The sequence below is a fragment of the Meriones unguiculatus genome, chromosome 19, assembly GCF_030254825.1.
Source record: "Meriones unguiculatus strain TT.TT164.6M chromosome 19, Bangor_MerUng_6.1, whole genome shotgun sequence".
In the NCBI taxonomy this organism is placed as follows: domain Eukaryota; kingdom Metazoa; phylum Chordata; class Mammalia; order Rodentia; family Muridae; genus Meriones; species Meriones unguiculatus.
In genome coordinates this window covers 66,616,023-66,739,324 of record NC_083366.1, presented here as the reverse complement: position 1 = coordinate 66,739,324, position 123,302 = coordinate 66,616,023, and the positions used below count along the sequence as shown (strand labels likewise).

The 123,302-nt window shown below is 47.1% G+C and overlaps 1 protein-coding gene across 4 annotated transcripts; it reads left to right on the top strand.

Annotated features, from left to right (window-relative positions):
* The first annotated feature begins 26,867 nt into the window (after nucleotides 1-26,867).
* Auh (AU RNA binding methylglutaconyl-CoA hydratase) lies at nucleotides 26,868-112,719 on the top strand. 4 transcript variants are annotated; one of them, XR_002476641.2, is made up of 11 exons: nucleotides 26,868-27,101; nucleotides 37,865-37,932; nucleotides 38,037-38,124; nucleotides 56,343-56,429; nucleotides 65,818-65,910; nucleotides 67,699-67,755; nucleotides 108,669-108,905; nucleotides 109,694-109,759; nucleotides 110,104-110,154; nucleotides 111,430-111,477; nucleotides 112,281-112,719. XR_002476641.2 is itself a non-coding variant. In XM_021643585.2 (11 exons), exons 1-11 carry the CDS (start codon nucleotides 26,912-26,914, stop codon nucleotides 112,356-112,358), a joined length of 1,014 nt encoding a protein of 337 aa, XP_021499260.1. In that variant the 5' UTR covers nucleotides 26,871-26,911; the 3' UTR covers nucleotides 112,359-112,719. The 4 variants fall into 4 exon arrangements, 2 of the variants coding, with proteins under 2 accessions (XP_021499260.1, XP_021499261.1); XM_021643585.2 differs by having other exon boundaries at nucleotides 26,871-27,101; nucleotides 108,718-108,905; XR_002476642.2 differs by lacking the exon at nucleotides 109,694-109,759 and having other exon boundaries at nucleotides 26,870-27,101.
* Nucleotides 112,720-123,302: the final 10,583 nt, after the last annotated feature.

The following is a 123,302-nucleotide window of genomic DNA, read 5'->3' as shown; positions in this document are numbered from 1 at the left end:
ATGCCTCAAGATCCAGGGCTTTGTCTCGGCTCCGGGGACAGGAAACTCTGAGATGAGAGCAGCAATGCTGGTGATAGAAATCTGGTAAGCTGCCCTGGAGAGCAGAGAGGGAGGGCAGGAGGAGGACAAAGCTGGAGGACAGATGGACCAAAGAGACAGTTGAGCCTCTGTCGACCTGCTGTGGGCGGAGAGCTTAGGGACCCTGAGAGCCAACTGTGTGACTTGAAACTGTTTCCACTACTTAAAAACAGGCAAAAACACTCGGTCACTTCCTCCTCAGTTTTTTCAGTAAATTCCTCATCAGACACCTCCTGGGTGCATTGTTTGCACCTTTGCTGAGCTAAATATCTGGGTCAACATCCTGCAGGGTGAAGTGGCTCCCAAGGCCATGGCCATGAGGGCTCAGCAAGTACAGCGGACCTGGACTTTGATAAGCCACGTGTCGTAGTTAACATTAACTTGTCAGCACAGCCTAGAAAAAGAGGCTCAGTGCAATAACTGTTTTTACTAGGTTGGTCTGCGGGCATGTCTGTGAGGGATTGTCTTAAGGAAGGGCCCAACCCCCTGTGGGTTGAACCATTCCATAGGCAAATGGTCCTAAGCTGTGTAAGGAAGCTAGCTACCAGAGAGGGAGCCAGCAAGCAGTGTTCCTGCCGTTAGTTCCTATTTGAGTTCTTGTCTTGATTTCCCTCAGTGATAGATTATGTATAAGCCAAATAAACCCTTTTCCCCTCTACGCTGCTTTTGGTCAGAGAGTTATCCCAGTAACAACAGCCAGGAGAGGATGTTAGCAAGAAGAAGGGTGTGTGTAAAGAGCATGCCTGCTGCTGAAGCCATGAGGGTCAAAGGCCAGGCCCTCGAAGCCGTAGCAAAACAGGGCAAGCCTGTTTCTCAATGCAACAATTAAAGAGACAAATGTCAATGAAAGGCAGAGAATGAAGATGCATTCTATGTCGCCACATTGAAAAGAGGATCAAATAAAGGGGTCCAGTGGAAACCTCCACTTCCGTCTGTCCAGTCTCCAGGATCCTGACATGAGGTCTAGGCTGAAATGGAGGTTGAGAGGTGTGCATAGCTGAGCAGCCCTGGTCAAGGTGTGGACCCACCTGTCATAACTGTCTCTTCTGCAAGGTGGCCTGACAAGTTGTCAAAATTGTGTAAAATCTCCTCTTGGGAAGCAAATTCCTCCTCTGGACAACAGTGGCCTCAGCCTTTGCCTTCCCCAAGGATGAGACTCCTGCAAAAATGCTAACGAGTTGAGGCCCATTGCTCTAATAGTTTAGCTAGCAAAGGAGGGACACAGTGTGTCTACAATAACCTCTCCTCCAGGGTGGTTGCGAGCCTACCTTGCTGACTCAGTGCTGCCCTCGTGAACAGGGGATTAAAGGCGTGTGATAAGAGCCGTGACTGGAGATTAGACAGTCAGACTGGAAGGAAAAAAAGCAGAGGAGAGAGCACGGGCAAGCCACAGAGTGATGTTTCAGTCAACAATGGGTCTCATCTTCAATGATGACCTCCTAAGGTTATTGCCTTGGGTCACCACAATCACCATAGTTGGTGTAGATTTGCACATCCCCTGAGATCCTCACAATAACCTAATTTCCTAGCAACACATTTCTCAGTATTTACATCAATAAGTGACTCGTTGCTTCCTACCTTTCTGGAGAGAAGCAATTGAGGCATTGTATATCACTGACGTGAACTTGGGCTCAGTAAGTTCAAGCCTGGATTGAGGCTCAGTTGGGTAGTGTTTGCTGTACAAGCAGGAAGACCTAAACCCTGGCCCTCAGCACCCACATACAGATGGGGGCATGGCTGCATGTGTCTGTAAGTCACATTGCAAAAGCAGAGTCAGGTGGATCATCGGAGCATCTTGGCCAGCCAGGCTGTCCAATAGGTGAAACCCTGTCCTGAAAGGTGACTAAGGAAATCCCAGACATCAACCTTTGCTCTCCACTGGAGAACCAAATTAAACCAGGACAACTCTATGAGAATAACTATTATAAGGAATCTATAGCCAGCTGGTAGTTCACACCTTTAATCCCAGCATTTCTATAAGTTGAGGCTAGACTGATCTACAGGGAATTCCAGGACAGCCAAGGCTACACAAAGAAACTCTGTCTCAAAAAAAAAAGAAAGTTACAGTGATTTCAGCTTAAAAGCCACTTGTGAAAGGCAGGTTGAAATTCAGAATGAATGTCCTTTATGATCTAAAATTAAATGCACTTAAACCTTGAATTATATATAAAGAAAGAGGGAAACATAAGTATATTTATTCAGACATACTGAGGTATATTTAGTTTCAAAATTTAAAAGAATTCTTAAATATCAATTGAAAGATAATTCTTTTTCTGTTGAAAAGAAAAAGCCCTAGGAAAAACATAACCTTCCAAAAAGAGAATTGCCCAGAGTTAGGGTTGAGGCAGGCCTTTGCTTTCATCTTTCCAAGAGAATAAAAGCATCCAATTAAGGAATCCGGAGACCACTGGACAAAGTGAGACATCTGAAGAAAAAGGATGGATCAAGTATTACAGAATATTTGATCACACTGTGAACCCCAAAATTGTGTACTGGAAAAACCTGCTTCTTGTTGTGGGGTGGCTTTAGCCCTAGCACACACCTTTAACCCAAGAGCTTTCTGTTTATTGTAAACAGGTGGTTGTGGTGTGGCTCAGCCCTAGCACACACCTTTTATCTAAGAGCTTTCTGTAAATATGATTAATTAAAGTTAACCTTAGGTCAAGTAGTGGGACAAGAAACTTATTCGCAGGAAATGTATGTAGGAAAAAGCCATAGAGAGTGAGAGGAAGTCCAGAGAATGGAGAGAAAGACACATGGGAAGTAGAAAGCAGGGACATTCAGTTTGAAGGGTTTTTAGACAGCATTGAAGAAGCTTTTATTTTTTTTCCTTCTGGAATGTCAGTTGAGTAGGAAGGTCAGCTAGGTGCTTTCTCTGCCTCTCAGAGCTAGTAGGCTTTCACCCCACCATCTGGCTCCTGAGTCTTCATTGGTAAAATGTTTGGGATTTTCTTCTTTATAACATCAAGACAAAATGTCCCAATAAAAAGAGTAAATTGGCCAAATGATACTCATGCCCTCTACAGACATAAGTGGCAAATGGTCTTTTTATGGTCCCAATTCAATTAAAAATTAAAGCTTTGGGGTTAGAGTGTGGATCTCTCCTACTCTAAACCCATGCATGCTTGTTAAAGGAAAATCCAAAATCTCCATCTCTTATCAGAAGAGCCACCTGGTATGGGACAGAGAAAAACAAAAAATAAGGGACTCTTCTATTGCCACTAATCTCATAAACACTATTTTAATGTCATCCTTAAGACCCAAAGACAATGCAAAGTTCACCCTGGAACTGAGGTGAGTTTATTGGGCTCACTTACATGCATGGGTGAGAGGAGCTCACTGAAAGGGGCATGAGTAACCCCAATGCAACCACAGTGAAAAACCTTCATCCAGCATGGATAATGGCCTCCTCATAGCACACAGGCGGTGCTGTATCTCAACTTCCTCAAGCCTATATTACATACTTTAGCACTATCTGAGACCAGTGGGTCTGGACAACTAGGGAAGAAGTACATACAGATGGCTGGAGGGAGTGGCTAGAATCTCAGGTGAAGGATCCAATGACCTTCCCTACCCTCTCTATGATGGCATGCCAACAGTCAACACACTAGATTGTGATGGACCCTTGCCAGTGGGCACAGCTGATGTGAGAGAGATGATAGCTATTTTGATGGAAGAACCATGTGCTTGTGGTCCCCACCATGATGGACTGTGTACCCTCAAAACTGTGAGCCAAAGCCAACCTTTCCCTAAGTTGCTCTGGTCACATATTTCGTCTTACAATGAAAAAATAATAATACTGCTGCATTCCTTAAATAATACAGCATTCAATTTCTACAGCATCTTCATTGTGATAAGTATAGAAAGTCTAGAAATGATTGATGACATATAAAAGCAATATGCAGATCCTGTGCTGTTTATATGAAGATGTGAACATCTATGGATTTTAATTTCCTCATGGGTCTTGGAACGGTTTCCATGGATACCAAGGAACAACTGTAATGCTCTTTAAAATGTATCTACCCGTGAAAGAACGTCAGCATTCTCTAAGGGCCTCGGCATTAATGTACAGGGCATGCCTGGTTTATGAAGGATGGGGGTGGTGGTGATTAAGATACTCCTAGTCATCTGCACAGAGGAATAAATATCACAGATTCTATTTGGCTTCTTTGATTTGTAGCTGCTTTTGTGTTATATGCCTCCTGTGGTATCTAAGATCACCTCCCTTCACTCCAGAACAAAACTGAGACCATTGTTTGTATAATTCAGGTGAAATCAGTGAGTCTTTTGAGATTCTAAATGAGAATGTTTTTAGAGAAACCATGATAACTATCTGTGTTCTCCACTTCACGTGCAATGAACACATAGAGTGGGACTAAACCTTTTGAAATACACATAAAACTTGTTCTCTCCAGGAGGATGAAGCCTCTTAACTCTTGGAAGCATGCAAGAGCTGAGAAAAGTGCCATTCTTCCTGTTCAGTGAGTCTGAAAGCAAATTAACCTCAGGACAGACTGTTCCACAAGGAAGCAAAGTGGGATATAATCGCTGGTAAAAGCAGCAATCCAGCTCGGGGAGTATTTAGGTGAGAGAGTGCTTGCTTAGCCAGACAGTAAGCCCTGAGCGTCCTTGCAGTACAAAAGAAAAAGAAAAAGAGCAAAAGAAAAGCATGAAGCAACAGCCAAGCAGAAGAAAATGCCGGAATGGCCAGAGTCACTGGTTTATCAGTTTTGTCAAGTTCATACCAGGGTGTCCCGTGATTTTTCTTCAAGGTCACCCACCAGGTGTTTTCCTTTTTTTTAAAAGATTTATTTTTGTTAATGTGTGTTTGTGTGTGTGTGTGTGTGTGTGTGTGTGTGTGTGCATGCTCACTGTGGTCTTCCATCCTCTTATAAAGCCACTTGTATTCAATCACAGGGCATCACCTGATGCCTTTACCTGACCCAGACCCCATCCTGTCAACAGGGCAGAGGGATTGTTTCCACCCTTTCAGCATCTCACGTTGGGGAATACATCTCAACACCTGAAGCTTTCGAGGACTTTTTTTTAACCGATATGCAATTCCTTCCCACCAAACAGAACTCCACCCTAAACAGGCAGCAATGCCGTTATAACGAAGCATGACAAAGAGCAACAGCAGATCGTGTTGTTTTGCTTTCGTGGGAACTTGAGGTGTATACGAATGCAGTTCTCTGCCCGGTTGTTCTGCCCACGGAGCAAGTGCTCACTCTTGGCGGAGCACTGCGGTGCCCCTCTCCCTCAAAGCTAGGATAGGACAACACCTGAGAGTTCTGTAGTATTTGTGTTTGAGATACAATAAAATTAACACCGATTTTTGTTTTCTTTCTCACGGTTTTACAGATGGATGAGTTGTTCCTGCCATAGGTTCAATTTTTCCCCTTTATTAAAAACAATTATTTCCCTTGAAGTTAAAAGAAACGTACAGCTGGGCATGGTGGGATACACCTTTCATCCCAGCACCTGGGAGGCAGAGGCAGGCAGATCTCTGACTTTGAGGACTACACAGAGAAACCCTATCTTGAGAAAACAAAAGAAGAGGAGGGGGCGGTGGCGGCATAGAATTGGAGGCATCACACTTAGGCGTTGCAGCAGGAAAACAAGGGCTTCTCCAATAGAAGCGCTCTGCATAGTGACTTCCAGTCTGACAGTGGAAACAGCTCTGAAGTAACTGGCAGGCAGGGAACGCATATGGGGTGGACACTCGGGACAAAAGGTCATTCTCTGCCAGGCACAGATGGAGTGAGATGGCCTGCAATTTGAATTGCTTTTATTATTTATCTAAGTAGGGCATAAAAAAAAATAAATGTAACATTTATTTAGGTTTTTTTTTTTTTCAGGATAGTATTGAGACCTCAGAAAGAGAATCTTCAGTAAAAAAGCTAAAGTAGAGCTGGTGAGATGAAATTGTGGGTGGCAGTGTTTGGTGCCAAGCCTGACTACCTGAGTTCAAAGCCCAGACCTATGTGGTGAAATGAGAAAAACCAACCTGCAAAAGTTGTCCCCTGTCTTCTACACATGAGCTGTGCCACACATACAAATGCATGCACCCACCCATACCCACCACACACAGACACACACACACTGTAAAAAAACAAACAATCAACTACTGTATAATCCCCTGTCCTCCTGTGTTATCTTCTCTGTTATCTGTGGGCCAGGGCATGAAGCCAATAGCTGAGAACCAGCAGTGGCCCCATTGGCTCCAATTTTCTGCTGATTGAGATATGGTGACAAAGGTAGGCTGCTGATCCTGGATACGAGGAGCAGGGTAGGAGGCTGTCCTCCCCTACCACCCCTCCAACTGTGAGGTGGAGCCCTTCCCCAGGAAGAATTAACAGGGTCAGGAATGGCTAAACCCCAGGGTGGTGGCTCATTCCTGTGGTGTGCGTACTGGGGAGGAGGAGGCTCCTCTTCCTGACCAGAAGTTCAAGGTCATCTTTGGCTCCATAGCAGCTTTGAGTCCAGAGTGGACCACATGAGACCTCATCAAAAAGTAAGGCGAGACTAGCAAGATGTCTCTGCAATAAAGCTTCTCGCCCGAGCTGGTCCTCTGAATGGACCCTAAAGTGCAAGGAGGTAAGCAACTTGGCATACTTACCCTCCGACCAGCACACGTCTGATCAGGTCTACGCACATGTCATACACACATGCAACAATAATAATGATTTAAAAATCAAATACAGATGAAAAGTTACTGGCACACTCTCTTATCTACCAGAACAATGGGCAGCCTGTTGTGGGGGAGCCAGAGAGTTTATTGGGCTTACTCAAAGAGTGTGAGTGAGGGGCACTGACATGGGCATGGGCAAATGTACAGTCTTCACCCAGCACAGATTGTGATTTTCTAATGAAGATGGCGACAGTTTGGCTCAGAGAAACAGTTCATGGCAACAGCTACCCTGTGTGAAATTTACAGCTTGGGGCTCCTCTCCTACCCATCCATCCGAGCATGCCTTGCATCCATCCTAGACAGTGCCAGTGATTTGATGGAAACCAGCCACCTTTCTGAGTATGAGTAGAGGGCATAAGTAATGCTTCTTACATGATAAGTAATACTTCTTACATAATAAGAATGCCTGTAGTCCTGTGAGATCTGCATTTGGCACAGCTCTGTTCCCAATGTCCAATCTGTCTCTTATGGGTGTCAGGCATATTGAACTTCCACCTCATGTCAACAGTGCTCCTAGGAGTCCTGGGAGCTGGAAGGTACCTGGCTTTTGGGAGGCAGAGGAAGGAAGGTAGAGGCAGGCCTTGGCACTCATCCTGAGATCATTATGCCACCATCTTCCTGCTATGCTGAGGGTGAACTGTCTCTCCTCTGGCCCGCATGTCCCAGACACTGAGATTACATGCATGTTCTTCCATGCCTGGTTTACAGGAAGCTGGAGATTGACCTCAGGACAAACCTGCATGCTAGGCCAGCACTCTGATGCTTGTATAAAGTAGACTCCTACTTTATACTTTTTAAGGCCCTCTTAGTGTCTCAGTTTTAAGTGCTCAGATGTTTCGGAAATTCAAAGATGAGTGTGCCTCTCTGGTCCTCCTACCTCCTGCCTCCCAGCAGAGTCTTACTGGAGTGTTCAAGCTTTGATTTCTTTGACTCATGTACTAACTATAGTTTGTCAGTAAGGTACTTTGGAGTTCAGAAGGTACCTGAGTCTTGTCTGTTGTCTATAGGTACGCAGGGTTGCCTGGGTTTTCTTCCATCAATGCTGAAGTCAGCTGACTTATACTGTTCTATTGCTGCAAAGAGACCAAAGCAACTTATAAAAGAAGACATTTAATTGAGGGCTTGTTTACAGTTTCAGAGGGTTAGTCTATGATCACCATGGTAGGAAGCAGGCAAATATGGTACTGAAGCACTAGCTGAGACATTAGGCCTGATTTGGGGTTTTGAAACCTCAGAGCCCATCCCCAGTGACACACCTCTTCCAACAAGACCACACCTCCTAATCCTTCCCAAACAGTTCCACTAATGGGGGGGGGGGGCGGGGGACTGAGCATTCAAACATATGAGCCCATGGGGGCCATTCTCACTCAAACCACCACACCATCTCCACACTGGAAAACTATGTCAGACTGAGGTGTGGCATCAGGGATTGCCATAGAATAGAAGGCCAAAAGAGAGAAGCTCCCTTAAGGGGTTGAAAATCCTCTCCAGGTTATTCAATCACCTTGGAGAAAGCAACCACCTACTACATGGGAGCAGAGCTGAAGTAAACACAAAATTCAAGCTGACCGCCAAACGTAGAACTTGTTTGCAGGATGGCTGGCCCAGCACCATTCCAACTTTGCAGGTCTTCCCCTGGGTGACTGGCAGCCTTCACCATATTTGCAGGAGTCTACATCCCCCATCTGCCTTTGCTCTTTCCATCTACCTTCTGGTGTAATAATAGTTTTTAGTTAAAGCAGTGTAGTTTTATTTGTTTGCTTGCTTGCTTTGCTGACACAAGGTCTCTTACAGCCCTGGCGGGCCTCCAATTCACCAGGTAACCAAGGATGGCCTTGGATTTTTTTTTTCTCTCAAGTCTTACTTTTTAAATTTCTTGTTTTAATTGAGTATGTGCACCCATGTATGGGCATGTTCACACAGGTGCCCTCCTAGGCAAGAAGAGGTCGTTGGGTCCCACAGAGCTGCAGTTACAGGGAGTTCTCAGCCACCGTTCTGGGAGCCCACCTTGGGTGTTCAGCAAGAAGTCAACTGCTGAGCCAGCAGTCTGACCCCTGACCTTAAACTTCTGATCCTCCCATCTATCTTTCCTGAACGCTGGGGTTACAGGCAGGTGCCATTACATCTGCCTTTATGGAGGGGTGGAACCCAGGGCTTTGTGCATACCAGGGAAGCCCTCTCCTAACTGAACTGCATCCCAGTCCTAGGGTCATTTTCTTGCAACCTTCCTAATGCCTTGTGTGGCTCCCTACAAACTGATCCTTATTACAGTGCGAAGGAAGCTGTGCTACTTTGTTGTCACACTGTCCTAGGATGAGAGCAGGGCCTGCATGTTGGGTCTTCAATGGTAATAGAATCATCAGGAGCATCTGTCTGGATGTTAATTTCTAATAGACTTCATGGGCAGCAATCTGTGCTCCACACACAGGCCTCAGCCACTCTCCATGCCCCCCAGAAGAGAGAGCACCAAGCCAACCACTGCTGAGTTGCTTACATTATTTTAAACTCACTTTATTTATTTGCTGTAAATAGTCTGTCATTGAAGCATGTGACTTACTTAAACAAACCTCACTGAAATTCCATTTCTTCTAAACTAAGGCTAAGGTCTGAGTCAGGAAGAGACATACACAGTAAAATTCAGAGCATGTCTATTTTGTGACGTTTTGTGGTGTTCTTTCCACTTGAGAAATTCCTGAGATAGTCAATCAGGAGGCCTCATTGAAATCATCTTCTCCCCTCCACCTCATAGACTTAAACTTCTTGGACACTGAAGCAAGCAAGTAGAGTATGCAGGCCTGGGTAGGGAAGGGAGTGGTCCTCACTGTCACCACTCTTGGGATAAGGTTTCTGGGGTTGGACACCATTGGACCCCACTCCTGCTCGGGAGCAGCTACTCCTGGTTCCATGGGATCTAGGCCCCACAACCAACACACTCCACTGGCTTCTAAGTCCTCTGCACACACCGTAGACATAAAGACACACAGGCAAATACTCATACACATAAGAGTTTTTAAAAAGTTGACATGCTAAACAAATGGCTAAAGACACATGCAGCAGTAATCTTTGCTTTTAAACATGCTATTATAGTCGAGAAAGGCTAGAGCTGAGAAGTGTCTCAGTGGGTCAAGTGGGCAAATGTGAGAGTCTGAGTTTGAATGCACAGAACGCAACAAAATCCATACTTGTAGCATGAGTGTCTATAATCCCAGCATTCATATAAAGAGATGGGAGATCTCTTTCTATGGAGAATCCCTAGGTGTAAGCCTATTTTGGGGGACTTTTTTATTGGGTTCTTATATCTACCACCCCTCTCCACCCCAACCCCTTCTAAGCTCCCACACTAGGTAGGCAAGAAAAGTGTTAGAGGGGAAAGGAGACATATAGCTCTTCTAACTACTTACTGCTGATCAGGACAAGTCCAGCCTCTGTTGTCAGACTATCCAGAAAACCAGCGAACAGTAAACTAGCAAACTGGAAAACCAGCACACCAGCAAGCCAGCAATAACAAGTGCAGCAGCAGGAACCAGCGGCAGGAACCAGCAGCAGCAGGAACCAGCAGCAGCAGGAACCAGCAGCAGGAACCAGCAGCAGCAAGAGGACAGACCCTCTTAGGGCTCTCCCATTTACACCTTCTCCAGAGTCCCCAGAAACAAACTGTCTGCAGCTGGCAAAAATGTAGTCTCTCCTAGAGCACAAGACACATTATAATTAATGCTGTGGTCAATCTGAAGCAGACCCATATCCCACACCTGAGATTAAAACAAGAACATCTATATTACATAACTAGGTTTTTGAATAAACCAAAATTCTCACTACACTCAGGAGCTCTTTGGCCAACTAGCCAGGTAAACACAGCGGCTAACAACAAGAGATCCTGCCGAAAACAAAAATGGACGGTGAGGACTGGTATAGGAGGCTGTCCTGTGACCTTCACACACTCACTGTGACACATTCACACACACACACACACACACACACACACACGACTGCTCATGGTTTAAAAAGAATGGAAACATGCCAGAGACAAGCAGGATGCGGCTGTCTGGCTTTGCTTTTTGCTTAAGAAAAACCACAGCCTGAACAGCTTAAACAACAACTTTTATTTCTTACATTTGGAGGCAGGGATTTCAAGTTCAAGTTGAACTGTGAACAGGGCACCTTGTCCTTGTGTCTTCACATAACCTCTTTTCTCTCTCTCTCTCTCTCCTATTCTTGTAATGATACCAGTTATGTTGGAGTAGAGCCCACCTTGTGACCTCATTTTAGCTGAATCACTTCTTTAAAGACTGCCTCCAAATATAGTCACATTCTGAAGTGCTAGGAAAGAGAGTTCCAGTTAGGAATTGGCAGCAAACAACTTATCCCTCTCAGTGCTTCATCTGACCCTTCAGAGTGCCTATTTGGCAGATTTTGTACAAACCTCTCATACCCCCTACACACTTCATTCAGGTGCTAGTGTTCTCTATTTTTCCAAGAGTAGGTTATTTCAGATGGTTGATATTGGCTCAAATATACAAAGAGGTTTTCACAATATTTTTGTTTTTGTTTGTTTGAGACAGGGTTTCTCTGTGTGTCTTGAAATTCACTCTGTAGACCAGGCTGGCCTCAAACTCACAGAGATTGGCCTGCCTCTGCCTCATGAGTGTCTGTGGCGTGTGCCACCACTGCCCTGGTTTCAAAATATTTTTAAGGTAGTGGAATGTGGAAGAAATATGATATAGAAGTATGGAGAAAAACTAGCCTTCCACTTTCCACCTGAAATTCCTACAATGGCCAATGGCTGACAGTTTTTAGTTTTCCGTACTAAAGCTTATGTATGTAGACCTTTTCTGAATCACATGTACACATTTTCCATGTTAAGCCTTCCCACACCTGCCTAATATCTCACTTTCATCACCCATTTCAGTTAAAGATATACATAATCAACATGTTTCATGAGCCAGTGTGTAACAGAGAGCATGCCTCCCATTTACTGGTAATAGCAGGAAGCCCCAGTGCATTCTGTCTGTCTGTCTGTCTTTCTGTGTGTCTTCTTCCTTTTTAGATTTTATCATTTGGTCAGTGTCTTGTCTAATTTTCTGTGTCAGCTTGACTGGGCTAAGGGTTGACCAGATAGCCTCTAAAATGCTGTGTATGAGTATGACCCAAGCTCTGAATTGCAGATTCAGCCAACCCTTGAGGGTTAATTACCTTCACTGAGGTGGGAAGACCTGCCTACTCTGGGTGGGACCCTCTGTCTGCCAAATGCTGGCTTTGTCTTAGTTGCCTCTCCCGTTGCTGTGATGTCATCATCTGATAAAAGCAACTTCAGGGAAAAAGAGTTTATTCTGGCAGCAAATCACGTGGGCAGGAGCTTGACATATTTGGTCATGTTGCACCCATAAGAAGCAGAGAGTGATGAATGCATGCTGCTGCTGAGGTTCCTGACCTCCACCTGCAGAGTCCAGCATGCCAGCCAAGGAAGGACAGCACAGCAGTGGGCAGCTCTTTCTATCGTAATGGAGCCCATCATAACATACTCCAGACAGCTGCCCACAGGGCTGCCCAGAGGCCGTTTCCTTAACCACCACAGGCTTTGCACATGTGCTAATCTCTGTTCCTTCTCTCCCTGCTCTTCACTACCACAGAAGCCTGCATCAGAACCAGCTATATCCTAAAGACAGTGGAATACTGAAAAGAGATTAATGGCCTGCTAAAGAGACATGGAGTACTGCAAAGGGATGAGCACAGAACTGTGTTTTCTTTTTTTTAAACTTATTTATTTATATATATGAGAGCTTTATCTGCATGTACACGTGCATGACAGAACAGAGCATCAGATCCCACTATAGATGGTTGTGAGCCACCATGTGGTTGCTGGGAATTGAACTCAGGACCTCTGGAAGAGCAGCCGGTGCTCTTAATCTGCTAAGCCATCTCTCCAGCCCCAGAACTGTGTTTTCTTTTTGGTTTCCACATATAGGAGAGAATTGTGATATTTGTCTTTCTGAGTCTGACTTGTTTCATTTTGCATGACCATGTCCAGTTGTAGACATTTTCCTGCAAATGACATAATTTCTTCTCTACAGCTAAATAAAACTCCATTGTGTATATACCCACAAGTTCTTTCTCCATTCATATGCTGCTGCACCCGAGGCTGGTCCTGCTTCCTGGCTATTGTGAACAATGCAGCTATAATCAGGAATGTACAAGTATCTTAGTCAATGTTCTATTTCTGTGAAAAAAAACACCATGACCATGGCAACTCTTAAAGGAAAGCATTTATCTGGGGCTTGCTTACAGTTACAGAGATTTAGTCTATGATCAGTATGGTGGTGTACATGCAGACATGGTGCTGGAAAATGAGCCTAGAGTTCTACATTTGGATCTGCAGGCAGCAGAAAGAGAGAGAGAACACTAGGATTGGCTTGTGCTTTTGAAATCCCCCCCCCAGTGACACATTTCCTCCAACAAGGCCACACCCACCCAACAAGGCCACACCCACCCCCCCAAAAGGCCACACCCACCCCAACAAGGTCAAATCTATCCCAACAAGGCCACATCTACCCCAACAGGGCCACACCTACACCAACAAGGCCACACCTCTCCAACAAGGCTACATCCCCTACTGCCACTCCCTAAACATTCAAATATATGAATCTATGGGGGCTATTTTTATTCAAACCACCACAAGTTTCTATGGTTTGTTGACTCTGAGTTCTGCAAGTGTATACATTAGATGGTGTCATGATCCTATTTTTAATTTTGAATTTTCTGAGGAGCCTATACTTTGATTTCTATAGGGGTTGTACCACTTTACATTCCCACCAGCAGTGCATACTGGCTCCTTCTTCCTCTCATCCTCACTTGTCACTTGTTTTTGTTGTTTTGAGGCAGGATTTCATTATGTAGCTCTGGTTGTCCTGGAACTCACTTATGTAGACTAGGGTGGCCTCAAACTCACAAAGATCCATTAAAGATATGTGCCACTATTGCCCAGCCTTCTATTTTGTTTTCGTTTTTTAGCGACATTTTTTAAAATTATGTGCATAAGTGTATGTCTATGTGTAGGTATGTGCAAGTGAATGCTGTGACTTCAGAGGCCAGAAGAGGGGTTGGACCCACTGGACCGGAGTCAGGAACAGCTGTGAGTGCTCCTGGAGGCAACTTGGGTCCTCTGGAAGATCAACATGATCTCTTAACCTGTGAGCCATCTCTCAAGACCCATCTCTCCTTCTCCACTCCAGTGAGGTCTCTTGTAGCCCAGGCCTCAACTTGCTATGTTGCTGAGAACACCTTTGAACTCTTGATCATTCTACCTCCACTTCTCAAGTTCAGGGATTTCGTGTGTGCCTTGATACCCATTTTACAAAGTGCTGGAAAGCAAACCCAACAATTAGTAGAATGCTAGGGAATCATCCCCAGACCCTGTTTCTTTGAAAAAAACAAAACAAAACAAAACAAAACTCAGGTATTGCCACAAAAGTCACACTCAGATTGTCTTGCTGTGACCTGTCCCCTCAGTGGCAGAACTGGTTTATCAGATGACCATAACAAAACACAAATAACGAATGCAGCACAGTGTCCTCTCGGCCGGTGCTTCTTTGAGAGAATGTACCATGACACAGGCTGACCTGGTATGTCTCTGTAAGAGAGAGGCAGCCTAACTGATTCTGGTGTTTGCAATTTCAGCTTTGACAGTCAGTCGTTAGTCATCATTCTCATCGGTGACCTGCTGCAGAGTTTGGCAATGGAGAAGAGGTGCATGTGTAGCCAAAGTACTGAGCTTGCTTAGCACATCTTCATCCTCATGACTTTCTGGTTCCTGTGACTCTGACCCAAACTGGGTACCAATAAGGACAGCTCCTCTATATCAAGTTTATGAATGTCTCTGCATTCCCCATTGTTTCACTTCTTGAGTCCCACCCCATAGGTTGTCTGTGTACACAGATTTGGTACGCTCTCCAGCGGCCACATGACTTTGGCAGAGCTGCTTGCTGCTTTGCACAGCCTTTCTGTGTGGGAGCCACTCTGCTCAGCCTCTCCAAAGAGCAAGAGCAGAGGTCTGTGTCCTCTGTGATCTAGAAGCAGCAACTGCTCCCTGTTACTAAAGGCACATCAATCAAGACAAAGAAAATGCTACTGTTGTGATGTGGTTTGTGTTTTTATTATTCTGCCTACTGATGATAAATGTGGTTTTGCACTGCTGCTTTTGCTCAATAATTCAGAGATTAATCCAGAACAGCACATTTATGCCTTCCTTAGCCCAAAGAGCTCCGTTATTTGAAAGAGCTCCTCAGCCAGCATTACTCACTGTTTGCCCAAACTTTTGATTTCTGGGGCCCAGAAAGGGTTAGGCCAGTCATTTCTGTTCACCAAACAATCTCAAGCATTCAGCCCAAGTATTCTCAATGTCTGTCCATGCTGGGACATGCAAAGGACCAGAAGTGCTGCTTGGTCAAATGGAGGTGACTTGTATGTGAGCAGCCAAGGTTCGAAACAGAACTTCGACTGATCCTGTAAGTTACTGTAGAAATACTTGGTGGGGGCATCTGCAGTGTTTTTAAAATAACTCATTAGATGTATGAATTCTGTGTTTGGAGGTGGGTTTGCATGTCCCAGGGCTTCCTGTGTTAAAATCTATTTTCCTTTATGAGAAGTTTGGGAATGGAAACAATCCCAACACGTGTGTACAGGAGGAAGCTTGTATAGGGATAAATAAAGTCATCAGGTGGAGACTTTTGCCTGAATACAAATGGCCTTATAAGAAGGAGAAAGACCAGAGCCAGGGTACATGTGGACAAACACACATGTACACACACACACACACACACACACACACACACACACAGTGTGTAGCTACCCCCCAACTTTACTCATTTGACAAAATGAACTACTTTGGGTCTCAGCTAACAAGAAGCTCACATTGAGCAAATTTTGATGCTGTGTGTCTCTTTCTATTTTAATTTATTCAACTTAATTTGAATTAATTTATTTATTTGTAAGACAGGACTCAGGTAGGCTAAGTGCTCAGAATGTAACCTTGGATACCTGTTCCTTCTGAATCTGCCTCCTGAGAGCTGGGATGACAGGCAAGTGCTCCACCATGCCTGGTTTGTACAGTACAGGAAGTCAAAAGCAGGAAGGGCTGTGTTTGTGCTAGGCAAACACTCAGCCAGCTGAGCCTCATCGTCACTGTCTCTTTGTTTCTGAATGTCAACTGTGCACTACTTATTCTTAAGAATACCCAAAAGTCAACTGTCCAAAGGGACAGGCACCCTGCATCAGCTTCCAAGTAGCAGCCACTCAAACATGGAACATGGGCCAAATGCACAGGAAAGACAGAGGTTCCTAATGTTCACTGCTGCAGCTGCATGGGAGATAAAGGCTGGATGTTCCCCTCATATCGCCAGGCTTCAGCCTAATTTAATCAGCTTTCTAATTTATAGACAGATCATCAAGTGACTTCAGGGGGTGGCATATGCAGAATGCTTCTACAAGCCAAATGGAAGTAATGTTGCTGATTGAAAGAAGGTCTGACTTGTTTCCTGAATTATTGATAAATTTTGTTGCTTCAAATAAACCATGAGCTACAGGCAAAACTCTGTGCAGAATCTAGTGATTCCCACTCCGGGATTTGCAGTCATTGCTCAGGCAGAGAGTAAACATGTCTTATTGGCCTTAGTTTGAGACAGGAAGGTTTGTACGCTACAGGGTAGGCTGCTAAACATTAAATCATTAATTAATGAGCTGAAGGTATCTTGGTTTACATGACAGAGACTTTATTTTAATTGGAAACTTCATCCTTGCCAGAAGCCAAAGACCAAAAGTGTTTAGAGGCTATGATTCCTGACTTATTTCCTAAATGATTTTAGGGCAATCTTTCCAAAGGGGGCTATGTGTTAGAGTAGCAGGAAAGATCCATTAAGGAAAAACTCAGGGTCAAGACAATAGAATCTCTGGCCTGGGTAGTGATCTAACGTCCCACTTGGGTGTGGTCAACCAGACTGTAAATGGACCACCCTTAGGAAAGTGGGCTCACCTTAGGCTATATTAAAGAGATAGGTGGAATAATTTGCCCTTTAATGTCGGGAGCCATTTTGTTAAAGGAGCTCTCTTTAGGCAGGTGGGTCTTCTGGAAGGGGATTTGGTATTTTGAATGGTCTGTACCATGATACCCCAGAATTGCTTCCAGTCTCGGACACTCATTCTTTGTTCAGTGCTGCATCTCTCTATACTCTGGCATGGTGTGAATCATCACTTTCTGAGTATTTACACACTATGATTGAACAAACTTCTTGTGGGATCTTAATGAAGAAGTACTGCTGTTCAAATGAATTAATTCCTGATTATGGAAATTCTGATTTGATTCAAACAATTTTAAAAGATAAATTGTTGTAGAACTTCTAAAACAACTCTAAAACATTTATGGCTACAGTAAATACCTTTGTGGAGCTCTAGATGCCTCACTAGGAGACAGGCTTAAGGCAGATTTGTAGCCTCAGATAGCCTTCACTCATGAATCCTGGTATATGCCATAAATATAGGCAAGTTGGTTTAAACTTTCCATGAATCCAAATTATAATGGCCTACCAAGCAATGTACAAACCTTGATGTCATTGTATACAAACCTTTCTGTTGTAATTTCTTATACCTTGTTGACTGAACCATCATCTTGGCGACCCAAGAGATAAAGAGAACAAGGGAAACTCCTCATCCTGTCCCAGATCCTACCCTGGACCCTGAAACCTTGGCAAAGCAGAGAGAGACTTTGGCAATAAGACCCAGAAGACCATTAACACTTTAATGTGATACTGAGCTTTTTCTTCTCAGAATCTCTGCCTTTGGCACAGTCACTCCTGAGCTAAAGCATACACTTTGTCAGTTTGCCTGCTTTTCTAAACTAGTCAGAAGAGCACAAATGTTCTTTTCTGTTTGTTTCTAAGCATGCCTTTTTTTAACACCTTGGGCCTTCTTGTCACCTTGGGCTCAGTTTTTCTCTAAAGCTCCCTTCCCTACCATGTGGCTGCTGTGTGTCTCTGTGTGTGATAGCCATGCCCTTTTAAGTGGTATGGCTTTCTTTTCTTATCTCTTGAACCCAGCAGCTGCTGAGATTTGAAGATTGTTTGTCCTTGGGGCTTTTCTTTTTAAACTCCAATAAAATTATTCTCTATCTCTAAAAACAAACAAAACAAAAAAATCTTCTTTGTGGTGAAGAAAGGCTATAAAATGTAGTCGGTTTTCAAATTAAATCTCTGAGTTGATACTTTGCAGTTCCCTAAAATCACAAATGCCAGGTGTGGTGGTACCCAACTCTACTCTCAATACCTAGGATGCTGAGGAAGAAGGCTCTTTCTTGAGTTCAAGGTTAGCCTGGGCCACATAGGAAGACCTGGTCTCTCTAAACAACAACTAAACAAAACAAAAACAAGTGAAGAAAACACACATCCCACCAGTGGAAAAACACTGTAAACAGGTAGTTTCAAGAGCACTATACACTCATTGCTGTAGTTAGCTTTAGTTGTCAGGATGGCATTGTTTGCAGTCATCTGCCAGGAGAACTTCAAATGACAAAGTGTTCAGATTGGCCCTTGGGCATTTACATGGAAGACTATTGTGATTGTTCATTGGTGTAGGAGAGCCCAGCCCATTGTGAGCAATGTTTGCTGGGCTATGTAAAGAAGCAGGTGAGCACGAAGCAGAGCAATCCAGAAAGACAGCCAGCAAACAGTGTTCCGCCTTGGTTGCTGCTTCTGCTTCCTGCTCTGGTTTCCTTGACATCCTTCAAGGACTGACTGTCACCTGGGAGTATTAGATGAAATAATAATTGTTCCTCCCCCTAAATTGTCTTTAGTTAGATAGAGTGTTTTATCATAAAAACAGAATGGAAACCAGAACACATAGGTTTGTGAATGTGCGTGTGTACACACACAAGTAATATCTATAGGCAGAGGAAAAAAAAAAGAAGTCTTATTCCAATGTATATTGCATTGGAAGTTATTTCTTCGTGCCAAAGTTATTAGATCCTTAAAATAAAAAAGCAGCTACCCTTAGCACATGCCTTTGATCCCTCAGCACTTAGGAGGTAGAGACAGAATGATCAAAAGTTCAAGGTCATTCACAGCTACTTGGAGTCTATTTTTAATACTGACTCTGAGACAATGACCTTAGTTTTTGCAATGTATTTTTAATTTTGTTTTCTTCACTTGAAAAAAAATTACAAAACAGCAAATATAGTTTTAAAAATCCATAGGGTTCTGATTAGTTGAGGTTTCTATTGCTGTGATAAAACAACATGACCAAAAGTAAGTTGGTTAAAAGGAAAGGTTCATTCAGCTTATACTTCCACAGCACTGTTCATCATCTAAGGAAGTGAGGAGAGGAACTCAAGCAGGGCAGGAACGGGGAGGCAGGAGCTGATGCAGAGGACATGGAGGAGTGCTGCTTACTGGCTTGCTCTTCATGGCTTGCTCAGCCTGCTTTCTCATAGAACTCAGAACCACCAGCTTTGGAGTGGCCCCACCCACAGTGGGCCCCCTCAATCACTAATGCTCTACAGACTTGCTGATGGAGACGTTTCTCAGCTGAGGCTCCCTCTTCTCTGATGACCCTTGTGTGTATCAAGTTGACATAAAACCAGCCAGGACAGGATGTAAAACACAGGAAGGGTACGGGAAGACTCATCTACACTCCTGACTTAACCTTCTAGGTGGCTTGCGGAAAAATCTTGCAGCCCCTGGTATTCAGTGCAGGAAGCATTTTTTTTTTCCTCAGCAGTGCCAGCTGTGTTTGCTTCTTGCTTTGAAGCTTGAGCAGGGAAGTTCTTATCAAATCAAACCTATAGCCCTTGGACAAGACAGAAAAACCAACTACCCACAGACACTGTGGGGAAATCAGAGCAGGGAGAGGTGGAGAAGACCCCATACTTGGACAAAGTCCCTGTCATGAGGTGAGTTCCCAGCTTTTTCTCTTTTCTGACTTAAGCGAGCGGCAGTTTGCACCTTACATAGTGATCAGAACTCAAAAAGTCACAGCCATGCGATTCCGGGGATTAGAGGATAAGGTTGGTTGACTATTGTATCTGGAAAGTAGAGGAGTTGGGTGGAATCTCAGAAAAAAGACATATAGACTAGGCACCATGGGTATACACTAGGGTGTATGGGGGACTGCCCACATCCCTGGTGGCCTCTGGGTTCTGTTCCTGTGTGGAAGACTTAACTCAGGTACACAATTAAGGTGAGAACAAGGGGTTTCAGAACTGCCCCCTGTGTACACAAAGAAGACAACACCACCCAGGGGAAACGTGATTTGTCTACACCACCCCGCTGGAATGTGTAACAGTAGCTGAAGTTATTCACTAGGCATGGTGTTGAACACCTTTAATGGGTGCACTTGGGAGGCAGAGGCAGGTGGATGTCCGTGAGTTTCAGGCCAGCCCATGAGCTTCCAGACGGTTCTCTCCTCTCTAACTCCTACCACAGGGCAGACATGCTGGGGATTGCAGAGTGTGTGGCAATGAATGTCACTTTTTGTTTTCACAAGGGTCCTGGAAATACAAATGGGGGTCGGCAGACTGGAAAGACAAGTGCTTTTACCTGCTGAGCCATCGCCCTGGTCCTGACTCATTAAAGGTTGGTTACACTGCGGGATCTGGAATTAGATAATAGTCTCCTATAATTGATATTCAAGTCTATTGAGACCTATCGTTCTATATTGCATTTGGAGTGCATGTTTGTGTATGTTATTGTCAGGTCCAAAGAAATTTTAACTTCCCCAAATTCTAAAGGCAAAAGGTGCAAAAGGCTGCCTATTAGCATGGAGAAATGCATGCTAGGTATCACCAGTACCTGTTACACATTTCAAAGTCCATGCTGGCCAGCACAGTCCCTCCTCTCACCTCCTCCCATACCCTAAACTCCCTGTAGTTCATGGGCTTCCCTCTCCCAGCTACTCATTCTTCCTGAGATTTCAGCCATGCCCTTTCTTTATTTCCTCTCAGTCTCGTATCTCCTTCCTCCCTGTCGCTCTGCTCCTTAGCTTGCTCCCTCTCTCCATTGCCCCCACCCCATCTGCTCCAACTTCTCTCATGGCCAGGTCCAGTCTCCTGGTCATATTCAGTCTACTACTTTCCCTCTCTGCCCTGGACTCTCCAGATGCCTCTGGCTGGTTTTCCCTCTCCTCTCTCGTCTACAGTAGAAGCCCTCCTCTTCACCATACCATGGAACGGCCATGTTATCAGGTCAGACAATTACCTCATGTGCTTCTTTCTCTCTTTCTTTCTTTCTTTCTTTCTTTCTTTCTTTCTTTCTTTCTTTCTTTCTTTCTTTTCTCCTTTCTTCCTTCCTTTCTCTTTTCTTTCTTCCTTTCTTGATTTTTTTCTTTTCTTTCTTTTTTTTTTGACACAGGGTCTCAAGTAGCACTAAACTCACCATGTAGCTGAGGATGACTTTGAACTCCTGATCTTTCTGCCTCTACCTCCTGAGTACTGGGAAGCCAGGTGTGCAAACCACAAGCACAGTGCTTGCTTCTCCAGTGCCCTCTGAACACCTTACTAACTGTGCTAAGACATCCTCAACTGTTGTGCACATTTATAACCTTGAGAGGTTATAAATTTATCTCTATACCATGGAGTAATATTTTAAGAGTATGCAGTAAGCCACACCAAACTTTTTTTTTTCTAAAAAAGAAAAGAAAAAAAAAACCAACATGATTTCAGGACAGCAGATGTGAAAAACAAAATTTATGTATCGGGGTGCTCATATCTCTAGAAAACTTTATTCAACTTTAGTATTTTTTTTAATGATGTAGGGTCTCACTGAGTAGCTCTGGCTGGCCTGTAACTCCCTAAGCATGCCAGTCTGGACACAGACTCACAGAAATCTGCCTACCTCTGCTTCCAGAGTACAGAGATTGAAGGCATGGGCTAACACTCCTGGCAGCAAGGGTGCTTTTAGCAACAGGCTTGCATTTGGGTACATGAGCAATAAAAATGATAAGAATGGTTGAGAACATTTTCAGATAGTAGAGAAAATCAGATTGTAACAGAATGGAGACCTGACTTCAGGGAGCTGACCCCTCCCCTGCGGGAGGACTAAGGAATCGCCTGATCTGCTGCAGCTCCGCCACGCTCAGCAGTCATGCACTATGATTTTTCTCGCTGTGATATTCATGGACAAATGCTTTATTCAGAGAGACAATTATGGACCTGACACACCAGTACTAAAAGAGCAGCACTTCAAAACCTTGAAGAGGATTCTACCTGCTGCTGTGGGGGACTGATTTCTGGATAGTTACAAGCCAAGAGAGACTGACTGTTGCTCTCTCACAGAACTTCTGAAAGCACGGGCTTAGCTCTTTGAGATGGGGTCTCATGTAGCCCAGGCTGGCCGGAACTCCTGGGCCTCCTGCTGAGTTCTCTGAATGCTGGGATCACAGGTGTGCCATGCCTGTAATGGGCGTCCACTCTGAGCGAAAGGAAGCAAGGCAGCACCAGCACCACCACTATGAGGACACCGTGCCTAGCGTGATGAAGCCGTGAGCAAGCATGAGAAGATGCCCCAGGAAAAAGAGAGGCCAGCAGCAGGGAGGTGGGATCAGGAAGGAACTCTGCCTCGGTCAGCCCTGGGCTCTGCAGCTTATCAACGTGACAGCGGACAAAATGTTTCTTATGGTTACTGTTGAGACAGGGCATGTGCAAGCCCCACGTTTCAGGCTGTTGCACTGTCATTACCTGAGGCTTAGCTGCAGATCAGGGGCTAGTCAGGCAACAGGGATAGGTCAACTGAGCCGGCTGCATGGAACTGCATGAGTCCTCTGCTATGTGGTCTGTGCTTGCCTCCAGCTTGGTAGGCTGAGGCAAATGGAGCCCGAGTTAGAGTCCAGTCTGGGCTATGTCATAAGACTTTATGCAAACAAACAAAATATTTGCTCATACGACCTGAGCTTCGACTCTCCCAAATGTATGGAGTGAAGTTCTCCGCCCTACCGTGTGAATATGAAGTAATTAAGGCTGGGAGGCTCCTCTGGATGGAGTCTGATTGTGACAGTGTTTGCAATTAAATTTGGGGTCACCACCAGTGCCCCAAGTCAGGTCTAGCCACCAGTCCTCCACAAGCCGATTAAGAGTGGAAGACAGGAAAAAGAGGTCCATTCAATGTGGCCACACTGGGAAAAGGAACAAAGAGATGAATTCTGGGAAGACGTAGAGGGCCAAAGGTGTGCAGCCCTAAGCGGTGTTGGTGAAGGCCTGCTCCTGCCCACATTGTCTGGGCTTCAGTCTCACCATGTAAAGCGGTCTGACAAGTTGTAGGGACTGTGTGAAATCTCTTTCCAGGAGTCAAGGTTTGTCTGGCTGGCACCTTTTCCTTCTCCCAACATGAGATTCCTGGGGAGGAATTTCCATTTCTTCTAGGTCCCTTGTTTCAATAGTCTCATGTCAGTTTCAGAGCCGCAAATGTCTCTTTAGGACGTCCTCATTTCAGCCAGGCCAGCTACAACAGAGCTGTGGCCTTCTGAGCTGAGGCCTTCTAAGCGGGACAGGCTCGTGGGATGGAGAAGTCATGTGGGGACAAAATGAGAAGGTGACCAGCTGCCTGCCTCAGAGGAAACGGACCCTCCCGGCGCTTTGACCTTGGATTACAACCTCCACATCCACAGGGAAATAACATCTGTTATTTAAGCCACCTGGTTTGTGCCTGACTGGCACCCTCTCCTGCCCCCTTACACCAGAAGAAGACAGGTGAGTTAGCAGACATTATACAATTCCACCCCCTAGACAAGTGCTTAAGGAACATGTCACAGTGATTTCTAGGGCTATAGTGGGACAGGGATCAAATCAGAGATTTCTAGCAACAGAGGCCAGACTCCATCTATATCTTCTAGGAGAAGCAGGAGGGTGTGCTCTCAGGCTTATGACGTAAGAGAAGTAAAGAGCAACAGAGTTGATGTCTAGACAGAGCTTTACGGCCGATTCCCATCCTTCATCATCTGCTCAGGTAAGTGGGAGAGATGACCATGTTGTTATCAAAGCGTCCAGGTACTCCTTGCCTTTCAGTGAACTCCATCTTCACAGACACATCAGAAGCTGAAAATGCCCTCCTTCAAAACTTGCTTAATACTTCAAGGTGCTAAATATGCCACCTTTGCAATGTGGCACCCTGTCCAGTCTTGCTTGGCTCGTCATGACCCTGGACTGAGTGGGAGATGCTGTTGCCAGGCTTTGAAAAGATCCAAACTGGCTGGGCAGTGGTGGTGCACGCCTTTAATCCCAGCATGCAGGAGGCAGAGGCAGGAGGAGCTCTGTAAATTCTAGGCCAGCCTGGTCTACAGAGTGAGTCCCAGGACAGCCGGAGCTACATTAAGAAACTGTGTCTCGGGGAAAAGAGAGAGAGAGAGAATCTGAATTGCTTTTTCATTTATGTGTGTGTGAATATCAGTGCTCACACATGCGTGGGGAAGCCAGAGGACCTCAGGGGTTCACTGTATTGCACGGGGGCTGAGCCTTACCCGGCATGCCGCTTATCTGCCCTTTCACTTGTGCCCTTCCAAACGTTCTTTGTGATAAGCCTGGGATGGAAGTAACCTGCTGTCCTCAGTTCTGTGAGCTACTCTGATAGAAGACTGCCCCTCAAGAAAGGGTAACGGGAGTTGGTGCAGAGCTGCTTGGTCAGGAATGCAGGGGGCCTGGGAGTTGGAGTCCAACCTGGACAGAGACTTCATGTAAAAGGCCAACTGACCAAATAAACAAACTGGTGGGAAATAACAAAACTCTCTCACTAAGATGAAGTCTTTTAATTTCACATTGTCTCTGCGTCCATTTTGAAGACGGATTTCACTGTTTTTTGCCTGAGGCAGGGCCCAGTTACCCTTGATGTAGCTGGTTTCCAGTTCTATGACTCCCCGACCCCATTCAGATGTCTGTCTTGCCTCTATGTGGGAAAGCGCATGGTACTGTCCCCTCTGACTCTCGCACCCCATGTGGCTTGCTAGGTAGGTAAGGATGACCCCTCTGACCACAGCAGGACTCAACCAGGGGCTTGCTCTAAACCCACCAATTAGAACTCACTATGTCCGCTGGCTCACCTTTAATTCTCTCTCTCTCCCTCCTTCCCTTCCACTGCTTGGCCTCCCTTTCACCCCTGCACCTCCTATCTTCCTCGAGACTTCAAAACCAACTTGGAGAAAGTGTAACAACAACAATCTCAACACTTAGCAAGAGAAACATTGTTATAAGAATATAGACACAATGTAACTTTCAGGAGCAACTTTTCAAGTGGCCATTGATAAACTCACAGCAGAGAGTGTCCCAAGGTCTTCCTTGCAGCAGAGGCAGCTGGCTCAGTTCCTTTTGGATAAAAGCCAGCAGGTGAGACATTGAAAGGACTTGTGCTTCGGATGACAAATGTATTATACCAGAATTTCTTTTTTGTTTTTTAAAATATTTATTTATTTTTATGTGCATTGGTACTCTGCCTGCATGTTTGGGCAAGGGTGTCAGATGCCTCTGGAACTGGACTTACAGAGAGTGGTGAACTGCTGAGTGGATGCTGGGAATTGAATTTGGGTTCTCTGGAAGAGCAGCCAGTGATCTTAGCAGCTGAGCCATCTCTCAAGCCCCTAATACCAGACTGGAGGTACTCTAAAGAGACATTCTCTTTCTCCCTTTAGCTTCAGATTCTAAAATAAGGTTCCTGGTAAGGAAACAGGAATTTCCCTCTAGGAATCTCACCTTGGGAGACAGAAAAGGCTGAATTTCTTACAGACATTTCTGGGTCAGTGATGGGAGGGGCCAGACATTAATCTGGACTTCCTGGCTATGTATGATTTTGGCTTTCTACTTAAACTTTAACTGAAGAGGGACTTGAAGTATCCTGGAATCTTTGTCTCTATTCCATCGAGGACACATAGAACCAATCTCCCCTTTCTGCTTTTCATTCTTAACCCGGTGATTTTAATTGGCTTACTGAAGACACGTGGTGGAGCTTGGTTTGTTAGGACCCTGAGGGGCACAAGCGCCAACCCTTAAACTCCAGTAACAGCAGCGTGTTTTAAAGACAGTATTCCTAAAAAGGCTTTCTCTGGGTAGAAAGCCGATAAAAGCCAAGTACCAGAAAATTCTCAAACAAGGCATTCTAACAAACTCCATCACAGAGCTGACCTGAGGTTTCTGGAGAAGCCCCAGGCTCTGGGCTGCAAGGGGGCCTGTGCTTTGGCTAAACTTTCCTCGGGTTGGGCTCTTGTTGGGACTCTGGGCGCTAGAGAGTCCCCACATGTGGGCAGGAGGGTCCATTTTATTTCCCTGTTTGCTGCTCTCTCCTTCACTTACTATGTTTATCAGGCACATCTAACGACAAGCAGAGGTCCTATGCTGAGCTGCCTCCCTGTTCAGCCAAAACTAAGGGAATGGAACAATTTTGCTCGCTTAGCACAATGACCTTGCCATTAATTAGTATCAGAGCCTGCGGTGCTGGCTGCCCTGATAAGCTAGGCTTATCTTCAACAGACTAATTAGAGATTTGTTCACTGTATCCACATTGGGAAGAAAAACAAAGGGACCCTATGCTGTCCTTGTCCCCAGATCCATCTTCAAGGGTGTTACACAAGGTTTAGGTTTAAATAGAGGGCAAGGGGTATGTCTAGCTAGGTAGCCCAGGTCAAGGCAAGGTCCCATGCATCACTGACCCATCATTATCTCCAGTCTCTCCCGCAAGGTGGTGTGACAAGTTGTCCCAACAACTGTGTGAGACTTCTCTCTAGGGCTAAGTTCCTCCTCTGACTGCCGGGCCCCGACGTGGGATTCCGATGTAGGGGGAGGGGATTCCATTTCCTTTCGTGCTTTAACAATTTGATATCCAAGGGAGAGGTACAGCTGTTTATCCTCCTTCCTGCCGGATGGTCAGGCCCAAGGAGTGCAAGGAGGCAATCCCTTTGTACTTCAGAATGCGTCCCACCCCTCCCCACCCCCACCCCTAAGCGTTTCCATAGGCTTAGAGGTGCCTGGACACTGGCAAAAGATTAATGCTGTAGTAGCCGGGCAGGGAAGGAGGGCCTGGGGCACAGCCAGACGCCGAGGGGCGTGGCCAGAGCGCCAGACGTCCGCCGTGCGCGTGCGCGTCCCACGCGGGGGCGGAGCCTGGCCGCGGGCGCCCGCTGTAAACAGACAACATGGCGGTGGCGGCGGCTCCCGGCGCTCTGGGCGCCCTGGGAGCGGGTCGCGTCCGCCTGGTGGCTGCGTGCTGCGCGCGCCTCGGCCCCGCGGCCTGGGCTGGCGGTCCCGCTCCGAGGAGGGGCTACAGCTCCGAGGTGAAGACGGAGGATGAGCTGCGCGTGCGGCACCTGGAGGAGGAGAACCGAGGTGAGCTGCAGGCAGCGCGGCGAGGCCGCGGAGGTCGGCCTGGCTGTCACTGCGGCCAGAGGGTACGGTGGCCCTCCGGGTTCAGCGCTTGTGGTGATGCTGCTCGCGCAGGGGGTCTTTCCAGCCAAGGTCAACCCCGGGTTTTAGTACCGGGCCAGGGTTGCTTCTTGCTGTGTAATAGCTTTCTGCCATCTCAGGCGTCAGTATGAGAGTTGGAAGAGCTGCAGCAGGCATGCCTTTTCTCAGCTGATAGAATCTTAAATTAGAAGCATCTTTTTTCTTTTGCACATTTTATCCCGGAGAGATAGTTTTGGGGGGACTGTTGCACGTCACTTCAATGATTTTGAACACTTTATTATTTTATTTTTGGCTTTACTGAGCTGGGGTGGGGGTGAATAATGAGGATAGTGTTCTTGTCCTTGGGCTCCTTGCTCTGGGAGGCGACAGATTAGTGCACTGCAGAGTGTGGGAGGCTATGAAAAGGTAAGATACTGAAGAAGTTCCTTTTAGTTGCAGTGTTGGCTTAACTATGGTGGAGAAGATGGATTAAGGTGTTGTCCCGGAAGGAGCTCATTGCATTTTGACACACGTTTATAAAGCGCGGTAGTCTGTTAAGTAGATGGGAAATAAGTCGGGATGGCTGTCTTTTTAGAAGCTGTCCTTGGTTTTTGGAGGTCGGATGGTGCTCGCTTCAAGACTTGTTGAGAACTCTGCAATGTCTGCAGGGTTTCTCTCTCACTGTATAACCCAGGCTTCCCTGGGACCGAGATCCCCAGCCTCAAGAGTGCGGAGAGCACAGGGTCGAGCCACCTTGCCACTGCAAGGCTGTTTGCAGGCAATGGAGACCGACTGTTCTGGAGCTTAGTTTCCTTTGCTCCGACCATCCAATGTTTCAAGCAGGATAATAGGTATTCCACGAGGTTGTGAGGTTGAGATGAGAAGGTTACTGTGTCTTGCCCTGTGTAGGATGCTCAGGAATATGGGAAGTCATTTTTGTTTCTTGCTCATTCGAGCTGTCTGAGACAGTGGGATGGGCAGAAAGATGGAGATAATGTATTTGGGAAACCGCAGAAGACAAGTCTGGAAGCCCAGATGGGAGTTTAGACAGGCCCGAGATTATTGAAGCCTTGACTGCCAGTCTCTTGGGTAAGCTTAGTGGTGTTGGTGTTTCCGTTGTTATATGCTCCAGTGGTTTGTTATTTATAAAGGGTTAGCTGTATGCTCCGGGATTCTGTGTTCTTCTGTGAGTGCAGGTCCAGTGCAAATCCACACAGAACCTCCTGGAGGCCTTTAAGCTAGGAGGCAATTGGACCGCAGGGGAAGACATGGAAGATGATTTGATAAGCTGAAGTGTAAATATCAGTAACTAGGACATTGTGGCCTTAAGAGTAACCCAGCATTCTTTGAGAACTGGCAGAAAAGACAGTGTGGGCTTTGCTTTGTTTTTATCAGTGAGCAACTGTAAGCAGTGCAAAGGAAGACGCCAGGGCCAGGATACTGCAGGATGGAGTCTCTGAAAGGTTGGTGATGTAGGGACACCGAGACAGACTTTTGGTGTTTTAGTTACTAGCGTTTTGCCATGGACAGACTGTAGACAACAAACACCACGGCAGGGATTCAGGAGCGTTCAGGCCCTAGTACCAGAGACACAGCATTGAGGGGGTTCTGAAGAGTGGAATCAGGCCTTTTGACTCAGGAGTGGTGGTCTCTTACAGATCTTTGTGGATGGGTGTGTTTTCTCAGCAGGATCTTTGTGTATATGTGATCAGACTGTGTGGCCACCAGCATCCCCTCAGATGCAAGCTCACTTCTCCAGGTGAGAAGTCACAGCATTTTCAGGGCGGTGCGCAGTGTTCTCCGTGAGAGGGGAAGGGCTGCTACAGAGACTGTGGCCTGAGTGGATTCTGACATCACATTTTAAAGAGTCTCCTGGTGCTTTTGTCAGAGTGATGAGTCTAAAATTTGATGCTCTGAGCTTTTCACAGATATGAGAGTGCTCTGGGGGCAGAGAAGCACCTGGCCTCATTTGTAAGGTGTAGGCTGGCGGCTGGGGTAGTTATACGAACTTCAGGCTCACAGCTGCTGAAAGGACTCTATAATCTGCAGTGGGGGTTCCCTCAGAGAGCCACGTTTCTCTACGTTATTTCTTCTTACATTTTTGTTCATTGTACTCAGTTTTAGAGTAGCCTAGCGGTCCTCAGCCCCTCTTAGTCTTTCCCCCAGGTTTGCTGTGTTCAGGCATCCCCTTCCCAGTTTGCTCTTCACATTGTTGAGCTGGGGAATCCTTTGTCGGTCTTCTCCACCCTTGGGTCTCCTCAGCTCCCACACTTGCAGCTGCACCTGAGCTTGCTCTTCTGCAGCCCTTTCTGCTCAGCTTCTGTGCAGGCTTCCCGGAATGGCTTCTCCCTGCTCCAGAGCAGTCATTCTTGATCCACCCTCTCCATCCTTCACAGCCAGATGCAAAGATCTGCTGAGAGATTTCTCTGAAACATTTACATATGCCAGCTTCATTTAAGCTAGGCTGGTAGAAATGGCAGAAGTCTGCTAGCACATCTTTCTTCATGTTCTAAAAGATATATTCCCATGTATTTTATGAACATGTGAGCTATCTCAGCATAAAGTTACAGAGTGTTTCCAATTGCTGTGATGTGATTGATGGGCCATAAAATGTTCAACATGCACAGTGCATCTTCAGAATTGTACTCTGTCAACACAACCCCAATTTAGAACATTCTCACTTTTATTTTTTTAGAACGATTTATTTGCTTAAGTATGTGTGTGTGAGTGCATCTGTGCACGCAAGTATGGCTGTGTGTTCATATGAGCACAGTGCTCACAGAAGGCAAAAGAAGGGCGTTGGATCCCCTGGAGCTGGAGTTACAGTGGTTTTGAGCCACTTGATGTGGGTTCAAGATCCCAACTCCGGTTCTCTATATGAGCAACCATTTCTCCAGCTTCAACTTTGGAACAGTTTTGAAAAATGAGACTCAAACTCTCTAGTCTTCAATAGCACACTCCATTTTTCCACTCCCCCCCCACAAAAAAAATTACCTATTTTTGTTTATTTACTTTTTTGTCTCTATAAGTTTGTCCACACTGACTAGCTCCATTTCTGTTGTTTCTCTTGTCATGAAGGGAATTGTTCTGTTAATTTCATTTTCCAACTACTCATTGCTAATGTGTAGGTAACCACTGGAGTTTTGTCCATAGGCATTGTATTATATGCTTTGATAACCTCTTATTTGTTCTAATACTTTCCCGTGTGTGGCATGCTTATTGTGTTATATGCGTTGATAACCTCTTTTATTTGTTCTAATACTTTATATATTTCCTAGGTATGGCATGAAATTTGCAAATAGTGGTGTTGGTTCTTTCTGAGCATCTTCATTTCCTTTCCTTGCTAATTTACCCAGTAGGAGCCTCATCCGGCTGCTCTTGATCTGTGGAGGAAGCGATCAGACTTTTCTGGCTCAGTCTGATGTTAGTGGTGCACAGCTGTGTTTTGCCCTTTATCAGCTGAAGAGTTTTTAGAGTCAATTTTTATCTCATTGAATTTTGCCAAGTACTTTTTCTGGGATAATCTTGGCTTTTCTTGTTTAGAGTGTTAGTGTGATGAATCACTCTAAATGCTTTTCAGTAATGACCCACACCTCTATCCCTAGTGTAAATCCTAAGTGGTAGGTAATTCTTTATATGTATTGTTGGATTTGATGGGCTTGTATTTTATTTGTACCTATATTTATGAGAAATACTGGTCTTTAGTTTTCCGTTTCTGTAATCTTTGTCTAGTTTAATGCTAACCTTGTAGGACATGGTCTTTCTGTTTCTATTTTTATACAGGCTATTAAAATTGCTTAAGTTTCTTTAATAATAGAGGCTTTCAAATTACTCATCTTTACAAAACACCCTTTGGGGGACTGCAGAGATGGCTCAGGGGATCAGATGAGAGACTCTCAATATAGAGGACACCTGATGTCAGCCTTGGGCTAACACACGCGCACACACAGAGGCAGACCAAACCGTCTTTCTCTCTCTCTCTCCCCACCTCTTCCTCTCTTCCTCCCTCTTTTTGTTTCATTGACCTTTCTGTGTTGATCTTCTGTTCCCAGAGTCTCGGATTCTGCTGGTTTTCGTCTCTCCCTTCCTTTGCATTTAATTTGCTATCCTTGCTCCACTTTCTTTGCTTTTAACACAACTTGGCTGAAGAGTCCACATTGGCCTAGAGCTGTGGTCTCGCCTCAGCCTCCTGAGTGCTGGGGTTACATAAGTGCACCGCTGTATGGGCGACGGTGGCTTTGCCCCAGTGTGGTCTGCATCACTGATGCTTCTTTGAGCTTGAGAAGAGTGATGGAGCTTCTGCATTCAGTGAGCTCAGCTGCTGCCGGGCCTATCTGCGAAGTGAGTTACGACTGCAGTTGCATGGGGGTGTGGGTTTGTCTCCTCCCCTCAGCTCTGCTGGTTCTTCTGCAGGTGAACACATTAAAGATCATGATGTCTTGGAGGAGCAGGACCCCAGCATGATGGGATGTCCCTTTCTTTTGGGAAGCCATGCCTTGCTCTGAAATTACTATATCTGCTCCAGCTTTCTTTGATTAGTGCCAGCATGATTCATCTAAACAAACAACAGCATGTATCTACTTAGAGCTAGGCACCAAGTCTTGCCTGTTATCCACTCTGATCATCTTATCATCTACCTACCTACCATCCATTGTCTATCTATCTATCTATATGTCTGTCTGTCTATCTATCTATCTATCTATCTATCTATCTATCTATCATCTTTCTATTATAAATCGTCTATTTACCAATCATATATCTAGCATCTATTTGTCTTCCATCTATTCATCAATCATCTATCTATATGATATTTAAGACTGTCTATTTATCGGTCTCTCTCTCTATATATATACATATAATATGTGTATATATGTGTGTATATATCTGTGTATATATATATATATATATTTTTTTTTTTTTTTGGAGGGGAGTGCTGGGCCAAAGGCAGGGCTGAATCCATGCAAGGCAAGCACTCTATCAGCTGAGCCATTTCCCCAAGCCTTGTTGGTCTCTTTAGGTCTTTGAAGCCTGCAGTTGCAACTGAAGTACCTGGATTGTCAGGTTCCATGTGTGTGCTGTGCTTTCTTGTTCACCAACTTCTTCCTCGACCACTTGGTCTTCCATATTTAGATGCAAGTGTGTGTCAGCTTTGGCCTTAAAACACAAATCGAATAATTCATAAGAGAACTACTTACAGCAGCCATGTGGGAGTTGGTCTGGGGACACAGGTGTGAGCCATTATTGAAAAGCATTCAAAGCGACTCATCACACCTGCAAGCTAAGCAAGAAAAAACACAATTATCCCAACACAGGAAGAAGCGGCATTTGATAGAATTCACCGTAATAAAAACTCGCTCTAGAAGCTGAGGGAAGCTTCCACCACCATTGAGGGGCTGACCCTGGCCACCAGCAGCATCAGACTGCATGGATGTAGGTGCAGAAAGCCACACTTAGGAGCCACCAGCATGGCTGAGAGGTTGTTGTGTGTCATGTCTCTGCATCCTGTTGCCTGTTCACAGTCCTTCAGCCCCACCTGCTCGGTCTTCTGTGGTGCGTGTACACGTGTGTGCTTTGTTTTTCCTGTGAGCACCCAGTTACCCTAGCACCGTGTTCACCTCTGCTGTAGTATTCTAGAGGAAACCCCCAGGAATTGTGTTCTGCTGGCCCTTTGTAAGTTGCACTTCGACACTACTGTGAAGATCAAAGTGTTTGCCTGTGCAGTGGCATCCAACCCAGTGCTTCACACACAGCCGGCAAGCACTCTGCCCAGCCCTGACTACTGCATGAGGTCTTGGCGTGTTTCTCCTCAGCCTTTGTCTGCTTTTGAGTATTACCTTGGTTCTTGCTGCATTGCTACTTCTCAGGTGGATTTAGCGCCATTGTGTTCAGAATCTGGGCTGGTCGTGCAGATGTGAGGGAACGGCTTTGAACCTTGGCCTCTTGTAGAAGGACATGCTTCACTTGTTTTTTAGCCGCTTTCCTGGTTTTCAGATTTGTAACAAGTAGCTGCCAGTAGGATTTGTCCACATCTTGCTGAGAGTGTTGCTTGGTCATTCTTCCAGCCTCTCTTTTCTAGCTGTTACTAAAATGTGATGTCCCCTAAGGCAGCTTTCAGGAGTGTCTGAGCTAAGCTATTTCTCATGGTGTGTTGATTCTGTTTTTTTTTTTGTTTTTTTTGCCAGACAGGGTTTCTCTGTGCAGCCTTGGCTATCCTGGACTCAATTTGTAAACCAGGCTGGCCTCAAACCCACAGAGCTCCGCCTGCCTCTGCCTCCAAAGTGCTGGGATTACGGGTGTGCTACCACTTCTGGTTCCCGATTCTGTTTTATTAAAGAATGCTATTTATAGTAGTGTGTGTGTGTTTTGATTTTAATTGTTTTTCTCTTAATGGATTGTTAAGTGCCCTCTACATTGCCTGTTAAAAAAGTTGATACAGGGCTGGAGAGATGGCTCAGGGGTTAAAAAGAGCCTTTGTTGCTCTTGTGAGGGTCTAAATTCTATTCCCAGCACCCACACGGCAGCTCACGGCCTCCTGTGCCTCCAGTTCTGGGGACCTGACACCCTGTCTCTAACATCTGTGACAACAGGCGTCCATGTGCAAAACAAAACACCCACACACCTAAAGTAAATCTGAGCACATCTCTGTTGCCTTTCACAGGCTCATCTTGCTGTGCTGTTCAGGATCATGGGAGTCTGTGTGTTGTACATGGATTTTGACTCCCCTTGGACCATTTTCCAGGCTGTAGATTTTCTTGTTGTCAAATAGACTCTGTCAGCAGTTTTCAGTGGCTGATTTTTTAATATATACATTTTTAGTAATAAAGATTAAGTTATTGAAGTTGGAAAATTTTTAAGTAAAAATATACATTGTTATGGTGAAAATTTAAAAAAAGCATTATAGAAGGATACCACATTTTCAGGCACTTTCATGAAAATTAAGACTTTAAACCCATCTTGAGTTCATGCTGTGATTCAGTCTTTCTGGTATGTTTCTTGCATTATTACTGTTCTTATTTTCAGGCACAATGGAACATCAAGCCCCTTTTGTTTCACATTAAAAGAAGTGCAACACTGTCTGTAAAAATATTAGTATAGGGAGCTGGGGTATAGCTCAGCTGGTAGGGTGCTTGCCTGGCATGCAGGAAACCTGGGTTCAGTCTGCGTTGATGCCTAAGCAGGGAGAGTGATGTGTGTGCCTGTAGCTCCAGTTTATCCTCCACTATGTAGTAAGTTCAGGACCAGTCTGGACCACATGAGATCCAGTTAGTCCAGTGATGGAGAGCTGTATGTTGGCTAGTTCTGCCAGCATGAGCTGTGGGGGGTATAATAAACCTGGATGCCCTTACTGCTGGTGTAGCTTACTAAGGGCATTGCTTAAGGATGGTGTAGCTGACTGACAGTGTAGCTTCCTGCTGGCTTCTCCCATCAGTTACTTCCTTCTAGAGTCTCTCCCACAGGCAGACTTTGTGATTTCTTAGGGTCTGTCAGTCCAGCTGACAGTCAAGATCAACGATCACACGTGGCCGACACTGAGAAGTACAGTGAGTGTATGGTGAGCTCTGTGGTGAGCTCCACAGTGAGCTCTGGAGTGAGCTCAGCTCCACCGTGAGCTCCACAGTGAGCTCTGGAGTGAGCTCAGCTCCACCGTGAGCTCCACCGTGAGCGAGCTCTACACTGAGCTCTACCCAGAGCTCCTGGGCTGCTGCGTCTCATAGTGTCCAAATGGAAGCCCTCAGCCAGGCAGTTGTAGTCACGTGTTCTTGTCTCAGCACTGGTTCCTCTGGAGGGATGTGCTGTAGGTTTCTGCTGTGATGTGCTACAGTTCTCTGTGCTCTCTTGTCAGCTCTTAGTCCTCCTACAGATTTAAAGATCATTTACTTCCCGGTTTCTTTCGTTTTATACCTTAGGCCTAAGTGGCCAGTCTCAGTGCCGGACTGCAGAGTGGAATTCCTGTGTTGTTTCCAGTGAAGTTAATTTCTAAGATTTTAACATTTCTATTTTTTTAAAAAACATTTTTATGTATATGAGTGTGCTCTCTGCATGTACACCTGCAGGCCAGAAAGAGGGCATCAGATTCCATTATTGATGGTAGTGAGCCACCATGTGGGTGCTGGGAATTGAGCCTAGGAGCTCTGGAAGAGCAGCCAGTGCTCTTAACCACTGAGCTATCTCTCCAGCCCACATTTTAAAATATATTTTTAGATTATTCACTGTTAATGTATAAAATGTAGATGTTGCTAAATTCATTAATTAGCTCTGTAGGATTTTTGTGGGTTTTGTAGAGTTTCCTTTGTAGACATGCCCCTGTGAGGGGCATAGTTTTACTTTTCTCTTTTGCATCTTGATACCCCTTTGCTTTCTCCCTGGCCGAGTTGCCTTGTTGCCTTGGCTAAGGCTCTCAGCCCTGCGATGAATGGCCGTGTTGCCAGGAGCCTGGTTTTGCTGTTGTCTTTGCTTAAAGACTCATTCCATCTTTTATGGTTGAGTATGATGTCAGCTTTGGTTCACCCAGTTGCCTTTGTCACATTGAGTTAAACTGTTTCTGGTTGTGCGTGTTGCTTTTCAATCAGAGGGTCCCCAGTTTGTCAGGTTCTTCTCTTCTATTGAGGAGATGGTCATAGATTCAAAAACTTTACAGTGTTCTGTCAGTGCTGTTCATTGCCTTGATTTCTGTGTGTTGCCTTTGGGCTGTATGAAACCTAATTGTTCTTTGTGCTTTTAGACCTTGACCTTCTTTAAATGTGCTGTTTGTCAGAGTATTTGGAAAGCAGTGTGAAGGTGCATTTTAAGGCTATGTCCCACTGGGCGCCTCGTTTCATCGCTTGCTGCTAAGACCTTGTAGATGTCGCTGGCGCCGCCGTCCTGTGTGACCAGGCCCTCGGTCCCGTCATCATGCGCCTTCTTACCTCTTAAGTCCTGAATCCTTTCACTTGTTTTCCCTTGGTTTCCAGCAGCGCCAGCCTCAGCCAAACAAACCCTCCTTCTGTCATCTGACTGCAGGGCACCGTTAGCTGCTACCCTGTCCCTCCTCCCAGTCCAGAGGCAGCAGCCCCGCCCGGGATTGTCTGAGCATGCGCATTGTTAATAACCGGTTTCTACCTACTCCTGGCCCTCCAGCTGAACACCCGACTTTCCATGCTGTACTGTAAGCGGCCTCTGACCTGTGCTGGCGTCTTTACTTTGGTTGACTGCTTTCAACCCCTGACCACGCTTTCTCTCTGTGGCTGCTCTGTGCTCTCTCCCGTGCGTCCTCTGTCCTGAATTCAGTCCCAGTGTTAGTTACTTTTCCTGTATGACAAAATACCTGAGAGAAATGCTGTAAACCAGGAAGGAGTTGTTTGGGGCTGTTGGTTTTGGAAGGTTCACCCTTCAGTGGTTTGGGCCCACCGTTCGTTTGGGCAGGACATGCTGGCAGGAATATATGGTGGAGGACGGCGAGCAGAGAGAGGGAAGATAGGAAGGGGCAGGGAAGACACAGCCCCCACACTCCGTGCTCACGCCTTCTGCTGCTTTCCTGTAATTCTATGACACCGTCGCTCCGTCAAGGGATTAATTCATTCCCTAGGTTAGAGCCCAGAGCCCTGCTCTGGAGATCTGGTCAAGCCTCCTTCCCAATGAGGTTCACCTTCCTACCTGCTCACCCAGCTTCTGGCTCAGCTCAGCAGAGCCTTTCCTCCACCATTTTCCTTTGCGGCAGCCATGCCAACCTGGCCAGAGTCACCATGTTGTTTGATGGCTGAGTACTGAAAAGTTCACTCAGTACACGCTTTCGCCACTTGAACGTAGTGCAGTCATCCAGGAGTGGACTTAGATAGTCACCTCCTCACTAATGACACACACCTAAGCAGGCCAGGATAACTGGACCAGTGTGGAGGCAGATTCCCAGGGAAAGTCCTCAAATCTGCAGTCAAGGCCATTGAATTCGGATATTTTGTAAACAAAGGATATTACACAACTGGAGAATTCTGTGCATTGACCTGCTTTAGAAAGTTAGTGTGGCTGCTGCACCTGGGCTGGGGAGTCTGGGTTTAGATGAGAAAGCAGGGAGAGCTTGGGCTCTAGGGGAAGGATAATGAACTTTTAAAAAAATTTTGGGTAGAGTCTGAATTGCTTGTAGATCTGAATGGAAGTGTTGTTGGGTTAAGTGTGCAGGGCAGAGGTCAGGAGGAAGCCTGGCATAGAAGTGCTAAGACGGTTACATCAGCAAGGAAGAGTGAGCTGCCTGCAGCTGGAACAGCAGCAGAAAGCGGGTCAGAGGCCTGCGTGCAACAAAACTGAGATGAGCCAGAAGCTGGGCCAGCAGGTAGGGAAGTGGGAATCGTGGGAAGGACAATGATGAAGCATGTTGTAACTACCACTGTCTACTGTGTACCCTCCCTACTCTAACTATTAAAACCTGTAAACACGGCAGATCCCTTTGGAAAAGTTGAGGGGCCCAGGATGCAGAAATTCTCCCCGTAGAGTGAAGTGAGAATATTAAACACCAATTTGATTTGATAAGGTTTTAGCTGCCATACTAATAAAAAAAGTTCTTGTTTTGACAAGTAATCTTAACTGTAGAGAGGGCCAGCTTTGCGGGAAGCCTTGGTTAAGAGGCAGGTTAGCCACCTGCCAGGTTAGTTATATATAAATATATATTTGCTGTAGTCTGCTCTCTGAGTGCCTTACTAACCCGAATGTATGTGCTTCTTCCCCTTCTTAATTAGGAATTGTGGTGCTTGGAATTAACAGAGCTTACGGAAAAAATTCACTCAGCAAAAACCTTCTCAAAATGGTGAGTGTAAGATTAAGCTGTTTCTAATATTAAAACATATTGTTGATATGATTTTGAAAATGAATTTTTCCTTTTCCTTTTTTGCTCTCCCTACTTTGGTTTAGTTATCAAAAGCTGTGGATGCATTGAAATCGGATAAGAAAGTTCGGACCATTATCATCAGAAGTGAGGTCCCTGGGATATTCTGTGCTGGTAGGTAAAATAATCTCTTGTTTTGAAAATTGTTTTCTTTATGTGTATGTATGGATCTGAATGCCACGTGTGGGTTTTTGGGGAGGCTAGGAAAGGAGGCTATGCCTCTTGGGGCTGGTGCTACAGGTATTTGATGGAAACTGAGCTCAGGTCCTTTGGAAGAGCAGCAGGAGAGCTTTCTTTCCAGCCCCGTGTAAAGGAATTTTACCGTCACAGTGTGGGCTGGTCACATACTTCCTCTGCAGTGGTCCATTCTCCGGTAAGATGCTCTGTGGTCTGAACTATTACCAACAATTCCTCTTTGTCTCCTTTTCAGTTTCATAAGAAAAGACTATTCTTAGTCTGTGAACATTGGAAAGACACTTGCAACATGTGGATTGTTTTAGCCATTGAAAAAAATGCTTGGGGCCATTAAGATAATTGTTTGTGGGAAATGAATCCTGTGGACCATTAGTGGGGAGAAACCAGGTCTCAGGCCACGGTGCTCTGCTCTGAGCAGTCGATTGTCTCTTTTTTTTTTTTTTTCTCAAGATGGGCTTTTTCTTATGTAGCCCTTGCTGTCCTGGACTTACTTTATAGACCAGGCTGTCCTTGAACTCACAGAGATCCCCCTGCCTGTGCCTCCTGGGTGCTGGGATTAAAGATGCGCACTACCATGGCAGCTTGCTCAGAAACTCCTGAGCGGCAGCATATGCGTCATGGTGGACTCTTAGGCGCAGGCCGGAGCTCGGAAGGGCACTGTGTACAGTGTCTCCCACCCCGTGACTGTGTCCGTGAGGAGCGGTGTTTTCACACTGGGGGCACGTTTGTGCTTTCACTTAGTGCCCAGCATTAAAGACTGTTATCTCATGGTTTACCTGTTAGTACTTCTGAGCATGGTGGGAAGGAATCTGCTTTCCTCAACAGCCTAGGCGACCACTACCAATAGCAGGTGAGAAAACGGATATTTTCAGCAAAATATAAATGGGGTAGTTCCCCTAATTGTTCCAGGGAAATATAAATGGGGTAGCTCCCCTGATGGTTCCAGGGAAGCACCTGGGGTGTTTCACTCACTGCACAAGTGTTTACTTACTGAGAACTAGCCGCTATGCCTGGGCTGGTACTGAGAATGCTGGGTACTTACAGTTCTCAGGAGGCATGGTGACTGTCTTTACAAGCTTGGCCTCCCCCAAATCCCTGGAGAGTTTTATGGGATTTAGGCACATTTGGTGCAGATGAGTTATATGCTGGCTTTGGTAAGGTTGTACTGCTCCCTTAAAATGCAACGTACCTTAAAAGGCAACGTTTTACTGGGTGTGTAATCAAGAAGGTGGATATTGGCCTCGCATGTAGGGAGTGGAGTTCCCAGTACAGGCTTCTGTTCTGTCTGCCCAGGGAGGCTGATGGGGTGATTTAACTAAGTGCAGCCTTGGTTTGGCCCTTGGTTACGCCAGTGGCTGGCTCTAGGATCTTTCCCTGCCATCCCCCACCCTGAATTCCAGGTCTGTGGGTGCTGACTGTTGTCATATGCAGCTGCATAGTGTTTGCATACAACTCCTTCATCCTTCCATGTACTTTAGATGCTTTCTGGGTCACTTGCAATGCCAGAAAACAATCTCACAGGTGCAAAAATTGTGGCTACATGGCATTTAGGGAATGTGCACGAGGAATTCAGATGGCGTTTCTCCACACATATCTCTGCCTTCTGGTTTAGTTGGATCTGAGGTTGTGGAATCAAGGCAGCAGGAGGCCGCACCGCTCCTGGTGGAGCTTACGCCCAAAGTGTTAGATTCTCAGGCTGAGACTTGAGCACCAGCCCCAGACAGTTTGGGGGGGAAGGCTATCAGGAACTGCCTCTGAGGCCTCCGGGGTGCTGCAGGACAGCTGGTTGGGATGTGGTGTGCTCTGTCAGAGGTGGTGACTTGCAGAGGCAGAGCACTTCAGGTGCTGTCCTTTGGACTGTCTGCCGGTCCTCATTGCCCCCTGATTGCCCCGTGGTGATTACTCTAGCCATGCTTGGCTTCCCCTTTGTCCCGAGTCTCTGTGTGTGATGCTGTATGATGAGACTTGAGGGTTTGGGTACTGCCTGGTGTTGTCTGTTTCAGGCCATGCACTAGTTGTTATATTAAGTCAGCCTGATTATCCCAAGTTAATTCAGTGTCTGCTCCTATGTATGTTAAAACTTTCTGCATAGTCAGGGTATTTGTTCACATTTTAATTTATAAATGATTTTTGTTTTGGCTTTTGTTTTTCCTTCTATATTCTGTTAAATACTCAGTGTACTAGATAGTTTTGGGCAGTTTGTTTATTGTCCTAATCCGCAGCTCTTCTCTGAAGGGTGTCCTCTTCATAAATGTGTTTGAGATAGCCCAGAAGCTCTGTTTGTGTTTGTGTGGAATACAGTTCTAGGTCACAAAAGAGACCGTAACAGCTAATTGTAGCCTGTAATGTAAAGTCTTAATTTTGGTCAGCCTGTGTTTGTTAGTTGCACCTTGCGTGCGTGCAAGCCTTAGTTTTTTGTTCTGGAGTACTAGAGGCAGCCAAGCCTTGGCGCTCCCCACCCGTGTCCACCCACTTTGAGAGTTCTGCATGCCCCAGACGTGCTCACCTTCCCACCAATGTCCTGGGTTTTCTTTGTACACCCGTGTTCTACTGGCCCCGAGTTCATTTCTGAAAACCTGAAGCACCTGGTGCGGGCAGCCTCAGGTTTCTGGAGCACGGGGAGTGTCTTTGAAAACCATGCTTTGTGCTCTCAGAACACAGCTCGGTGTGTGCTTGCCCCAGCGAGCCCCTCTGACAGCATTCACCTGTACTGTGTTCTTAGGGTTGTTGGCTTGTGTAACTCCTTGAGTGTCCAGACCTGCTCCTGATTACTGACAAGGTTTCTAGCTGTTGATATTTGTTTGTTTCTCTTTCCTTTTCTCCTTAAATGCTGTGAGAACAGGTAGTTATTAATGAGTTATGAAAAGAATTCCTACATAGTATTAGAGCTTGGACCAGGTGGGTTTTGACGTCCCATTTAAATCTCTTCTGTAGAATTGAAACTATTTTTTCTTTTTTACTAATGTTTCAAATAAAAATAAAAAATAGATTCCAGCTGAGCATGGTGGTGCATGCCTATAATCCTAGCACCCTGGGAGGCAGAGGCAGGGAGATCACTGTGAATTCTAGTCCAGCCTGGTCTATAAAGTAAATCTCGGACAGTCAGGGCTACAAAGAGAAACCCTGTCTTGAAACTCCTCCCCTCTACCACAAAAAAGGGAAAATATATGACAAAGTCTACAAAGAAATCTTGCCTCAGCCTACATTCCATCTCTCGTCCAATAAAGACATTTTATCATTTTTAGCTTTCCTGTTGTATTGTAGCACACAAATGTGCAGGAGTAGTAGCGTGTGCTCAGTGTGAAGGCTGCTATACATCAGCAGAGAGTGGGCGCGTGCACATGTCCCTCCTAGCCTCACTCCAGCTGTGTGGACGGTTTCCAAGTCAGACCTTGGATGGGCTGATACTGTCTTTGTCTTGAAGCTTTCTGAAATGGTAATTTCATTTATGTGTTGAGCATATATCTCTGATGTACATAACCTTGAATAAAGCGGGGTGCATCGGTGCACTTTCTGTTGATAACTGAGCTGTGAGGGTAACTGAGCTCCTCAATTATTCTAAAGGAAAGGTTAAAGCTGAAAAAGGCCTCACAGAAAGTCAGATCCTTGCACTTTGTAGAGAGTGGTGACTGGTGAGAGCTTCATTTGACGTGCAGGCTGTTCTGCGCTCCTCCTGTGCTGTGGACAGATCTCAGGACTTCTCCTGTGCTCAGTAGGTGCCGTATCCCACCCCCAGGTACCCCAGTGCTGTCCTGTTCAAGACCTTGATTTTTAACCTAAGACCTCAGAGGAGCAACCCTCCATCCCCAAGCTCACTGTCTCCATGGCTCTGCACCTCGGGAGGCATAGTGTGGGGTCCTTGTAGGTTAGAGCCAAGTTCCTGGCTCCTGGCTGGCCTCTTTCAAACATTGCAGGAGAGCTGTGTGGTGGTGCCGGGTGGGTGGGGGATCAGCCCTGCTTGGCTTTGTCCTCTATGCTGTAGAGGAATTGTGTATTTGATTTTAAAGTTCACCTTCTTCTCCCCTTACACGTGCATACATGCTGTAAAGTTGGTTATTTCCAGATATTTAAGATTTCTGTTCAGCTTTTAATAAAATCACCTTTATGAAATTTGGAAGAGTCCTTTCAGCCAGGCTGCACAGCGCATAGAAGCTGCTGGAAGCCGGACTCTATAGTCAGCTGTTTGTCTTTATGCCTCTGTTCTAATACCAAGTAGTAAATTCACAGTGCTGTTTTTACCATAATGTTCTAAAATGCAATCTAACAAGCTTTGGTTTTGCCCCATTGCAGTTTCTGAAACAGATGACACTCAGTTCTTGGTAGTGATTCCTCTGTGCAGGAGTCTGAATTGAGTGTTTCACTGAATTATGCCAGTGTGGGTTTTTTTTCCCCCAAAAAAGTAAAGGTCGTTTTACTTCTGCTTTTGAATTCTAGTAAATCGTGTTATGACTAAGGACTCCTCACTAAAACCGTCAGCACACGTTCTTAAATGCTGTGTGTTCAGATGTCATGACGGGAATAGAACGTGGGAGCCTCTGACTAATGAAGAAATCTATTTAAAAGATTGCTTCAGAGTCTTGGGTTTTTGCAGTGATGTATCATACAAGTCAGTTCTGTAGGAGTGAATGGGCAGAGGATTATTTTCCTGTTTTGTGTTGCATGCAGTTTTTTTGCATAAAACATTGCTAAATATTTCTTTGAGGATATGAATTACTTATAATGGCATTTACCACTTTGAAATGTATACTTGATGTTTTAAGAGAAGCTTAAGCCATGAGGTACTCATGGTAAACAGAGAGCGTCCATTTGCACAGATCTTTTTTCTAACAGTCTCATCAGGCAGAGGTGTTTGGAGCATTGTGGGGGAGGTGGTAGGTCTTTGTGTCTGGCCGTTTGATCTACTCTAGTGCTTTGCTGTTTGCCTGTTTGTGTTTCGGTGACTTACACCCTCCTGTTGAGCGACTGTTTCCTGAGCTGCTGGTTTTCTGCTCAGCACTTGATGGTTGGCTGAGGTTTTCACTTTTTGGCTTTACACAAACACATCTGTATCAGTCAGCGCTCAATCATAGTGCTGAGGTCACTGACATGATGAAGTCTGAAAGAAGAAAGGGTAATTCTGGTTCTGAGTTCTTGGGTTCCAGGTCTGTGCTTGGTGGCCCCTTGGCTGGGCTGTGGCAGCTCAGCGCATCGTGGCTGGGATGGTGTGGAGCGCCTCGCAGGGATGGTCACGTTTAAGCTACAGTGGTGCCTGGGACATTCACAGACAAGTCTGTCGCTGGGAGATTTTATTCTCTTGGGGGAGTGGGGTACTAGGTCTTATATAACTGTACCAGCCATGTGCAAGGTTCGGAGTCAGATGCCAAGTCACAAACAAAGCAAGACTTTCAAACTAAGAAGCTGTGAGTGTGTGTGTATTTGAGTGTATGTGTATGAGTGTGAGTGTTTGTATAAGTGTATGTGTATGAGTATGTGTATGAGAGAGAGAGAGAGAAAGAGAGAGAGGGAAGGAGGAAGGGAGAGGGAGAGAAAGAGAGAGAGCAGAGAGAGCAAGAGCGAGCGAGTACTCTGGGTCCTCCCGTGCATCTGTTGCTTGTGTTACCACGTGGCATTATGGCTTTAGTCTGTACTTTTCTAATGAGTCTGAACATCTTCTCTCGTGCCTGTTTGTCACAGGTTTATTTTTTGGGATAATGCCTATTCAGATATGTTTTTTTATATTTATGTCTTGTGTTCCATGTCCCCTGGTGTGCCCCCAGCCCCCATGTCTCCATTATCACTTTCTCTGTTTCATTCACTGTCTCCTTCTGCCCTGCCTTCTCCACCTTCTCTTCATTCACCTTTTGAGGCGTAGTCTGTGTAGCTCAGGCTTGAACTCATGATTTTCCTGCCTCAGCTTCTCAAGTGCTTGGATAGTAGGTATGTGCTGCCGTCCTTTGCTCCCATGTTTTTATAGAAGGCTTTGTTGATTTGAAGTTCCTTATCTATGTTTGAAATGACTATCTGTTCTTATCCGGCATGCTTTGCAAGCATTTCTCCCACTTAGTGGCTTGCCTTTTCTTTTTCATTATGGTTTGTTTTCAGCTTTAGGCTGACATCAAGCTTTGTTTTCTGCTTTGCACCTTTTTGATGGCTACCCCAGCACTACAGCTTTCTCCTCAGCTTTCTCCTCCTGACTCCTGGTGCTTTTCCTTTGGGCCTATGATGTGTTCTCATTGGGTTGTGCATATATAGTGAAATAGGGTTGAAGTGTTTGGGTGCTATGAAAACATATGTAGTCTTCACTTTGATTTACAGTATAGAGCTCTTGAATACATGAACATGATGCCTCCTGTTTGGTTGAGAGGTGGCCTCGGCAGGAGTCTAAATGGATTAGAGGGCTTGATTGGTACCTTCGCCCTCATCTGGCAAGTGGATAGGGGCCAGAGGTTGAGTTGAATCATTGTGGGCACCTATGAAAGGAGCCTCAAGAGATTTTTCCCCTGGGGACTCATGTGTGCTGTGAGGGCCTGGCAGTGATGGAGCTGTGCGCCTGCCGACACCACCCCCGACCCCGGCCTCTGCACATTTATATTCTGGTTGGTCTTAGGACTTGTTTTGTGATTGGCATTTGAAGGGAGGGCAGTCTTGGCTAGATGCCCATGTGTGCTAACTTTGGGAGTTCCTGTGAGACGTTAATTGAATTGTTGGATTCTGGGTTGGAACTGGGGAATTGGTGTGGCTTCTTGAGATGGCCAGGATAGCCTGCCCCTGGATAGGGTCTAGAGCCAGGCATGCCTGTGAGGGATTGTCTTGCTGATGGATGATTTTATATTGGTCCAAGCACATATTAGTGACAGGAAACCAGCGAGCTGGGAAGAGCCACCAAGCTTGCTGTTTTCTCCCACTTACTCTCCGCAACTCACTGGTTTCATGAGAATTGTGTTTGTATTTTGGAGGGGATCCTGCACCCCCAGGGCTCCTTTCACAGACACCTTCAGGTGGCACCACTGAAGGACCCAACTCCCCAGATGTCAGCCCTTGGGAGGGGTCAAGACGCCAAACCGTAGGACTACTTAGTTGAATTTATTTTCAAGCATCTCTTTTTAATTTCACTTCTAGTTTTTATTCCTAGCAAATGGCAGTCTGTATAGCTGGTTTCCTTGACGTCCTCGTGTTTTAGGGTTAGCAGCCCTTCCTTAGAGAAAGTCCGTTAGATCAATGTTGTAGGCAGTCTCTGTGTCTGCTCGTGAGCTGGGTCTCCAGCACCTTTGCCTTTCCTCCTTACTTCATGCATTGGACTTCGGAACAGGACGGGTCAACAGCGGCAAGGTCTGTGCCGGTCCTGTACTTCCCTCCACGGAGGGCATTGGATCAGCACCCAGCCAGCTCGCAGCCAATGATGTCAAAGGGATTTCCTTGACCTCTACTCCTAGAGATTACAACCAAAACCAAAACAAAGAAAAAACCCCTCATGAGTGAATTGAATTTTGCCAAATACTTTAAGACAGTTGTGCTTTTGTTCTTTCTGCTGGTTAACAGGTTAAATTACTGTTTGTCAAATATTAGAGGACTTGGTGTCCCTGGAACGACCCTCCTGGACATGGTGTGTCCGTTCTGCATGCAAGCGGCACTTGAGTCTCTGATTTGCTAAAATGAGGAAGTCTGCAGTCAGCTCTCTCAGGACGGTTACTGCCTTGAATGTCAGGGTCATGCTGGGCTTTCCGGAAATGTATAGGATCTTTATTAATTCTTAGCTTATTGGTAAATTGACTGAGGAAGCCAGCTGGCTTTTTAGTGGAAAGATTTTAAATATGAATTTAATGTGATTAGCAGATGAGTGCTGTTCCAGTTAGCTGTTTCTTCTGGGAGAACTTTGTTAATTTGTGCTTTTCTCCTTCCTTCCTTTTTCCTTCCCTTCCTCTTTCTCTATCTTTATTTCTTCTTTTCTTTCGGAAATTGTTTTGCCAAAGTTTTCAAATGTATTAGCATCAAACTGCTCCCGACCCTGCCTGTGCATTTGGTGTCTGTGGAGGGAGTAGTTAGGAGCGCCCACATTCAGTTTTGCATTTATTTTAGTTGAGGCAAGACCTGCACAGGGCAGGCTGGCCTCGGCCTCCCATCCATCTTGTCACTCCTTAGCACTTGGCCTGTAGCAGCACCCCTGTGTTCAGCCCTTTGCCTTCTTGTTGGTTGAGTTTCCACATAGCATCTTCACCTGTAGATCTGTCTGCCCTTTAACTATCCATCCTCCTGCCTCAGCTTCCCAAGTGTTGAGATTACAGACATGTACCACATGCTCAGTTTTTTTTTTCAATCTTGATAAACTTTGTCTTTTTTCTTAAAATATTGGCAAAATAATCATTTCACCTATTCTTTTAATTTCTAGCTTTTGGTTTTGTTGATTTGTTTTTTAATTTTCTGTCTTACTGGCTTATTTCTCTGTGCGCTTTGGACTTAATCTTTTATTTCTCTTAAGGTAGAAGTTCAGATCTTGCATTTGAGTCCTTCTCTTCTCGTGTGACCTTTCACTGGTATGTGCCTTTACTTTCTTCCTTTGAACATGCCAGGATTCGGGTAACTCAGTACTCCTGTCGCTTCCAAGGCAGTAACTGATTGGCTGTCACTAACGTCTAACTGTTTCCATCTCAGCAAACCTACTGCAATGCTGTCCTGGGTTTTGTACATACCGTTCCTTGGCACATAGGAAATGCCTGTTGGTGGTGATGTTGCTGGCTCCCCTTGCCTTCTGCACCTGTCTCTGCACCTTCTGCACACAACGCCAGTGCTCTCGGAACAGGGCTCCTGCCCAGCAGCACTGTCTGGGAGCTGATGGCCACAGAGCTGCCCATGCCCTGACCTGCTGCCCTCACTTCGAAAAGGAGGCTTGGCGGATGGGCGTTGCAGATCTTGTGATGTGGAGATTTTTTTGCTTTATCCACTGGGCCCTTGGATGACACAGAGTCTCCCATAGGACGGAGGCAGGGAGACTTTGACAATGTGAAATGAGGCTGGGAGCCAGAGTCAGTCATACAAGTAGGGGCTCACACCCACAGAAAGCCATTTTCAAGAACCTGGGAGGGGCAAGGATAGTTAGCCCACCCTTGAGCCTACCAGGCCTGCCAGCCCGCCTAGAGATGCGGGGGGGGGGGGCACCTAGAGATAATGGCGGATGCGGCTTGTCTGTGGTCACTTTCTTAGCAACAGCAGGGCAACTGACACCAAGTGTGTTAGGTTTCATCTGCTCTGGCCACATTTTCTGCCCTGTGGCTTGCCTTTTTCCTCCTGCATCACCACCGCCCTCCCTGTTCCTTGCCAGGCAAAGCTCACTCTCTTCTCAGACCTCATGTCCTCAGTGGCATTCCTGCTCATCTAATTATTCATTTTCCTTCTTTAGGAGTGAGGTGGCTCAGACGAGCACTCACTGTAGTTGCAGAGGACCTGAGTGAGGACCAGCATTCACGGCAGCCTGTACTCACATGCCTGCACTCAGACATACACACGGACACATAACTGCAAATAACAAAAATAGTCCACCTTACTGTTTGAGGCCGGTGGCTCACGGAAGCTGCAGCTCGCTCATTCATTCAACCCCTTCCTGGTGCTCCCATCATGAAAGTGTGCTCCCAGCCCAGACCCTCCTGCTCGCATGTAGCTGTCTTCCCGGGTGCACAGCTCTCTATTTCACAGGGGCTTGTTTGTAGCGTGGTGAGTGTGGCGTGGGGAGTTTAAGACCCTGAGACTCGCAGGCCCAAACATGCTGCTTTGAAAGGTCTGTGGGTTATGTCCCCTGCGGTGTGGTTGTGTTGCATTCTAGACTGAGGTCTCCTCATTGCGTTTCATCTTGACTTCAGAAATACTGACATGGCGTCAGAAGTTAGAACCGCAGAGGCAGCATCTTAGACGTAGCCTTGCCCTCGCTGCTGCACCTTTCTTTCTTGTGTTAAGAGTACACTCCGGAAACTATTCCACATCAGTTCGAGGAACTATGAAGATGACCCCTGTGAAGATGGGTGAGGGGATACTCTCCAGGGGAGCCCTGTTCAGTGTGTATGTGAGTGGAGTAACTTACCCCAGCGAGCCTTGGGTGCAGGCAGGAGCAGACGCCGTGGGAAAGGGAGCTTTGAGGAAAGCTCAAGAGCAGTTCATCAGAGCCTTGAGTTCTGGTGGAATCCTGCAGCATAGCTGCCTTTTGCTCCAGCCGGAGGCCGCTTCAAAATTTTGTTAGGCAATTTTTAAATTGGAAACTTTATATTTAATTAGAGCCCAAGGAGTGTGTGCTCTGGAGGAGAGTCAGGCAGCTTGTTCACGGAGTGTTGCTGGGGACCTGGTAGGCTACCAGGCCCTGCACCAGAGGGTCCCTGAGAGCCTCTCTCCTTAGCTTTACCCACCTGCCCTCCCTCATGTCAGAATTCCTAGAAATGTCCTGTAATAACTAGCTGAGTCATTATGGCCCCACTAATCAAGGTCACACCCCACACTTTTTTGAATATTATAAAAGTTTATGTAGCAAAAAGTTCATATGATATAGTAAAGCAGGGAGCAGACCTGGACCTCTCTGCTAAAAAACCGTTATTGTTTAGGTTCTAACACTTGCTGTTTCCAGGGTTGGGGAAATTAACATATAGACAATAATGAAATAACAAAAACACTGTAACAAAAAGACCAAAAAAAAAAAAAAAAAAAAAAAAAAAGAAAAAGAAGAAAGAAAGAAAAAGAAAAGAAAACCGAAAAGACAAGGTAACAACACTTTCCTTTCCTCCTGTGGCCACACCCCAGTGTTTTCTGTTGCTCACTAGTGCCATCTCTTTATACCCACTGTTTACAAGATTCATAAAGGGGTCAAAGCCCCTCAGGGCTCTTGGACATTGTATTCAACATTTAATTTCAATGATAATCTCCAAAATGTCCAAACTTTTCTGGAGCTTGCTCATGGCAGCTCCTGGGCAGGATCAGGGGAGGGTCAGACAGAGCGGGCAGCTATGAAGCAGGCTGTGGCTTAAGGTCGCATCCACAAAGAGATAACACTACAGTAGAACCAGGCTATCATTGCTTAATTTTGGTTTGGTAGGTAATAAGCTCACAACATCCTGCAACAGGAAAATTTACAAGTGACTGGTAGTATGGCCACCAGATTGCCAGGAGCTAGTGACTGAATTATTTTGAAATGTCTTCACAGTAGCCAGAAGGTTTAGGAGTTCCAGGCCTCAAACCCCTGTGTGTCTTCATTAGTAGAATATTTTTGCCATAATGTAGGCTGGAGTCTTCAGGCTGACCTGGATCAGCTAACCAGAGCCTACCCAGCGGGGCCTGGGGGTTGGGGGTCCATAGTCAGATATGTGGGGGTAGCTGATGAAGAAGAAAGGTAAGGGAAAGGGGGGAGGCAGAAGTAGAGGGTTAGTAACCTAACTTGTCCGCTTTCGGGCCCATCTGAGGCTGGGGCATGGCAGGCTTGGCATTGCTCCTTGGCCATGCACAGAGCTTTGCTTGCAGTCCTGGGGTGCACTCCTCTAAGCTCAGCACTTGGGAGGTGGAGCCAGGAGGTGTTCAAGGTCATCCTTGGGACATGAGCCTGAGGGCAGCTTGGGCGCCACGAGACACGTCTCAAAAGGAAGGCCGTGCTGGGGATGAGACTCATGTGATCTTGGGAAGGGGCTGGCGACTCTTGTCATTTTTTTTATAAAATTTCTTTCTATAAATTTTGTTTACATCCTTAGTCTCAAGGGCCCCCCTCCTCCCTCCAGGAAGGGGTGTTTCAATCAGTTGCCAAGCAACAGGAATGCACAGCTCCTGTGCATTCTTTCCTAAAACATCCAGGCTTCTCAGTAGGTGTCAGGGCTGATCAGTTCCTTTCTGACTTGCTCCCCTTGCACAAAGGAGCACCAGTCCGGTCTGACCTGCCCATTATTGCTACAGGGAGAGGAAAAGTTGCTGAGAGAGGCCTTAGAAGGACGATGTTGTACACTATTGGGATCCGTAATCTGGCGATTTCAGTTTGTTTCAGTATCACTCACAGGCTGTTCAGTAGAGTTGACACGGATTGTCAGATATTTCTTGATTGCTGTGTGATTATTTCTCCCAGCAGTCAGTTGAATGATCCTGCTGTAATAAAACTCCTTCCTGCTTACTGTGGAATGTTTTTCTCAGCATGAGTCAAATTGAAAGCAAACCTTGCCCCATTCTAGCAAGAACTGTTTTCATACAAGGACATATGAAACAGTGAGACGACGGAAAATGGAATAATGGGAAGATGGGAGATGGTCCTGAAGGAGATATATTTTAAAATACATTTTACTTTAGTCTTTAATAGTTATTAGGTTTGTAGTTTATCTATGACATGGTCAGCTGTACTAATAGTCCTGGTAATGAAATTCACTCAGGAAAACTCATTTTATTTAAAGCTACAAGGAACTTAATAACACTTTAGTGCATGTCTACTGGCAAAAAAAAAAAAAAAAAAAAAAAAAGTCATGAGGTTATGAGTGAAGGTTTCGAAGCCCGAAGCCCGATGATCGTGTAAGAACAGTTTTAAGCTGCTGTGGTGTGACTGTCTCTGTGGGGATCTCAGCTGGTATGGGTGCCCCATGCTGGTGGCAGGCTTTTCTAGATTATCACATCCAGGCAGGGGGACAGGTGACAGCTTTGTTCCGCAGTGCTGGGGCATCTTGACCCCCCCCCCGTCCCTGTGTGAGGTGTCTGCAGTGGGGGAGAGGGTGTAGGCTCTGAGCAGAGGGCTCCTGCCATGCATTTGCACTTCCTGCCGGGGCAGTACGCACCACAGTGCAGCGTGTCTGTGCTCTGTTGCTTTTCTCCCATTCCCCCCGTTTCTTGACACAAGTGATTGATTGTCGTATCAGTTAAAAGTCAGCTGGAGCTTTGTCACTTTCTTCCTTATGGATTTTGTGAATCAACAACTTAAAGAGAGTACTGGCCTGCATGTGCCACAGCGAGTGTGGAGGTGAGAGGTGAGAGGTCAGAGAACCACTTCCAGAAGTCACTTCTCTCCTTCTGCTTGGGATCTGGGATGAAACTTGGGTTGTCATGTTTGCCTAGTAAACACTTTTACCCACAAACTAGTAGATTATCTTACTTGCCACAGAATGGTGACCACTGGCTTTGTATGCTTTTTACCTGTTTACTTTAGCAATTTTTTTGTCCCTTTATATTGTTGGAAAGAGCCTGCATTTGAGATTGTAGTCCTCCCAGTCTGGATAGCCATTCTGAACTAGGCATTAAAGTGCAGGACTCCTTCTCCCCAGTGGGCCTCCTCCTCTCTGCCTGACTGTATCTGGAGAGAGTCTTTAGATATAGACGCTTGATATATGGGCTTTGACACTGCTCCCTGTTAGCTCTCCCCTTCCTGTGCCTATAGGATGATTAGGTATTACGTTTCCATTCATATGATGGAGTGTGCTGTTTAATGCACATCTAGTATCCTTGAAGTGCTCACTGGCCTTCCAAGCTCTGTACCTCCTGCCACCTCCGCTCATAGGGAGCAGCCCCCAGGCAGGAGGAGAACCATAATGTATTTTTAAGGAGCCACCTTGAAAGCAACATAAAATAAGATTGGGTGTGTGTCCGAGGGTTTTATTGCTGTGAGGAGACACCATGACCAAGGTAACTCCTACAAAGAAAAACATTTCATTGGCTTACAGTTTTAGAGGGTTAGTTCATCACCTTCATTACCGTCATGGTGGAAAGCACTTCAGCGTGCAGGTAGACATGGTGCTGGAGGATTACAGTCCTGCATCTTAAATGCAGGCAGCGGAAGGGTGGCTGCCTTCCACAGGCAGCCAGGAGGAGGCTCTGCTCCCACCCTGGCTGCCAAAGGCAGAAGAGGAGGGTGGAGAGCCTGCCATCCCACTTCTCTCCTCTGCCTCTTCCTCACCTGGTCCTGTTTTTCACACCTCTACTAATAAAAAACAGCCAAAAATGAGCCTGATAATACAGTCATTAGGCAGAGCCTGAGAACAGGAGACCTTAAAACCCACTATGGTGACACCCTTCCTCCACCGAGGCCACACCTTCTCCAATAAGGCCACACCTCCTAGTACCACTGCTTATGGCTAAGCATTCAATCACAGGAATCTAGGGGACCATACCTATTTCATCCACCACAGTGTGCGTGGGAACTGGAGGTGAAGACATTTGAAACTGCTGACCTGACAGCACAAGTTTTAGGACTTCATTGTGAAGGCAGTAGCAAGGTTTGAAAAGATGGACCATTTGGGAATACTTTACGCTATGGGTGAATGCTGCAGACAGGACTCAGTGAATGAGAACTTCCTTGTCTTTAAGAAAGGAAACAGAGTCAGGGTATCACCACAGCAGGACGCCATTGTGGTCTGTACAGTGAGTTCCTAGCCAGCCATTGCTATATTCCAAGACCATGTCTCTAAAAAGGAACCCTGACCATGAGCAGCTGCCACTTTGATGAATTTGCAGCCATAGGTGCTCAGCAAGGTTCGCAGGTGGGAAGAGAAGAGTCCACCTTGTACCTTGCTGAAGGTTCAGGTGGTTTGTTTGTTTGTTTTGATTTTTCCAGACAGGGTTTCTCTATGTAACAGCCCTGGCTGTCTTGGACTTGCTTTGTAGACCAGGCTAGCCTTGAACTCAACATAGATCTGTTGCCTCTGCCATGCCCAGCTCTGATTCAGATGGTTCTGAGCAGTCATTGCCTAAGATGGTCATATTGAGCTGTTCTGGGAGCCTGGAACCTTGGCCAGAGCAACAATAGAATAAAGAAAGGACAGGCACACCATAGTAAAGCTGTTGCCAATGGGGTCACAGGGGGAGCTACAGCTGGTGAGGTGGGAGGTTTCTGAAGGTGAAGCCTCTCAGGCTCTTAAGTGTCCAGGAGGAAGAAGCTAGAGTTGCTGGTCTTTGCTCTGCTGGTCAGTTGATACCATTCTTCATGAGCCTCATCCTTATAGGTCACAGCTTGACCAATTTCCCATGTGTCCAAGGCTGTGGAGTCTTCAGCATGCCACACCCATGTATACAGTGCACATTCACTGAGGATTTCACTCACTCAGGGCTTCCTCAGCTCTCTGCATTGAGAGCTGTTGCCCGTGCTTGCTGAATGACTGAGTACAGAGTCGAATATAGCTTTTATATGCACCAGGAAATTAAAAACATCCATGCATTTTGCTTTGTGTGGCAGTCACTCCACTCCACTGGTCTGGCAAAGAACCCACTGTGAGTGGTGGCTGTTGCCTTAGTCAGCTCCTGTTACTGTAACAAATCCGGAGATAATCAGTTTGGGAAGAGAGAATTATTCTGGCCCAGAGCTTTGGAAGTTTTCAGTCCATGACTGGTTGGCCCAGTTGGGTTGGGCGGATGGACAGGCAGCAGGAGCACGTGGGCAGAGTACTCAGTCACTTCTCAGTCAGGAAGGGGAAGAGGTTCCTTCAGGCGATCGTTTCGGTGACTTAAAGACTTCTGAGAGATTTCCAGAGTGCCATCCTGGGGATGAATCCTTGTCAGTGTGTGTCCCTGGAAAGCTCCACCAGAGCGAGTGGACGGTAATCTTCCCCCTACACCACAGCTGTTAGGTAATGTTCATATTAGTGAACTAAGTTTATGACCATTCTATAGTGTTGATATATTTCAGAACATCATGTCAAGCATGATAGATATGTATAGTTTTATCAATTTAAGATAAATTACTTAAGGCTACCAACAAGAATACAGATTAGGGCTATAAAGCATGCATGGTGGTTACGTGGAGGTGGCAGGTTCTTCTATAACTGTACCGTTAGGATAGTGTGAGCTCCAGTCAGGGCTACCTGTCTCGTTGCAGAGCTTAGGTTGCACAGCATGTGCTCAGGCTTGTTCTTGAAACATTTTTGTATGCTTTATGAAAAATCTTCATAATTAATTTTCCCATGAAATGGAAATGTAATGAGGAAGGAAGATATTAGCAAGGTCTAAAGACAGTTAAATTAGTTCATGCATTTGCTAAAGGAGAGATGGGTGACCCAGTTCAAATGTGTTTCCTTGCGCTTTTTGCTGGTTTGTGATTTTTTTATTTTTTTATTTTATTTTTTTAGTTGCTGGAGCTTTGTTAGTCTCGTCTTTGTTTTGCAGCTTCCTCAGCCTTCCCAGAACTGAAGAGAGTAAGGGGCCGGCTGTGGTTTGTGATTTGGCCAAAGGGAATGCTGTGGCTGCTTTGATCTTTTATCCAGACCACTAGAACTTTCTCTGTATGTGCAGTAAGGCATTTTCTTTTTTCCTCTGCACTCTTAGCATGGGCTAACTGACGCAGGGGCCAGCTCTCTGCCTGTCTTGGCATTCAGTATGGATTTCTCACTAACCTTAATCATTTCTGGTCTTTTAAAAACACTTATTTTATTTTGTGAGTGTTTTGGGTTTTCCCTGTATGTATGTGTGTACTGTAAGCATGCCTGGTGCCCACAGAGGCCAGAAGGTGGCATTGGATTTCCTAGAACTGGAGGTATAGGTGGTTGTGAGTCAGCACGTGAGTCCTGGCGCCCAAGCCTGGTCCTCAGAAGAGTGGTAAGTGCTCTGAACTGCTTAGCCGTCTCTCAGACTGGCTTTTGTTTTGCATTCAGAAATTCGTGTCTCATGTCTTCACTAGAACATTTGGAGGCTCCAGTAGAGTTATAAATTGGTCGCATTTCAAAACTGCATCTAGAGAAGTTCTCTTTCTTACCTGCGCATGATCCCTGGTAACACAAAATTGTTTATAATAGAAGCATCAAAGCTCGCTGCTTTTTAAATTTAATTTGGGTGTGTATGTGTGTGTGTGTGTGTGTGTGTGTGTGTGTGTGTGTGTGTAGGGCAGACAACCTTTAGTGTCATTCCTCAGTTGGTGTCCGCCTTCCTTTTTGAGACAGTCAGCGAGGTTCGGTTAGGTGAGAGACACTGTCACAAGACAGAGTGGCGTGCATCAGAGGAAGACACTCACGGGCAGTCTCTGGCCTTCACACATGTCCTCTGCCCCTCCATGTACCTTCGACATCCCCTATCCCCACACACAGAAAGAGAAACAGAACTCTGCTTTCCCATCCTCTGCCAGTCAGCTGCTCTCTTGCTGTTGGGTTGAGCTTCTTGTGTGCTTTAGGGCCTGGGGCAGGTTTGACTGGCCCATGCTCCCTCCCATTCTAGAGAGTCCCTTGCTGTGCTGATGGCTGTCTTCTGCTGCTCAGAGTTCTTTAGTTTGATGTCATCCTATCTATTTTCTTTTGCTTCGTACCTGGTTGTCATGCTGTCTCTCTGCGATGTGTCCTCCCTTGAGCAGACTCACCTCCATGTACTCTCCCGATTGTTCGTTTAGGCCCTTCTATGAGAGTGTGCCCTGGCTCTGAGCCCTGAGGGCGCTGCTCAGACCACTCCCGGCGTTTGCCGACCCTGTGCTGCACTGCAGAGCGCTGTGCGCCTTCCACGGTCTGCTGGGGTCTCAGGGCTGACCTGGTGGATTAGGAGGCTGTGTTGGGCTGATTCCAGGTCTCCTCTCGTGCTCCTGGCATCCCCTGGGCACTGAGCCCAGTCACAGTCTGCAGTGACTTAAGGAACGTTCGCAGGCACACAGTGTCCGTATGCTCAGTTTGTGTGTGTCTGTGGTGCAACTTCCGGTGAAACCCTGTCTGTGGAGCTCAGATCAAGTGGCTCTAAGGAACCCCCGAAGTGTGCTGTTCTAAACTTACTGCTGTGTGATAAAGTCATAACTGTGACCTCATCACTTGAAGCCAGCATTGCTGAGGTTGGGTTTGCACTCACCATGGTGACTTCATAACACTTTGCTGTTTTCACTGCTTTGGCCCAGGGTGGAGGGAGCCCTCCAGCACTTCTGCACGATGCAGGTGCCAGCACTGGTCTGAAGTCGTTCGTGACAGTGCCATTGTAACTTCTCAGTGACTAAACAAGTGCTTGAAAGGCTTCCCGAGCTCTTGTGGAGCGGCGGTGCTCAATGGCGTAGCATGGTCTTCCACGGAGTGTGAAGGGTGATGGGAAGAGCAAGCTGCAGGGTACTGCTGGGGGTTCTGTCAGCAGACAGACAGACAGACAGACAGAGTCATCACTGGGGAGAGGTGCAGCGTGTGAACTGAGTGGGCCTTCATGCGGCTTCAGTAAATGTCCGAGTTCTGCTTTACAACTGTGCCTATGTCACCATCTCATTTGAATACGATGTCTCGCAGGTGCTGACCTTAAGGAAAGAGCCAAAATGCATTCCAGTGAAGTCGGCCCCTTTGTCTCCAAAATACGAGCGGTGATCAATGACATTGGTAAGCACAGCCATGTTCTCTTCCACAGGCCTAGGATGGACTTTATGTCCCAGTGGTCTTCATGTGGTCACGTACATAGATGCTCAGGAGCTGCAGCTGCTTGAGCCCTTAATGTGTGTCATCTGGAAACATATGTGAAGCATTTCAGGAAAGATGGCTCAGTTGGTGAAGTGCCACCCAAGAATGAGGACCCAGTTTAAACCCTGGCACACAGGTGGAAAGCTGGGTTCAGCAGTGCATGCTGTGATCCCAGCACCGGGGAGGGGGGGCCAGCCAGCCTAGCCTAACTGGCAAGCTCCAGGCTCAGTCAAAGACCGACTCAGAGCAATGTGGACAGCGAGTGAGGAAGACACCCTGCCACTGACCTCTGACTTACACACACATATGCACACACGAATGCCTGCACAGACATGCAGATTTTTTCTTTTCTCTCCTCTCAAAATTTTTCATTAGTAGATTATTAATCAGGAGTTAGACAAGGTGGCATAGGCCTGTAGGGTCAACCTTTAGAGGCTGGATGAGGCAGGAGGATAGGATTACAGGAGAGGCCAGCCTACCAAAGCTGTATCTCAGAAAACAAAACAAGAGAAGAAACTAACCGAAAGAAGGCAGGCAGTGTGCCAGTGTGGCGTCAGATGAAGAACGTTGTTAGAGTTACTGTTCCTGAAACTGCTGTCTCAATGTAAAAATGATTCACACAGGCAAATCTGACAGCATGAGCGAAATTAACGGGTTGCTGATATTTCCCTCACTTTGCTGTCAATCCAAAAAGACAAAAACTGATAAATGGTTTTTAAAGAATAGGGATCTGAACAACCTGACTGATTTAATAGACTCACCCCTAAGCCCTAGAATATGTATTATTCTTACAGAACATTTATAAAATGCCAGAATCTAATGCTGGCAAAATTTTCAGAGAATTGATACACAGACATGTTGTTCTTGGTTCACGGTACAGGTAAGTTAGAAACAAAATACGTAGAGACTGAAGAATCATGTGTTTGTAAGTTGAGGAGGAAATGCGGCTGAGTCCAGGGAGAAGCTGTGAGGGGAACCCTGAGACTGAATCTTCCATTACTGTGTGTCCACACTCATGAGGTTTGGTGGAAAACATGGAGAACATTCTCAACCTTAAGTTCACATCCGCAAGAGAAACCCCCTGATGATAAATAGCCAGGCACTAGCAAAGGCTGAAAAGCCAAGGAAGTTTCAGGAAAGCAGTAATAAAAGGACTGGAAGTTAGTGGCACACAAGACAAAGAGTGACAGGCGAGGCCAAGTCACTCCTCAGGGTGTGGAATTTAAGGATCATTTCCATTGGAAAAAGCTAAATTTAATTCATGACATTAGGCAATTAAAATAAAATCATATTCACCTCAGTACAGTGAGAGAAGCATTTGAGGAATGTCGGCTTGTGTTCATGGAAAAGCTGGGTACGTGGGAGTAGAAGACTTCTCCAGCTTCGTTCAGTACCTGTTATTTCGTGATTGAGTGTTCAAAGCTCTCTCCTGAGCTCGGAAGCAAGCCAGGGGAGACCTGTGGCTGCCTCTGTCAGCATCTTTCCAAAGTCCTGCACTCTGGAGAAAGGAGGGAAACAGACACAACAGCAACGAAAAGACTGAAAAAGAGCAAAGTGAAATGCTGGAAGATGAAGTTATTAAAAAGTAGAACATTGTGGTACGATGGCAGGGCGTGAGGCTTGTGTTGCCGACGATCAGCAACAGGCAAAAGCTGTCACGGAAAGATGCCTTTGGCTGTAGAAGCAACGGTGGCTCTCGGGGCACATGAAATGTGCAGCGATGAGCTGTCTTGGCAGATAGGGGAGGCTTTGTCCTCTTCCCACAGGATTCAGCTGCCAAAAGGAGATTCTCTTAAATGCAGCAGAGTCAGACATACTCACACTTCAGTTCTCAGCTTTGATCTCTGAGACGGACTTACAGAGTCAGGGCCAGAGTCTCCAGACGGAAAGGACAAGAAGCCATGCTGTAGCGACACTGCCGGCTTTAGTTAGTGGGACACAAGCTAATGTGCCTGCTGCCTGCATTGGGCACACAGGTCACCACGCCTGTCCAGTGGGGCAGTTCACAGGACACATTGGGAAATGGCACGATTAATATGCCCAGAGAAGAAACTAAAATTTAAGATGCGGTGAGTGAGTTTCTTAAAAAAAAGGAAAGAAAAGATGAATAAACTCTGTCAGCATTAAATTAGGAACACCAGTTTATTAGAATATACTGGGAGAAGTACTTGAAACAGTTAGGGATCATGCCTGGCCCTGTCAATACCTGTCAGGGGAGGAAGAATCTGTTTCCTGTGGTGGAATGTCACTGGGTGGACCAGCCACACTCCAGGGCCAGCCCGGGAATAGCCGGCCAACACCAAGCCCACTCCTTGGTTGGTCTGTCTGTCTATTTGCTATTTTTATGGGAACATCTTGTTTCGTTTTGCAAACTTTTTTTTGTCTTACTGTTTTATTGTCTTACTGTTTTTAAGGAGGGAGTAAGAGAGAGAGTGTATGAGCATGAAATTGGGTAGGGCAGGAGGTGGGGAGGATCAAGGAGTTGAGGGACAGGAAAACAAAATCAAAATATACTGTGTGAAAAGAGACTTTGAATAAAGATGTCCCTCACACTCTAGAGCAGTGCTCCACAACTTTTCTAATGCTGTGACCCTTTAATACAGTTCCTCATTAAATTACTTTTGTTGCTACTTCTAACTGTAATTTTGCTATTGTTATGAATCATGTAAACACCAGTGTTTTGTGATGGGCTTAGGTGATCCCTGTGCAAGGGTTGTTTGGCCACCAAGGGGGTCACAGCCCACAAGTTGAGAATCGCTCTTTAGGGTTTACTGCCTGGTTTCAGCCTCGTTAGTGGCCACAGACTTGCACATTGTCTGTATATCAGTGGGAGGTTGTCCTCTGACCTCCACACATACACCCTCCTTGAATGCATGTGCAGGCACACACACACTAAACAAGTAAGTAACTGTAGGTAAAAACCCATCGTGTAGATAAGCTGTCAGAGGCTGGAAAGTTTCCTGCACAGATACTTGTGTGGAGTGTAGCTCTGACTTCCCCTGATTTAGTTACAGTCTCTGCTGTCAGGGTCACAATCTCTGGTGTGACATCATAAGGCACGAGCAATGTGGTGAGTCTAAAGTGCTGTTTTTCATTTATCCACTTAACCACTGTGTTCATTTTAACCACACACAGCACTAAACTCAGAACACAGGTCTAGCCTGCGGGAGCCCTGCCTCCAGCCCGGCATCCACCGAGTAGCTTCGGTTTTTGTCGCCAGTCAGAACTACTCAGCCATTGTAGGCGGCTGACTTTGTCCCACTTTCTTCAGAACCTCTGCTGGATAGCGCCTCAGTGGCTCTGCCAGGCAGGCCGAGGCTGAGTGCTCCTGTGAGTCTGTGCTCTTTGCCAGAGGGTAACTTGGTTTTAGTTTTATCAACATTGTGCTACTCGAGAGCTACTTGAGTAAGAATAGCCTTGAGTCTGCGGACTTGTTAGCCTGTATGCTCACAGTGTCTTCCACCTGTGACTGAGGGCATCATGGGAAGGAAGAGCAAGCTTTCAAGAGTTACCTAGCTTCTTTGTGAATTGTTAGCACCCCTGTCCTGTTGAGTCTGCTGGCTGCTGTGCACATCGTGACTCTGTTATGAGCACTCTGCTTTTTATTTTTGTCTGTCTGTATATCTATCTATCTATTTTTTGAGACACAATTTCTCAGTGTGTCTGTCATCCCTGGGATGTCAGGACATCCCTGGCTGTCCTGGAACTCTCTCTGTAGACAGGCTGGTCTTGAACTCAGAAAGCTGCCTTCCTCCCAAGTACTGGGATTAAAGGTGCACCACCTCCTGGCCATTCTGCTTTTTAAGCCTGAGCCACGGGTTTAACTGGCAGCTTCTGCTATTCCAGAGCACCACTCTAGAATTTGTCAAGACCAAAAAAGGAATTCACTTCCATTCTCATCATTTTTTCACTTCAATTTTCATCATTTTTTTGATATTTTTAATTCCAAAAGGAGCACCCGATGCTGTGTTTATTGCAGGCTTTGATAGTTTCTCAGCAGCAGCCCTTCTTTGCTGTGTGAGTGTGGTCAATGCGGACATGCTGATCTATTGTGCATATCTTTAGCCCTTTCTTTGACTCTTACACAAGACACTTGTGTGTACATGGGGGCTCACTTTGCTCATGCTGCCTTGCTAAGGTTTTCCTCAGGACTTGGCTGTAGTGCCCTGGCTGTGCTATGTCCCCACCTTCACTGCCTCCTGCTTCTGACTCCATTCTCTCCTCCTGCTCAGGTTTTGCTATGTCCTGTCTGTACTTTCTGATTTGGGTGACTACCTTTTTAAAGGACATATTTTCATTTTAAAAGTGTGTGTGTCTGGCCGGCTGGCTGTGCGTGCATATGTCGGTGTAGGTGCCCTCTGAGTCCAGAAGAGCGTGCTGGGTCCCCTGCAGCTGGAGTTCAAGGCAGTTGTGGGCTACCTAGTGTGGGTTCTGGGAACTGAGCTGGGGTGCTGTGCAAGAGCGCGCTCCTAACTGCTGAGGCTCTTCTCCAGCCCTCGGACGTTACTTTTTGGAAAGAATTATGATTGTCAGAAGTACTTTTCTGGGTTGTCCCACTCTGGGTCCCACATGTGGCAGGACCCTCTGTGCCTGCCTGGTCTTTCATTTCACCCTGCAGTGGCATCAGTCTCTCTCTGTCTTCTGGCCTATTTTGCTGTGAGATGGTTTCTCCTTCCTGTTTCCTGGATAAACATCAATTTAATCTCTTACCTTCATGAATCGATACAGCCTGGAAGCCAGGATGGGTCCGCTATCCGCATGTGGAGGGAGAGCCGGCCCTCAGGAGGTGTCCGTTACAGAATGTTTCCTCTACAAGGAGCATTCTGTACAGGGAGCTTTTTCCCTCTCCACCAGAGCCTTCCAGAGCTGCCCCGTTTTATCTGAATTTTGACCTAGTGTTAGCATTTAGGTGTCATAGGGGTTTGCCTGTGTCTGTAGGGCTAAGGTGGCTGGGACTTCCAGTCTTGGATCTGGCATCTCCCACTTGAGGGTGGTGGCACTCCCCCCGGCATGCCTGCTGGCATCCAGCAGCACCCTGTGTGGCAGTCCTGGGCCAGCCTCCAGCAGTGCCCAGCCTGCCAGCCTCCAGCAGAGCCAACCCAGCCTGCCAGCTTTGCTCAGGAACCGTTTTGTTCTCTTCTGTTCTTGTGTTTTCTTCAGCAATTTGAAGAAAGGGAGAAAGCACCTTAAGTCAAAAGCACAGTTTTATCTGGATATTTGTGGTTACCTGGAATTTATTGTGATTTTCTCAATAGGGATTTTATTTCTATTCTTGATTTTGGTATTCAGACTTTTAAATTTTATTTTTTTATTAATTACAGTTTATTCACTTTGTATCCCAGCTGTAGCTCCCTCCCAATTCCACCTTCCCTCCCTCTTCTCTTCCCATGCCCCTCCCCAAGTCCACTGATAGGGGAGTACCTCCTCCCCTTCCATCTGACCTAGCCTATCAGGTCTCAATCAGGACTGGCTGCATTGTATTCCTCTGTGGCCTGGTTAGGCTGCTCCCCCATCAGGGGGAGGTGATCAAAGAGCCAGCCACTGTGTTCATGTCAGAGACAGCCCCTGTTCCCCTTACTAGGGAACCCACTTGGACACTGAGCTGCCATAGGCTACATCTGGCATAGGTTCTAGGTTATCTCCATGAATGGTCCTTGGTTGGAATATCAGTCTCAGGAAAGACCTCTGTGTCCAGATTTCTTGGCTCTGTTGGTCACCTTGTAGAGCTCCTGTCCCCTCCAGGTCTTTCTATCTCCCCCTTCTTTTATAAGATTCCCTGCTCTCTGCCCAAAGTCTTCTACTTTATATGGACCTTCCTGTTAATGTAACAGCTTTCCTGTTTAGTATAGCGATACTAGGCTTTTAATTGTTTAAAATTACATTTTATTATTCATTTGTGTGATGGTCAGTTCTCTGCTTCCATCATGTGGGTCCCAGGAGTGGAGCTTTGATGGTCAGCTTTGGCTGCAAGTGCCTTTACCCGCTGAGTCATCTTGCTGACTTCAGAATACTAGGCCCAAAGCAGAACCAAGTTTAAAAGTCTTCTCCTTACAATCAGGTTGTTTGCTTTCCTGGAGGCTTTCGATTAGCCTCAGGAGCCGAGAGGAGCCAGGCCACCTCTGTCCTACGCTGACTCCAGCCTCACTGGGTCTGGGTGTGTTGTGGCCTCTGAGGTACACCAGAGGCCTACCATGCTTTCTTCTCTCAAAATAGCGCAACTCTTTAATTACTGCTTTAATTATACTTTTAGGAGCATTTCAAAGGATTATTATCTTCCTTGTCATACCTGGCTCACTTCCTGGAATGGAACTCAGAATAGTATCTGATCCCATTGTTGCGTAACACACTGAGTCAGGGTTCTCGCTGTAGCTGTGGTCCTGCTATTTCATTTCCTGCCTCGGGTCCTTTGTAGGCATGAGCAGCTGCCCCCTGGGTGTTCCCGTAGGCCTCTACTGATAGTCTGCCTTTCCAAGGGTGTATAGCTTTACAATTTTTAGTATTGTAAAATACTGACTAGATTAAACTGTCCTAATTAAATAATTTTGTAGTAGAAAACACTTCATAGCCAGCCTTCTTCCACGCCAGTTTACGTGACTGTTTGAAAGTTCCAGGACTGATGTGGACACAGTTAACTCTTCTCCTTGGCCTTTTTGGATTCCAATTTGTTGCCATTCTGTGTTCTGTACTTTTTAAAAGTTGCAATGCTAAATTTGCATTCTCTTTGGAAGATTTAATTTCTGAAAATTTAAATGTCAGATTTAAAGATACTTTTTATTAATTCCACAGTATTATAGTTGCTCTTTCTGTAATAGGAAAGTGTTAATACTTGTACCACCTGAGTCGGATTCTGAGGCCAACGTCTGCTCTTTCGCCTCCCAGTGGACTCCTGGTCAGACAGTCATTGTGTCTTGCTAGTACAATCAGCCTGTTTCTTACACTGTTTCTTACGTTGTGTGCTTGGGGGCTGTCCTCACTGACTGATACCCTTTCTCATTTTTCAGTTCTTATGTATGATGGTCTGGCTGTGCAGACAGGGTACCTTAGCCTTGAGATCAGGACCTGCACCACATCTCCTGAACTCCAGCTACAGAGAGCTTAGACACAGGCAACTGCACTTTTGTGGACACGTGCACACGCACACACAAATTTTTAAAAAAGGCATTTGCTAGTGAAAGGTTTACAAATTATAACAGAACAGATTTCATTGCTATTTTGTGCAAGAAGTGGCTCCTTCCTAGAAATTCTATGAGGAAAAAGAATGTTTTCTGCAGACTGGGAAAGAAAAGTAAGGCTGGCTATTTCATTCTAAATAGTAGGAAGTTGTAAAGGCCTCACTGTCACTCCCAGCCCCCAACACAGGCTCATTTCTTGGCCTCTTGTAATGTCTCCATGGCTCTTGAAGGTCACCAGGGCTCACTCATTCCTGTGTGCCAAGTCCAACACACTTGCTCTCCGGTCAGTCTGAAAGGCTGTTGCATAGACCATGCTTCCTCTCTGTGGCCTGAGAGTTGAGCGGGAGGAGGCTTGCCCTTGAAGGATGGGACAGATTCAAACATCGCTGCCTGGTACACATGGAAATGTCAGACAATCACTGTCTCCAGCAAAGAAAAGGTTAATAGTACTGTGTATGCAGCGAATTTTATCTGAAAAACACAAAAGAGTAATGACAAAGACAGGTTACACTGAGCAGCCCCGGAGCTCACCTACAGCTCTTGCAAGGGAAATAGGTGGTTGTGAGCCACCTGATCAGGGTGCTGGGAGTCCAGCTCAGGTCCTCAGGAAGAGCAGTCTGTGTGCTTAGCTGCTGAGCAATTTCTCAGGCACCATATGGTCAAGTCTGTCTCCATTCTCGTCCTTCCAACTCCTCCCCATCCCCCTCCCTTTCCCTCTCAACTTCATGTGTGCTCCCCCAACCCCAGTGTGACCCAGATGTACATGGGTAGGACCGCCTACTGGACCAGGCCCTTCTATGGCTGTGTCTCTGAGGAAAGCTGGTCCCCAGCAGCCATCAGTTGCTAGAGGTGGTACTTGACATGCTCCTCCCTTGTGTGTGCAGTGGCCTTGTGTCCAGCAAATGTTTTACTGTAGACATCTACAACTTCTGACTTCTACAGTCTTTCTGCCATTTCTTCCATAATGACTCCTGAGGTTTGGGGTTATGGTAGAGATGTTTTGTTTTCAGTCTTATTCTCTACACATTGACCAGTTGTGGATCTTGTCTGTTAATCTTCATCCTCTGCAGAAGGAAGCTCTTCTGTTGAAGGCTAAGAGGTGGACTGATCTTTGGATCTAAAGAACATTGTGGCCCTTTAGGAGAATGGCAGGATTAGCTTCTCCTCTGTAGCCTGTGACCCAGTCAGCCATAGGTTTGGGCCCCGTTAGCAGCACCTGGCATGCATTCCTGCTTGTGGAGTGGGCTTTATCCATTCAGAGAGCAGTTGCTTACTGCAGTAACAGTCATGCTCCTGTAGCCCCAGTGGGCACCGTGCTGGGGCAATTGTTGGAGCTCACAGGAGTCAATCCTGGGCAGGAATGTGGAGATGTGTGTCTAGACTGAAGTCCCCACAGAAATCAGTACACTGGGGAAAGGCTACAAGTATGGGTTTCAAGAGAAGGGGGATAGAAAGCAGGTAAAAGAAAGGGAGACAGGGGAACAATGGAACTGGAAGAGTTAAATGGGCAAGGGGTGAGGAGGAGTAGGGAGGGAAACACAAGCACCTTTGGAAATGCCGTATGGAAGCTTGCTACCGTACAAAGTTCCAGAAATACTCTTGCAGGTTCTTCGAATGCAGCCCCTTCCCACAGCCACTCCTGATGGGATCCCAGAGCCAGAGAGGATTGTGGACAAAGCCTTTGGACCAGCCCCCCTTGGTGGTGGTGCCTTGTCTGTGCCTGCTGTGGCCATTTGCACTGTGTGTTTCTTTGAGCAGATATCAAGTCTTGAGATTGCATTCTGAGCACCATGATCATAAAGCATCAGGAGTTCTAAAATCCTGCATAAATTACGCCGACTTGAACTTGTGTGAACTAAACACCTTTTAAAAGACTTTAGGCTCTCAGATTATGAAGTTACAGAATTCAATAAAATAATCTGGAAGGTAATTGAGGAGTGTGGGAGGTTCAGAGGTGTTCTCCATTCATAGGTGAACTGCCTGTAATTGTTAGATAAAGGTTTTGAAGAATGTTGGAAATGCTTGTGTTTTATTGAAGATAAAAGAGCATAAAGACTCCTGTTTAAAAGTGTGCTCTGAACTGAACCATGCAGAGGGGGATCACTTTGAGTGAAGGAGATAAACTTTGTCTGTTTCAGCTAACCTCCCTGTGCCCACGATCGCAGCCATAGACGGACTTGCCCTCGGTGGGGGTCTTGAGCTGGCTTTAGCATGCGACATCCGAGTAGCAGGTGAGAATTAATCTTGTTAACATAATCTTAAAAAGGAGCTTGGGTTAAAGAGTTACAAAATGATGTTATTTGTATGGGAAGCAATGAATTTGGGCGATTCACATGTTTGTTGAAATAAGCCTGACTTGGAAAGACATTCACTGTTTTCTCATGTAGAATTTAGACAAAAACAAAAGGATGTGAAATGATTTTGGAGTGAGGAATGGAGGTGTGGGAGATGAAGAGCGGTGAGGGAGGGGCGAATGTGATCAGAGCATAGTGGACACTGTGTGAGTCTTGTAATGAACCCTGTTATCTTGTACGATGAACATGCTAATGAAGAAGACGGGGGCCTGGGAGGGTGGGCCGGGGTTTGACCTGGTGTACACACAAGTGGTGGTGGTGAGGGGTGCATACTGCTCACATCCAAATATTTTTTGCTCTGCTTCCTGTTGAGTAGAACGTTAAAAACATTTCCCACAGAGCCTGATATTTGCAGTTTCACTTAAGGAAAGCTATCTTTTTTTGAGCCTAGCCTTTGAAATTCCAATGTAGGAAAGCTCCTTGTCATCCCTTGCTCAGCCTCAGTGGGAAGAGACACCTGAATTTGAGTCAGACCTGTGACTTGGGGCCTGAGGGCTGCCCTTTTTAGACTACTTTTCTTCTGTTTAAAAGAGGGCTGGTGACCGTAGACATGACCACGAGTCACTTAGTAAACATATTTGGTCCAGCACTTAGCAGCTTTGTTCCAGTAGTGGCAACTTCATTTCCTTGTCAGGTGTTGGGGGAATTGTGAAAAGAGCTGGGTGCTGCTGAGGGCTGGTGTCCCTTTTCGTGCTTCACTCTGTCCTTCATGGAAGCCCTGAGAGAGCCTCTGGGGGAATCAGGAGCAGAGGAGGGAGAGCAGGGAAGAAGTGAGGGAGCTGGGATCCAGGCTGTGGCACTGCAGCCTGGCTCTGTCCTAGCACATGTGTAAGCTCTGTCCTGTGTTCTGTTCTCTGTCTTCCAAGTGTCAGCACAGTGCCCTCTGGCTCAGCTCTGAGGAGTGGGAGGAGGGGATTGCAGAGGGTCATCACAGCTCTGCCCTGACTCATGCTGTCACTGCTGTTGTGGCTGCACAGTGGAGTTTGCTGCTCAGTGACTTCAGGTGGCCGAGTCTTGGGGCCTGAGGTTGCTGTGTTGTACTTTCCCCTTTTCCTGTGTCATTTCTTTCTTTCCTGTACTGGGCTCAGGTGAGTTTTCAGTTGAGAAGCCAAGGCGCGTGCAGCCCATTCAGAGAGGCAGCAGACTGTGGGAGAAGGCTGTGGGGAATAGCCCAAGGGACAGTCAGGCTGTGGGGCCCTCTCAGAAGGTAACTGGACACTTGGCCTTGAGCGTTTGCCATATCTGATAGCAGATTGAGTTGTTTGGTCTGGGAACTGTTGGGCTAGCTAAGGAATGTGTACCTGTCAGGCAAAGTCTCCTTTGATCCTGAATCATTAATGGGATTCAGGCCTTCATGAGGTGGCAACATCAGAGCCAAAGATGGAATTACCACTCTTGTCTTTGACCACTGGGACCTAGCTCACTGCTAAGCAGTTTTGAACAGAAAATGTTCAAATGGGGCAGTGTCAGGGAGTGGGTGGGTAGAAGGTTGTTTTGAATGATTATGTGTTTTCACAACAACAACAAAAAACCTGAAGTATTTCTTAAAAGTTATGGCATCAATTAGTGAGCAATGTTTTTAGAGAATCTTACCTTACTTTTTCAAGTTAACATATTCCGAAGTAATGACATGTCTGCCACTTAATTCTCTTTATTTCTTTTTAGCTTCCTCTGCAAAGATGGGCCTGGTTGAAACAAAGCTGGCAATTATTCCTGGTGGAGGTATGAATCGCCCACTCCTGTCCCTCCATGTCCTTGATTTGTTCACAGATGTGGGTGCAGGGCCCAGCCCTGTCTGTGGTAGAGGCAGCATTTGGGTAAAAAGGCTGTGCTGCCGTGCATCCAGAGCATTCCTGCTCGTCTCTGGCCTGTGGGGACTGGCCTGTACTTGCTTTCTACATCATGATTTAGGCTGTGTTGCTGCTTGCATGGTCTCCTTACAGAATTACAGCTGGTTTCAAACTTAGTTGTGTGCATTTGAACACATGTGCCCTCATCCCAGAGTGTCAGGTATACAGCCAGACCCCAAGTGTCATTCAAGAAGATGGGTGTTTCTGCTGCTGCTCAGCTTTGGCCACTGTAACAAAATACCAGAGGCAAACAGTGTGTAGGGAGGAAATGTTGGTCTGGGCTCACAGTTTCAGAGGGTTCAGTTCACTTCCGATGTTTGCTGGTTGGGCCTGTGTTTGAGCATCATTGTCTGGAAAGTGAGTACAGCAAAGTCATCTCATGGTGACTGAGAGAGAAAGGGAATGGTGGAGAGGGAGAGACAGAGAAGGGGCCTGGGTCCACTCAGCCCCACTGGCCTCTCCTGTTTCTAGGTGGCCTCTTCTACCACTTCCTTGTTAGTGACTTTCTGGGGGCCAAGCTTCCGTGGGTGTTTTGGGACATTCTGGGTTTAAAATATCCTAGAGTTGGGCTCCTCACCTGCATTTGCACAGCAGGACAACAGTGGTATCCACTGTGGAGATGTGTATCTCTTCTCAGGGGGCTGGGCTGGGTAGGGGGCTTTGCCAGTGTTGATAATGAAATACAGTATCTGTCCCCCCAAATCTGAATATTTTGCTGTTGTGATTCAGAGAAGTTTTAGACATGCCCATCCCATTTTGTGATGTCATTCTTTGAGACAGGTGCTCTGTAAGGATTAGCACCTCTTGTTAATTTTCACATACAAGGACAACTCATGAGCTGATGAATGGAGTGGTAGCACTCAGCGTCTATGTCCGTAGGTCCCCTGCCTGCCTAAGCCTACTTGAGGAGTGTCCGCCTGAGCAGAGCAGGAATGGGGAAGCCGAAGCCCATCTGGAGCAGTGCACGGGAGAGCCAAGTGTCCTTTACCCGCCCTGAGAGCAGGGACCCCGCGGCCAGAGTGCCTGCCTGCACATGCCTGCACGGCCACGTGTGCCTTCTTCCCAGTGAGCAAAGGAGACACCAGGAAAAGGACCCAAGAGACTGGGTCTGTCTGTAGATAATACACGGAATAAACCTGAATTAAGAAAGTGTGAATTGATCTGTTTCAGACCTGTCTCTTCACTGTGTGGGGACAAGCCCAGGTCCCCAAGCATGCTTGCTAGAGCTCGGGACCTAGCAGCAGCCGGGCTTTGGCTTCTTTTGAGTAAGGATAGACTGGTAATCCTGGAAGGCTCCTGGCTGACTACGTCCTCCCCCCAAGTGTGTCAGCCTGGAACCTGAAATGTGGCCTCATTAGGAAAAGGGGTCATAATGCATGGAAATAAAGGCTGTTGAGAGGAAATCATTGTAGGCTGTCTGACTGAGCTCTGAATCCAGTGCCACAGTCCTCTCGAGAAGGGACTCAGCCAAGCAGAAGTCACGTGACGATAGGGACATCAGTGCATCTGTGAGCCGAGAGCTGCAGGTGCCTGAAGCTGAGTGCAGGGCAAGGTGGATTCTCCCCTGGCACTGAGCAGCTGCCCTTACTGCGGGATCAGAAGTTCTCCCTCTCTTTCCCTCCTCCCCTTCCTCCTCCCTTTACCCTCCCTTCTCCCCTTTTCTTGTCAAGGGTCTTACTGTGAGTCTTGACTTAAGTCTTGTCTTTCAGTGAACTGTCATTCTGTATCTGTATCCCTGACAGTCTGGCCTCAAACCTGTGACAACTAGCCAGCCTCAGCCTCCCAAGTGCTGGGGACAGGTGTGAGCCCCCAATCCCAGCCAAGCTTGGTGCACACTTCATAGTTCTGTTTCAGAAGGGTGAGAACACCTTTCAAGTGTGTGATAGGTTATCACAGCTGGCTTAGGAATCGGCCAGTGGCCTCCTGGGATCCCGTAAGGAACGTGTGCGCATTGCTGTGGTGGGTGATGCCGAGCTGGGGGTTGACTGTGTCCTGAATGCGAAGCACTTTGTGAGCGCAGTAGGAGGTGGCCTGGTTGGGTGAGAATAACTGCCTGGATTGATGTGGGCAAGACTGGAGATCCAGAGCCGAGGAGATAGCGTAATGGCACCTGTTGCCTCCTCTCCCAGCCCACCTGTACAGAGCTGGAGGCTGAGAATTAGAATCCACTCAGCTACACTAAGTTCTTTTGGGGCCTGTCACGGTGGACCCATTGGTCAGAATCTGCTTTTGTGGATTTGATTGAATTGGGACTATGGTTTTTCATGAGTATAGTTTTCTAACTTTTACTACATACATTCATAATAAAAATTGGAGTGCACTGGTGTCCTCCTCATCTGCTGTGAGAGATGGAGGCCTATTGTGTTTTCTGTAACTGAGTCTGAGGGCTGTATCTCAGTGGCTCTCATGACTCACCCCAGAGCATGCTGGTAGGGTGCAGTTTGACATGGAAAGAGGTCTTGTTTCTTCTCCACTCACAAGGTCAGATCTTGCATGTGGCACACGCACGTTACTGTTTTGGTTCTTAAAATAAGGCACTTTCTGTTTTAAGTCGCAGAATGATTTATTTCAAAGGGAAGTTTATCTTCCTTAAAGGGGTGAAATCGCCCTCATTATGCCCTAGCTGTTTCTCCTCTCTCCTTCCTTTCCATGGACAGTGTCACCTGAGAAGACTGATTTTACAGTATTCTGTGGCCCTCTAGGTGGGTCGGCCTGGAAAAGCCCTTGCATGCAGTATGGACTCCTGAACATGATCCGGGATCCCAGTGGAGAGAGCAGCCTCTGGGTGTTGTCCTCTGGCCCCTGGGAGACACCGGCACATACACACTAACACATAAGATGCACTTTAAATTCTTCTAAATTAGTGATTTTTGTTGTACTTTAGAGAAGGTTCTGGCATACCAGCTTTTTTTTGTGGCCATTTTATGAACTGTAAAAACTACCTGCATTTACTTAGTTCTTAGTGGCTAAAAGGTTCCCCTGGTCTCCACAGAAAATGTGCCCAGCAGGGACGGTCTCCCAGAAGGACCTGCTACAATGACAGTTTTGTCCGCTTTTCCATTTTTCCAGACAAGAGCTCAAAGAGATGGAAGGGACAGTCATCTGGGCGGGGTCTGGGAGCATCACTGTGGGGAAAGTAAATGTTCTTGTAGGGGAGACACCATCCCTCAGTTCCTGCAGGCTCAGTTCTGTTGACCAGCACTTGGAGTTTGTCCCAGGGAAACTGTGCTTCTCATGTGGATTTCCATACCCTTGGCCGGAGTCAGGAGAATTAGCTTCTGCTCTTGCTGCCATTTCTTCACACATACCCTTTAGTGCAAACTTACTAGCTCAGAGGACATGGCTGATCATACTAGCATTTGTTTTGTTGTTGTTGTTTTTTTGGGGGGGGGTGTTTTGTTTTTGAGTTTGAGCTTGAGCCTGAAAAGCATTATGGTTGTTTTATAGGTAAATAAAAAGCTCAACTATCAAATGTTTTTGAGAGACCACAGTCTTCCTAATGAACCACTCCTATCAGTGTAATTCAGATTAGAATTCTCAAATCTATTTTATCATGGTTTAGCTTAGTGTTAAATTACTATTACAAGAATGTAGTTTAATGGAAGGTGCAAAGGAGTATGGGTGCGTGCTAAAATAAGTTGATCCCTACAGTGGTCGTGTTGAGTCAGATGCAGTCCAGAGGAAGAACGCACTATCGGGTGCCACATTAGCCCTTCAGGAAGTTGGAAAGCTCATCCCTGTCCCCTTCGGAGATTGATTCTGTCTTCCTCTTTCCAGCCTTTCAGAGAACACTCAGGAGTGCTGTCCATGCTGTGGAGAAGCGTTGGCAGTCAACCACGCTGGTGCACCGTCTGCGGGGCTGTGGGTTTCCTCTTGTGTTGCCAGCTTCCTCACAAATGCCCTTTCTGGTCCAGGATCTGATGCGGAATTCTCAGTTATGTAGTCACGCAGGCGGTAGTAGGGTCTGTCCTGTGCGTCTTGGTGACCTGGCAGTGCCTGATGATGGGACCTCTCAGTTCAGCGTGCATGATGCTTACTCTGGAGTTGGCTGAGCATGTGCAGTTTCTGCACAGTGAGAGTGGCCTCTTCCCATGGTGCTCGCGATTCAGTTATCTGTGATGGTATGTTCTTTGTCCTCCAACAGGGCCTTAGTCAGGGTTTCTGTCACTGTGATAAGGACTGTGTTCAATGCAACCTGGGGAGGAAAGGGTTTCACCGTCCAGCTTCTAAGTCTGTCATAGGGAAGTCAGGTAGGGACCTCGAGGCCGGAGCTGAAGCGGAGACCACAGAGGAGTGCTGCTTCCTGGCGTCTCTCCGTAGCTCACGCAGCCTGCTCTCCTGTAGCACCCAGGACCGCCTGTCCGCGGGCGGCACCACCACTGTGGTCGCTCACAGTGCACCAAGCCCTCCCTCAGCAGTGAAGGAAATGCACTATCAGATTGCCCGCAGGCCAAGAGTTTGCTGCTTCGTGGGGTCATCTTCCTTCCACCCTTCTCCACGCCTTTTCTACCACCCTTTCAAACCCCTAACCCTCTAGATAGGAGAGGAGAAAGAGGAAGAGGAAGGAGGAGGAGGAGGAGGAGGGAAAGGGGCGGTGCTGTTATTAGACTATTTCTTGCTGATTAGGGGCTTCGAGGTCCTTGGGGCAAGTTCGGTGTTTGCTGTCAGGATGTCTAATTTCTTCTTCTCAGTTCTTTGTGCACTACTGCTTAACAAATAGCAACCAACAGCATCCAACCAGAAACCAGCAACTAGCATTTTTTACCCTCTAAAAGTGCCCTAGGACTTCAAATGTCACACAATTGCAGAAACTAGCTGCAGGGTTTCTCTGCATAGCCCTGGCCATCCTGGAACTCACCGTGTAGACTGGGCTGGCCTCCCAACTCAGAGATACACCTGCCTCTGCCTTGCGTGCTGGAAATAAGATGTGTACCACCACAGCCCAGAAACTCTGTCTTGTATCAAGTTGATGTAAAACTCACTAGCACACTTACCAGTTCTTTCTTTTGTGAGATTGTCACTTTATCTTAAAAACTGCACTTACTTTTGGCCTATAATATGGATGTTTTGATGCCTGCATACATGTTGTGTGACTGAGTAAAGCTTATTAAGATTTATATTACCTCACTGCTTCCCTTTCCCTTGGCCCTCTTTCCCCTCCTCCCTCACCCTCCTACTCATGACAACTTTGAAGTCTATTCTGTTGTCAAGGTTCGGTGTATTATTAATAGCTGTTATCACCAGTGCCTACAAAAGCCCTCCAGTATCTTGCTGGCCCAGGACTTATGGTATAGCCTGTGCTGGCCTTGAACTCCTGATCTTCCCAGTGCTGGGACTGCAGGGCAGGCTGCCACAGCTGGCTCAACTTCACTGGTTTCACTTAGCATTCTTGCTCGCCTGGGTTTAGGCTCAAAAGCTTTGCTGCAAGTGCTGAAGGCGGTGTCCTGTTGAGTTTGATGCTTCCTCCTGTGACAGTGTGTGGCTAGTCTACCTTTGGAGAGGGTTGTCACCGGTTAAAGTAGGAACTTAGCATTCTCTTTGCAAACTGATGGGTGAGGCTATGTTGTAGTGCTCAGGTTCCACAGAGCCAGAAAAAGACATACACACCCGCCCCCAATTCTGTTCTTTCCGCTATCCAGGATGAGTGCTGCTTGGCACGTTTTCCAGGAACTCAGTGTTGGGGCATGCCTATGAGGTAGTGAGTGACATTTAAATCCTGTGTGTTTTGTTGCTAACACAGACCCAATTTTGGAAGCTCTGTTTATAGCCTTTGTTGCAATTCCCCTAGAATTTACATCAGAATCTGAGCTTATCTGAGAGTCTCCCCAGCCCTGAGTCATCTTTAGCCTGGGAGGGTGAGCTGGATTCTCATAAATAGCAAGATGTCTGTCAGTGCCAAAGCCAATGGATAAGGTCATTCAGGAAGGAGAGGCCTGCAGCAGCAAAAGAAGACCCGAGAGGCACAGTAATGCAGGCGTTTCCCAGGCTGCAAAAGTGGGCAGCCTCGCAGGCCTAGTGCTAGTGTGCTGCATGCAGGTGCCTTTCTGAGAGCTATCAGTTCTGAAATGCCCTCCCGGGTGGCCTCTTCAGTTCAGTCTGTGCTGGGGCTGGTGTGTGTATGTGTATGTGTGTGTGTGTGTGGGGGGGGGCGCCTGTTTCCTGACTTCCCGCTATGCTCTAGGCTGTTCTGGAGGAAACCCCTCCTCTGCAGGACTTTCTTGATGCTTTGGAATGCCCCTTCTGAGATCAGGTAGAAGAGTACACATGCACCCACATGTCTAACTATCAACCTTGCAACCAGAGACAAAGAAATTTAAAACTACCAGTCTTGAGTTTAGTGAAAATAGTCTAAGTCCCTTGAGGCTTCCTGAAGAATCAGTTGATATTAATTGACAAGGCCAATATGACCCTCTGGCCCCTCCTCCCCCTCATTTTACTCCTGATCTACTCCCCATGGGCTAGGCGTATTTATTCACTTCACTGATAGCTTTTGGGTCCTGCACTGTTGTAGACAATGGCTGTAGTTGTAACAGAACAGGCCACAAAGTCACCACAGACCTTCCTTTCTAGCTCATGAGCAGAGCAGGAGCCTGGCCCTGTGGTAGAAAAAAGAAGGGACTGGATCTGAGGAGAGAGGGGGTTTGTAACAAGGAAGCAAGAGACCCTCTCCTTATGGGGAGGGCCCCATAGAAGTTAGGCTTAAGGCCTAAAAGATCTGGAGAAGACTAGACAAAGACAGCACCCAGGAACAGGGGCTGAGGTGGGAGAGTGGCTACAGCTCAGCAGGACACTCTAGAGGGTGACTCACCCAGAGTTTGTCTTGGCATAGTGACTTCAGTCTTTACCGGAATCAGAAGGGTCCCACAGCAGGTGAATCAGCAGTTTTATAGGTTTCTTGTCGGTGTCCTGAAAGTAGACAACAGTAGGCCAAGGCTAGAAGCAGGAAACCAGAACCAGTGGCCTAGTTAAGTGTGGCATGGCCTGGACTTGGTTTTGCTGAGCTAGAGCTGTGGTCAGATTCTGGGTATATTTTAAAGATGAGTCTAGAAAAATCTTCTGGCAGGTTAAGTGGGAACATAATCAAGAGAGATGTGTAGAGAATGGGCCAAGGGTTTTGGAAAGAGAAATTGCTTTCTTCTGAGGTGCGGAACTCCAGCCAAGTATACTGTTTTGGATATTATTGTTTGCTTAAAAATGGTTGCTAAATATCCAAGTAATGCCCTGATCAAGTTTCTGGTTGGTTGCACAAACGCCCAGGGTAGGGCACAGTCTGGGCTGGGAATGAGAACCAAGCTCGTTCCAACAGTCAGGTAAAGGACTTTATTAGAAACAGTGAAATGAAGTAACTAGCTGTGCCTGCAGCTGCCCCCTGTGTCAGGCAGGTGATCTGTCAGTGAGCTGATCCCCCAGCCGTTGGTCCCGGTTTTCCGATTCTCATGCCTCCGATAGAGTAAAAGCCACACAAACTTAGCTCAGAGGGACGTTTTGGTGGGTCCATGACATTTCATCTGAGAAGGGATTGCTCGCTGACTTGGAATAGGGGGATTGGAAATCCATTGCTTTCCTTTATAAAGTCGATACAGAGCAGCTCAGCTGTCACGTGGTTACCGTCGGCCTGTGGGGGCCAGCAGCAGCTGATGCTAACATGCAGCCCACTGGAGGACGGGAAGTCAGCCTGTGCTGCCTAACTGCTGCTCACTGCAGTGTTTCTTTTTTATACAAATCTTTAACAGGTTTACCAGGTTATCCCTAAGGTGCAATGGACAGCACGTATTTTAACACACAGTTTGTAAGCGTTGGCACAGGCACCGCCGTGAAACCATGACCACGTGGAGGACCACCGCCCAGCACCTCAGTTTTCTCCTGCAGCCGCTGGATCGCTCGCTGACCCTGTAGAGTTCTGTCTTCCTGGTGCTGGGGTCAGACCTCGGACCTGAGTGCTGCGTGAGCATTCTACCAGCTAGTTGTGCCCCGCCAGCCTAGGTCACCTGCCATTGCTAGATCACCGTGTGGCGTCAGGCATGTGGCGTCTGTTCTGTTTGGCTTCGCTCACTTGTGTAATTATTTTGAGTTCATACATATTGTGGATTTCAGTATGAATTTCCTTTGTGTTGCGAAATGGTGGTGAATTCAGTGCATGCCCACAGTCTGTATGGACAGACATCTGCGTAGTTTTACTTTTGGCTGTTGCGACTAGAGCTGCTGTGAGCAGTTGTCTGCAAGCCTTCGTGTGGTTCAGTGCTGAGGTGGATGCCTGTGACCGCAGCGGTTTGCATAGTCAGTGTGCTGGGCTTTACTGAGCTGCTAGCTGGTTCCAGCAGCATGAGTTCTACCATGGCTGGCTTCTTACAGGTACACAGGCTTGTCGTGTCCTGCTGTGGTTGTGCTTTTCCTGCCTGCCTAGTGTTTTCTTTTCTTTTCTTTTTTTTCCCCCGACAGTTTCACTATGTGGCCCGGCTGGCCTGGAACTTGCTGTGTAGACTGAGATCCACCTTTGTATGTGTCCTGAGTGCTAGGATTAAAGGTGTGGTTAGCACATCCAGCCTCATTTCATCCAGTCCAGCAAGGTGATGCTGACTACCTTACGTGCTTACTTTCTGCATCTCTTCTCTGGGCATGTTCATTTGTCTCACCTGTGGGTCCTTCTTCCTCCTTTCCTTCCTTCCTTCCTTCCTTCCTTCCTTCCTTCCTTCCTTCCTTCCTTCCTTCCTTCCTTCCTTCTTTCCTTCCTTCCCTCCCTCCTTCCTTCCCTCCTTCCTTCCTTTTTTCCCTCCTTCCCCCTCCCTCCTTCCTTCTTTCCTCCCTCCCTCCCTCCTTCCTCCCTCCTTTCCTCCCTCCCTCCCTCCCTCCCTCCCTTCCTCCCTCCCTCCCTCCTTCCTTCCCTCCTTCCTTCCTTTTTTCCCTCCTTCCCCCTCCCTCCTTCCTTCTTTCCTCCCTCCCTCCCTCCTTCCTCCCTCCTTTCCTCCCTCCCTCCCTCCCTCCCTCCCCTCCTCCCTCCCTCCCTCCTTCCTTCCTTCCTTCCTTCCTTCCTTCCTTCCTTCTCTCCTTCCTTCCTTCCCTCCTTCTTTCCTTCCCTCCTTCCTTCTTTCCTTCCTTCCTTCCTTCCTTCCTTTCCTCCCTCCTTCCCCCTCCCTCTTTCCTTTCTTCCCTCCTCCCTTTCCTCCTTCCCTCCATCCTTCCTCCCTCCTCGCCTCCTTCCTTCCTCCCCTCCTTCCTCCCTTTCTTCCTTCCTTTCTTCTTTCTATTGGTTTACTTTGCTTTTGAGTTCTTTTGTTTTTAAGATTTATTATTTTGTGTGTGAGAGAGAGAGAGGCAGGGATGGAGAGGGAGGGGTAAAGAGGGAGGAAAGGAGAGAAGCAGGAGAGAGGGAAAGGGAGAGAGAGGGCAGAAGTGGGTGTTGGATTCCCTGGAGCTGGAGTTGTAGGTTGTTGTGAGCTGCTAGGTGTGCGCAGGGAACCAGCCGATGCCCTTAGTAGCCAAGCATCCCTCCAGCCCTGCTTTGGAGTTATTACTGGGTTTTCCTATCACTGAATGTCTTGCTTAGGGTACACTCAGTCTTGCCAAAGCGCTTCCAGGATTTACAGCCCTCCAAGGTGAGGTTAAGCCGGGGTGGCGACTGCAGGGCTGCCTGGCTATGGCCTTCCTTTGAAGTGAACTGGTGTCTACAGTTACCTGTCAGAATTGTGGAAGAGATGAGCAGAAGCCCCAGCGCCTGCACTGTGTGTAAGTGCATTTGTAAAGGAAACTTTTGCCATTTGTAAGATTCATCTGTGGAACTAGAACGGCCTTTTGTATTCACACACCTCACTTCCCCTTCTGTTTACTCTTTTGCTTTCCCAAGAAAGTGACTTTGAATGCATTTCTGGGTCTATGGGTCACTAGACATAGCAGCTGGCTGCAGATCAGCTGTGTGCAGTCTGCACAGGTCCTATGTCTGTCTGTCCGTCCGTCATGTCCTACCTCCTGCCCACATTCTTCTGTTCCCCACTGCTGCCTGCACCTGTGCCTTCTGCTGGGAAACCCTGAGTTCAGATGGAGGTTCCCACATAGAGGACCCTGACCTCAGCTAAAAAAGAAGTGAAAACTCTGGCTTGAAGAGCATTTAAAAAGGAAAATATGTGGACATGAATGACACATAAGAAGTACAAAACAGTACAGCGAGATTATTTTGGGGAATTTCACATTCTCGCTTATCTTTTAGTAAGTGAAGATTTCTTTCATTATCATTTTATTAAAAATGTGTCATTTCTTCCCATTCCCTAGTAAAGGATTTCTTAAAAGTACTCACCTGTGTTGTCTGCTGTCACTTGATTTGGGCTCAGATATTAGAGAAGTATTAGTTCCAGTAAGTAATGATTGTTAACCGTTAGTTTGATAACTGCATTCAGGGTTTTAAGATGCAGGTGCTGCTCTGTTAACACACATAACCCAAATATTGAGATGTGTTTTACCATAAAACCTGTCTTGTGGTTTTCAGCCTGAGACACTCCTTAGCTATGGTAAGGAAATGTCATGACATTAACCTTAAAAAATTTGATACTGGAGTTATGCAGATAGGTTTTCTGTGATGGCCAGCTTGGCTTTTCTGGGTGAACCATACATGATGACCCCATGGTGCTCACTTGAGCTGTAACTCTGGCTTCTCTGTGCTTACAGTAGAATCTGTTTTTACAGGTGAAATAAATGAGCGTTTTTCTTATCCCATGTCATTTTAATGCCATCTTAAAAAGTATTTGGAAGAATTATTGTCTGGTCTCTAGACAGTTCTTCAATACACTGGAATCATTGCTTCCTCGCCGTTTTATATTAATTTTCACTTGAGTTTCGTACTTTGACACTTTGAGATTTTCTTTTCACACAGGCACCTCTTGGAAAGGAGTTTGCCAGGTTGACCCGTTCGTAGCGAGCATCTCTTGGCCTCTGCTGCGCCTTTGTAGTTCCACAGTTCATCTCCTGCTTTCCCTGAGCCCTTGCGGATAGAGAGCATCGTTGTGTCCATGCTGACACTGCATGCCCTCTCCTGTTCACAGCTCCAGAGCTCCTTCTTCCCCTCGTGTTTTCACTCCACGTCTTAAACTCAACAGCTCACATATTTAATTTGTTCGTGCTTATTTTTATTTGTTTTCTTTTTAAATCACCTTGCTGTGAGGGACTCACAGGGAAAAACATTGTACAGCTAGATTAAGGTAGCCCCTCATGCAAGCACTCCTGCTAGCCTGGCTCCTCCTCTTGGTGCCCTCTCTGCAGGCAGAAGCTGTGGTGCCTCACTCTGGCTCTTACATGTTCATGCATTTACTTCCCCCCCCTCACACACACACATAAAAGAGAAGAAGCTGTGGCCAAGCTGAAACTAGGAAAACAATTAGCTTCATCTCTTCTCTTACAGCTCACATGCCCCTTTGCATGAATATTCATTTTTAGTGATGAAAACTTTATATTTTATGCCAACTGAATACTTGCTACTCATTTTTATATAACGCTATTATTATTTTCACCTTACATTTTAAAAATTGAATTTATAGTCCCTTGTAATAATAATAAAAAAAAGAAAACACAAAAACATAGGGTTTTTATTTTTTTATTATTATTTTTTTAGGTGTTCAAGTTACTTCGGGCAGTTTCCACTGTCCTGCAGCATCATGGTCTGTCTGTTCAGACCTCTCTGCCCTTAGCTCCCGGCTGTGGCTTCAGCTTTGCAGGATTAATGCCTTAAAGCTGTGGGTCTTCCTTGTCACTGTTTTAGGGCCCGAGAAGAGGCCAGCAGTCCTTGGGATCCTTAGGTTCAGTCCGTCCCTCTTAGCCTAGGGTTTGTGACCTGCCCAGTTGAGCCAGGGTGTGTGTAGGTTCTCGCTTGCTGTGGTGTCGATGCGGATTCCTTGTTTCCGGTGACGGTTCTCTTGCCGCCGTCTTTGTGCTTTGTGCCTGCTGAGCCCTGGTCTTCTACAGCCACCCTCTCCAGTGTCCATGTGCCCTTGGCTCCCATGAAGCACTGTCCCTGCTGACGGAGCCGTGACTGACTCCAGTGACCATCTGACAAGGATGCATCTTTACGTAGCTTTCTCCCGTGTGTGTGGTGCATTCCATCTTGGAGGCACCTGCACCCTGTTCTCACATTCCTTCCCTGAGCAGAAAGCCATGTAGTAAAGATGCTGTGAGTCCCAGTGTGAGTCCAGCTTGCTTCTCACATAGGCGTGCGCACACACACGAATGCATCACAAGCCAGGGGTGGTGCTTCACAAAGGTCATTTCAGCACACAGAAATTGAGACAGGAGGATTGTAGCAACTTTGACAGTAGTCAGAGCTACACAGTGGAACCCTGTTTCAGAGAAAGAACAAAGTTAAAATTTATATTTAAACCTGCCAATTCTCATTTTTTAATTAAAAAACTTAAGTAGCCCTGAGCCAGCATTAATTTATGTGTTACACAAAGAAGTCATTTTTGACGTCAGCTCTGGTTGTAGCCTGTCCAACTGCTTCAGGGAGCTGTTTTAGTGCACTCTCTTGAAGGATAGTTGTGTTCCTTTCCCAGCCTAGAGCACCTCGGCTGCTGGTGCTTGGGCATCACCTCACCGTGAGACACGCTGCTGAGTGTGCTGTCTTGAACACGCTGGGCCACCAGCAGGGTCACCACCCTTCCCCGGGGCCTGGGAATTAACTTGTTATATTAGTTCTTCTTAGTATTTCCACGGCCATCAGCATCCTGGAGGCTGAATCTTGAGACAGGTGCAGCTCCCGTTGAGTAGGAAGTTATGCTGAGCTGTGCTGTGGCCTGCTGGAGTGGCTGGTGTTTTATGGAGACTTTGGGTTAGGTCACGCCCCCAGCAGCCAAGCACACTGAAGAGGCTGAGTGCTCATGAGGTTGCGTTTGCCCGTGGCTGGCTTCTGATGTGCAGAGCCATTTGCCGTTACCTTAGCAGCCTGAAGCAAGTCCCCACAGGGTATGCTGTGCCCACAGGTCTCTTTTGAATTCATCAGCAATGGGGCGTGTAATAAATAATGCTTTGAGGTCAGTCCTGTGCAGCTTACTGTTTCAGAAGACGGGGAGACTGAGCTTCTGCAGAACTGTTGACCTGTGGGTGGCAGGGAGGGGCTGGAGCAGACTGCCCGTCTTCATCTGCCTGTCCTGAGGCTTTGAGAATTTGACTTGACCCATGGGACTTGACCCTTGGAGCCTGCCCCCTTAGCCGTGTGTGTATGTGTGTGTATGTATCATTTATATAGCCAGATATGCTTTACATGGCCCTGTGAGGATTACGGGAGAGAATGTGAGGACAAATCACTGAGTGTTCTGACTGCTGAGTGCTGCCCAGTACAATAGCAGTAGTTTAGCATATTTTCATGTTTTATCTGGCCTCTTTGACCTTACTTGTATAAGAAACTGTTATTCCTGAGCGGGCATCAGGATGAGTGGTCTTGTAGGACAGCCCAGATGGTCTGTCCTGGTCAATGGGAGCTTTTCCAAACTAGCCTTGGTGGGTGGAGCTCAGTAGAGATGGTGGTGGGTGTGGGATGGTCCCCCCATTCTCCCCACCCCGCCCCCTGTGTGTAAGCCATAGGTAGATGTCAGGTGTCTACCTCCATTGCTGTTTCCTTTATATGTAAGACAGTTTCTCGCTGAACCTGGAGCTCAGCAGTTGGCCAGGATAGCTGGCCAGTGAACGTGGGGAGCTGCCTTGTCTCAGCATCCGCTAGTGTCAGTAAAGGATGTGCCCACCATACCTTGCTTTTACATGGGTACCGACCATCTGAACTCAGGCTCTTATCAAGATTCCATCAAGATTTATTTAGTGCGATTTGTATTAGAATTGTTGAGAATAAGTTGAATGCTAGTCTAGCTTTTACTTCCTTCTCAGTTTTCACAAACTCTATCAAAGTTTTTCATGAACTCTTTTTTCCCCATAAACTCTTTACTTTTCTGCAACAGCTGTGAGGAGCCCTGTGCTCTGTCCACTGTTTTCCTGCAGCTGGGCTACTTGTGTGCAAGCATTGTTCTCTGCCCTGCAAGACCCTGTGATTCCAATGGGAACCTGAAGGACCTTTCTCCCTGCTGTGAGGAGCACAGTGCTACACTGAGGCTCCTTCCTGCCTCAGTCCCTGCTTGCCTGGGAGAAAGGAGCAGGTGATGACTGTCAAGCCCAAGGGGTACCTGGCCAGCCCTTTAACACCTCTGAGGCAGGAGCAAAGGACAGACAGGCTCAGCAGCTAAGAGTACTCGCTGCTCTTCCAGGAGGACTCTACTTGGTTTCCAGCACCCATCTGGGGCAGGCCAGCTCACCATCTGACATCAGTAGGGGATCCTGTTCCATCTTATGTTTTTTGAGGGCACCTGCACATATGTGGCACACACAGGCAGACACATACAACTTTTCTTTTAAAGATGACTCTTTAGGAGCTGTTTATGTATTTGTGCCTGCCTAAATTTCAAGGGGGCAAAAAGCCTTAGTCAAAAGTGCCAGAGCATGTTTTAAAAAGCTAACCGCTGAATTTTCATAAGTCATTGATTGCTCCGAATCAGAGCCACCCCTCTTGTGCTTGTCACTTGGCGTGCTAATTATTTTTTTGCTGATTTGCCTCATGAATGTGCACACACACGCATTAATTTTGGTTCCATAGAAACATTTCAGTGACAGCCTTTTTTGTGTGTGACTTTAAGGTATTTCTAGCTGCAGTTAAAACTGCAGAACTTGCTGCTCACCATACGGCTTTCTGTGGCTTTTCCAGCCCGTTTTCAGCCGCCGTAGAGGAGTGGGCAGCGTCCTTTGTCTGAAGCCCCAGGACAAACCCCATGTTACAGGAGTGCGGGACAGGGGCTTGCTGTGGCCTGACCTCCTGGCTGAGTCTCTGGGCCTGCTGTGTGAAGCTGCCGACCGGATTTGTGACTTTGTCCCTGTCTGGAATGGAGTGTCTGTGGCACAGCTCTTCCCACAGGCGAGAGGCACATCAGGGTGCAATCCTGCCTTCGGAGCCTTCCAGCTATGACAAAGTTCTTCGGTATTCCTGGTAATTCCTTGAGGCTGCCTGAAAACCTTTTAAGCAGAATTTTCACACCAATCAGCTAGAATTGGTTTCCCTTGTTTGCTAGTGGCAGAGTGACAGTGACTGATGATCATGTGTGCATTCCCGGCTCTGCCCTGGACGATGGATGTCAGCACATGGGCAGTCATGTGATCTTGTGTGTCCCAGAATGTCCTGCTAGACCTGGGGGCCAGGACAGCTGTGGATGCAGCCCAACAAAAATTGTCAATGTACCTAAAACAGTGGTTTTTATAAGGGTTTTTGTGTGACTGTTTTCCTCTTGTAATTGATTTAATGGTTCTGGAGCGTGAACTTTGTATACTTGTGGATGTCAAAAGGTTGGGCACACCTGCTAGAATGCTTTTTCCTGACAGGCTGTTAGCGGATTTCCCCATGGAAAATGGCTGATGGGTCTGGGGGACAGATGTTTGTCTACTGAGTACTTTATTGAGTATCAGGTGTATACTCATAAATGGGCTGGAAACAGACCCCAGCTAGGAGGGCAAACCTGCTTTGGCCAAGCCTGGATTTTAGGAGGCACACATGTAACAGAGGTTGTGTGCTGCATGGTGACCGTTGAGGTGGCTGGAAGAGAGCATGAAGGGTAGGCATGCCAACACTGTTACTGTTGGGGAGGCTGGAAGGAGCCTGGGGTCTCCAGCTGGACTTTACAGAGCGGGTCTGTTCCTCTCCTGCTGCCGTCAGGAGGCCCAGGAGGAAACATGGCTGGCCCAGAGCCCTCCCAGCTGAGCTGGCCTTCTCTGTGGCCTCCCGGGGGCTGTCGAGTGGAGTGTGAGAGCAGCCGAACTTGCCTGGAGCAGACACAGGTAGAGGAAGGTTAAGCTTGCAGCTGCTGGAGATGGAGTTTTGAAGGAGCTCAAGGGTGCAAGAGTTAAACCATGTTTCCCTGGACCATGTGCTTGCTGAACCTGGGCTGTACACCATTTATGCTGAGGTCTGCGTTCACTGCTGCCCCATACACAAGGACAGTGTGGCAGTGCCAGGCCTCAAGATACAGTAGCCTTGGCAGCTGCTGCTGTGTTCCCTTATGCACACAAAGGCATTTGACACCTGATACATTCAAACGCTGATGTAATGTATAGACAGAAGCCTAGGAATTGTAGAAAATTAAATGCATATCAGAGAGTGTGCATTTCTTCGTGGAGGGGCTGATAGAATGCTATTATGCACCAAACATATATGTTTACTAAAGTCATTATCATAAGAAAAGTCCTATTAAATGCTCTGCTATACTTTCCACTAAGTGTCTGATGACTGTTTATTTTTGTCACTGTGAATATTAAAGAAAAGCTAAGCAGAAGCAATCTTAATATCTTGTTGATTACATTCCAGAATAAAAAAAGGCAGAGCATTAAGCCTGAACACCATTTGCTATAATTACTCCGAGTGAGATGTTGTGGGAGCTGTCAGGCTGTGATGGAGGCTCACTGATGGCTGACGCCAGCTGCACGCAGTAGCTCTCCTCACAAGCACACCCCAGTCACCCAGCCTCCGGAGGCACGCTGCCCCGCTCGCCTCACTGTAGGCAGCTCACGATGGCACAAGGCTGCATGCTGTTTGCTCCCGGGGTTAGCTCCTGCTTCCCTGAACTCTACGCCCACTCACTCTGCCCTGTGCTCCATAGAAGGGAGCTCCGGACCCTGTACTGCTGAGCATCCAGAAGGGCATTTGCTCTTATTTCGGAGAAGCCTCCGGAAGCCTGTTCCTGATGAGGTTTCTGCTGTGGGCTGTGAACATTTAACTCTTCCTAGGTGCTCAACTTCTAACATTGTGTTAGCAGTTCTAATAGGCAGTATGATTGTAAAACATCTGTTTTCTTTTCCACTTAACTTCCAATTGGGCCTTTCTGCAGATGTTTAATCTTTGCAAGATGTATTTTCAGAAGCATCGAGGTCCATCCATTTTTGTCTATGACAACTGATGCATCCCAGTTTGCAAGTTCATTGGATTGTGCACAGGTGTTTGTATGGGGGTGTTACTGTGGCATTTGATCAGCAAGTACCTCATATAGTAGCGGCCAGGCGGTGCCAGTCTGTCAAGTAGAACCCTAATCATATTTCATATTTACCACAATCTTAATTGAGCAAAGATTTCAAGTCAGCTTTCCTTCCTTCCTTCCTTCCTTCCTTCCTTCCTTCCTTCCTTCCTTCCTTCCTTCTTCCCTCCCTCCCTTCCTCCTTCCCTCCCTCCCTCCCTCCCTCCCTTTGTAGCAGGAACCATCTACTTTAAATCTTAAGAGAACCATAATCTTAATTGAGCAAAGATTCCAAGTATTCATTCATTCGTTCTTTCTTTCTTTCGTTTATCTATTTATTTATTTATTTTTGGGTAGCAGGGGGCATCTATTTTAAATCTTAAGGGAACGCAAATGCTGTGAATGTGGTTTGTTTGTGTCTTTATGCTGAGGAGCATTTCAGCGTTGCTGGCTGAGGCTCCTTACCTACTTTCTGGAGCACTGTGTTTGTCGCGTTCCCTGAAGACACGCTTTCCCGGCGCACAGGCCTGTTTCTCGTGGGCCAGGACCGGAGCACACTTGAGTCTTCTTCACACACGGCCAGCAGCCTTGTGAGCCTCTGTCCTGGCCCTTGGACTTGGCAGTGGGAGGCGTTGTGCTGGGGTGCTCTGAACTTCCGTGAGCTCTATCACTTCAGAGGGCCCTCCTTGCTTCTGAGGTCCTTCCAAACATCCTCTTTCCCTGTGCTAACCAAGTCAGTTGTGGCTGCAAAGAATATAATTGGCTTAAGAAGTAAGGACTTTGCGAAGCCAGCGAGGGTGATGTGTGCACCTATAATCCTGGTACTCAGCCTGCATTACAGTGTGAGTTCCAGCCTGAGCTACATAGCCAGCCTTTGCTTTGTTTTTAAAATTTACCTAATTTATTTTATTGTTATTTAAGGTTTTCAGACATGCATACATATAAAGTGACCAAATATACCCCTACCCTCTCCCTTCTGATTCCTCCTGTGTCCTCCAACATTCTTCTCTCCCAGCATCATGCATGTTCTTAGAATAGAAACCTGCTAAGCGCACTCAGTGCCGCCTGTATGTGGGGTGTGGGGTATCATCTGCCGGAGCACGGACGGCTTCTCCAGGCACACATCCTGAAGGAAAGGGACTGTCCTTCTCCCAGCAGCCCTCAGTGGCCAGTAGCTCCTCGGCTAGGGTGGGACATCACCAGCCCCTTCCCCTTCCATGCTGGGAATTTGGCTGGCTTGGTCTTACACAGAGATCCTGTTTGAAAACACACAAAGCCAAGAAACATGTTCTTTCAGAGTCTAATCTGAAGTTTTCGTTTTCTCACACATGGCCCACTGGCAGACGTGGTAGCCTGGTGCTGTCACAGGCATGTGCATCCGTGAGTCCAGCCAGGCACTCCCCACAACGCTCTGTAGCTCGGTTTTGGAGGTGTGGCTTGTGGGGTCTGGCTGGTGTCTCCCAGTGCCCTGTCGTGGGAAGCTGCAGCTGGTTACTGGATGTACGCTGTGTGTTCTAAACAGGCAGTCGGCTCTTAAAGTGTGGCTTACTGTGAATTCTCACGAGATGAAACGTTATTAAAACAAACCAGTTTCCTTTCGCTCTTGTTTTATTTAAGGCAGCCCTGGTCAGGTGGGAAGGAGACTATGACTAAAAGCATTACATTTTGAAATTCATTCAGAGTAAAATACCTCTGAAGACGTGAGTTTTCTGCTGAGTGGAAGCACTGCTGAGAGAACTATTTGTTGAAAAGAAGCAAATCATACCTGTTTGAGTCTGAGTGTGAGCTAAAGCAGACTGTTCCTTTGCACTGAGGACCCATTGTGCGCTGTTTGTTTTGAGTCACTGTCTTTCTCGGTTAAGTCTGTCTACTTTGGATGGATCCTGCTGGCATTCGGCATATCTGTCGATCAACCAACCTTGTGGGAGGGAATTCGCGAGAAGATGTCTTCTCAGACCTGTAGAAGACGGCAGGCACCTAAGACATCTGAATTATAGCCCTCACCAGGCTGCATCGTAGCACAGCCTTGAGCCCATCCTCCGACGTTGTCTGAGGCATCATGTCCTTCAGTGTAGTTCTGAGCATCACAACAAAACACACGTGGGTTATTTAGAGGTGTTGAAGTAGCTGCAGCTAGTGTACTGCCATTAAAACCGGAGGGCCTCGGGATTGTCAGACTCTAGACCCCAGAGGCTCGCCTTTGCTCATCCTCGGGATTTGCAGACGCGTTGTGTTTCATGCCTCCCCTTCAGGATTGGGGTGTTCGTCCTTCACAGAAGTGTGGCAGGGGCACGCATGGGCAGTGCTAACACTAACATAGCCCAGTGTGTGGGCGGTCCACACTTCACATGCCGATCCCCCCGCGGAGCGTGCCTGGGGTCAGGGTCACCCATGGAAGCGATGCTGTCTGGTGAACGGGTGTGAAGGGAAAGAGGAGGTCACAGTAGCCACACCAGGGCTTTGCCCCTCAGGACTTCTTCCTAATCAAGACTATAAAACTACATTAAAATATTATATTAGAAAATGTACTTGGCTAATTATCTCAGGTATGAGAAATGTAAGTCTCTGCTGGGCAGATGGCTGCTGAGTACTGGTGTCTCCTGGGGCTGTCCCTGAAGCTTGTGTTTCAAGAACTCAGCACTGAGTGAGCGGCGTGAATGCAGTGGGTAGGAGATGCTGGGTACTCTTCTCCACTGCCTCAGCAGAGCCTTTTCACTGAGTCCCATGAGCTACTACTGACTGGTGAAGACCCCTCAATCCAGTGCATCCCAGAACCCCAGTCTTCTCTTGTTCAGGAGCCTCCTTTCCTATGTCTAACCACACTGAAACATACCAGCTTTGCCTTCATACCTTAAATGCCTAGGAAATTGGGAAAATCTAGAAAACGGGTATTTTCAGATAACAGACTAATATTACAGGGCTGTGATCTACTAGGAAGCTCTAAAATTTCTGCACCTTTCAGCATACCTCCAGTATGGCTCAGGGGAGTGAATTAGGTGGGTGACTGGAAGTATGCAGCAGGAGAGAGCATGAGATGGAAAATCCCTGCACCTTTCGGCATACCGCGGTAAGGATCAGGCCGGAGCGCAGAAGGCAGGTGACGGGAAGTGTTCAACAAGCCGGAGCGCAGTAGGTGGATAACCGGAAGTGTGCAGCAGGCCAGAGTGAATTAGGTGCGTAACTGGTAGTAGCCACACAGAAAAGCTCCAGAAATTTATTACGGTGACCTTTAATTTGTTCCTGCGTCTTAGGACGCTTTGCTATAGTGCACAAGTCCAAGCAAAGAACAGTCAGGGAACGGTAAGAACAACACAAGTTCACCAGAGTCAGTCAGTTCTGAGTAATAGCTGAAGAACTCTGCACAACGTACCGGATGAAGTGGAGAGCCAGGGGTCAGGGCCAGGGCTGTCTAGAACTGTGCCATCAAAGCTTCAGGTCACGAGGCCCCCCAGCTCAACGAAGAGCTGAACTGCGCGTGGAACGCCCTCCAATCTGCTCTACGCGAGCATAGCGCAACCCAGCGCACAACAAAGCCGGGCGCTGCTTGCCCCAGTTAGACTTGACTGTCAACCTGACACAGCCTAGAACCCTGGGAGGAGTTCCGGTTGAGGTATTGCCCAGAGCAGAGTGGCCTGCGGGCATGTCTGCCTGGGATTGTCTCCATTGTTCGCTGATGGAAGAGGGCACAGCCCACTGCGGGAAGCAGCATTTCCTGGGCCAGGGGTCCTTGGAGCTAGCTAAGCATGGGCCTGTGAGAAGGCCAGCAAGGACATTGGTTTCTCTGTGGTTGTTGTTCCACGCTCCTGCCTTTAATGTCCCCAATGATGGACTGTGACATGAAGTATAAGCCAAACAAATCCTTTTCTTCCCTAAGTTGTTTTGGGTCAGACTATTTTATCATAGTAACAGAAGCCAGTATGCTGTCTAACCAATAAACGAATTGGTAGTCTCAGGGTGACAAACTGGGGAGATGTGACCTTTGAAAAGACAGAGAATCAGCAGAGGGGGCCTCAAAAGAGGCCCCCTTTAAAATTTAAAATTTAAAATCAGAATGTAAACATGGTGAAAGGAGGGGGCAAAGGCAGAGCCACATAGAGCTCCCAGGGCTAAGCAAGAACTCTTTGAAACAGAAAACTTGTAGGATAAAGTTAAAAGCAAATTAGATACTATAGAAAAAAGGCTCAGTGAACTTGAAAACATCTAAAGCAAACAGCATACAGGAGAAAACCTTAAACCAGGGACGGGGTCTCTGAGCTGAGGACGGTCTAGTCAAGGGGTCCTGTGTCAGCACAGAACTAGAGTCATAGCTGACAGTAAAGGAAGGGAATAGTGGCCAGAGTCCCCAGGATGGCTGGGAGCAGGTGTTTTTAGACTTATGTTGTACACAGTGTGCGTAGTGTATTGTGGGTGTGTCACTGGGAGATTCAAAAGTACAGGTTTATATCATTTCCCCACAAAATCCACTGAGAAAGATATTGCAGATTGACTACTAAAAAGGGGGGAGGGGAAGAAAAACATGTAGGTAATAAGCAGGCAACAAAGACAGAACAGAATGGAAAGCATGGTGGACCAAGGAGATTAAAAATGAGAAGGCATAAGCAAGCTGAGTTTCACTGAATATACTTTTTACACAGTGTAGTTAAAAGGAAGAGATCATCAGACAATAAAACAGCTCAACTATGTGTTAATAGAGATGCTTTCCTCATGAAGGGAGGACAGGCTACAGTGAGGAGCATGGGAGACTATGCCGTGCTGCTGATACAGAAGGAAGCCGCAGTGGCAGAGCAGACACACTGGATTTCAGGACGAGGGTGCTCCTGGGGATGGAGGACGACAGAGGGTGCATCTCTCCGGAAGGCACAAGCCTCTACTCAGGCAGCTGTAACAAAATTTCAGAATACAAAAGGTGAAAAAGGAGAAGGGGTTGGGGATAGCTGAGGCAGGAGAGTTACTGTGAGCTTGAGACCAGCCTGTATACATAGTGAAACTGTTTCAAAGATGGAGAGGGGAGAACACACTCCTTACAGACACAGGCTTGGGCTGCCTTGTCTGGGCCTGGCTGCTGTCTTTATAACACCTCACACAGCGCTGGAACTCAGACATGCTTTCAAGACACGTGAAATCGTCATCAAAACTGAGTGATGAGCCATGAGTAAAACCCCAAATTTTGACTGAAATCATGCAGAATATCTGCTCTGTTCAAAAGCAGATTTGAAATCTATGCAGAACAACACAATCGGTGACAGAAAACCTTACAACACAGCCCTAGATTCCTGGGAATGAAAGCACTTGTTAATCACCTATGAGCCAGAGAAGAATTTACAAGAGAAATGTAAAAACATACTTCCAACTTAAAAGTGAAACATAGTAAACTGTTCTGGGTCCAAGTGGCCTTTAAAGGGCAGGTGCAGCTTCTAGGAAAGACGTCAGAAAGGGAGAAACATCAGGAAAGCGTCTACATTGCCACTACCTTTGGGATGGTGGTAACTGAAACAAACTATGGAAAATGGTAGGAAAATTAATACTCCAAAGCTGAGTCTACTAACATGGAGAAGGTGGCAGCACTGGGAGAGAGAGCCTGCCAGTGAGTGTGGAAAGGCAGCCACCACCGCGCGTGCAGGACTGAAGATGATGGCCGAGGGAGGGACTCTGCCACCTTGGAGGGTGTAGGCACCGCTCGTGTTCGCCAGCTCGCAGGGACATGCTGAGACAGCGTCACAGAGTCTTGAGGGCATAGAGCCTTCCCAGTGGTCTTCATTGCCTCCCACATAAAGTAAAGAAAGCTATATAGAGACCGTAATCCCGTGAAAGCTCCCGTGAAAGCCTGTGGAATCCTGAGATGTTCAGAAATCACATCCAGTAATGTGGCATTCACTACAGTAAAATTCAGCATATTAACCAAAAAGGACAAATTTTGCAATGATCCCAGTATTTGCAGGAAAGACAGAAGACATAATTCAGGATTTGTTCATGATAAAAAAAAAAATTGCTCAGAAGCGAGAAACTTTCAGCTTGACAAGCTGCTTTTTAACTCCTCCTGGGCTGCTGCTCTCTTCCTGGAAAGGGAGTATGGTGTGGGCTGCAGCTCCGAGGCAGCACTGTGAGACTATGAGGTGGGAGTGTCCCCTCCCCGGGGAATCCAGTGTTGCCTGCCATGATGCTGTCTGCCTCCGCCCTGCCCCTCTGTGGCAGAGGCCGCTACTGTCCAGATCCTGCCTCTTCCACTGGCATGTACCCTAGGCATAGCCGGGGGGTGGGGGGAGGCTCAGTGCAGTGCAGGCTTCCTCAGCGCCCCTCCAGCCCTGGGATGGCCCTGGGATTTCCTTCAGCCCCGCAGGTTGCACAGGTTTCAGGGAGCAGAGCTACCAGACAAGTAACTCAGGAGCACCCCATGGTCGGCCTTGGCGGGGTGTTTGCGCTGGTGCCTGTCTGCGGTCTGGAGCATACTTGTGAGCCTCTCCAGGGTGGGCAGCTGCATCATCTGCCTGCCCTAAGGTCGCCGTGGTCATGGTTGTCTCAGGGCGCCCTTTCAGGACAAACTCTCTGAAGCATCATTTTATGCACTAAACAAACTGTACACGATTGCTGCAGTCTGGCCAGATGCACGTTTGGTTTACAATCTCAGCCTCACTGACTGATTTAACAGAGCAGCTGAAAGCAATTTCAAACGCTCGCGTGTGCTACGAATGATCGATCTCTGTTGTTCATAAGACGCAACTGAAATAAGATGTTTATACAGTATTATTTAAATTTGATTAAATTTAGTTCCTGTAAAATGGAAGATAAAATGCTGGCACTTAGAGCTGGTCCTTTAACATCTGTGAGCTCCATTTCCCGAGCAAGTGGCTGGTTTTCCAGTGTGAGAACAAAAATGACATTTGCCAAAGCTAATTCATATTATATTTGGTTTTAAATAATAAGGGTCACTTCTAAAATGATAACTTTAGCATTTGATTGACGTAAAAATGTCATTTACGGCTCTATTAAGCTCACAGGGGAGATCTGAATATCTTGTGCTTTAAGAGTGTGGACATGCACAGGACGCACAGACTTGCTTTACCAGAGAGCTCGTGCACCAGGACATAGGAGTGTCCTCAGAGCAACGTCACCCACCCGTTTCAGACATGTGTGTCCACGACTGCCTTTGTCTTTATCTTAATCAGCTCGTTCTGTGAGTGCAAACAGCTCTGTCACCATCAGAGTGTCTTGTGTGAGGCAGACACCTCATGTCAGAAGCCAGCTGAGCTGCCGAGGGAGAGCTAGGTGAAGCACCCTGGCCTCACTGGCCTCTGACACTCAGTTCGATCGCAGGAGCTGACGTTGTTAAACTCGTAATCAGAGCTGCAGTTGGGGACTCAGGTCAGTATCTCAGGTTATTTTGAGCACAGATCTTCTTTTGGGAAACTGCCTTCAGCCATCCTGTGTTTTCTGGTCCACGGATAAAAAGCTGCTATGTTGTCTGCTGGGAGACTTGATGCAGGTGTAAGGGCGGCTGTCAGGGCGCTTCCTGGCACTGTTACCTGAAGGGACCCCACGTTTGCTGTTTAGAACTCACTTCTATGTCCCCTGCCACCCTCTCCATTCACACTCAGGGTAGCTGCCCAAGCTGACCTTGCATCTTGTAGTTTACTCTGTGTTCTTATCCTTTCCCCAGTACCTGTGTGCCCATGGGATTGCCCGATCATTTCATCCATAGTCTTCAGTGACCCACACTGTTTATCAAAGAAAGCATGAGCCCATCATGGTGTTGGGTCAGTGTGTCACAGCCCACGCAGGTGTGTGCCCATCCAGGTGATACCCTGCCCTGTTGGGAAGGCCCTTCCCATTCCCAGGAATAGCCCCTGGCTCTCTCCCTCCTGTATCTCTGTACGTGCCTTTCTTACTCTCCCTAACCGCCAGCCCAGTGGTTCTCAGCCTTCCTAATGCTGTGACTCTTTAATACAGTTCCTCCTGTTGTAGTGACCCCAACCATAAAATTACTTTGTTGCTACTTCATGACTGTAATTTCGATACTGTTATGAATCGTAGTAGAAATACCTGTGTTTTCTGATGGTCCTAGGTGACCCCTGTGAAAGGGTCATTCCATCCCCAATGGGGTGTGACCCCCCAGGCTGAGGACCACTGTTCTGGTCCATCAGAGTGTCTGCTGCACACACAGAGGAGAGCTTCACATGTGTGCAGCATCTCTGGCAGGCTCTGGAGTAGGCCTTGTGTGCTCCAGACAGCACACTTTCAGCATTCTTTCTGATCATTTGTTAATGGATGAATCCTTATGCCAGAAAGGACACTGGATCTAGTACCATTTTAATTAGTTAGAAGTGCAATTATCTTGCCTCTTTCTTTGCATCTTATGTTAATTTCTTCTAACACATTTCTACCCTGTTTACTTGAGTTAAGGCATGATTGGTGACTTGTTGTAGAGAGGGCAGTTCTGAACACTGTTTTCAGGCGTGTGGACACAGATGACACACTGCAGGTTAATATGCTCAGGCAATCTTCTTGAGTTCGTCTGGAAGGTTTGTAGAGTTTGTTTACAAGGATGGACACGAGGCACACGCCTTTTCCTTGGCTCCTGGGGGCTCCTGGCTGTAGTCCTCAGGGCTGGGGTTCTGAGGGTCATGTAGCCACTGAAACCCATTCCCCCAGCATGCAGTGGGAGCAGAGAGGCACTTTTCTGTCCTGGCGGAATAGCATGCAGCGTGGTCTTGGTTCCCTGAAATAATATTCTAAGCTTGTATCCCTTCTTGAAGGGTTTGTTTGTTTTAATTAAAAAAAAAATAATGTGTGTGTATGTCTGTGTGACCATGTGGTGTGGGTTTTTGTGTACACCACATGTGTTCAGGTACCTGTGAAGGCTAGACGGTGTTGGATCCCCTGGAACTGGAATTACAGGTGGCTGTGAGCTGCATAATATATGTGCTGGGAACCAAACCCGGGTCCTCTGCAAGAGCAGCACATGCTCTAACCACGGAGCCACCTCTCCAGCCCCTCATGTATCCTGTCAAACATGAGACTGTGAACTGCCAAGTGAGCTTTGCCAATTTCCCTTGAACTTCCCTTACTAGCCTTCTGAGGTGGAGCTGTTTTTTAGGAGCATGCTCCCTGGAAGAATGACACAGGTCTGGGTAGTGGCTTGGACCTTAGTGTGCACACTGCACAGGCATGCCCTGGGTAGAGGTCAGCTCCGCTGGCCTGGTGAGTGCTAGGCCCAGAGAGACAAACGGAGCATATCAGCCAGGAACCATCTGGTGTCAGCCTATGGGTGTGTGCACATCTACACGTCCACTTATACACACCCACGTGAGTCAATACATCCTAGCCACACATACACACAAAGTAAAGAATTGCATGCTGAGCTAGTTTCTAAAAAATAGCGGTTCCTATTATACTTTTAAAGATCATACATTGAATGACTCTGTCTTTCTATGCATTTACCAACTGTATGCATTTCTATTTCTGTTTCTGTATATCTATATCTAGGCAAGTGTTCCTCCACTGAGCTAAGCCCCTACATTGGATTTAAAGGAAAAGATTAAAACAAAATAAAACAAAACAAAAAAAACCCAAGCCCTAGAAAGCAAGACAGTAGATGCTACAGTGGAAACAGACACTTGCCTGTCCTGATTGCCTGGCACACCTCTGTGCCTACGTGACTGCGGTCCGCTGGTGAAAGTGGCAGAGTTGGTCTGCGGCACTGCTGCTTCGGTACAGGCAGCACCCGCGTTACCCGTGTGTAGTGCTCTCAGTGATGTGTTCTTCAGGGGAACTTTTGCTTTTTGTATTCAGGGGTGGACCTCGTGGGCTAGAACACTGCAGGACAGTGTCATGGCTGTGTCATCCTTAGAGAGACACGAGAGGTAGCATGGTGTTGACATGTGAGCCCCCTGCTTACCATGCCTGCTGCTGGGCCCTAGAGTTGGTGTGGGCAATAGGTTCATGTGGGTGCCGGGCTAGAGTGTGTAAGCCTGATTCACATAAGCCCTGGGCACGCCCTTCATCTTAGCCTCTTTTTCAAGGTAATTATTCCTGTGCTGCTGTTCCTCAGTCATATGTCTGAGGAACATACCCAGAGAAGAAAGAAAAGAGAGATTGAGTGGTAGGGGCGTAGAATTTCTCAACAGCTTTGCCATCTCAACCAGACAGAGACCCACTTAGCCGTAGAGCATGTGGAAGGAACTGGAACAGAGACGTGGCCTACGTGTTAGCTGAGGCTGCTTCCAGCACCACCCTTCCCTCAGAAACCACAGTCTGGGGGTCGCACACCCGTAGTGAAGAGCGTATTTGCGTGTGACCTGCGCACTACCTGTGCGTTAGGTGACCTCCAGTTGCTCACATAGTTACGAACCGTGCAGATGTAGGTGGCGTTATTCCAGGAGTAGGGACAGTGACAAATGCATGGGTGTGTCTGGCAGTATCTTCAGTCTGTGGGTCCAGAACCTGTGCACACAGGGGACTGTATACGGTCACAGCACTTAGGGGGCAGTGGAAACCATCCAGTGCTCACTCAGGGTAAGAAATTTGCCCCTGTCCTGAGCGGAATGCATAGGAACCATGGGACTGTCAGGGAGCCAGGGAGCACACTCAGGAGCCAGGACGAGGTGGAGAGACCCTCTGTCCTGGCACGCACTCCACACATGGACCCTCTCCCCTTTTCTTTTCCAGGCTCTTTGAGAAGCCACACCCCTGGCTTTTGTAATGAATACTTGATCAGCCATGACTGACTTGTTCTTACCACTCTGCAGTGGCTCCTCTCAGAAGCCCAGCTCCTCTGTAAGTAGTGCAGATCCCACAGGTCAGTTTCCTTCCCGAGTTCCCACGGAAAGTGCAAAGCACAGAGTGTGCTTGCTTCCCCAGGCAACCTCTACTTGGAGGACAGATGAGTGGACAGAGGTCCCAGAATGAGGATGGGCTGTGAATTAGGGAACCACCTCAGAGCTTCACACTTGACTCTGCCAGGACACTGCAGATGTTAGGGGGTCCTTGCTGCTGTTTGGGGGGCAGTCGCAGAGCCCTGCTGCTGCACCCCGGCGACAGACAAGGATGGGGGAGGAGCTCCAGGCATCTGGGTGACTGCACAGGCTTGCCTTGTGTGTGGAAGCTGCCCGTCGGTTCTGGAGACACTTCTCCGAGCTTGTCCTTCAGCCTGCGAGGGTTACGCACATTCCCTAACACACAGGGCCAGTCTCTCTCTGTGTTAGGGTGAACAGGCCCTGGTCCTGGGGTCACCCGTGCCATCACCTGCAGTCTGATAGGGGGCTTGTCTTGGAGGTGACTGTCCATGTGCTGCCGTAAGATGATGATTATCTCCAGGAGGACATGGTGGCACAAGCCAGGAGTTCTGGTTAATTCGGAAGCTGTGGTTGAAGCATTATTCGAGCCCAGAGTTTGAGCATAGCGTGGGTAACGTAGCTCTGACCCCCATTACAACAGGAAGGGCAGTCTAGGGGAGGACCTTGTGGCCCACTACCGTCTTAGAGTGACTGTTGCTGTGATGAAATACCATTACCAAAGAAACTCGAGGGGGAAGGCTTTATTCAGCTTTATTTCCACAGCACTGCTCATCATCCAAGGAAGTCAGGACAGGAACTTGGAGGCAGGAGCTGTTGCAGAGGTCATGGAGGGGTACTGCTTACAGGCTTGCTCCCATAGCTTGCTCAAATGGTTTTCTTATAGAACCCAGGACCACCAGCCCAAGGATGGCACCACTCACAGTCCCTGATTAAGAAAATGCCTTATGCTGGATCTTATGGAGGCATTTTCTCGTTGAAGATCCCTTCTTTCAGGTGACTCTAACTTGTGTTAAGGTGACAGAAAACTAGCCAGGACAGCTACGTACTGGAAACCTGGAAATTTCTACTATTTAATTAGCTTTCAAACATGGTGGCTTTTTCACAGAAAATAAAACATTGTCTTCTCAGCTTCCTGCTGGTTGTTCTTCAGCTTTAGGCTGGAAAAGGTGGAGTGTTAGGGATACTGTTGGCATCACTAGGTTGTTTCTGATTGAAGTAGTGGTCAGTGCTACTACAATCAGACACTACCAAATAGGGGCTGGGTGGCAGCTGGGATATGGCAGGCTCAGTCTATGCAATGCTTGCCATGCAAGACTGAGCACCCAAGTTCAACTCCCAGAACCCAGGTAAAAGAGCAGGCTGTGGTGGCCAGTGTTCATGACCTTAGTGCTTGGAAGACGGGACAGGGAGATTCCTTGGAGCTGAGTATCTGGAAAATCTGCGTGCAGAAACTGATCACCCACGTGAGCACAGTGTCAGAATGCCGACTGCAGTGCAGTTGGGCTTGCTGAATGACATGGCGACTGGTCCCTTGGCAGAATGCTTTAACGTGACTACATGGTTAAAGTAAACTTGCAGGGGAATCAGAAGAGGCTGTACCCTGGCCCGCCATTGGCCGTGAGGACTGAGGTGGGTGAGTGCCTGGGGAAGGCTCTTGTGAGCTGGGGGCTACCGTCTGGATGCTTCCTTCTGTAGACCTGTCCCCTGGAAAACAGACCCAGCACAGTTGGTGTGTTGCAACCCCTTTGGGAGTCGAACAACCTTTTCACAGGGTTACATAAGACTAGCCGAGGACCAGATATTTGTGTTCTGATCACGACCACAGCAAAATTACAGCTATGGAGTAGCAATGAAAACAGTTTTATTGTTGATTGTCACCACAACATGAGGAACTGTAGTTAAGGGTGGCAATGTTAGGAAGGTTAAGGGCCACTGCTTCAGAGGCTTCGGTCCCTTTAATTCCTGAAAGAAAGGAATAGTGGAGACTATAAATTTTAAGGAACCCTTAAATCTTTGTGAAAAATTTTAAGAAAAAAATTTTAAAGTGAAGGGAGACAGTAGTTAAATGCAGCTTTTATACTTGTCTATATTATCTGTAATTTGAGTATGAGTCTGCTTTTTATGGCATCTTACATTGCCGCCCAGTTCCTGCTGCAGCTGTGTGCGGTCGGCTGACAGCGGCCACCTGGTTGCCAGGATGGTTCCCGAGGTCCCCTAGGACCTCCTGAGTCCCCGCCATGCTGTGCCCCCAGCAGAGCTCTCTCTGGGTCAGTGTTCAGAAGCACTGCTTTCTTTGCTTCTCACTCTCCCTCTACCATTTACCTGGCGTGCCCATCATCAGGCAAGCAAGCGCTGCCACGGAGGGCTCTGGGCAGAAGAGTCACCCTGTTGATACAGTGTGCTGTGTGAGCTGCATCCAAGCACCTGCCCCCCCGACATACCTAGCTGTTTACACACCCAATGCTGACCCGCACCGTGCTCCACTTCCCAGCCCTGCCTGCTCTTCAGTGTTGCTAGACTCGTGAGCTCATGTTTCCAACAACTGTCAGCATTTTAGAAAGAACCATCATCTTGGGGCATTTTCTTCTTCTAAGACCAAGACAATACTAATGCAGATGTAAGCGCTAGCAAGGCCTGGTTCAGAGGCAGCTCCTAAGCTACTGATTGTCGCAGGCGAAGAGTTAACTGCAGTCTCCATGTCTGCCCACAGACCAGAAATAACAGCTGTGGTCCAAAGACCTAAGCACAGAAACCCAGAGTAGAAACTCACAACAAGGTTCAGGGGAGAAAAATCTTCCTGCTCCCGAGTTAGAAAGTCAGATTTCTGAGTTAGCAGGCACCAAAGCACCGTCCATTTGAGCCGAGTGGAGAAAATGCAGTGGCTTTCTGCATCCAGAGTTTGTCATCCATGAGTACATCCAACCTCGAGCCAAAACCACTTGAAGACTTCGCTCTGAGCATGTGTGGACACATTGCAGTACAGCCCCTCTCCCATAGTGTTTAAGTTATGTGATTATCTAGAGACAGCTTGTGCATGTGCAGGAGAATTACAGAGATTTGCATATACCTCAGAATTTGTCGGCTAAACCAGGGTTGCGGAAGCCTTTTTCCCTATGACCTGAAGGAGGACGGCCAGATCCATGTAAATGGAAAGGTCTGTTGTCAGGAGACACTGTTAGGGTGGAGTGGGGGAATACACAGGCCTGACTGATGGAGCACTTTGGCCCTGTCATATGTAAAGAGCTCTTGAAACTCAATAGAAAGAAAAGTAAAGAAACTAGTTGAACAAAGAACCAAGATATTTGGACACATTTCCCTAAGTGGCAAGGCGGCGGCAAAGAGTGTGAAGAGATAGTGACCGACGTGCAGGCTCACACAGACATCCCCAGTCAGAGTGATGCGCACTGCTGTTGGCGTGGGGCGTCTGGAACTGACGTGCTGCGTGTGAAGTGATAGACACGATTTAGGGAACTCTTTGGAATTTTCTTAAATTTGAGCATCTGCCTACACCTGAGCAGTGTGGCAGCTTGTGGTCTGTGACAGCCGTCTGTGGAGTCTACTGCCCGTTTGTACAGCTGCAAGCACATCGCCCTCGTGTTCTCATCCATGCTGCGTCCACACTTCCTGCTCCCTGTTATTAAAATGATGTCCAAGGGAAAAGCTTCACACACTGTCACAGTGTGCTGTTCCATAGGCCCCCAACACTGGACTAGCCCGATCTTTGAGGGTTAGGTGTTCTGGGGGGTTCGACCATCCTAGCAGCCCCTTCCCCCGACTTCAGGTAGTTGCTGGTCTGACACACGAGCAGGTCTTTCAAAGTTTGTGTACCTCACACATCTCCTTTCCAGCCAAATTGACGTTTTAGTGTCTATTCGGGGCATCAACCTCTTTCCATTTTTAGCCTGCTAGTTTCCGTTTCAGGAGTTCCTGGCTGTTAGGACTTAGTTCCTTGTCTGTGGATGTTTCCAGTGGGAAATGCTTTTCTTTTGTTAGCTGGTTTCCCTCTTTGTCTTCATAAGCTTTACAAGAGTAATTTTTAAAATAGACAGCATGTGTTACTGGTTCCAGTTCCTTATGGGTGAATGCTGGTGTCTGGGCCAGCCACATGTCTGGTCAGCCAGATTGGCTGGCACAGGAACAGCTGGGCGATGAGGCCTTGTCCCTGTGTCCTCTGTCCTCCTGCAGGCTTGTGCTGGGACAGGCCAGACAGAACACCTGCAGGGAGGGCCCACCTCCTGCAGCCCAACTGTGCTGGGTCTGCGGAAGGGTGGTAGCCCTCTGCTGTCTGCACGCACGTGCTTTCAGGCTTGGCTGCAATGTCACGCTGCGTGCATGGGTGCGTGCGCAGGAGCCAGAGCGGCCTGCCAGGAATGGTAGTGACAGTCTCCACAGTGTGATTGTTTGGAATGCTGAGCAAGCTGTCAGGATCCAAGCCTTGCTCCTTCTGGCTCATGGCCACTCGAGGTCTGAGCTATGCATACCTAACACCCAGGTGGCCTCCAGGAGATGAGCGACTGAGGAGCTGACTCTTGTAGTTATTGGTGTGTACTTACTGTATATGATGTGGGGGTTTGTTATGACGTTCTCGTGTGTTGTGTGCTTTGATCATTTCCCTCTTCTCTCCCCCACCCTGTTCCCACTAGTCTACTTCCTCTTCTCCAGTAATTCCCCCTCTTATACACGTGTGTAGAGAGCGAGCAAGCGAGTGTGCAGTGTCTGTCTCTGAGTTTCTTTCACTTAATGTGACAGCCCCATCCACGGTGTGGCAGACGCCACAGCTCCACTCTTGACGGCCAAGCAATGCTCCAGTCCGTGTGTGTCGGCCAAGCAGTGCTCCAGTCCATGTGTGTCGGCCAGGCAGTGCTCCAGTCCGTGTGTGTCGGCCAGGCAGTGCTCCAGTCCGTGTGTGTCGGCCAAGCAGTGCTCCAGTCCGTGTGTGTCGGCCAGGCAGTGCTCCAGTCCGTGTGTGTCGGCCAGGCAGTGCTCCAGTCCGTGTGTGTCGGCCAGGCAGTGCTCCAGTCCGTGTGTGTCGGCCAGGCAGTGCTCCAGTCCGTGTGTGTCGGCCAGGCAGTGCTCCAGTCCGTGTGTGTCGGCCAGGCAGTGCTCCAGTCCGTGTGTGTCGGCCAGGCAGTGCTCCAGTCCGTGTGTGTCGCAGGGCGTTATGTCACCTGCCGCTGGGCGCCCGTGCAGCTGCTGCAGCTGTTGCACACCTGTGCAGTGTCTCTCCCGTCTGCTCTCTCGTTCCTGTGGCTGTACCGGGGAGTGCTGTAGTGGGTCGAAGCGTGGCTAGAGTTCTAGTTTTCTACAGATCACCGTATTGATTTCTGTGCTGGCCTAATTCCCACTGCAGTGTGCTCTCTCCAGTATTTGCTTTTGTTTTGTTTGGGGATGTGTGGGCGGGGTAGCTATTCTTCTGACAGGCACATTTCCCTGATGGCTAAGGGCAATAAACATTATTCATGTGTTTATTGACCAGTTGCTCTGGCTTTCCTGAGCTGTGCCTATTCATTTCATTTGGCCCTTGTCGATTATTGGAGTTTTTTGTGCTTTGATTCATGTTCTTTTTACATTCTGTGTATACACCCACCAAATGTCTGCCTGAAGAGCTACTCCTGTTCTATCATTTTTTTTTTTTTCCTCTTTGCTGGTACAGGGGCTTCTTAAATGTGATGTAACCCCACTTGTCAGTTCTTGCTCTTGTTTCCAAGCTATTGAGTCCTGTTCAGACAGTCCTTGTCTGCCTGTATCCTGAAATTTCTTTTTCTACTAGCTTTAACATTTTAGGTCTTGTCCCCGTTGTGAGTTGATTTTTATTTAGTGTGAAAGGGGGAATCTTGCTTGATTTTCTACATTTGGATGTCCAACTTTCCCAGCTGAAGAGGCTCTTCTTTCTCCACTTATATTTTCAGCACCTTTGTCAAAAGTCAGATGTTTGCTGATGTGTGGGCTTATTTCTGGGTCCTCTGTGGTATCCCATTGGCCTGCATGTCCATTACCATGCTGTTTTTGTCCCTTTGGCTGTCTAGTATAATTTGAGACCAGCTTTTGTGATACCGCTGCCATTGCTTTTTCTGCTCAGGATTGCCTTGGCTATTCTGGCCCTTTTGTGCTTCTGTATGAGTTTTGAGGTTGTTTTTCTTTGAAGAATGACTTTGGGGTATTGAAGACAATTGCACTAACTCTGTAGATTGCTCTCAGTAGCATCGCCGTGTTGACTCCATTGATTCTGCTGATCTGCGAGCACGGCAAGTCTTTCCACCTTTCTTTCTTCAGTGTCTTAAACTTTCTTCTCACAGAAATCTTCCATCTTATTAGATAGGCTTATTTCTGTGTGTTTTATTTGTGTGTTCATCCATTCATTTGTTCATTTGTCCCTTCATTCATTTCTGAGCTGTTTCCAATGGGATTGCTTTCCTGATCTCTCTCTCTCTCTCGGTATGTTTGTTATTGGTATGCAGGTTGGCACTGCCCTGTCTTGCAGGCTTGTCGCCCATACACTCAGCAGTGTAGCTATGGGGATGGTTGTTAGATGTAGGTAAGATGAAAATGGGTCAGCATTAGTCAGGCTAACTTCCAGTTGTGCCCTAAAATACTTTGAAATCTCAAAACTGCGTGAAAACATGGGTGTTAAAGCTCAGCTTACGTGTCTGTTTATTTGTGAGCAGTCTCTGAGAAGGAAGTCTGTGGGTGGTCAGTGCTGTGGGGTTCCCCAACACTTTATTATGACAGCTTTGACCAGAGTTGCCGTAATGATTCTGCTAATGTGCTGGCTGGCCCTTGTGGGAGGGCCTGTGTTCTGAGATCCCCAATGTGTGCTTGAAACAACTGAGAAGTCGTTTCCTTCTAGATACATACCCCTGTTGGATTGAAGGGAGAAGCCAGGTCCAGGTGAGCACGCACAGCAGTGTAGACTGTCCCCAGCTGGCATGGGGCAGTAGTGGACACGTTGAAAGCAGAGTGCAGGAAGGGCCTTCTCGTCCTAGACAGGGCAGCCTGGAGCAGGAGGTGTCAGCAAGCTGTAGCATTGTAAATCCACGAGCTCCTTCGGAGTTTCCCATTGGCCTGAGTGGAGCTCATCTTGGGGAGCTGAGCCCCAGAAAGGGAAACTGGAGATGAGGGAGGATGGTGCAAGCATTGGTGGCCTCTTAGCAGTGCGGCCGAGGGTAGGCACAGGAAGCTGGCGCTTGCTTGTCTGGGCATGGTTTTTCTTGCTGCTTTAGATGAGGATTAAGGTGTTTTGTGGTATATTTTGTTATTATGTTTGATTGAGCTAAGGAATGTTATTTGTCTTGCTTTTCTGTTTTTCTTGAGATATGACTCAGTTTTTAAGATCTGACCAGTAGTTGGATATGTTTATAAAAATAATGTTTCCAGTAAGTTCAAGTTGCCTCATCTTGCTGGGCTGTGCCCCCGAGAATGCTCATCCTGCTTTTTAATGCAAAGCAGTTGTGGGCTAGCTCCCCTAAGGCTTTCCCATGCTGGCATTCACCAGTGCCCCCGGGTTTCCCCAGTGACCAGTGATTCTAACTGCTTCAGCTTGGTGCACTCCCAAGCATCATGCTTGTTTAAACTTGCTCATTTTGCTATTCGTTTTTCTGTCTTTAAAAAACAAAAGACAGTGGGCCACTCCATGTGGCCTGCTCCCAAGCATGGTAGACCAGGCCTAGAAGCATGAATGATAGGCCATGTTCCCATGGCAGAGTCTGTGGGGAGGAGAATGCCCCCTCCTCCTCTCCCCCCTCCCTCAGCAGCACATGCTGGCTGAGCTGAGCCCTTCAAGCAAAGCTTTCTGCCACTGTCAGTGCTGCGCCAGGGATGACACGGCCACTTTCATACTTTCCTTTCATTGTGCTCACCGGGCCATTGTCCATCAAAGGAGAGCTGGGTGGGAAGTTGTGAGGCCCTGGCCCCTGATGGTGAGGTCAGTCAGGAGATCTGGTCTGCTACCATCCAGTCATGAACGCACATGTGAGCATACGATTTGGTCACTGCAGTTCTGTGAGCCTAGGTTTTCAGTTTGACACATGAGCACAAAGACAGTTGTGTGTGGCCTCCCAGGATTCTTGGGGACATAGTATTACATTGTGTGTGTGTGTATATGTATGTGTGTGTGTGCGTGTGTGTGTGTGTGTGTGTGTGTGTGTGTGTAGGCAGCTCTCAGTACATGCTGCTTGTGCACTCTTGACAATTCTGCTATTCCAGAATCTTGTGGTTTTCGTGGTGTGACCTACTTTTGTTAGGAAAAATTAAAGTTTTCATGTCTTCATCTCTGAGTCATTGTTTGGTTGTATTTTGGAAACATTAAATGTTTTTCCATGTTCCTTTTTTTCAATAATATTTTGCTGGATGAATGGTAATGCCTGACATTTGTGAGAAGGAACTATGTTTGAAGCGGAGTGTGTGTCTGCTGCTGAGGATGCTGCTGTGCCTTGAATGCTCCAGTGCTAACGGTGTGAAAGCTCATGTGTGTGTATGTGTGTGTGTGAGTGTGTGTGTGATTTACTCCACATTGTCATCGACAAGTGCCATGTCCCTTGTGATAAGCTGTCCCCAAACAGCGTCTTCCAAGTTATCTCTCCCCACTCCCCTGTGTGTTTGAGAGGACTCATTAACACGTTCTCTTTCCCTCTCCACCTCAACCTGGAAAGGACGAGGATGATTGCTGACTCTCGGAAAGTGCTCTGAAGGCTTTCAAGAAAAGGAGATGTAGTAAGGCAAACACGGGCTGGGCTGCGGGGTCTGCCTTGACGGGCCCCCAGGTTGACCTCCCTCAGAGAGGTCGTGAAGACTACCACTGCCCTCCCCCGTCTGGTCTCTCTCCAGTCACTCCACTGGGTTGTGCTCTGTCAGGAGGCCACTCTCTCAACGGCTTGCTGGTGCAGGCCACAGAATGTTGGCCAGAAGCAGAAGGCGCCTGCAGCAAAGGCTTGGAACCCAGCAGTGGGCACAGGCTTCCTGGGGCTCCTGCCCTGCAGAACCTGTGGGACGAGAGGAGCTGTTTGGATTAGTGGAACCCTCCGAAGTGCTCGGGCTCCCACAGCCCTATCATCTGGCCATAGCCATGATGAAACCTTTTCTTGGTAAAGAGCTTAGTAAAGACACAGTTACCACCAGCTGAATTTGGAAATACTGTTGCATAATTGCTTTTCAACATTTAAAATGTAGGTTGGGGAGGAGCTGGTCTCTGGGGATACAGCTCAGAGGTGTATCCAAGTTCAGTTCAGTTTTCAGCTCACAGCCACATGGAGCTCCCACTCCAGAGGATCCTACTTACACACACACACACACACACACACACACACACACACACACACACACACTTTTTAAATGTAAAATGTAAGGGGGAAAAAAAGAAAGTGACAAACATTTCTCAGAGTGGCCTGGCTGGCTGACAGCTCATGCTAGTGGTCAGCGGATGGTCCTCACTGTCAGTGTGAAAGCTGATGGTGAGCTTTCCAGCAGAGCTGCTGTGTACCTCACTCGCTCTCCTTGGAGTCTGTATTCCTATGTGTTATACAGGCACAGCACCTGTACTATATAATAGGCAGTTGTCACAGACAGAGACCCAGCCCCCTGATGTTTGTGATCTATAGCATGTTATGTGTGTGCATAGGAGTGCCACCCAGGAGAGTAGGCATAGTCGCAGGCCTATGGTGGTATGGTGCCTTGATAGCTGGTGCAGTTCAGGGCTCTGTGGCTCCCTGTTTCTGGCAGCAGCTTCTCTGGGCCGCAGCCCCTGAGCACTTCAAGCCTACATGGGGTGATGTGTTGGTGGTGGAGGCCTGCGCCTGCCAAGGTCTCTGCAGATTCCATTTGGCCTGTGTGGGAAGCAGCTATTGTGAGGTAATCATCTGCTCCCTGGGCACTCTCAAGAACCCCATGGAGTTCAACCTGCCCATGGTGCAGAGGGCACTGACTGCTGCAGGGGCTGGAAATGGCCACAGTGCACCCTGGCCGTCTCCTGTGGCCTTTAAAAGGAACACAGCTTATCTGGCCTGCATGGTGCGCTTCTAAAACGTTAACAGTCACGGGCCTAATTACGGCTTCGAGTGTAGCTCTGAGGCAGGGCTCTGAGCACAGTTAACAAGGTCCTGGATCAGATCCCAAGAACCACAGAAAGAGAAGTTAGGACACACTCAGTGACGTCTGAACAAACACTTTTTGTTAAAGAAAAAGTACATAGAAACATTTTAAACATATCATTTTGTTTGTCGTGAGTAAAACTTCAGTGTGTCTTCCACTAACAGTTTATAGGGTGCCAGCAGAAAAGGCTTTCGACGATGAATTCCAAAACTGTAAAGCTGTATTAAGTGTTCTCATTTTCTGCCAGTTGCCTAACTGACCTTGTGAAAATAATTGATGTGTAACCTGTCTTCCTGACCAGGCCGAGCTCTCCCTGCGTGGTTCAGGACGTTCTGTTGTGGGTCAGCCAGCTGATTTTCCTCCTCACATGTTCTGGTGCTGGGCTCCCTGCACCCACTGCCTTACAGTCGCCCAGAGCATGGAGGGGTAGAAAGCACAACAGCACAGAGTGAAGGCTAGATACTCCTATGTGTGCGAGTTTGACGTGGCGTGTTCAGGGCCTGTCAGCACACTGTAAAGAAAAGTCAGTTGTGTAAGCACTGGGCCCTGGTCTGCTGAGAAGGCTCAGCCCGAAGTCCCTGACACAGCTCCATGTGTCTTGTTGCATGAAAAGGCATTTACTAAAGTGTGGGGCTCTCTGTTCAAGAGAGAAGATTTGTAAGGCGTTCTGCTAATCCTGTTGGTAAAATTCCTTGCTATGGCCTTATAAATTTCAACTTGAAGTTCGTGTGCCAAGTGTCCCCTTTTGTAAGTAGATTCTTTTTCCATGAAGTCAAGAGGAGGGAAAGATGAAGGACAAACCAGTCAGGCCAAGCTTGGTGCTTTTACAGTTTACATTTCATCCTGGATGGCCCTGAGTTCTGCTCAACTGTTTATATATTACACTGTAATTGATTGTGAACTGTCACAGCTTTCTTAAGGGAAGCTGAGTCCATCTGCTGGCATCTGCACTCAGCCTCGAGGGCTGTGGTCTGCAAGCTGAAATCTCTGCTGCCAGCTCCCCCTGACCTGAGCTCTTGTCCTGTCTGAGGCAGCTGCTGATACAGAGGGAGGTGACTTAAATGATTTCTCCTCTGGCAAAGCTTGCTCTGCCTGAGCCCCTGCCTATTTTACATAGTGTACCCTAGAAAGGTTATTATCTAGGAAGTTTTGATGCCTTTCATTAGAGGCAATAACAGAGATAATCAACCAGGTCTGACATTTTCAGTATATATCTGTCCTATTTAAATAATGTGTATATGTGACGTGTTGGTGACGTGATTAAGTCGGTTTTGCCCATCAAGCTTGTGTCTGCCGATTGTCTCCCCACTTCCACTCTACCAGAATCAGGCCAGCTTAACTCCTCCTGCCTGCTCTCACTGTGTATGAACCAGCTGTGGCCAGTGAGCAGTCACAACCTGATGTCATTGGCCAGTGTTTAATTAAGGTGTCCAACAAGTGTACCACTTTTTTTTGGTCTCTTCCATTTCTTTTTGCCTGCTACATGGTTTGCAAACTTGATAGGAAGGCACCCGAGCTAGCCTAGAGAGCAGAGGTACAAAGTGTGGGTGATAGCAACGGTAATCGTAGAGGGGAGCTGGTACCCCGCCTTATGGAAGCTGTTTATTGTCTTGTGCATCCTTGAGAAAATTAGTCCTCCCATTTTTTTAATTTTATTTTTTTAACTTCCTGGGCTTCAAATAAGAGTGAGGTCAAGATGGCAGAATATATTCCTTGCTGAAGAGGCTACATTTAGTAAACTGGGCAGTGGGAGGCTTGAAGACCTGCTGAGCTCACGTGGAAGTGCTGAGCAAGGAGCCCCCTCCCATGGCTTATTAGTCAGTGCTCACCCTGGAGGCAAAAGCCTCAACTCAGTGCAAAGTATTTCCGAGACTGTTCGGACATGCACATGAAATTGTGGCTGCCCCACATCTACTCAGCACACAGCACAGAAGTGCTGACGAGTATGGGTCAGGGCCTCAGAGTCCACTGGTTCCCAGGGGGCTCGGCTCCGGCCTCAGTGGTGGACTCACAGTGTTGGCAAGTGTCCAGTAGGTGAAAATCTGCAAGTTGTGGATTAACAAGTTCTTAGTTGGAGCTGGAGAGATGGCTCAGTGGCTAAAAGCCCTTGCTGCTCTAGGAGAAGACCTAGCTTCAGTTCCCAGAATGCATCTGGGCGGCTTACGACTACCTACAACTCCAGCTGCAGGAAAGCTTGCCCTTTTTCCCCAGAAGGTGCTGCAGTGAGTTGCTGTATGGGTTGAGCCTGTTAGCCTCTGGCCTGTGTTTGCCCCAAGTTGGGCAGTTGTATCTCAGAGGTGAAGACTTGCTCGGCTCTCGGAGTCTCTGAGATACTAACTGCCTGAGCTAGGACCAAGGGTGTCGTCCTGACTCTGCAGAACAGGCTTCCTCATTAGAGAGCAGAGCACATGCAAATGAGGGCAGAGTGAGTGAGTGAGTGAGTGAGTGAGTGAGTGAATAAGTGATTGAAAAATGAATGAGTGAGCAGATGAATGAGTGAGTGAGCATCTTCAGCAGTGAGACGCCTTTAGGAACAGTGTATGTTGGAGGACAAAGCCAGTTTTCATCGTAGTTGCTTTCATTTCTATTATATTAGAAGTAGTTTACAGTTCACTCACCATCAGGTTTATGAATGGAACTTGTCAGAATTTGGTAAATTCTTCCCAGGCTTGAATAGAGGCTTGATGGGACTGAGGTGAATTCCTCAAGGCCCTGCTTCTTTGCCAGTGCTGAGAGGAAGGCCTGTCCTCGCCAGACCGGCCTTGCCTGAAGAATATACCAGCTGTGTCCAGGTGCCCAAACCCTCCTGACATGACATTCAGTATTCTCAATTGTGTAACCCAAGACACTGCAACCTTTCTTGAGGCACGTAAATATCTCTGGCCCTGGTTTATTTTTAGGAATTGCTTCAGGTCGTCACAGGCTGTTTGTCTCTCCTCCACCTTTCAGGAGGGACACAGAGATTACCACGCGCCATTGGGATGTCCCTGGCCAAGGAGCTCATCTTCTCGGCACGCGTTCTCGACGGTCAGGAGGCCAAGGCTGTGGGCTTGATCAGCCACGTGCTAGAACAGAACCAGGAGGGGGACGCTGCCTACAGGAAGGCTCTGGACTTGGCGAGAGAGTTTCTACCTCAGGTATGGACGAGAGCACCTGCGCGGATCTGCAGTCAAGTCTAGCACCCGCCTCACGTGCTGAGGTGGCTCTTTCCTGCTTCTCAAATAAAGCAATTAAACTTAAGACTGGAAAGTAACGTGAGGTCCCACTGGAGATGGGCAGACAGACACACAGCATATGTGCTCACCACACACACACAGGGTAACTTCCTGGCAAACTATTTTTGCTTGTTGACCAGCTCGGTGCTCTAAAGTCATCTCCTTGGAGAGCGACGGGTGGGCTGCTAGGTCACATCCAAAGGAGTGGAACGACACTGCCTCCTCCTGCATCAGGAGAGCACCTGTGCACATCTGTGCAATCCAGGGCCTGAAGCTGGTGTCTCCCTCCATTGTTCTCTACCTGATGTGTACTGAAGAGGCTCTCTTCCTTGGGCCCTGAGCTGTGTAGTTTACCCCATCTGTCCATCCAGTCAGCATGCTTTCTGCCTGTTCCCACCTTCCCAAGTGCTGGGGTTGCAGGCTGCCCGCCACACCAGCCTGCCAGTCACGCGTATTAGAGAGCTGAGCTCCCAGTGAGCATGCTCAGCAGGCCCTCCCCTCGGCCCCAGTGTGCTGTTTGGATCTAAAGGGCCATTTGATTTAAAACGCAGCACAAGTTGACACCCCGCCTGTAGATAGATGTAAGTCACGCTCGAAGATGCAGTTCTGTCTAGAGAGTACGGCCTGCTCCAGGGTAGTGACACAGCCGAGCTCCCACAGCATGAGTGTCCTTCTCAGATAGGGCGTCTGCCCTTCCCTCCATAACCCAGGCCTACCCGAGTGGACGTGTCTGCGCCAGCCCACTGTCACTGCAGCCCATGCGGAGTACATCATACGTAAGTGAGGCAGCTCCAGCCCCTCCCCAGCCTGAGCTTCAGGAACTACCACCCGCTAGTGTACTACTGAGCCAGGCCGACTTCCTCGACTCCCCTAGCTTCACTTGGAGGGACAGTAACTGAGAGGTGCTGGACATGCAAAGGCACAGTCCTCCTTCCACCCTCCACACCGAGGTCGGTCGGTGACAGCCGCTCTGGAGTCCCGGAAGCTCAGGAGATGAATTTCCATCTACCATCTCAGTTGTTAGCTGGTGTCAGCCCAGTATTGGGACTATGTGAGCTGTACCGAGGCATAATTTGCAGTAAGTGTTAATAAAAACTTGTTTCTTTACTTTGAATTTCAGGGGCCTGTTGCAATGAGAGTGGCCAAACTAGCAATTAACCAAGGGATGGAGGTGAGTGACACTGTAGGAAGGCGGCTGCGTCTCGCATTCAGGCTCAGGCTTCTGTGTAGTGTCCGAAAGCTCCAGGATGCAGCTTTTGCCTTATTGCCTGACTCTGCTAGGGTTCCTCTCAGGGCCATAGCTGCAAAACTTAGGGTGTCCCCTCAGCCTGTGGCAGCCCTGTTATCTTTGACATTGCTTTAGTGGGGTATCAACCAGTCCCTGGGGAAACAGACTCCTCAGCCAGATCACATTTCTATCAGTAATTCCAGGAGGGCCACTCGGCTCCACGCTGTGTGCCGATTTTTACCTGGACTCTCTAGAGTGTGTGTGCAGGGAGAAGCAGTGAGCCCAGGCTGGTCTGAGGGGGTTCAGCTATCACACTGGGAACATGAATGTGAAGGAGAAGGGTCCTGGGCTGGGGACCAGCAGACAGTGCAGATCCTCATAAACTCTAGAGTATGTGTGTGTGTGTTTGCCTGTGTGCCTTAGCATGAACATACATTTGTGTACACACTGTGACCAAAGAAGAATGCCAGGTGTTCTTTTTGAGGTTCTATGTTATTGCTCTAAGGTAGGGTCTTTCCTTGAATGGGGAACTTATGCTTTTTTTTGCTAAGTTGTCAGCCAGCAAGCCCCAGTGAACCTCCTGTCTGCATCCCCCCACCCCCGTGCTAGCATGACGGTTATGTCACGACCATGACCATTATGTTACATGCGTGTTGGGATCCAGACTCCAGTCCTCATGCTTGCATAGCAAGTGCTCTGAGCTGTCTGAGCCATCACTCCAGTCCAGCTTTGGTATTTGGCTAAATTGTAGGCATCTGGAAAAGCTCTTTCCGCATGAGGGTCCACCACAGCCTCCTTGGCTCTGAGCCAGTATGCGGAGAGCAGGCTTGCTCGCAGTGCATGCGGTTGTATAAAACTACAAGTGTCTGATTTATTTCAGCACTTTAATAATCCTAACCTTATTTGCAGAAACACCTTAGATAGGACCCTGTGCCAGGCAAGTCCTCATCTAACCCTCGCTTAGTGAGCACTGCAGCTAGCCCCTTGCCAGACATGCCTCTGAAGCCCAGACAGGTCACATGACTCTCCCAGGCTGCACAGCTCCCAGATGGAGTCAGGATGCGAATGCAGACGCCTAGCTGCAGGTTTCAGGCTGCTCATACCTCTGAGCGGCTGTGCTCTTCCCAAAGACCCTGTTATTTAGGGTGGAGTGATTCAGTTTGAATTTGGATTGGCTCTACCTTATTCCGCTAAAGTGGATTATGTTTCTGTCCCCAGGTCGACTTAGTAACGGGATTAGCCATAGAGGAGGCTTGCTATGCTCAGGTATGTTACACACTCACAGATTGTGAGCATGTTCACGCCTGTCCTCAGGGGTGGGCACATCTGATGGAAATGGCTGTTCATCAGACTTTGTCAGGGTGCCCTGCCATGTATTGATGGTTTTGTGGCTCACCAGCTGTCCCTGGGGTTCTGAGCCTTCTTCCTGGGCTGATGGACAAAAAGCCACTGAAATCAAAGAGACCTCAACTATACAGTGAGACTCTGTCTCAAGAGAAAATAAAAGGGTGACTTCTGCAGGTGACTAGAGCAGCTGGTACGGCTGCGCAGTGGAATATTGCATAATGGTAAGATGCAGGACCTGTCAAGCAAGAAAAGGGCTTAAGGGATCCTTGAATTCTCCGTGATCAGTGACAGGATTCAGTCTGAGCGTATTGGGTACTGAGTGATTCCAGACAGTCCAGGGACACTCTGGAAGAGGCGGTTGACAGAGTGGGGATGAACTGAGAATGCTGGCCTCTGTCGGGGTCCACAGAGCATACAAGCACATGGGATAGCACCTGTGTGCGCTGACACAGGCTGTGGAAATCGGTGAACCAGGAGGAGCACAGAGGTCTCCGTGGCCTGAGCTTTTCATTTGCTTAGTCTCTGAAAATAAAGTGTCTCACTTTTTAAGCAGATTAGAAATGGGGAAAATGTTTGGATTAAAAATAGTTCAGCTGCATACTTAGGAGACTTCTTCAAAGGACAAGTGGCCTTCCCAGCAGCTGCTGGTGGCTCTCATAGCTGCTGCTTGATATGCTGTTGTGTTTTTAATTTTAGAGTGTGCCCTGTTTTCTCTTTCTCAGACCATCTCAACGAAAGACAGATTGGAAGGTCTTCTTGCTTTTAAGGAGAAAAGACCCCCTCGCTATAAAGGAGAGTAGGAGGACAGCCAAGATGCCCTGTAGTGCTGGAAGCCTTTCAGATCCGCCCCGTGCCTCGGGGACCTCAATGACCAAAGCGGAGAGTGGGCTCGCGCTGTGCCTGGAGCAGGCCCATCTGTGCTCAAGCCACCGTGCGCCATGCCGTATTTATTCAGACTTACAAGCTAGCTGTCTGTGGTCAAAACACAAAAATTAGGTGTATGTTTTTAATATTTCCCGCATATCAGGCTTTGTCGTTAATTTTTTAATGTGAATAATTTATATTGCACACTCTAGGGAGTAACTGATTGTATGTCTACTGTGCTGCATTAAAATAAAATTATTTCTGTATACCAAAAAAGGTGAAGCCACACCAAACAAAGTTGCTGACTGATTATGTACATCCAAACACACATGTCCATCGCCACCTGAGGACCTGAGTGAAACCCGAGTTTCAGTAAAGTCAGTGGAGGGTGGGTTGAGAATCTCTGTCTTGCCCCTTGCCTGGCCTTTCAGAATGGATTTCAGAGTAAAGTCTCTTTGCTGATCCTGTCAAGAAACCATGTGACATGGTCCCAGAACAGGGGATAAAGGGTCAGCCCGTCAGGCGGCTCTGCTTGGCTCCAAGCCACAGTGTCTCCTGCAGAGGTGTCCGGGGCTGAGCCTGGCTGTGCTCACGGAGCTTGGTGCTGGCGAAGCCTGCAGCAGAACTTCTTTCCTGCAGCATGCATCCTGCATGCACCTGCCTCCTCTCTTGCCCCACATCCTCATCCTGGGGTTGCTGCTCTGCTGTTTGGGAGCATGCACATGTGATTCTGCAAATTCTCCAAAGAGGCAGCACCAGGCCAACCACCACCCTGTAGTGAGAATTCTTCAATTTCGGTTTCTTTAAAAAACAAAAACCCACATATTATAGGCATGTACTTTCATTTTAATCTCAGGTGTAGGACTATGGGGCTGCTTTGGACTGCTGCAGATAATTTCTGGGCTTGTGTGACCTTTGAAATTTTGGGTACTTTTTGGAGGATACATAAATGTGAGGGCCCCAGGAGACATGGCAGTGGTTGTTGTTTAGGGAGTTGCTTGTGGTTTGCTAGTAGGTGTGGTTAGAGAAGAAACAAGACAAATGAGGGATGATCAGATTCAGGGATTTTCCTGATTCCCCCTCCCCGCCATCCTTGTTTCTCTCCTATTTAGTGTTAGGGGGTAAAACTTGGGGATAATGTGTGGGAAATGAACTCACAAAGTGCGTGCCTCAATGAGGGGCTTAATAAAGAAAAAATGGAAAATTTGATTTCAAATGCCATTGATTTCAAATGCCACAGGGAAAATGGCAGTGGGTGAAAGAATGGATTTTTAAAATATTTATTTGCAAGAGGCCAGCAAAAAAAAAAAGCAAACAACAACAAAAAAAATTGTGGCTGCTACTGCTCACATATCCCTTGCTTTGCTCCCAGAGGGAATTTTCAGGTTTTTGTTTTTTTCGTGTATATTTTGTTTCAAATAGAGTCGATCGACTGGGTGATCAGTTGTAGAAATTGTGGGGACTGAGAAACAAAAAAGAAAATGAAACAGAAATGGGAAAAGAAAAAGGGTTACTCTGCTCTTTAGTCTCTGAAAGGGTTGCAGAGTAGGTGGCGCCCCTGGAGGGGTTTTGGGTGGAGGTGGAAACACTTGGGAAGTGGGGAACACTGGAAAAGAGGACAGAAAGGCTCAGTCCTGGTGACTGAATAAGAGAGTGGGGGTTCCCTGCAGGAGGAAAGACAGAAGGAAACTGGTTCGACAGTGGTTGGGTCAGAGAAAAGCTGTGAGAGTAGGAGAACCATCTGGGGTTAATCTTGAACCACCCGCACTGCCAGAATTAAAGTGGGAGTGACCCAGGGTACAAGATCACCAGTAGCTTTCCCAGTCCGGAAAACTGGCTGCTAACAGCGGGAGCAAGGTTGTGACGAGCTAGGATGGAGTCGTATAGAAATGACAAATCCATGGCATTTTAAAGAGCCACAGTTTCATATGGGATGCACTTACATGAAACAAATTCTAAATAACTGGGCTACTCAAAATAGATTTCCCAAGACTGGAAAGGAGTGGTAACAGCTGTACTAGAGGCTGGTCCCAAGTTGCAATGGTTGACATGGTGGAGGGAGGAAGCCACAAATAATGAACAGTGAAGAAGAGTGAAGGGAATAAAAGTAAAGGACCAGCTGCTGGGTGAAGGGCGATACTCTGGCATACAAAAACAGATTCAATTGGATGACATTACTATAGAACAATGTCATTTAGTGGCTAAGAGCTTGGGACAAAGTTGAGCAGCCTGGGCGTGTGGTGATGGGAAGTCAAGTCCATCTCATTTACACAAGGCTTTGGAGACACCTTCCATGATCTTTTTTTTTTTTTTTTGTACAAAGATTAGCCTCAGCTGTGAACAAAGCCATCTCAGACCCTGACACAAGGCAGGTGTTGGCAGGTAACGTAAATACGGAATGTAAAAGTATTACTAGACCATTAAAGGTCCGAGCAGGGCCTGTGGACAGATGGATAAGGGATAGGACTGATACTAGTTCTAATGTGTACCATGCTAGCAGGACAAGCTACAGTTAGAGTTCTCCAATATTAAAATGTCCAGTGCTTCAGTTGTGGGGAATACGATCATTTGCAAAGAGACTGTGACTAAACCAAAAGCCTCAGATATCAAAATGTCCAGTGCGTAAACTGAGAAATACAGTACTTTTCACAGGAAAAGTGAAGGAGCTGTTTCGTGGGGCAATGGTTTTCCTAAATCTCAAACCCAAAGAACGCCTCAGCTTCCCACGGTGTGTATGTCATGTGGAAAAGACGCCACTGGGTTCAGGAATATAGACCCAAAAGAGATTCAAGATAATTTAACACTGGGAAATATTCTTTGGGGGCCTGGCTTGAGGTCCTGCAGCAAAAATTACAAACCACTTCAGCCAGGAAATAACAAGCAAGCAGAGAAACGTCAACCAAGTATTGCAGATTTAATGTGTGCCATCCCAGGAGGTCCTGCTCTAGACCTGGCCACAGATAAATGTCTCACTCCGTCCCCTAAAACTCCATGTTGTAAGATAAGCACTGGAGTTTATTGTTCTTTGCCTTCAGAGACAGTAGGGAAGGAGCCAAGTGACTTCCCAAGGATTAAATGTGAATCCAGGAATTACAAGTGAAGATTTCAAAAGAGAAATTAAAGTTACGGCCTTTGTAAACAGAGGTGCAATTTAGTGCAGGTGGTAGGGTTGCTCAGCTGCTACTGTTTCCCGACATCAAAGGCAAAGCTACTCTAGGAGAAAGAACAGGAGGGTTTGAAAGTACTTGAAAACGTGTTATTGCAAGCACTTGTTAATGATCAAAGGCCAAAATTAAAATTTCAAGTAAGTGGTATTGAAATAGAAGGTTGGATGGCTACAGGAGCTTATGTAACTATTCTCTCACAAAAATCTTTGGAATTCAGAATAGCCTCCTCAAAAGGTTTATACCCAGTTTCTAGGAATTGGAAAGCTATCTCAGGTAGTGTGTGATAGATTAAATGTGTGGGGCCAGAAGGTCAAATAGGAAAGTTAAGGCCTTATGTGGCTGACATACCCATAAAATTTATGGGTAAGGATTTTTTTTTTTTTTTACAGCAGTGGAATACTCAGATTAATATTCTTGCAATCCCAGAGACGGCCCATAATGAAGTAGGGGTGAAATGGTAGCTGCTCTGGGGAAGGTAGTAATTAAAGTCAGCAAAAACAACCTCAGGCTGTGCCAATTGTCTAAACACAGGACATAGGAGGGATTGAGTTTCCAAATTCATGAGGGGGCAGTGCTGAAGTGCCAGCAGCCTTACACTTAAAACAAGCCCATGTGGGTAGAGAAAGGCCCTTAACTAACTAAAAAAGGCCCTTAACTAAAAAGTGCAAGCGCTTGAACAGCTAATACAAGAGCAGCTGGAGGCTCAGCATATAAAAGATTTACCAATCCTTGGAATTTGTCAGTAGTCATTATAAAAAAGAAATCAGAAAAATGGGGAATGTTAACAGATTTAAGAGCAGAAAAAGAGTAATCTAACAAATGGGCTTGTTATAGCCTGGAATTGAATTCCTTTACCTTCTTTATCACCTAAGGCATGACCTATGATAGCAATTGATTTAAAAGACTGCTTTTTTCCCCTATCCCTTTGCAAGAGCAAAATAAGGAAAACATTTGCCTTCACAGTGCCTGCTTACAATTATGCTCAACCTATAAAAATGTGTCAGTGGATAGGTCTTTCACAGGAAATGAAAAGTTGTAGCTATCGTCCAAACTTATGAAGGTTAGAGCTGAGCAGGAGCGATCTCCTGAAAACCTTGCCTACTGACCTGGAAAGTGTTTTCACTGAAAAATTCCTGTTTATGATCTCCCACTACACACAGTACAGTTAAGGTCTTAAAACAGAAAGAGGGAGATGTAGTGAAAACTATGGAATTTTGGTTTCTTTGAAAAACAAATATTAAAAATGTGTTTTAATCACAGGTGTAGGGATGTAGGCTGCTTTGGACTGTCCACAACTGACCACAGCAGCTGACTATGATTTGCCTCGTGCTCTAGTAGAAGCAAGATTTTGCCAGATGCAAATAATTTCTGATTGTGTGATTGGAATTCTGGGAACTTTTCAGGGGGTGCATAAATTCGAAGCCTCCAGAGGGAGAGTCACTGGTTGTTGGTTGTTTAGGGAGGTTGATTGTGGTTTACTAGTAGCCTTGGTTAAAGAAGAACCAGAAGGTAAGAAGTTGGGCTCAGGGATTTTTCTAATTTTCCTCTCACCTCTGTCCTTGTTTCCCTCCTATCTACTGTTAGGGGGTGAAACCAGGGGGATAAAGGGTGGGAAAAAGAAGAACCCACAAAGCAGCAAAGACCACCCAGCCTGCTAGTTGCTGTCAGTGGGATGAGGTGGCAGCCCAGATCTTCACTGCTGCCCTTGAGCCAGCTGCTCCCTCAAGACCTCAGCCGCTGAGACTGCAGATTCACATACCTACCCAGGAGCTCAGCTTGGCTCTCTGGGGATCCCAGCTGCTGTCCATGCCCGATTAATGAGAAAGCTGCCTGGCTCTTGGTCTCCAGCCTGAAACTTTGGCTAGTGCAACGAGTGACTTGTTTTCTTTGCCCTTCAGAGGTGCCGGGCATGTCCTGTGCATGGCATGCCAAAAACTTGTTTTATATCCACTTGTATTTTAACTGGGCTAGAAATGATAATGTTAATGGGAGAGTGTATGGGTTTGTGGGCCAGCTGCAGTTGCTGGTTGCCACCATTTGGTTTCCTATCAAGTTAGTAAAACTGAAAGCAAAGCCCTATAGTAATTTCAGCTGGGGAAGCAGAGGAGTCGGGCGCTGGTTCTTGGTGGTTTTGCCCTGCCTTCCTTTTGCTGACACCCCCAAGCCCAGCTATATTGGAGTGCTGGCTTGTACCCATGGCCCTTGCCACCCAGCATGGGCACTGTTTTTGGTTGTTGTTAAATTTTTGTTTTGAGATAGCCTCATGAAGCCAAGGATGGCCTTTAACTTCCGATTTTCCTGCCGCCACCTCCCAAGGGCTGGGATTGCATGTGTGTTCCGCCACTGCACCCGGTTGCCTGCAGTGTTGGGGATGGATCTCAGAGCATCATGTATTCAGGCAAGAATGCCACCCACCCAGCTACAGCCCCAGCCCCTGGACTGGATGTGTGTGTGGGGGGGTGGGTTAAAGAAGGTGCAGTTACCCTCCAAGAGGCAAAAGCAAACAGAAGCATGTTTCACTTCACCTCAGCATGAGACCTGCTGGTTCTGAAAGAATAAACATGCAGGAGACAGTCGCCTAGTGATTGCCTGCTGAGTGTAGCACATGCTGGCACCCGGCGTGTGCTTGAGAAGCAGAGTCGGGAGAATCGCGCTTTTGAGGCCAGCCTGTGCTCTGCCGTGAGACTGTCTCAAAAGCAAAAAGGTGCTAAAAAGACAGTTTAGCAGGTAAGAGTGCTCGCAGTTCTTCCAGAGGACCCGGGTTTGGTTCCTAGTGCTAAAATTTCAGCTCCAGCAATTCAGTGCCCTCTTCTGGCCACTGTGAGCACCTGCACACATGCACATACATATACAGGGACTCATAAATAATATATAATTTACAGGTGATTGTGAGCCACCCAGTATGGTTGGCAGGAATTAAACTTTGCAAGAGCAGCAAGTGCTCTTCAACCCTGAACCATATCTCCAGTAAGAAGTAAATCTCATTTTTTTGTTTTAAACTCAAAACTCCAGTTCTCTGTGGTTATCTCTTTGACTTCAAGGATCATCTCAGTTTTATTTTCTACAGTGATAGATCTGTTTCTCCCACCAATCAAGACTTCTCTTTATCTGTCACGTACACCTTGTCAGGCATGGTCATTTTCCCAGCAGCACTGGGAAGATGTTTCAGTGGAGGGTTGTCGGTTCTTAGATACAGTGACAGTGCTTGGAGAACATATATCTTCCGGTGGCTTGTCTGTGCTAGCTGTGGTCCTGTCCCTCGCTTGACCTTCATGCCCACTTGAGTGACGTGCCTTCCATTGGCTCTCACTTGGAGTCCAAAGATCCTGACAGGCTGACATTTTAAAATAGTAAGTCCATTATTTGTCTACTGACCTAGTTAAATATTAACTGACAAACATGGCTGTGTTTATTGGGCTTTATCAAAAAGCCAATTCAGATTACTTTTCATAGTACATTAAAGATAACTGTGTGGTAGACGTGTCACAGAAGAAAATACATGAATGTTATTAGTCAATCTGAAAAATTAAGAGCTATTTTACATTAATGAGGCAGGGCACAGGTTTCTGTCAGGGGACAAAAAGGAGGGTTAATTAAGCCCTTTGCTCCAATTATCTGTTTAGAACCCTGAAGTTTCTGCAGGTGCTCATCCTCATGTCCCAGCCCTTTCCTTCTAGAAAGTTCAGCACCCACCTCCTCCCCTCCTGGAGTCCAGCTCTTGCACCTCAGACATCTGGTAGTTGGTGACTATTTTCTGTATTTTTAGGGCAACAGGAAAAACTGTGAACCTGACAGGGAAAGATAATCCAAAGACAGACTGCACACAGACACCATGGAGAGACCACCCTGTCTGTGTCTCTCTCTTCACATTTTGAGGAGGTGGGTGTCACTCACTTGGTAAATGACAGATCTCTGAGGACAACTGTGCACAGAACTCAGCATGGCTGTTCTGTATAAAATCCTAACATAAAAACAGTGTTGGGCCGACAGGGAGGCTGGCTGGTGGAAAGCGCTCCTGAGCACGCATGCAGCCCTGGGTTCAACCGCAGAACCACAAAACACCAGTGCTATACAGGGAGCTCAAGGCTCTGTGGCCATGCAGTCAGGATATGCTGCCATGCTTGAAGGGTATGTTGACAGGGTAGGGTATCGTCATGGTGATGGCTGAATTAGGAACCTACTCAGTGCTTTTCAGGCCCTCAGTGACTCTCCATGACCACTCCCCCCCCCAAGGACTCACACTATGGGCCTCCTGTGGTCCCAGAGGAGGACCAGTACACTGAACCAACAGCTCAGGGATGGAACCCCGAACAGACTCAGCCCTTTTGCATTTGTAGACAGCGAGACAGCATAAGCACACTAAGGCTGTCATGGGTGTGTGGTCTACACAGGGATGGATGTCCTTTGCCCTGATTGTTCAGTCATCTCATGACTTGGAGAGATAAAGGAGGTGTTCTTATCAAATGGTGACACAAGCAGGCAGGTGGCAGAGCTGAAGCTCCTTGGCATTCCCTGTGTGTTCTCCAGTGTAAGGAACTAGGTCAAGAGTGGAAGCCATGCTGGGTGTCTGTGCAGAGCCTGGTGCTCAGTGACAGCACTATGTGGAGAGGTGTGTGGCTGTCAGTGGTTATTCAGCCTCTGCTGTGATGCCCAGACTGACCTGGCCTTGCAGCCCAGTTCCCTCCACCCCGGACAGAACTGTACTGTGTAGCTCTGGCTGGCTTTGAACTCGGAGACCAACTCGCCTCAGCTTCTCAAATGCTGGGATTAAAGGTATGCATCACCACGACCAATCCCATGTCCAGTTCTTGACGCCCTAGTTTTGAGGGTGATCATGGGAGTCACTGGTTTTCTGAGGGCAAGCTTTGGCTCCAAAGATAGCAACAGTGAAGCCATAGGCCAAGCGTCCTCTTTTGTCAGTGAGGTCAGTACTTGCTCAGTACTCTTTGTAGAGCCCGAGTCACTGTACCTGTCTTTATATTTCACTCAGCCTCACATAGCTGTGTCAGTGGTACTGTTTATATTTCATGTTTCAGAGGAAACAAGCTATGTAAGGATGTGGGCTTCATAACCACAGCCAATCTGGGGGACATGTCTAAGAGCAGAGGCTCTGGCCTGGTGGTGGTGGCACACATCTTTAATCCCAACACTTGGAAGGCAAAAGTAGGCAGAACTGAGTTCCAGGACAGCTAAGGCTACACAGAGAAATCCCATCTCAATCCCCCACTCCCCCCTCCTAAAAAACATAGGCCCTGTCAGCTCACACTTCAGTGCACTTGTTTCCCAGAGCCCTGCAGGCTGAATTGGAACCTGTAGAGCTATGAGAGCAAGTCACTGCACAACAGCTGCCCCATCATAGGAGAAGCAGCTGAAAAAACCCACCCATGCCATTCAGTAAGCAGGAAGTGGATAGTCCCAGGCAGGGCTGCTGGGTGAGAACTGTATTAGGCAGAAATGGGGCCAGCTCTTGTGGAGGGCCCCAGCCTCAGCATGAGTGTGAGGACTCTGAGGTGTGAAGCTCTGACTTTGTGGCAGATGTTGGCCTCAGGGAGAGGGCAGGGTGAAGGGTGGTGATCAGTGGGACAGGGGAGAGGGAGAGGTAGAGGAGAGTCAGGCCTTAGAATGGAGGAAAATAAATATGGCCCAGGATGGGTTTGATTGAACACTGCTCCTTGGGGTAATCCACAGTACAAAAAGCTTTAGTGTTAAGGACTGGCATCACTGTGGGCTGGGCATCCCTGGATAAAGAGGATCCGAGTTCAGGAATTAGAACCCACAATCAAAACAAACTGGATATGGTGGGCATCTTTGGAGGAAAATGGGAGTGCTGCCAGGAGGTGATGTCTCAGTGTCAGGAAAATCCTTATGTTATTAAAACATCCTAAATTCTGTAGATCTCTGAAGTGTTTGAAGACCAAGACCATCTATCTATCTAAAGTATATCTGAATAGGCAAACGTTTCTTGTTTCTAGCTATACTATCTGGTTAACTTTGAAAACATCTACAGAAAGCTAAATAAGGCTTAGTTCTGTAATTAACTAACCTAGTACCCAGCAAGACTACAAGTTTGATTGTTATAGGTGAATAACTACTGATCTGCATCTCTCAATTTCCTAAACAGTTTGTAATAGTAGCTTTCAAGGTCTAGAACATTACAGTATATTTTAAAATTAGTTGTATAGGTACAATACCTTAAACAACAGTTGAAACATATATACAGTATGTTGTAACAAAATCTTTAATTTGTATCAATGTACAAAAATTCATACCAATGTAAAATATTTGAGACTAGTAGTTGGTTTTTTATTTTTTTAGCATAAAAGTAGATTTAATAGCCTACCCTTTTATCCTATCATTCCTGTATTTTTTTCCTATCATCCCCCATCCTCCTTCTCCTCAAAACACTATAGAGGAGAGAAAGGAGAAAGGAAAGAGAAAGGGAAATAAATCCCTAAAACTAACCTTCAGTTTGTTTCTTCCCTAATCAAGACCATTAACTTGTAACCAACTGCCCTAAATGACTACAAACCTTCATCACCCATCAAATGACCAAAATCCACCTACCCCAATCTCAGAAGTATGGGCATTCTTCTCTTAAAATTGATTCCTGCTGCCTGGGGCAATGTCATTTTTTAGGGACCCTGAGAAAATTGGGATATTGGCCAAGTCTTAGGAGAGCAAGCTGTAACATTTATTGTCCAGTCTCTGTGTGATGGAAAAGTGCATGTCTTAACTGAAGTCCTGATTCAAGCAGTTTGTGAGCTGGACCATCTTGGCTAGCCGCTTTGAAGTTATCATGGATGCAGATTTTTCAGGAAACAGTAACGTAGGCAGTCTGTGAAGCGGGATCATCTGGGATACTTGTTTTTATTGGTATCTGGTCCTTTTGTTCTGCAAACACACGAACTTTCAAAGGTAATATACATTTCTGTATTAACACATGCAAGGAATGTACACTGCACAAATCAGCTAACGATGATTCTCTGCTGTATGTTTGAGCAGGTAAAAGGCATCAAACTTTGTAAGTCCGTTTAGACTGTACAACCTAACTGTGATATAAATCTCCATGCCACATGAAAGGATGGCATGTAACGAGTCATGAGGACTCTGTAGCCAATAAGATTTATTGGACAGAGACATCCTTGCCTCAGCCAGTCTCAGAGCTGTTCCCATATAGAGAGATCAACATACATCACCTGTTGTATTGTTCTTCTTGCTTGCTTTCTTCATGTCTGCAGTCAAGATTTTCAGGAGGTCTCCCTTGGTCAAATATAATTGTTGATGATTATTAATATTTAATATTGATTTACCTTTTAGTTAAACAGCAGTTATTCCTTAACCAACTCTATAACAAAGTCACCACACGGAGACTAGGATTTAATTAACCTAGAGCACAATGCTGGGCAAACCTAAACCTCCAAGCCTGCATAGCTTCCTCCCATTCAGATTTCCCACATTATACTTGCTTTTTAGTTCTATTTTACTTAGGTCCAGTTCATTTCTCCTGATGTTTCTTGGTGCTCTCTTCTCCAATCTCTCCTCCCACTCCCTCTCCTCCCCTATGGAACAGGATGTCCCACCCTATTTTCTCCATTGCTCAGCATTGGCTGATTATTTTTATTGACAATGCAGAGAACAGATGGTGGCATGTTGATACAAACTTGAGACAGGTGATGCAATGTTTGGATTGAAACCAGATAGTGGGGTAGAGAA

Bases quoted from the DNA above. Each gene is read 5' to 3' on its own strand.
- Auh (XM_021643585.2), top strand. From the start codon at position 26,912: ATGGCGGTGGCGGCGGCTCCCGGCGCTCTGGGCGCCCTGGGAGCGGGT. The intron at 56,430-65,817 runs GTAAGCACAGCC...TGTCTGTTTCAG, and splicing joins AGCGGTGATCAATGACATTG to CTAACCTCCCTGTGCCCACG. The intron at 65,911-67,698 runs GTGAGAATTAAT...ATTTCTTTTTAG, and splicing joins ATGCGACATCCGAGTAGCAG to CTTCCTCTGCAAAGATGGGC.